Consider the following 144,179-nt stretch of genomic DNA (forward strand, 5'->3'; position numbering starts at 1 on the left):
CACAGGGTTCTCTTGTTTGCTTACAACTGTATAAAAACATGATATCTGAGCCAAGTCTTGGCTTCCTAGACCAGTTGTGTGACTGTTGGCAATTTGAGATTTTATTATTGTTAATATTCCTTGTTTTGTAAGGTTTGGTTTCTTCAAATATAAGGCCAATTCATGAATTATGAAAACCAAGTTAATTATGAAAACCATGTTAATGACCACATCCTGATATACTAGCCTGACACAGGGTAAGTTCTAAATAAATAATATGTTGGCTAATGTCTCTAACCAAAACACTAAGCATGGCTGTTCACACATTAATCTGAGCACCCAGGAGTCAGACACAGGCCCATTCCAGTGAGTTCTAGGCCAGCAAGGTCTAACTAGTATATTCTAAGCCAACAAAGGCTGCATAGTGAGAGCTTGCCTCAAAATAAATATACAATAATAAAACAAATAAATACAAAAATATAAAAATCAAAGCAAGGTTGAACTCTTTTTTCACTCATGAGATATTTATTAAAATAACACATTTAACGCAGTTAAATAAGTATCAGGATAAACAAATAGGCCGAATAGATATTTATTCAGGGAGAAACAACTTACAACCTAGACAGATGAACACCAGGAAATTCAACCCGATCCTCTCCTGTCTGAGTCACGCCAGCAAGAGAGCTTTTCCTGGCTCTCCCTCCAATATCCTTCCACAGGTCACTCCGCCCATTGATCCACCCCCCAATGGGCGTGGTCAGTGCCACAGAAGGACTATCTCACTACAATTCCCCTTTTAGTCTAAAAAAGAAGATTTAGGCTTAATACAAAACTATATACAGAACAGTGAATAACAAGTGTGCTCTAAGAAAAGGAAAATAGAGAACAAAATGACCTAAATATCTAGTCCTAGGGTGAGGGCATAATGGAGTTTACAATAGAGTTGTCCTAAGCTGGAAAATGTAAGTCTAGTACCTAATATATCTAACTAGGAAGAGAGAATAATGGTTGTGATAGTTTAATCTTCAACCTCATTAAGACCTGAGAAGGAAATTAACAATACTAGAGTACACAGGAAATGCAGATGGACAACTTCCAAAAGGTGCAGCAAGGACAGAAACGGCAAGCCACCTGAACAGTGACCCTAGGTCTCACAGCAACATTGGTACACCCAGTTTTGGCTAAGGCCAAGAGAACTTGACAGACCACAACAACAGCAGGGAGGTAGAATGGCTGTCTTACCCTGACTTGGCAAGGTCAAGCAGTCTTCTATATTTGTCTCCTGCAAGCACATAGGACTGCATGTCCAAATCAGTGGTCAAGGTGGGAGCAATTCTTTGCCCAATAGGTCATTAGCTGAGGCGAGATTAAACTCCAGCAGGAGCAACAACAGTGTCCAACATATTTTCGGGAAAGTGCATGGTGCTCTCAGGAGCAACAGTGTCTCATGTCAATGGAGTACTAATATTAAAACATTTAAATGCCATGTTCTTCATGTCTATGAAGTGATTGAAGACTAAGCATCTATATCTGACTAATCTCATAGGTACAGGAAATGTGAGTGAAGATAATCTGTAATACTCAGGAATTTAGCTAAAAAGACTGATTAAAACTTCCCTGAGTAAAGCAGGAACAAATACTTAAACAATATAACTATTTACACATACATACATGTAAATCCCTAAAAGAGAGGTAGAGTATAAGTATCAAGACAAGAGGTAGAACTATAAAGGGCAGCAAGATAAATATCCCAAATTGTATCAATATACAAAATGTCTTGAATACAAGAAAAGTATACATACATAGAATATGGTAAAAATAATGTGCATAAAACATTGTAAGTGGAAAGATTTAACACAATATAACAAAATATAAACTTAATTTTACATGGCTTACCACATAAGAATACACAACAATGTAAGCTGTAAAATACTATCTCATTTTTACTCAAATTCTCAAGAAAATAGGCTAATCTATCTATATCCCATCTAAACCATACCTTTCCCAACCATTCCCTATTCCTGTCTAAAAGATAAACCCGAGTGTAAGCATCACCCAATCCTAAATAACTAAAACCAACCCAAAGACGATGACTATTATCCCAAAATTCCAAGGGTAGGGAAAGAGGGCGTCGTTATCTTAAGGTTACTTCCTGCTGAAATGGGACGATGATTTCTCCAATGGATCCTGTAGGAAGAAAATTTTTAACAACCAAATTTCTCAACAGAACTGGCTGTGACATATGTAGCTAGTCACTGTGTGGCAGAAAATTTTTGACTGTAGTTCTATTTGAAACTCTGGCCAGGGTGTAATAAAAAGGTGCACCATTACAGCTAGCTAGTCATGAGTTGTCTCGAGCAAAACAGTCTCAAACCGGTTTTAGGGTGATGTTTGTAGTTCAGATCCATCAGGTTGAGTCAAGTGGAAACAATGATGTGGGGCCCCATCTTCTTTCCGGAGAGTTCAAAGACTGCTGTTAGGAATCGTTATTATTCCTTGTGGAAAAGTTACACATCAATATTAAAGTAAAATTTTCAAATTTTAAGGTATGCATTAGGGAAAGACAACAATAAGCATTAAAAGTATGTGAGAAAATTAGGATTTCAGAGAGAAAATTGCATATAAGAAATGAGTCCCCAGATTTTGTTTTCTTCTGCCTTACACCAATTGGCTTCTTGATTTAAGGCAGAAACCATGAATTTAATCTTAACAACATGCTTGAATTTAGAGAAGGAAAGCCAAATCCAACTCCAAAGCCAGCATTAGTTTACATAAATTGGGACTTCAGGAATACTAGATAGTAGAGAGAAATAGATTTCTGTATAGAAATAGTTTACTACAATTAAATAATTTTTTTTACCATATATCAGATTCTGCTTCCTTAAGTGATTGTTTCTGAAGAGCTGTCTTCTCTTCTGTAGGCACCTACATGTTCAGTGTTTTTTGGCTGTTTGATGATAGGTTTTCTCTGTTTTCCTGTAAGAACAAGAACAGAACACTTCCCCTACCTTTGAGAGGCCTCCGCACACCTCATGGGACCTAATTTGTTGGATGATTTGTCATTTCTATTCATTAAGATGTTTCTCTTGTTCAACTCGGATCTTGATTAACTTAGATGGTATCCATAGTTTTTCTTCTCCTGTAGATACAAATGCAAAACCCCTACCCCAACGTAACACATATCCTGCTTTCCATTCTGAGGTCAGTACATCCTTGAAGTACACTGGCTGATTTAGTTCAGAAGTTTTTTCTATTGTCCAGTGTCTTTCTGCAGCTGTTTTTCCTTTTTAATCAGCATTAAGGAAGTTTAATGTTAATAAAGCATTATGTAATCTGTGTTTGGGTGTTTTGGTTCCTCCTGCCTGTTTATGGAGCATTTCTTTTAAAGAAAAATTGGATCTCTCAACCACTGCTTGTCCTGTAGGATTGTGTGGTATACCAGTTATGTGCTTTATCTTGTAATACTCAAAAAAATTGTTTCAATTTGCTAGAGACATATGCTGGAGCATTGTCAGTTTTTATTTGTGCAGGTATGCCCATAATGGCCATTACCTCTAATAGGTGTGTGATAACAGAATCAGCCTTTTCAGAGCTCAGAGCAGTAGCCCTTTGAAACCCTGAAAATGTATCTATAGTGTGATGTACATATTTTAATTTTCCAAATTCTGCAAAACACATCCATTTGCCATATTTCATTCCTATTTATACCTTTAGGGTTACTGCCTGGTGGTAAAGGAGTTTGGTTATAGAATGAGCAAATAGGACATTTCCTTACTATTTCCTTGGCTTGTTCCCAAGTGATAGAAAAATCCTTTTTTAAACCTTTGCTGTTCACGTGGTGTTTCTTATGAAACTCTGAGGCTTCTAGCACACTTCCTATCAATAAATGATCAATTTCATCATTGCCTTGTGCTAGAGGACCTGGCAGACCCGTATGGGATCTGATGTGTGTTATACATGTAGGATGAGTCCTCTTTCTGATAGTATCTTGTAACTGTATAAACAATGAAGTTAATTCTGTATTGTCAGGAATAAATTCTGCAGTCTCAATGTGTAAAACGACTCTCTCTGCGTATTGAGAGTCAGTAACTATATTGAGGGGTTCTTTAAAATCCATAAGTACCATGAGAAGGGCATACAATTCTGCCTTGTATACAGAATTGTAAGGGCTTTGAACCACTTTGCTAATTTTTCCTGATTTATATCCTGCCTTACCTGATTTGTTTGCATCAGTGTAGAATGTATGAACTCCAGAAATAGGCGTTTTTCTTACAATGCGTGGAAGGATCCAAATCATTTTCTTTATGAATTTGATTCTCTCAGTTTTGGGATAGTTGTTGCTAATTGTTCCCACAAAGTTACTGCAAGCTCTCTGCCAATATTCATTATCTTTCCATAAGGAAGAAATTTCCTCATTAGTTAAAGGTACTATAATTTCTGCTGGGTCCCTTCCTATTAGCTGACGAAGTCTTAATTTACCTTTTATAATTAAGTCAGAGATCTTTTCTATATATGTCTTTAGTTTTTTATTCTGTTTATGTGGTAGGAATATCCATTCTAATATGATATCTTCTCTCTGCATCAAAATCCCTGAAGGATATTCTCTAGATGGTAATATAACCAGAATACAGTCTAGGTTTGGATCCACATGGTCCACATATGCTTCTAGTATCCTCTTTTCTACCCATTCTAATTCCTTCTCAGCTTCGGCTGATAGTATTCATGGACTATTCAAGTCCTTATCTCCTTTTAGGTCCATTTTTAAGTTTTTCAAATCATGCCCTTCTATTCCAATAATGGTTTGCAGTTGAGAAATCTCTCCTAGTAATTTTTGAAGATCATTAAGAGTCTGGTAGCGATCTCTTCTGATCTGTACTTTTTGTGGTCTAATTTTCTGTAGACCTATTTTATATCCTAAGTAATTGATAGACTCTCCTTTTTGTATTTTTTCGGGTGCAATTTGTAATCCCCAGTGAGGTAAAACTTCCTTTACTTTCTCAAACATTTTTTCTAATATTTCTCCTTTAGAGTCAGCTAAAAATATATCATCCATGTAATGATAGATTATGGATTGTGGAAACTGTTTACGAATTATTTCTAACGGTTTTTGTACGAAATATTGGCACAGGGTGGGGCTATTTAGCATTCCCTGTGGCAAAACCTTCCATTGATATCTCTTCACCGGTTGAGAATTATTGTAATTAGGTACCGTGAAGGCAAATTTCTCTTTATCTTGTTCTTGTAAAGGTATAGTGAAAAAGCAATCCTTTAAATCAATAACTATAATAGGCCATTCTTTGGGTATCAAAGAAGGCAAGGGCATTCCAGGCTGTAGAGAGCCCATTGGCTGGATAACTTTATTGATGGCTCTCAGGTCTGTAAGCATTCTCCATTTACCAGATTTCTTTTTGATCACAAATACAGGAGAATTCCAAGGGCTGGTTGATTCCTCAATATGTCCAGAATTTAGCTGTTCCTGAACCAGGCTTTCTAAAGCTTCTAACTTCTCAGAGGTCATAGGCCATTGTCCTACCCAGACAGGTTCCTCTGTTAGCCATTTTAAAGGTAGGGCTTTGGGTTCCTCTGTTTGTTCAGCACTTGTATTCTGTTTTTGTACTGCCTGGATATTTGGTATCTGTCTTGTATAGTACTTAACAGTATTTTTTCCACAATCGTGAGGTCGTCTATGGTTCCTATCTAATACTGGAGGAATGTTAATCTGTGTATTCCATTGCTGTAATAGATCACGACCCCATAAATTTATCACTACATCAGCCACATATGGTCTCAACCTCCCTCTCTGTCCTTCTGGTCCTATACATTCAATCCATCTCATGCTTTGTTTTACCTGAGACAGGGTTCCAATCCCTAATAATTGAACATTTACCTCATGCAGGGGCCATCTTCGAGGCCAAGATTTATTAGATATGATAGTTACATCTGCCCCTGTGTCCAGGAGACCGTCAAACAGTCTATTTATTCATCTTAACTATCAATCTAGGCCTATGACTATTTATAGCGTTTTGCCAAAATATACGTTTTTCATTTCCTTCTGTCGTGTTTGATTCAACTTCTGTCACTAGTTTGTCATCCAGAGCAGTATGAGTTTTTATAATAGGCACAGAATTTCCTAATTGTCCTGTGGGAGATTGTCTTCCACTGTGACTGGGAATGTTCGGACCACCTGTGACGTGGGGGCCTTCGAGAGGCCCCCCCCCAAGGAGTTTCCCGATGGTAAAGGGTTTCCTTGCTTGTCTCTGGTTGATCTACACTCATTTGTCCAGTGTCTCCCTTTGCCAAACCTTCTACATAACCCAGGAGGCTGAGGCCTTCTGTTTGATTCATTCCTGGGAGTGTTATTTCTAGGGAAGCTTTGCCTACAATTTCTTTTTAGATGTCCTATCTTACCACAGTTATAACATCTGATATGTTGATATCTCCTCAAACCTTTGGAGATGGCTTCTTCTACCCAAGCTTCGAAGTCACCATAGTAAGGAAGTCTGTTATCTTGATGTCTTCTCTGACCTTTAGATATGGCTTCTCCTACCCATGCTTCAGTCCTATTGTCATTATACTCAATGTTGCCTGTATATAGGACCCAAGGGTGCTGATCGCATTTTTAAAGGCCAAAGCACCTGTTTGCATTGAGGATTCGCATTCGCATAAGCTAAAGATTCTATGAGTATTCGCCTATCATCTATGTCTGCTACCTCTAATTGTACTGCCCTAGATAATCTTTCTAGAAAGATACTAAAACTTTCTCTAGGTCCTTGCCTTATCTTGGTATAGGGTTCTATCCTCTCTCCTAATTCCTGAACCTTATCCCAAGCATTCAAAGCTGCTGTACTGCATAGAGACAAGATATGTTCATCATAGGCAGCTTGGGTTTCTGGGTCAGCATAGAGACCCTCACCAAGAATTTTATCTTGGGGAGCTTTATAACCTTTCTTTAAGCCCTGAAGTTCAAGAACTTTTGCTTCCTCTCTCCATAAAGCCCTCCATTCTAATTGAGAGGAGTTTTCAAGGACAGCTAATATTAATTGATCCCAATCCTTAGGGGTTACCTTGTTATTCCATGCCCATGATTCTACTAATTGCTTCACATAAGGTGAGCGCATGCCATAAGAGACTACTGCTTCCTTTATACCTTTTAAATCTTTCATACGCATTGGTTCCCATTGATATGCAACGACACCTTTTGGATGTTTCTTCGTTGCTGGCTTTTCATGAATAGATACAGGGAAAGCTCCCCTGACCCTAAATGGTGTGGAAAATTTTAAATCTTTTTCATGCCCTGTTACCTGCAGTTCTTCTGATGTATCAGATTGAAGGTCTTCTAAAGCCTGAAATCTATTCACCATTGTTTCTTTGAGTGTCTGAACTTCTTGAATCAAATAACTTTCTAGAGACTTCATTGCATCAGTCAGTTTCTTACTTTCTCCAACTACAAATGATTCCATGTTTTTAATCTTATCATCCTTAGATATTATCTGAATGGCGTGTAAACTGCCTTCCAGATACAATGTTCTATCTGCTAGCTTGCCATTATCGTCAGATATGGAAGAGATTCTATCATCTAGTCTTTCAATCTGATGTTCCAGTTTTTTCAACTTATTAGTAGCTTCCTCCGACCAGGAACGAGCTGTTTCTGCTAGTGTGTTAATGCATTGCATTGTTTCTGTTCTGGTTATTGAGGTATCTGACATGAAACAAATTCTACCTGTCAGCTCGCCAACGCCATCTTCAATATTCTGAACCTTTCTTTCTATACTTTCTATGCTTTGAATTCTATCATTTTCAATGTTTCGAATCCTTGTCTCTATGCTTTGAATTCTATCATTTTCAATGTTTTGAATCTTTGTCTCTATGCTTTGAATTCTATCATTTTCAATGTTTCGAATCCTTGTTACTAAGTTTCCTATGGTTTGTACAAGGTCCTTATTGTTTGCTGTAATCTTAAACTATTTCTTTAAGAATATCATGTTAATGATGAAACCCATTGCTATTACAAAATAAAAGTACATATTGGTCCAGTCATAAGTTTCTTCTGCTAAAATCTCTTCTACATATGAAGTAAAATAATTCCTAAAGTTCTGCATTGTAAAATTACCTGCCATAATTATGGAACAATTGATCTCAGATTTTATATCAGCTTAAATTGAAAGGGATGTTACAATTACCTTAGGTGTAATTCTGCTGTCCTGGAACTTTGATGCTTTTAGTTGTATATCTCAGCTTGTGGTAGTTATGCCTGGAGGTGTGCCACCAAATAGCACCTAGCCACCAAGGCCCGTCTGATCCCAGTTCTGCCTAGAAGTGTACCGCCAAATATTGTCTGGCAGCAGACGATCCTTCTGATTCCAGTCCCTGTAGAATAGCTCTTAACAAACTATGACAAGCAAACTTTTGTTATAAGGAGACTTTTGGAATTACTGGGAACGCGCAAGCAGGGCGGGTGCTGCTGAGCGGCCCTGTGCAAATGCAAAGTCCCGTGCGGAAATGGGCAAAAAATGTTAAGCGGTAAGTGCCTTATCAGGTCTGCTTTAGCGGCAAAGATCTCCTTTGTGGTAAGGAAGAGGCAAATGTCCCAAAGCTGTGGTGAGTCCACCTGGTTAAACCCTGCCCATTGGGGAAGGTGGGGGAGGGGAGCGGCTTCTGCTATCTGGGTGAAACCTAGGTAAATCCGCACTTCTGACACCAGACAACGTGGTTAAATAAGGATCAGGATAAACAAATAGGCCGAAATAGATGTTTATTCAGGGAGAAATAACTTACAACCTAGACAGATGAACACCAGAAAATTCAACCCTATCCTCTCCTGTCCAAGTCACGCCAGCAAGAGAGCCTTTCCTGGCTCTCCCTCCGACCTCCTTCCACAGGTCACTCCGCCCATGGCTCCACCCCCCAATGGGCATGGTCAGTGCCACAGAAGGACAATCTCACTACACACATTTAAGGAAAAAAAATCAATACAATGTATATATCAATACTGAAAACTGTATACCATCATACAAAAAAGGACTTTATTTTGGGAAATCAATTTCTAATTTATGGCAAGTTTTACTTTCAGAAATAAATCCACAGAACAACACATTCTAGTTCTCCCTTAAAGACTGGCATGCTGAGCAAGAAATGTTCTTATTCTTTGTTCCTTCTTTACACAGTCAGGTACCAGGGCTCTGCCTTTTGGAGTGATTTCAGCCACAAAGTCATCGTAATGTGCTCTAGTTCTTTTTCTTTAATTACCTCTTTACAGTGTGCTTTCAACTGATCCTTCCAGCTGCACTGGATTAATTTAGCTCTCAGCAACTCTTTGAGGCGTTCTCTTTCTCCACTTTATATTAACTTTTGGTTAATCGCTGCTCTCATCTGCACATCTTTGTTCATCTTGCTAACCACACTCTTCAGCTGCCCAGACTTAGACCCTCCAAGGTTGGACTTTTTATGATATGGAATACCTTTTGTTTATTTTGGTGCCAAGTTTCTTTTGCTTACCAAGCTGGTATATACTAGAATGAGCACCAAGGGTAAGCATGCTTATGTTATGCTTAGACTATGACATACCAAAAAAAAAAAAAAATTACGTCTAATCAGTTAATCTGTATTACACAGGATAAATAAAAATTGTGTGATTTCTTTATTTTGAGATCTATAGAACATTGGTTGAGAGAATCCAAAAATAAGTTTTATAAATAATGATCTTTAAAACAAAGACAGTGGTTAAAAATCTAATCTATACCTATCTCATTAAAAAGTAATATCTATAAAATGTTTTGTGTTATAATATTTATCACCTCTCTTCTTTTTTTATTTTAATTTCCCATGAGGTATAGAATTGAACTAAAAAAGAGAATGAGTTTTATTTAGTTGCTTTCTATTCCAGACTTTAGCTAATCCTTCTAAGTGCACTTTAGTGATGTTAATTTATATCCAGAGGCAGCTCATTGTTATAGCACTATTTGCTTGTTCTGCAAACAGAAACACTTTGCTGGGCAAGCCAAGTCCTCTGCCTAGTTACCACCAACATATACATAACACTAAGAGAACAAGGATTTTTTTTAAGTTTCTAGGTTTTTATTAAGGTTTTATAAATTTTCCATTTAAAATCACTAAATTTATAATCCAGTATTCATAAGAGCTGGTATGCTGGCTATGGCTCTTGACTGCTAGGTTTGTATATACTAAATGCTTTTGAGTATATTTCTCAGCTCCTTGAAAAGATGATGTAATTTCAGTTCCAGTAGATCCACACACAAAGAGATCTCAGATAGTGCCCAGATCCAAAACATACACAAATGCAAAGTTTCTTAGGCCGCATTTCCTTTGATATTCAAAGCCTCTAGATTCTCTAGGTGGCCTATGGTAGTGATGACAGTTTATAGGATTCAGATTATCTCTTATTTTAATTCTGGCAGATGATGAGTTTAGGTATTTTGGTATTAGAGTTCAACCTTAAATTCTTTCTATTTAAAAGCAATTGCATTGACAAATGTGAAATCTCTAACCTGTATTAGACAACAATGAGAATCAATGCTTTGTTAATGCTAAGAAAAGTCCAGGAAAAAAAATTCCAGAATAATCTTGATGAAGCTCAGCCAAGGGTTTTAATGTCCACACTTTGAAAAATGAACAGGTATTACAATGTAGTGACTCATTTTTTTTCTCAGCTCCAATCTGCCCTGAAAGGTAACCTGACCAGCTGTTAAAATTGAACAAAATCTCTTTCCTCCCTCTTTGACTGGCAACTGCCTCCCATAATTCTTTTTCTTTTAGCATGAAAATCCTGAATTAATTCCAGCTAGTTGGGGCACATTGTTTCAATAAATAATCTGATAGTTCTATAAAGGGAGGAGCACATGTGTCTCTTTAAAATATGCCTATTCCTGCCAAGATGATTGATTATAATCCTGAAGAAGATCAACCAGTTCTTCATACTTCTTAGGACTCACAAAACCTATTCCTCCTCTGCCCTTCACCAGGATCAATATCCAGTTTTCTATAATACATTCACTGTCTCTTGAATCAGTTATTGTATTTGTATTGTATGTAGTACCTTGTAGTGCAAGCATGTTAAAAGTCTTTCATTATTTTTTTAACCTGTTGGAATGCAGACCATGGAAGACCAACTTCCAAAATCTGCTCCAGGGAAATATAAAGAAGTCCTCAACATAGTGAGTTTAGGAAAAATTCTATCTCCGTAAAAGGACTTTAAGGAAAAAACAGGCCCAATTGATCTGAAAGTAATTTTCTTTATTATTGCTTCTTCAGAACTTCTCTCTAAAAGATCCCTCTTTGCTGTCTGCATCGAGAATGTTGCCCTGCTGCCTCTGCCTTTTTGCCCTCGTCCTCACTGTCTTATCTCTCTTCTTTTCCCTCTCTCTCCTCAAAGCCAAACTCTGGACAAGTATGGGAAGTTTTACAGTGCCCTACCCAAATTCAAAACATTAGTTGAGTCACAGAGTTTCTCTCAGGCTAGAAAAGTTACAATGACCCTAAGTTGGTGAGGGTTTTCAGACAGAAAATGACATTAGAAATCAAAACTCAACCATAACAATTAGTTAAATCTTGAGTGATACAGACTACATGAAGACTAAAGTTGCTTCAAGCTCTGGCTTTAAATCAACAAAATTATACCTGGGAAAATCATCTTGTGTATGTGGACCTAGGGGCAATGAGATATTGTCTCCAGGGGCAACCAGCCTGCTTTGAATCTGCTTTATTTCTAAAATTAGCTATCTTTGTGACTGATAATCCTATGTTAGTCTGAGTAATGTAAAACATCCTAGTATTATTTCTGTTCATCAATATTACACAACTTAAGCAGAAAATCATCTTCTGGCCACCTATAGTTATATGTGTGCCCAACAAGTATAAAGCAAACCATCAAAGGGCTGTGGAAAGAAGCCCACAGCCCCAAAACATCTGGTGAGTCAGTTGCCAAGGGACTCTCCCACAATGTGTAGTGCGTTGACTTGTTAAATACTAGTTGTCACTGCTGTGGCCTTCTGCACCCATTTCATTCTTTAGTGTGTTGCTAATACAAATAAAATTGTATCACTTCCTCCCTGCCCTTTCTTCCATCCCCTCCCCTATACCTCTCTTTTTATTTGTTTATTTATTTGTTTCTTATTTTACATGTCAATCCCAGTTCTCTTTTCCTTCCTCCCTCTCTCCCTCCCTCCCATGTCCCCCGACCACCCTCCCATCCTACCTCCCAACCCCACAGGAGGGTGGTGGCTTCCAGGAGCTGTTAACAAAATCTCTCAAGTCATTTGTAGTAGGGACTAGGCCCTCCTTCCTTCCTCTAGGTTAAGGGAGTATCCCTCCATAGGGAATATGCTCCCAACGTCCTTTTGTGCACCAGGGATACATCCTGGTTCCACTGTCAGAAGTCTCTTAGACTGCCCAGGCTTTCTACCTGAGACCCATATTCAGGTAGTCTTAGTCAGTCCAATGCTGGTTTCCCAGCTATCAGTCTGGGGGACCAGTGGCTCCTCTTTGTTCAAATCAGCTGTCTCTGTGGTTTTCTGTGGCCTGGCCTTGTTCTCCCTCTCTGCATCTGAATTCCAGTTAAGCTCAGTGTCTGCTTCTGTTTCCATCAGCTACAAGATCAGGGCCCCATGATGGTGGATAAATTAGTCATCAATCTCATTATCATGGAAGGGCATTTGTGGTAGCCTTTCCACTATTGTACACATTGTTAGTTGGGGTCAGTCTTGTAGGGCTCTGAACATTACTCTAGGTCCAGTTTTCTCTTCAAACCTAAAATATCTCCTTTTTATGCTCGCTCTCTCTCTCTTTCTCTCTCTCTCTTTCTCTCTCTCTCTCTCATCTGTCCTTCCCCTGAATCCATTTTCCTAGTTCCACCTTCTTTCCTCTCCTCCCCTTCTCTTTCTCCTAGCTCCCACTCCACTCACTGCCCCCACAACTCCCAATATGCTCAGGAGATTTTCTTCCTTTCCCCTTCTGTGAGTGACCTTGTATGAATTGCTTAGATTCCTCCTTGTATCCTAGTTTCTCTGGCTGTGTGTATTATAGGCTGGTGATCCTTTGCTCATGTTGAAAATCAATATGAGTGAGTACATACTATGTTCCTCTCTTTATGACTGGGTTACATCATTCAGTATGGTTTCTTCAAGTTCCATCCATTTGCCTGCAAATTTCAAGATTCCATTGTTTTTGTTTTTGTTTTTTATCCACAGAATAGTATTCCATTGTGTAAATGTGCCATATCTGTTTTATCCATACATCAACTGAGGGTCATCTAGGTTTCTTCCAGGTTCTTGGTATTATAAATAATGCTGCTATGAACATAGTTGAACATATGTCTTTGTTGCATGGATGTGGGTAATTTACATATATGCCTAAGAGGGGGGATTGCCAGGTCCTAAGGTACACTGATTCCCATTTTCCTGTGGAACTGACATATTGATCTCCAAAATGGCTGTACAAGTTTGTACTCCCACCAGAAGTAGAGGAGTGTTCCCCTTTGTCCACATCCTCTCCAGCATAAGTTGTCATGGGTATTTCTAATTTCAGCCATTCTGGTAGGAGTAAGATGGTAACTTGTTTTCATTTACATTTCCCTGATAGCTAGGGATATTGAATACATTCTTAAGTGTCTTTCAGGCTTTTTTTATTTTCTCTTGGGAATTCGCTCTTCAGTTTTGTACCCCATTTTTTTAAAAGGGTTAATTGGTGTTATGGTGACTAGTTTCTTGAGTTCTTTGTATATTTTGGAGATCAGCCCCTCTGTCAGATGTAAGGTTGGTGAAGATCTTTGCCCAGTCTGTGGGCTATTGTTTGCTCTTGTCAACTGTGTCCTTTGCCTTACAGAAGCTTATCAATTTGAGGAGGTTCTATTTATTAATTGTTTATCTAAGTGTCTGTGCTACTGGAGTTATGTTCAGGAAGCAGTCTCCTGTACCAATTTGTTCAAGGGTACCTCCCATTTTCCCTTTTAAGAGATTTAGTGTGACTAGATTTATATTGAGGTCTTTGATCCATTTGGACCTGAGTTTTGTGCATGGTTATACACATGTATCTATCTGCAGTCTTCTACACACCATCATCCAGTTGTGTCAGCACCATTTGTTGAAGATGCTTTCCTCCTCCCATTGTATACTTTTAGCTGTTTTGTCAAAAAATCAGGTGTTCATAGGTGTGTGGCTTAATGACAGGATTTTCAATTCAATTCCATTGGTCTACCTGTCAATTTTTGTTGCCAAGAACAAGCTGTTTTCAGAACGATAGCTCTATAGTAGCTTGAAGTTGGGGAAAGTGGTGGCTCCTGAAATTTTTTTATCATACAGGGTTGTTTTGGCAATCCTGGGTCTTTTGGGATACATATACATATATACATATACATATACATATACATATACATATACATATACATATACATACATATATATAGTTGATTATTATCGTTTCAAGTTCAGTGAAGAATTGGGCTGAGATTTTGATTGGAATTGCAGTGAATCTGTAGATTGCTTTTGGCAAGATTGCCATTTTTACTATGTTTATCTTACCTATCCAAGAGCATGGGAGATCTTTCCATTTTCTAGTAACTTCTTTAATTTCTTTCTTAAAAGACACAAAGTTCTTGCTATATAGGTCTTTCATTTGTTTGGTAAGCATTACCCTAAGATACTTTATGTTGTTTGTGGCTATTGTAAGGGATGATGTTTCTCTGATTTATTTCTCAGGCCATTTGTTTTCTCTATATAGTAGAGCTACTGATTTTTTTTTCTTGAGTTTATCTTGTATCCTGCTAGCGTGCTGAAGGTGTTTACCAACTGTAGGAGTTCCCTGGTAGAGTTTTCTGGGTCACTTATGTAAACTATTATATCATCTGCAAATAGAGACAGTTTGACTTCTTCCTTCCCAATTTGTATCCCCTTGATCTCCTTTTGTTGTCTTATAGCTTTAGCTAGAATTTCAAGTATAATATTAAAGAGATATGGAGAGAAAGGGCAGCCTTGCCTTCTTTCTGATTTTAGAGGACTCACCTTAAGCTTCTCTCCATTCAGTTTTATGTTGGCTGTTGGTTTACTGTATATTGCTTTTATTATGTTTAGCTATGTTCCTGTTTTCCTGATCTCTCCAAGACCTTTATCATGAAAGATTTTTGGATTTTGTCAAAGGCTTTTTCAGCATCTAGTGAAATGATCATGTGGTTTTTCTTTTTCAGTTTGTTTTTAAGGTGGATCACATTGATATATCTTTGTATGTTGAACCATCTCTGCAACCCAGGGGCGAATTGTACTTGTTCAATATGAATGATTTCTCTGATGTGTTCTTGGATTTGATTTGCCAGTATCTTATTGAATATTTTTGCATGAGTGTTTATAAGGGATATTAGTCTGTAGTTTTCTTTCTTAGTAGTGTCTTTGTGGGCATTGGGTACCCAGGTGATTGTGGCCTCATAAAAAGAGTTTGGTAATGAGCCTTCTACTTCTATTGTAGGAACAATTTGAGGAGTATTGGTCTTAGCTCTTCTTTGAATTTCTGGTAGAATTCTGCAGTGAAGCCATCTGACCCTTGGCTTTTTCTTTGGGGGGGGGAGATTTTTGATGACGCTTCTCTTTCATTAGAGGTTATAGGTCTATTTAAGTTGCTTATCTGTTCTTAATTTAATTTTTGTAAGTGGTAGTTATACAGAAATTTGTTCATTTCCTTTGAATTTTCAAAGTTGCCTTATGTCCCCCATTTCATTTCTGATTTTGTAAATTTGCATGTCCTCGCTCTGCATTTTGGTTAGTTTGAATAAAGATTTGTTTATCTTGTTGATTTTATCAAACAACCAAATCTTTGTTGCATTGGTTTTTTTTTGTTTTGTTTTGTTTTGTTTTGTTTTTTTGTTTTTGTTTTGTTTTGTTTTGTTTTTTGTTTTTTTGTTTTTTGGGTTTTTTTTTTTTTTTTTGGTATTGTTTTACTGGTTTCTACTGATGGGAGATGTCATTTGTGTGTTATTTGGGGTGGCGCGGCTGTGCGACCAACCAGTGGGAAAAATACTACTAGCATTCTATTTTATTGGTTTCAGCCCTCAAATTGATTATTTCCTGGCATCTCTTCCTCTGGGGTGAGTTTGCTTCTTTTTGTTCTAAGGCTTTCAGTTGTGCTGTTAATTCTCTAATGTGACTATCCTCTGTTTTCTTTATATGGGTACTTAGTGCAATGAACGTCCCTCATAGCACTGCTTTCAAGGTGTCCCATAAGTTCAGGTATGTTGTGTCCCCATTCTCATTGAATTCTAGGAATTCTTTAATTTCTTTATTTCTTCTTTGACCCAGGTATGGTGCAATTGCGCATTGTTCAGTTTCCATGAGATTGTAGGGTTTCTGCAATTTGTGTTGTTATTGAATTTCAATTTTAAAGCATGGTGGTCCGATAAGATACAGGAGACTATTCCAGGTTTTTTTTTTTTTTTTTTTTTTGGTATCTGTTGAGGTTTGTTATGTTGCCTAGTAAGTTCCATGTGGAGCTGAGAAGAAGGTATATTCTTTGGTGTGTGGATGGAATGTTCTATAGATGTCTGTTAAACCCAATTGGGACATAACTTCTGTTAGTTCTTTTGTTTCTTCATTAAGTTTCTGTCTAGTGGTCCTGTCTAGCAGTGAGAGTGGGGTGTTGAAGTCTCCCACTATGAGTGTGTGAGGTTTCACGTGAGCTTTGAATTTTAATAACATTTCTTTTATAAATGTGGGTGCCTTTGTATTTGGGGCATAGATGTTCAGAATTGCGACTGTTCTGATGGATTTCTCCTGTGATGAATACTAAATGACCTTTTTCATCTCTTTTGATTAATTTGGTTTGAAGTCTAACTTATTAAATATTAGGATAGCTACACCTGCTTGCTTCTTGGGTCCATTTGATTGGAAGATATTTTCCCAACCTTTTAGCCTGAGGTAATGTCTGTCTTTGAAGCTTGGATGTGTTTCTTGTATGCAGCAGAAGGATGGATCCTGTCTTCTTATCCATTCTGTTAGCCTGTGTCTTTTTATAGGAAAATTGAGACCATTAATGTTGAGGGAAAGTAAGGACCATTGATTGTTAATGCTTGTTTGTTTTAGATTTGATGTTGGCAGTGGTATTGTGAATATATTTGCCCTGTTTTACCTTTGGGTTCTGATGAAGTGTGATTATCTATTGCCTATGTCTTTGTGAGCCTAGTTAACTTCCTTGGGTTGGAGTTTCCTTCCAGAACTTTCTGTAGGACTGGATTTGTAGATTGTGAAAATCAGGCTTTGTCATACATATCTTGTTTTCTCTGTCTATAATGATTGAGAGTTTTGCTGGGTATATATGTCCCCATAGTCTTTCATATGTGTCTAGGACATACTCAGGCAAGAACACCCAGTCTTTAACTGGCTTTGTTTTGCTTTTAGTGTGTCAGAGATTGAAGCCAGAGCCTGGTGTTTCCTAGGTCTCTGTCACTGAGATTTATTCCCAACCCATACTTGCAGTTTTAGTGCATATAAATAGGAACTTCACCAAAGAACATTTTAAAAGAAGTATAAGATATATGACTCAAAGTTTCTAGGAGCAAGAGCTGTAGTGACAGGATAATGTAACAATGAGGAGTCTTCCAATGGCAGGACAGTAAGAGTCAAAACAGGGCTAAGTAGTAAATCTTTATTGTTTTTGTAGAATGGGTAAATATAAAAATTTTAAATATAGCATTTTAATATAAATCCGTTTCTGTTTTCAGAGAAAGAGAAGTCAGAGACACTGTTCTGTATCCACTTGCTTAAATTGTGCTCAGTTCAAAACTATATTCTAAAGCCACATATTCTGGTCCCTGACACAGTGATGGCCCTTAACCTCCTTCCTCTACATTTTAACTTGATCTCCACATTCACGCTTCAACTATAGTACCCTCTCTTTGTAAGAAAAGCACCCATTCACATCAGGCTTAAAGAAAATCACTTTTAAATCACTTAGGAAATACTAAGTTCTCAAGAATTCTGGAGACTTGAGAATGTACCTCAATTAGCAAAATGCTTGCCAGTACACATGAAGTCCTGGGTTTGAGTCCCAACATCACATAAACTGAGCATAGTGATACAAGCCTCTAACCCTGGCACTTGTGAGATGAAGGCAAGAGGATCACAGGTTCAAAGCTTTCTTGGCTACATAGCAAGCTGAGTGACAGCTCAGACTGCATGACATCTGATCTTTAAAAAGGAAGAGACAGACAGAAATAAAAGTGGCCAGGAAGCAGAGAGAAGAGAGGAGAGGAGAGGAGAGGAGAGGAGAGGAGAGGAGAGGAGAGGAGAGGAGAGGGGAGGGGAGGGGAGGGGAGGGGAGGGGAGCGGAGGGGAGGAGAGGAGAGGAGAGGAGAGGAGGAAGGAAGGGAAGGAGGGCAAGAAAGTGAAAAGAAGTCTGTAACATAGAAATTAGCAAAATTATACTGATTCAAGAACTCTGTTTTATTTAAGAATATTAATATTGAAGATAAAATAAAAAAAAGAGTGTTTACTGCCTGCACAGATGTTTTCTTTTCTTGTTCTTTTTTACTAATAGTATTAGGCAGACAACAGTACAAAATGTGCTAAGGTCCCTGGGCAAATATAAAGGCTAAAACAACAAACAAAAACTTTTAATTGAAGTCTAGAGAAAGAAGAACTATCCAATGGATCCTTCCTCTTTACTACACTTTACTACACTCTGGGGATACAGAATCATAAGTAAAACAGGAAGGAAACAGGGATAAGTACACAGTTATTTTCCTTGCCCCCACTTGTCATCCCTGAAAAAAGGAGAAAATTGAGCCCCAGGGAGATGAGAACTAGGAACAAAGCCTTGGTCACTTTAACTGTGCTTGAGGCTTCCAAGTCCAGCTATGTTGTTCAGGGAACTCCCTTATCCTGGGACACTGTCAGCACTTGCAGATGTTCACAGGAAACAAGTTCCAAGGGACTAGAGGGAAAGTCAGTGGTGTCTGCCCTCGTTGGGGGCCAAAAAATGAATAAACAAAACACTGCAGCTGCTTTCCAGCTGCTTGTCAGCTTCTCTCCTTAGGCTCTGTTTAGGAATTCCATTTTTCTGGGTGAAGCTCTTTGTTCCACTTCATATCACTGATCATCACCTCTTCCAAGGCCACATACCTCTCTATGCTTCAAGATTCTACAGCAGTAGGCATCCTGATGGGAGATGTCATCCTGTATATGTTTCTCATACTGGTTAATAAATAAAGCACTGTTGGCCAATAGGAAAGGAAGATAGGAGGGACTAGGAGACAAGGAGGAAAGAGGAAGTAGGAAGGAGGAGCCAAGATGGAGAGTCTGGAGAGAGCAGTATGCAGCAGCCGGCTCCCGGTAAGAAGAACACGTGGACATACATAGATTAACACAAATGGGTTAATAACTAAGGCAGAGCTAGCCAATAAGAAACTAGTACCTGGCCAATAGCATAATATCAAATACAGAGTCTCTGTGTTTTATTTGGGGCTGGCACGGCGGCGGGACAAGACTCGGCGGGGGGCGGAAAAAACCTGTACTCTTTACAGCATCCTTTTCATGCTCGCATTCAAGTGGCTATTGTCTCTAAGATTGTGTTGTCATTTAATGCTTTAACTGGTTCCCAGGGATGGTGATGGAACCACTCAAAAATCCATGGACAATGTCTATGAACACTGTACATATATGTCTTTTCCTTAACGTATTCGCATGTGTTCATGTAAGCCACATCTTGATTTAGAAGCAAGACAATTATGTCAGTGGACCAGTGGTTCTCAACAGGGCATATTTAGTCTCAGAGAAATATCTGACAATTGGCTATCACAATTTGAGGTGGGAGGTGCAGGATAAGGATAAATGGACAGTTTATCATTATCAGTGACAGGGTAGACACATACACAGAATTATCTAGTGCAAATTGTCATCAGTGCTAATGTGGAGAAATCATGAAACAGTCTAACAAAATGATAGTAACTTCACTGTTACAGTCTTATTTCTCTTTTCATATATTCTTAGTATATAGGGTTGCAGTTCTTGACAAATTTTTAGTTGTAAGAAACCTTGAATATGACCTTCCATGTAGACATTCAAACCATGGTTTGTCAGTTCAAGATACAATGATGCATTCCAAAACATTGTTGATTCATTTCATGTTCACATCCTTCTGATGTATGTAAGATATTAATCACAAGTTCGGTAAACAGCAAAGTCCTAACAGCTCCTTTTCATAAACTCTATTAGTGAGTTGCAGCTGAGCCATTTTTTCATTGCTCTGTCTCTTTACCATAACAAGAGAGAATATGTAGTTCCTCTCACACCTCAGTGGAACTTTGTCATACTCTTAGCTCATGTAATTTGAATAAACAGTATATTTTAGATCTTCATGGTACCATTTCCATATCCCCACACTACAGCAGTCATTTTGGAGAATATTCTTATTTGTGAACATTTGTTAAACAAAGTACTAAGAGAAAAAATGAGTAAACAAGTTATATTTTAATGGGTATAATATTGGAATGATGTCATAGGAAAAAAGCTATACAAAGACAGAGAAACAATTTTATTTTATTTTATGGGTAGGGGACTAGAGCATCCCTGACTACTAACTCACAGGGATGTGTAATGTTTGGGAGGGATATGTTATTTGTACATTACCTCCAGTCAAATTCCTCTATTTCAAGTTATATATTTTTAAAATTGGCTACAATCCAGCATGTTTCTATAAGGTCGTTTCATAATCCTTGGTTTTAGTTAACTTATCACTTACCCATTCCTCTCCCTTATCCCCACCTTCTCATCCTCATCCCCAATTAAACATATAATATTTTGTAATAATACATAATAATTTATATACATGCATGTACATATAAGGTATGGTATTGGGATAGCTATTCTTGGTTGTCAACTTGACTATATTTGGAATGAAGTACAATCCAAAAATGGATTGTTATTATAGGTGCTTATATGTGGTCTTATCTTTGTTGGCAGGTGTGCTGTTCCTTGGTTTCTGCTTTCTTTTTTTTTTTCTGCTCAATGATTTATTTTATTTTACATATCAATCCCAGTTTCCTCTCCCTCCCTCTTCCCCTCTCTCCCACACTCTCATGCTCCCCGACCACCCTCTCCTCTCATTCCCCCTGCACTCCACATGTAGGGTGATGCCCTCCAGGAGGGGTCATCTACATCTGCCAAGTCATTTGGAGTAGGGACTAGGACTTTTCTCCTGTCTCTAGGTTAAGGGAGTATCCCTCCATGGGGGATGTGCCCCCCAAAGTCCTTTTGTGCACCAGGAATACATCCTGGTTCTACTGTCTGAGGTCCCTTAAACTGCTCAGACCTTTTAGCTGAGACCCATGTTCAAGGGGATCTGAATCAGTCCCATGCTGGATTCCCAGCTATCAGTCTGGGGCCCATTACCTCCTCCTTGTTCAGCTTTCTTTCTGGTTCTTAGAAGAGTATGGTGGCTGTGTGTAGTCTTGCAGGAAATTCTTTTGGGATTCTGATACGAGTGGCTACTGGGGATTGCAGGTAAAATCTGTTTCTGAATTTTGGGAGCAGGCATTTAGGAATGGGAATGGGTTGGTAACATGGAAGAGGTACCCAGGAGAGAGAAAAGTAGGAAGTCCTCACAAATCTGCATGGGCATAAAGAATGAGGAGATGCTACAGCAGAAGATCTGCTACAGAACTAGGCATAAATGGAGAGGTGAAGATCTTTAGTTAGCCTACTTGCTTCCATGGTCAGACTACCCTGTGAGTTCTCAGGGAGTGCTTGCTGGAGTTGTGGGCTGGGACAATACCATTGATGGTGGGGAGAATACTTGAAAGAGAAGAGCTGTGTAATCTACTGTAGGAGGGTGAAAAATGGGAAGGAGTTTACAGAAGATGTTCTGCTGCTGAGCTGGGGATGAGTCTGGGGAGTATGAATTAGAAGAATGGAGCAAGAGGTCAAGATGTGCAGTTAGCCTATCTGTTTTCTTGGCTAAAATAGCCTATGAGTTCCCAAGGAGTGCCTGCTGGAGGTGGGGGCTTGGATAAAGCCATGAATTGAAAAGTGAGGTTAGAAGGGATGTTCTAGAGTTGAGAGGATGGTGAAGTTGCAGCAGGTGTTCTGATGTAATGCTTAGTGAATAGTGGTGAATGGTGATGCATGCCTATAAGCAACACTAAGGACAGATGAATGCTCAAAGAAAAACAAGACATTTATAACATCCCCTTTAAGGCTTAGAGGAAAGAATAAAAGAATGTGAGAGCCTTACAATAGTAAGAAGGGATGGGAAATGAAAGACACACTGTGAACTCAAAGCAGCTATGGTTGCCTACACAGTCTTTGCACAAGGAAGCCATCAATGATCAGAAATGGATGCAGGAGTGATCACAAGCCTTACTTGCCAATGCAGATAGATTCAAGATGATTTTTATTAAAGGATTCAGGGAAAGAGGGATCAGTTCCAAGATATAGTTCCAATGAGGGTCACAGAGATGATCCTGGTTAAAGTAAATCTCTCATAAACAAAAACCCAAAACAAAGAATCTGAGCAGAGAACTGAGAAGGAGTAATGTGGTTCATAGAATAGCTGGTAGATAAAAGACAGTAGGAGTAAAGAATAACCAGATTACATTATATATGTGTTGATAAAGTTTGTCAAATAGAATATTTAATTAATAAAAAAAGACCAGACAGATTCAGTCTGAAGATTTGTGGAGACAGGATCTCTCTTTTCAGTCTGAAGATGTCATAGAGAAATTTCAGACAGAGAGGTAGCATGGCAGCAGCTCCAAACCCAGCCTGGAGGCATCAGAGAGAGATGGGGGACAGAGGTTGCCCTGGCCCCAGCCCAGAAGCACAGACAGCAGCTACTTCCAGAAATATATTAAGAAGTCCCTCTGAGAAAGAGCACTTGTGTCCTAGCTAGCATCCAGTACCATCCTCCGTACAAGATCAACACCACATCAGCAACGACCAGAGCCTCAGATCCATGTGTAGTTAGAGGAGCAATCACCAGAGCCAATTCCCTGTCTGTACCTGAAGGAGTGACCACCTGCGCCTTGGGCCCAGCTGCACCTGGAGGAGCAATCACCTGAGGCTCTGCCCTGCCTGCTCCCGGAGGAGCAATCAACAGAGCCACAGCAACCAACTGCCCCAATTAGAGGAAGAAGGGACCTCCTGAAGCACAGGCTCCACCTATACTTAATGGAGGAAGAGATGGGTATACAACAGTGCAAGAATACATTCAACAACATAAAGAGCAGGGTGGCACCACCAAAAGCTAGTGGTTCTACAACAGCAAGATATGAACAACCCAATGCAAATGAAGCAGATGAAAATTACCTTAAAAATAACTTCATGAAAAAATGAGACTCTTGAGGAAATGAAAAATGTCCTTAAATAAATGAAGGAAAAGACAAACAAATAATTGGAAGAAATCAAAAACCCCTTAAAGAAAACCAAGAAAAATCAATCACATAGGTGAAGTAAACAGTTCAAAACTTAAAAATTCAAAGAGAGGCAATAAAGAAAACACAAACTGAGGGAATTCTGGAAATCAAATGTATTGCGGTAAATAAGGGTCAGGATAAACAAATAGGCCGAATAGATGTTTATTCAGGGAGAAATAACTTACAACCTAGACAGATGAACACCAGGAAATTCAACCCGATCCTCTCCTGTCCGAGTCACGCCAGAAAGAGAGCGCCTTCCTGGCCCCCTCCGACCTCCTTCCTCAGGTCACCTCCGCCCATCGCTCCACCCCCCAATGGGCGTGGTCAGTGCTACAGAAGGACTACCTCACTACAATTCCCCTTTTAGTCTAAAGAAAAGATTTAGGCTTAACAGTGAATAACAAGTGTGCTCTAAGAAAAGGAAAATCGAGAACAAAATGACCTACATATCTAGTCCTAGGGTGAGGGCATAATGGAGTTTACAATAGAGTTGTCCTAAGCTGGAAAACGTAAGTCTAGTACCTAATATATCTAACTAGGAAGAGAGAATAATAGTTGTGATAGTTTAATCTTTAACCTCATTAAGACCTGAGAAGGAAAATAACAATACTAGAGTAGACAGGAAATGCGGATGGACAACTTCCAAAACGGTGCAGCAAGGACAGAAACAGCAAGCCACCTGAACAGTCACCCTAGGTCTCACAGCGACGTTGGTACACCCAGATTTGGCTAAGGCCAAGAGAACTTGACAGACCACAACAACAGCAGGGAAATAGAATGGCTGTCTTACCCTGACTTGGCAAGGTCAATCAGTCTTCTATATTTGTCTCCTGCAAGCACATAGGACTGTATGTCCAAATCAGTGGTCAAGGTGGGGGCAATTCTATGCCCAACAGGCCATTAGCTGAGGCGAGATTGAACTCCAGCAGGAGCAACAACAGTGTCCAACATATTTTCGGGAAAATGCACGGTGCTGTCAGGAGCAACAGTGTCTCATGTCAAAGGAGTACTAATATTAAAACATTTAAATGCCATGTTCTGCATGTCTATGAAGGATTGAAGATTAAGCATCTATATCTGACTAATCTCATAGGTACAGGAAATGTGAGTGAAGATAATCTATAATACTCGGGAACTTAGCTAAAAAGACTGATTAAAACTTTTCTGAGTAAATGATCAAGAACTACAGATACAAACATAAAAAACAGAATACAAGAGATGGAAGAGAGAATTTCAGGCATTAACGATATGAAAGAGTAAATAGATAAATCAGTCAAAGGAAAAGTTACATATTCAAGAAATCTGGGACACAATGAAAATACTAAACCTGAAAATAATAGGGATAGAAGAAGAAGTCCAGTTCAAAGGCATAGAAGAAATCACTGAAGAAAACTTTCCCAACCTAAAGGAGGACATGCCTATGAAAGCACAATAAGTTTATAGAATATTAAATAGATTAGACCAAAACAAAGTCCCATTGCCACATAATAATCAAAACACTAAATATATAGAATAAGGCAAGCAAAAAAGACCAAGTAACATATAAATTCAGACCTATCAGAATTAGACTTGACTTCTCAATGGAAATAATGAAAGTCAAAAGTTCTCTGACTAGCATTATGCATAGATTAAGAGCCCAGGGATGCCAGCCTAGACTACTATACCTAGCAAAGCTTTCAATCACCTTAGAAGGAAAAAGCAAGATATTCATGATAAAAAACAGACTTAAACACTACCTATCCACAAATACAGCCCTACACCACAAAACCATAGGAAATATATAATCCCACACCAGCAAATCCTAAAAAAGGGAAACACAAACAAAATAGCACCAGCAGCAACAAAAACAAAAATAACAGGAACTAACCATCACTGGACATTAACATCCCTTAATATCAAAGGGTTCAACTTGCCTATAAATAGACTGGCTAACAAAGTGGATATGAAAACAGAATCTATCCTTCTGCTGCATACAAGAAACACACCGCAACTTCAAAGACAGACATTACCTCAAAGTAAAGGGTGGGGTAAATTTTTTCCAATCAAGTGGGCCTAAGAAACAAGCTGGTTTAGCTATCCTAACATTTAACAAAATAGACTTCAAGCCAAAATAATCAAAAGAGATGAAGAAGGCCATTCCATATTCATAGCAAGAAAATCCATCAAGATAAGGCCTTAATTCTGAACATCTATGCCCAAAATCATGACCACCTGCATTTGTAAAAGAAACATTACTAAAGCTTAAATCACATATCTAGACCCACACACTAATACTGGGAGACCTCAACACTCCACTCTCACCACTGGACAGATATCTCAGACAGAAAATTAACAGGGAAATAAAGGAACAAACCTCAACAGATACAAAAAAAAATTTGAATAACCCCCTGTATCTTATCAAATCACCATGGCTTAAAGTTAGAACTCACCAACAACTCAAATTCCAAAAAGCTTACAAACTCATGGAAACTGAACAATGCCCAAATGAATCACCTCTGGGTGAGGAAGAAATTTTAAAAAAAAGAAATTAAAGACCTCCTAGAATTCAATGAAAATAAATGTTCAGCACACCCAAACTTGTGGGACACTGTGAAAGCAGGGCTAAAGGGAAAGTTCGTGCTACTAAATGCCAACCTAAAAAAATTGGAGAAATCCCATACTAACAAATTAGAAGAATTCCTAAAAGCTCTAGAACACAAAGAAGCAAACTCATCCAGGAGGAATAGATGCCAGGAAATCATCAAATTGAGGGCTGAAATCAATAAAATAGAAACAAAGAGAATAATAAGGAATGAAACAACGAGTTGGTTTTTTGAGAAAGTCAACAAGATAGATAAAACTTAGCCAAACTAACCAAAAAGCAGAGAGAGAATAACAAAATCATAAATGAACCGGGAGACATAATAACAGACACTAAGGAAATCCAGAAAAATTATCAAGTCATACTTCAAAAACCTGTATGCCATGAAACTGAAAAAAAAAATTTAAAAATGAATTAGTACTATATAAGAAAATTGAATCAAGAACAGATAAATAATTTAAATAGATATACAACTGCTGAGGAAATGGGAGCATTATAAGTTCAGTGCAGAACTCTACCAGAACTTCAATGAAGAACTAACAGTAAGACTCCTTAAAGTGTTCCATACAAAAGAAACAAGGAACATTGCCAAACTCCCTCCCAAGGCTATAGTAAACCCAATACCCAAACCACACAAAGATGCAAAAACGATCATTGTGTAGCTTAGGCTGTCTGAGGGATCCCTGGCAGTAGGACCAGGATCTATCCCTGGTGCATGAGCTAGCTTATTAGAGCTGCCCATTCCCCATGCGGGGATACCATGCCCAGACTTAACGCAGAGGGGAGGGGCTTTGTACTGCCTTAACTTAATGTGCCAATCTGTGTCGACTGCCCATGGAACCCTTACTTATTGGGAGGAGTGGATGGGGTGTGGGCTAGGGGGTGATTCGAGAAGGGGAGGGAGAATGAGTGGGAGGGAGAACTTTGGAATGTAAAATGAAATTACAAAAATAAAACAAAACCAGAAATCCACAGTGTAAAACCTTAGGCTAAGGTAATTCTAATTCTCCTCATGGAGTCAGTCCAGATAGTCCCAAACTGTGTGCAAAGCACTGCAATTGAGGAAACCCATCCACAGCCAGGTGCATGGGAATATGAGATTGTGTTTAAGTCCTTGGTTTAGCTCTATTAAGCCAACCCCATCCACGGCTGGGAGATGTATTCCGGAAACATTGCCTGCCAAATTCAACTCTCAGTAATTTACAGAACATATCACAGGCCCTGAGAAATGGCTCAAAAAAGAGCTTGTTTATTTTAGCTTAAAGCAAACATATTTGACCTCAGAAAACTTTTGTACTTAATATTATGGGAATTGTTTGTGGATTTTTTCAAATATTTAAAGACTATATAGGATGAATTATAACACCATGAAACAAATTTTAGACACTCTAAAATCTCAAATAATTACACAAAATACAGACAACCTCCTGCTTTATTAGTCACCAATGCGACACACACACACACACACACACACACACACACACACACACACACAGATTTAAATATAAAGGATTTAAAATATAAACATGAGACAAGTAACAGAAATGTCAATATTTATGAAAATTTTCCTCTACTTAGATTTACAAATCACTAATTTGAGATAAACTATCAAGTATTTTTACAGTTCAAAATACAATAGATGACCATGTCTGTCCTGGGTGGATGTTTATGAATCATTGCCATCTGGATCTAAACTCATTATCTGAATTTTGAGAATTCTTCAGATACATTACCATAGAAAGCATGAAATCCTTTCACTAGTAAAGTTGGAAGTAGATTTTTAACTGTCCCAATCTTCCTTGCAGTAAAGACATTGTCCTATGAGTTTAACTTTCACTTGTTAAATGGTGACACCTAGAGAGGACTTCTTGAGATCTGAGTAGAATTGGGTGAAATAAGAGCTATAAAAGTCTGCAGTAGGATAAAATGCATATGTATAACATGTTGGGTTAGGATAATTCAGAATAAATTCATGAGTAATGAATCAATCATATCATATATATCCAAAAACAAGCTGGAATAAGATCCAATTTAATGAGACCCAGTTTAATCTATTTGGGCCCCAGCAATACTAGTGAGAGGAAATGATTCAGAAATATTCTACCAAAATGAAATAACTAGCATGCACAGGTAAAAACAAAATGTTAAAAGATGGTGCAGAGAAGTGAATAATATCTCAAAAGAGTCCAGCTTGTCAAAATCAAAGCAACCTAAAATTTCAACTTACTACTTAGTTTTATCTGTAAAGTAAAGGTATATGAATATTTATAGCTTCATATTTGGTATGTCATGTAACTAATATTTGTTTTTAAATTCTTAATGAAATCATGAGAAATAAGGAGATGAATCCTAGGACAACTGGATTGCATTCTATAAAAATATCAATGATATTAAAGATAAATGTTCACATTGTAGTCCACATTAAAGAAGGCAGAAGAAAGAAACAACAATCAAATGATAACCTTTTACTGGCTTCTAAATCACTTATGCATAGAGTATATTGAACATCTTGGCCATGGAAGACAATGAGATTGGTTCCTACTCACTGGTTAACGTTGTGAACCACAGAAGTGACCTAGACTTCCCTCTTACAAGAGGTTGTGCCTTAATATATTTTCTTGTACTTAGAATGAATGAGAAGTAAAGTGGTCAATACTGAAATTTGACAACGCTATAAAGTTTTGAAGGCAAATTATTTCACACATTGGTCCAAAAAACTTGTCAGAAATCCCTGGAGTGGGTGATACAGACCAGCTTTATTACATCACATGGAGTCCTATCAATATTAGGCTTTCTTGGTGCTATGTTACACAGACTGAATGGACTTAGTTCCAGTTCTCATCAATCAGATTAATTTGAGTGTTTAACAAAGTGGCATATTAATGGAAAGGTTCATTAAAGAAGCCAAGAGTGTTTTAGTTTGTTGAGAGCCAACTCACTGTGAATCATACTCTTTCCTCATGTTTAAGACAGCTTTTGCATTGTCCCTGTATTTTGAACAGCAGAAGACAGAGATGGTGTGTCTTTTCTTTGTCCTTATTCCAACACAAAGGAAACACCTGTTTGATACCAGGATAATAAAACTACTATCTCCTTAGGAACAAAGCTATTCAAATTTGCAAGAATCTCCTCATAAGATGGTTTTCTAAATTTGGTATGCTTCCCATGTACAAGCCTGTGTACAGAGAATCTACTTGATCAGATCCACACATGATTCCCCTCTCCCCAAGAAGTAGAACTGATAAAAATGCAACTTTTCTTGTTCCAGGCTATGTCGTGAGCATAAACTCCTTTGCTTCTGACTTGGATTTCATGTCCTCTGCCAACATGCTTAGGACTAGCCAGAGCAATATGCTTTTTTGTGGATAGAAAAAAAATCAAATGTTTCAACAAAAACTGTCAACAAAGACTGAGCTAATGCAGACAAGTATTACTCTTCTCTTGTTTGTTTGTTTCAATTTTTTTATTCATTTCACATACCAACCACAAATCCCCTTCCTTTTCTTCCTCCCACTATCCCCCACCTCCCCCTAACCCTACTCTCCAACCACTCTTCAGAAAGGGTAGGAACTACCATGGGAAGTCAAGAAAGCCTGACACATCAAGTTGAGGAAGGACCAAGCCCCTTGTCCCTGCATCAAGGCTGAGCAAGACATCCCACCATAGGGAATGAGCAAGTATTCTTTTTATGAGATAAAAGACCCAGTATAACAGACACTATTTATCCTCACTTGTCTGTAAATTTGGGGCAAATCTCAGTGAATGTAAGGTTTTTCATGAAAATTAATATATATATATGTGTGTGTGTGTGTGTGTGTGTGTGTGTGTGTGTGTGTGTGTGTAAATGTAAAGTACTTACTATAACTAAAGCAATTATAAAAGAACAAATTTGGCAGGGCATGGTGGTGCATGCCTTTAATCCCAGGACTTGGGAGGCAGAGGCAAGCAGATCTGTGTGAGTTCAAGATCAGCTTGGATACACACACACACACACACACACACACACACACATATATATATACTAAAATGGCAAAGCTTCTATAGGAAAACAGGGTAATGTGCTTGAGATCTTGGGATGAACAAAAATGTCAGGGGAAAGTGTACAGACTCTAATTATAAAAATTGGAAAATTAAACTTAAGAGAACACAAAATTTCTATTCCTCTGAAGAAAACATTAGTGAAAATATGAACTATGTACTGGGAAGAAACACTTACAACAACAAACCTGTGTTCAGGGTCCATTAGATAGCTCAGAAGATAAAAAAAAATGACATGCAGCTCTACCCTGACCATTATCCTGAGCACGCACAGTGGAAGGAGAGGACAGACTCCTGAAAGCTATCATCTGATCTCATGTACATTATGGCATGTACATATGTGCACACACACACACACATACACAAATAAAATTTTAAAAGAACATGCATTCACACTATATAAAGAAGACTTACACACACACACACACACACACACACACACACACACAAAGAAAGAAAAAAATGTAAAAGTACCTGTATTCAAGATATGTGAAGAAGTCCTACATAATAAATGAACAGAAAAAGCAAGTGTGATTTTGTTTTCAAAGGCATTCAGTAGATACTTCACAAAACTATATTTGTAAACCATCACTACACACATGAAGGAATGTTGAGCATTTTCAATCATTGAAAAGAGGCAAACTACAATCATAGTGAAGTCACTTCCCAGTTAATAGAATTAGCAAAATGAAAGATGACAAATGTAGAGAGTTCAGAGCAACTAGTCAAAGCTTAAAGTCAGTAAACAGTGGTAAATTCTTGGTAGGATCATGTCAACCCTGCACCCAAAGGGAAGTATGTGTCAACAAAAAGACTTGTGCAAAATGCTTGCCCAAGTTTTATTTATGGTAACACAATGTTGTAAATGATACAAGCATTCACTAACATGAAAGCAGCTAGAAAAATTAGAGAATTCTCATATAGTGAAATAATGCCTGTGAGTAAGAAGACATGAATATTATAAACAAAAGATGATTAACCTCAAAAGACAAAAGAAGTTGTTATACAAAGGAATGCATAAGGCAAACACAGTCTCATTTATATGAAGCTTGAATGAACAAAATTAATATAAAACTAAAAACTTCAATAGTAATTGCTTGAAGGATGTTTTAAATTATGCAACAGAAGGTGCTAATGGAACTTCTTAAGCTAGGAAATGTCTTCCTCCTCAGAAGCCACAGTGAGGTTAATTATTAGGAGAGGTTAATTACTAGGGGGTACACATTTACCAAAGCTCATTAAGCATACTTGAATCTATCTGATTTACTGTATGTGGATCTAATTTCAAAATGAAAATGAAAAGACTACAACACAGATTTTACTTTACCCCCCTCCCAATGATTCTAGGTTTAATGTGCAAATTAGACCAACTGAACGTGAGATCATTTGCTCCTTCTACAGGTGCTGAGAAAGATAACTTCTTAAGCTTTATATGTCTACCAAGATAACTGTGCCAGGAAAATTATTAATCAAGATCTGATAGTGGAGAAAAACAGAAAGAACACTCTGGAATATAAAAAGGTGGGACCCAGCTGCCCAGTAGTCCTAATCAGACACAATGTTGCTGCTACTGGCTCTGGTGAGTGTGGCCCTGGCTCATTCTTTTGAGGAGAACTTTGATGGGTAAGTCCATAGTTCCTTATAAAGTAAGTCTGCTAGTTTTTGCACACATTGCTGAAATTTAAGTTTCTATTCATTATTTTTACCACTTAGCAATCGGGTGTTCCGTGTCATTGTACCTGATGAAGATCACGTCAATTTGATTCAGGAACTGGCCAACGCCAAACAGGTAAAGTGACAGTTCTGTGCTTTACACTAACATTCAAGCCCAAGTTAGTCTGATTCTGCCAAAGAGCGATGTCATGAAATATTCCTTACAGGATTTTTAGATGCAAGAAATAAAACTTGGAAAGTACTTAATGCCACAATGCTTTCTTATGCTGCTTAAATTAGACTTAGCAAGCCCTGTAGTATTATAAATCCACATGACCTTTTAGAAGAGCTTACAGTGACAGCTAGATGAGTTGAATCTGTACTGAAGGTCATAGCACATCTAACATGCAAGTCACTTCCCTTCTAAGACAAAGGAGAAAAGTGACCACTTTGGAAATGACTGGAAAAAAACAGGCATTTGTCCATTTTGTCATTTCCATAAACCATGTGTCATTTTTCCCTTTGATTTTCTTTCATTCCTCATCACAGAACTTGAGTTTTCCTGACCTTGATTCTGGTTACCTTAATGATATGCCTTGGTGAAGAAAGGGAAGATAAAATGCATACGTGATTCCCATACTATTCTTTTGCTTTAAAAAAAAAAAAACCATGCTACTCAAAAAATAATCCATAGTGTTAGAATCTATGTTTTTGAGTATATGGATAGTGTGGCAACAATCTACTTTTGAGTACAAATATTACCAACTGAGTCAATGCTGTTTATCCTTAAGTATATGTGCTTAAATAATCTCTTTGCTCTTAGGTGTCAGTCTGCCCATCTATCCATACATCCATCCATGCATCCATCCATTCATCTATTTGTTACATATCTATCATCTATGTGTATTTCTGTTTTAACTTTTAAGGTAATCATGGAGAAAAATTGTAAACTGCAGAAAGTGCCATAATTATAAAATGCGGCCTTTCTTTCAAATCTGGAATTTCCTCGTAGGAAGTAACACCCCCGCTTGCTGGCTTTGATTGGTGATTGCTTCCAAGGACAATAGCAACACTTTACAAACCACCCTTTTGATCTTGACTCATTAGAAACAACTGAGTCAGATATCAGTTAGCTCTAAGCTTTGTCTTCTGTGCCTTTCTAGCATCTCCCCTTTTATTAGCTTACAGAGTCTGGAACATTCTGCTCACCTCCAGAGACAGTTCAGCTTCCCATTTCTTTTTGAAAACATATCTTTCAGAATTGGCAGTGGGCCTCCAGGAATATCCTGATGGATATGTATGCTACAGGGCTATCACTTGCCTTCATTGCCTAATAGATTTTTATTACTAATATACTTTTTTCACACCTTAGGAATATTACAACACACTCCACTTCTATTAAACTTGGGTCCAATAAGAATCATTATTTTCTTCTCACATAAATCACCCTCAAATAAGTTCTGTCCTCTTCTCAGTGCTTACCTAATTGGTTTTTCTTTTAACAAAATTTTAGGCTTTTAGATTTGCTTTACTAAACTTTATATTTATGGACTGTTTTCAAAATGCTGAAATCCTTTGAATGAGATCAGATCCTCTAGGACTGGAGTACAGATGGTTAGGAAGCACCATGTGGGTACTGGGGATCAGACCCAGGTTCTCTGAATGTTCTTCACCTCTGAGACACCTCTCTAGCACCCCACATGTCTTCTTGATTTATGTCTCTCATAGGTGAGGAAAATGTTGAATTAGGGGTCCACAAAGAGAGGCCTTCATTACAATTCATTTAGTCAATATTTAATTACCATCAGTCCCCAATATACCATTTAGTGCATTTTAAAAATGAAAGTGATTCATGAGCTTGCTCTCCTTAGGATAATGTGGTGATATCTTGTTTCTACAAATAAAACCTATCTGAAAGTCAGAGAACAGAGCTTGCCACTAGCTAACCACAGAGGTCTGGAAGTATGTACAGACTAACAGGAAAAGGGGTAGCTGGACAGAAACAGGATATAAGCAGGGAGAAATAGCAACTAGCTCTTTTGTCTGCTGAAACACTAAGGAGATAAGATGTAGTGATGGCTTGCTCCTTCTTTCTGATCTCTCAGCATTTTCCTCTGTATCTGAGTCCAAGTTTTTATTACTTAGACCCATTAAGAACTCCTTTTACAAGTATGCTCAACTAACTTATGGAAATAGGCGGTATCTAGAGACATCACTGTGTGGTTTACAAAACTGTGTATCAGGAAATACTTTCTGAGATCAAGACTCTGCTATGTTAGTAGTTAGATCTTGCAACTTGTCCTTCAACCCATTCTGCCTCTCAGGGACCATTCTTCTTTTTCTGAGTACTCATAGTCCATCTGCTTCCAGTTGGCTCAGCAGCTTATTGGCATCAATGCCAGGTCCCAGCAGTTATCACTTCTGTTTCATCTATTTCCCAAAGAACTCCTCCACTCCCCTATGAGCTCTTGGAACTATTTTATTTCTCAACATGGCAATATCATCTGCCATATTGTTTTAGCCACCTAAATTTTCCCATTTAATTGTGATCAAACAGAGAGTCTGGTCTCAGAATCATTAGGTTTAGTTTCTGGACATACCGATTGTAGCTAGTCTTGTGCTCCTCTCTGCACCTCATCTTCCTCATTTGTGGTGGTAGTAATACTATCTCCATAGAGGGCTGTTGCAAGAGTTCAAATATGAATATAAGTATGCCACTTGGAAATAATTAGGAAGAACCATGTAACCATTTGATGGCTGTTGTTATTGGCTCAGACTTTTGAATACAATTTCCATGGCAGTATAATCACTTTCTCCTCATCTACCTTGAACCTCAGTGTTCTCTTTCGTAATTGAAAAATCTTGAAAAAGGTGGAAGCCAATGGAGAGGTAAATAGGCCAACTCTCCTGCAGCTCTCGCAGCACACTCACTATTCTAGCTCCACAATGAAAGGTGCATGCCTCTTCCTTATGTTTTTATTTCCAACATAAATTTTCAAAAGATCAGGTGGGTGCAGTGTATTCTGGGATGTAGCCTTCCTGATAAGATCATCAAAGGAGCATCTAGTCCTTTTATTTATCCTTGGCCAGTATGTCCTTCCTCCCAGCTTTTGAATGTGTCCTTTTAAGAGCTAGATGTATTGAAGGATTAGAGATGCATTGTACTTCAGCACCCTCGCTTGTCATCTGTAATTGCAGAGTGGGGGTTTTATTTTACCACTTGTACTCACATTATAATTGGTCCTCTCAATCAAGACACTTATAGTGACACCAACTCTGTCCTCTTGATTTTCCTGGATTCTCTTTCTGGAGTTTTAAGTATATTTTCTTATGCCTAAAGTAACATTATCTCTTTCATCGTTGACATATCAGAAGCTTTCTTCCTGCTATCTGAATTAGGTCTGCAGTAGAAGTTGCTTTACTTGCAAACAAGGGATAAAATTGTCCTCAAGATAAATAAGAGACCTAGTAGGTGTTTGACTCCCAGTCACTCACAGTGTGAAACAAATCTGTGCATATTTGTGAAAACTCAGATTCCCCAGTATCAATAATTTTGCTCTTATCTGACAAACTTACCTCCCAAAGAATCTAACAGGAAAGACAGGGACTCCTGTAGTCCAGGCTCACCTGAAATATGCCATGTAGCAGAAGATGGCTTTGGATTATCTTCATGCTTTCACCTTCCAAGTACGGAGATTGCAGGCATTTGCATTCATGTATGGCTTTGTGCAGTGATGGAGACCATATCCTGGACTTTCTGTCCAGGCAAGCACTGTAACAACTGAGTAACATACCCAGCCTAATTTTAAATTGATATGTTACTTGCCTTTATATTAGTGCAATGTGGTATTTTTTTTATTTATTTTATATAACAAAGTCCATTTAAATGAAAACAAACATTTATAGACAATATTTGGGAATTTGGGCGTTGTTCTTTCCAAACTACTTCCTGCTGGTAAGGGGCGCTGTCATGGGTGATTCAAAGAAGATTCCGAAATCCTGGCTGTAGTCTGCAAGGCTGCTTTGTCCAGCTGTTTTGAATGTAGGATCACCTGGTACTCTGTTTCAGGTGGTCTGGCTTGATCAAAACACATTCGTCTGGAAGGAATCCACATCTTTTCATTTTCTGTGGAAACAAAATTAGAAATCCTTTTCCCCAGTAACTTGTCCTTGAACTTAAATTTTGGAGTCAAAGCATTTTTTTTAATTTAATTTATTATTTTACATGTCGATCCCAGTTCCCTCTCCTTCCCAGCCTCCCTCCCTCCCTCCTTCCCTCCCTTTTACCCTCTCTGCCCTCTCACATGCACTCTAAACACCCCTCCCATCCCCCCACCCCAATTCCATATGTAGGGGAATGCCATCCAGTTGGGGTCATGTAGGTCTGACAGGTCATGTGAAGTAGGGACTAGGGCTTCTCTCCTGTCTCTAGATTAAGGCAGTTATCCCTCCATGGGGGGGGGGGGTGTTCGCAAAGTCTTGTGTGCACAAGGGATACATCCTGGCTCCATTGTCTGAGGTCCCTTAGACTGCTCAGTCCTTCTGGCTGAGACCCATATTCAGGGAGGCCTGAGTCAGTCTCATGCTGGCTTCCCAGCTATCAGTCTAGTGGCCATTAGCTCCTCCTTGTTCAGGTAAGCTGTCTGTATGTGTTTCTGCCGCCTGGTCTTGTCCTCTCCCTCTGCATCTGAGTTCTACTTCGACTCAGTGTTTATGTATGGGTGTTTGATCCTGTTTCCAACAGGCATTAGTTGAGGGTTACATGGATAAGTTAGTTGTTGATCTCACTCTCCCGGAAAGGCATTTATGATAGCCTTTCCACGGAAGCTGAGATTGTTAGTTGGGAGCAGTCTTGTAGTTCTCTCGACCTTTCTTTGTGTTCAATTTTATCTTCAAACCAATATTGGCTCCCTGTTTTATGTTCTCTCTCTCTCTCTCTCTCTCTCTCTCTCTCTCTCTCTCTCTCTCTGTCTCTCTCTGTCCTGTCTCGCTCTCTCTCTCTTTCCTGTCTTTTATTCCTAACCAGGCTCAATCTTCCTGGTCGCACATGTTTTCCTTTCATCCCTCTTGTTTTCTCCTACTTCTCTCTCCATTTGCTGCCCCCCCCAACTTCCCCTGAGCTCTGGGGGACTTGTCCTTCCCAGTTCTGTGAGGGACTTTATATGACTCTCTTAGAATACACCTTGTATCCTAGTTTCTCTGGTGGTGTGACTTATAGGCTGGTGATCCTTTGATCTAGGTCTAAAATCGATATATGAGTGAGTACATACTGTGTTCCTCTTTTTGTGACCAGGTTACCACATTCAGTATGGTTTCTTCAAGTGCCATCCACTTGCCTGCAAATTTCAAGATACCATTATTTTTTTCTGCAGAGGAGTATTCCATTGTGTAGATGTGCCACATCTTCATTAACCATTCTTCAATTGAGGGGCACCTAGGTTGCTTCCAGGTTCTTGCTATTACAAATAGTGCTGCTATGAACATAGTTGAACAGATATGTCTTTGTTGCATGGATGTGAATCCTTTGGGTATATGCCTAAGAGGGGGATTGCCGGGTCCTGTGGTAAACTAATTCCCATTTTCCTGAGGAACTGCTGCCATACTGATCTCCAAAATGGCTGTATGAGTTTGCACTCCCACCAGCAGTGGAGGAGTGTTCCGCTTTCTCCACATCCTCTCCAACATGACTCATCATTGGTGTTTCTAATTTTAGCCATTCTGGCAGGGCAATGGGGTATTTAATAAGAACTCAAGTTACACACCATCTGGCTGACTAGACTTATATTCTCACAAGATTACCACTTAAAGATAGTCTTTTATAACCCAACAAATGTTCCATGTGGATCTCTGTCACTCAGTGCTCTATAGGATAATGTTATAATTTAGTTTTATAACACTGGCCCATATAGCTCAATTTCTCACATTTTTATGATACATTTAACTGTGTTTCCCTATTTCTCATTCACAAGTTACTCTTATTCCTGAAATTTACCCTCCCTCCTTTTGCTATTATTTGAGATTCTCATTTGTAACCACTGGGTGATTGGTGATTGCTGTGGAGATGCAGCGCTCCTCCTGCTTTCCTGGTTCCTGTGGAGCAATGGGTCTGTCTCCAGGACCACAGGTATCACACTTGCAATGCTCCACATGGGTGAATGATAACCACACCAAGTTTCTCTATGTCAAAGGCAATGTTTTCATGTTTTGCTTTGTTTTGCAAGACTACATCAGATCCAGTCCAGAGCCTTCCCTATAGTAGGCAAGCAGTCTAACACCATGCTGTACATTTAGCCCTTCAAATGAAAATGTTGAACAGCCTCAAGTTAGACCTGTAAGTTTTGTCAAACATTATAATAACCCTTTTAAAGAATCCATCATTCCTATAACAGAAGTTCAAGGAAAGTTACACAAACACATCTAGTGTTTCAATATTTCACAGAGCTAGGAAAATGAGTAAGAAGTGAGGAAATAAGAAAAGGTAATTTATAGGTTCATAACAGAAAGAGAGGTTGTGCTAGAACCATCCTCAAACACATCATGCAAGCATTTGTTGCTCTAAGTGGACAGTTAACATCTTTATAAATACTCTTCCAGAACAGACCCTGATTCAAGATTGAAAGAAAAATAGCTCATTTGAAAGTGCAGTAAGCACCATGAAAACATGGGAAAGGGATGATACAGAGAAGAGAGCATAGTCAATGCAACACTATTAAGCCACTGCCACAAAGGGTTATTGGGGCATGAATCACAGGGATTCTCCAGGAAATGGTACGAACCACATATTTTAAAATTATCCCACCAATGAGGTTAATGGGTTGGAAATCTAGAGTTATTTCCTAGGGTCATATGTTAAGTAAGTTCCCAGAGTTATTTGTGCATTATCCCATGTCCACCTGGAGTGTTTATTTGGCTTTTCCTGGCTCTGGAGAAAAGGGCTTCAAGCAAATATATATATATATATATATATATATATATATATATATATATATATATATATATATATATATAATCACTTAAAAGGTGGGGTCCTGGGCACACCAAATGGTCCCAGTAATTATGAGGGAGACAGGCACTGTCATTGTTGGCTGTGGACACTTAGAGAGCTCCAATGTTAAATCCCTGCATCTACAACTGAGATAATATTGGAATGTCAGGAACACAAATTTAAATGTAATGTTCAAAAATGGACTTTCTCTTCTATCTTCATTGCTTTTGTCTTTATAGTGCTGGATTTGTCACTATACCCCAGCTTCCTCTGTGTCTGTTGTGATATACCTTCACACTGTTAATACTATCATTTTAGCTCCACCCTGTATTCTCCCTACTTCAACTCTCTGGTACACCTTTAACTAATCCTTTGCTATCTACTAATATTGTATTCTGTCAACTGTCTGGTATACCTATACTGACACTCTTTTTCTAGGATCCCTCTTGTTGAAATCACATGTGTTGTTCTTTAGTTACAATTATAAGAATAAAACTGGAGAAGAGGTTGGGTTGGTCCCAGGTGAGGGTCCCTAGTGAGTTGGGTCCCAAGGTAAAGGACCATGTGGGAGAGCATAGCAGGTTCCAGAGCAGGGTGACAGAGGCAGTGAGGAGAGAATAACACACCAGGCAGAGCTTAAATGAGGAGTTTATTTAGCAAGGGGAGTGAGGGAGAAGGGAAGAGACTTAGAGGCACCAGGAACAGAAGAGGAGAGAGGGGGAGTGGGGGGAGAGAAAAAGAGGGGGGTAGCTGATGGCCAAGGGAAAGCAGAAGAGAGAAAGCAAAAGGGAGAGGAAGAGAGAAAGCAAAAGAGAGGAAGGGGGGGGAGAGAAGAGAGTGTAAGTGGGCAGGGGTCTGACTTTTAAAGGGGGTCCTTTACACCTGCCTGCAGACTAGTATTCATAGAACCCTGGGCTGACCAGAGTACTGCCTGAGTGCATTCTGCCAGGTGATAGGGGCAGGCCAGCATAATGCCTGAATCCTTACAACATGTCCATCATTTATAGCCTCCACAATGGCCCAATATCCACTGGACTAGACAGTGTTTTCAAGTTCAGTGGAGCCATCTATAGTTACTAGATTCCATGCAAGTACACCAGAAATTTGGTCACCTTAAAACCTTGCCTCCTCAGTTTCTGGTGCACAGTCTCCAAATTAAAAGCATTAGAATAGTCAAATGTGTCCGTCACACTATTATTTCCTACAATAATTACTCTAAAATCTCTCTCAAGAAGATAAAAGTCATATTTGATTCACCCACTACTCTGTCACCAACCTGAAGACCATTATGTAATAAGCCCAATAACAGCTAATGAATAAGATGGGAATTTCATTATACTACTGGACACTCAAGAGTATCTTGTTTCTGGCCACACTTCAGAATACATCAGGAGGCTCATATTCCTGTGACTTTCAGAGAAATAAGTTCCAAGATTATGAAAATATGTCTACTTAAGTAAAAGAAGGCTTAATTTCTCTCTACTACCTTTTTGGTCTGTAGTTATCACTCAGCAGCTTTATCCATTACCATAGAGATGGCTATCATAATATAATAAGCAAGTGTTCAATAAAATTGAAAAACATAAAAGGACAGCTAGAGATGCTATAGTAAACTAGTATTATGAGGAACAATTATGTTCTTCATGATTCTTGTTAATCAATGTTTTAATTATATGTCCATGTATTTGTGCATGACTATATATGTGTATTTGTGATAATACAGTGTATGTGTATAAGGTTTATGTACACCTATGCTTCCTGATATATACACACACACACACACACACACACACACACACACACATATATATATATATATATATATTCATCTGAAGCCAGAGGGGATATCAGATATCTCATCTATCATTCTCTACCTTATTCCCTTGTGACAGGATTTTTTGCTGAACCTGAAGCGAGGAAGGTAGCCAACAAGTAATCTTCCGGTCATTGCTCTACTCTGCTCCTCACTATTGGTACATACAACCACATGCAGTTTTGTAGCATGGGTCCTGGGCATTTGAATTCAGGCCTTCATGCTTATGCAGCAAACAATCTTATACACAAAACAATCTCCCCAGTATTGTAGACATTTTTATTGACATATAACTGAATTGTTCTTACTTATTAAAATGAGATATTTATAAGAGATTTCCTGAATTATTTAAAATTTAAGGTAATTGTATGGAGAAGAGAAATCATGTACACTCAGATCCTAATTTGTCATTGAACTATAGATGTTTATTTCATTTACCTTTTTATTCAGATTGATTTCTGGAAACCAGATTCTGCTACACAAGTGAAACCTCTCACTTCAGTTGACTTTCATGTTAAAGCAGAAGATGTTGTCACTGTGGAGAACTTTCTGGAAAAGAATGAATTTCACTATGAGTAAGTTTATGCTTTATACTATCAAAATTCTCTCCTCTTTTATTAAACCTGTGAATAACCCAAGGGAGCTAAAATGAGAAGAAGGCTATGTTTCTCCCAATACATAGAGGTAATGGCAGAGCTAGAACCAGATTAAGATTCAATGGCATTTGTATTCAGTTATTTTTCTAATGAAATATTTTGTGATCTCAAACCAGCCAACTACTTTAAAATGATAAAGAGAGTCAAGGCTAAGCCATGGACATTGTTATCATCTGGACATAGTTTTAACCTCAACTCCTCTCTCTGGCTGGCCAACCACACCTCTTGTGGGCAGAGAGGGCTCCTCATGTTCCTGTAGTTTAAGTCTAGAGATAACATAGCCTTTTGAAAGACTCCACCACTAGTATCAGGAGATGTAAAGAAGAGTTAAAAGAAAGGAGTTGGATAAACTGTTAGATCATTCTCCCCAAATATTGCATTGTTATGTCTACATCATTCAAGTGAGAATTCCTTTAAAGAAGAGAAGGCTGTCCATTGGCTGACACCCTAAATTAAGTGTTTGGTGGTTAGATACAGAAAAGAGTGGCTAGGACTTTATATCCATTAGAAGAAGATAAACTTCAAGTGAGGGATTGCAGTGGTGTAAAATAGTTATTAGAAAAAAACAGAGCACAAGGGATTGAGCAGAATGAATGAAAATTATGGCTCAGGGAGGAATGACCAATGAAATGGGGCTTTGGTTGAGAACTGAAGGGTATTTAGGGGTCAGCCAGACAACAACATGGAAACACCATACTCTAGGTAGAGAATAGATGGCATGCTAATGGCTTAAAGTTAAAAGAGAACATGCTGACTCTGCGGCATCTACAAGAAAGGAAGGGAGTGCTTCCTCCAGGGGTTGCTTAAAAAGGAACAAAAGGAACTTGAGTCCAGTGTAGGATGTTCAGCTGCTTATCCAGAAATTCATGGTCACACATGTAAATCTGTATTATGTTTTGAGAAAATATGATGTACACTATTTTAGCATCAAAATTACTTTGTTGGGTTTTTTACAATTTAAAAATGTAGAAAACAGTATCTAGGTCAAGGAACATGTCAGAAGTCAACTATAAAACTTGTGCCAATATCAGAAATGGTATAGACATCAAGGGAAATGCTTTAATGTAAAACAAACCAAAGCCTGATGTTGCCTCTGGCAACTTTCTGGCATGAGACCTTAAGATCTGCTTAAATTTCCCAACCCTCAGTTGGGATGTAATGAGGAAAGATGACAGTGATAAACGAACAACATGCTATTGATTTGCACTTATAATCTTACTACCATTGCAAATCCTGCTCTGGTTTGCTGTTGTACAAAAAGGGAAAATGCACTTGCCTTTATATTGACTTGTTTATTTAAACATTGTGTGTGTGTGTGTGTGTGTGTGTGTGTGTGTGTGTGTGTGTGTGTGTGTGTTTGAATACATGAGCTCAGTGCTGTCAAATCCTCTGGCAATGGAGTTACTGGCTGTTGTAGACATCCTGATGTGGGTGCTCAGAACCAAATTCAGGTCTTGCAGAAGAAAAGTGCATGCTATCAGCTGCTGAGCATCTCTCCAGCCCAATATAGTGTCCCTTTAAAGACAGCACAATACTGCAGTGTTTTACTCCATTATCATGCCTTATCTCATTTCACTCTCTGGTCCTTACTAAAGAAAGTATCAACACGCTACCTTAAACAGGCTATCTCTTAAAAATTGTAAATTGAAAACTAAGTCTGATATTGTGTTCTTATAATGAACAAGGACTTCTAAATTCTCAGCTTGAGGTGCCTTAATAAGCTCCTTAAAGATGAGTCTCTATACAATTCTTCCAGAAAAACAAAGAGAACTGACTGTGAACTATACCAGTAGAGACCAAAAAGATGTCTTGATTCTGTTCATATATCATATCAGTGAAATGATTCCAACCCCTGTCAGTCTTCATAAACACCATAAAGTAGAAGATTCTCTTCATTTTTCTAATGGCAGACTTCTTGCACTTATGGTTGCACATTGTCTTGTGCATAGAGTATTCCTTGTTAATGTTAGAAACTCTGCTGAGAATATTGAAGCATATGATTTTCTGAATAGTAACAAAGGCCCCAGCAGTCCTAGAAAATCACTCCATCAATAACTAAATGAGTCACAAGCAGTCCTTACATACTGTTATTATCTCACATCTGTGTCACCTTGTTTCTCACTGGCAATGCCTTACAGATAAATGTTTTTGCATAGAAAGAGATTGTCAGCTGCACAAATTTCACTAAGATATGGTTCATATCTGTTCAATGTATTACATACTCTTCACTATGATTTGCATCATACAGCAATTTCAATCGTATCTTGAGTTATCATGGAACAAATTTCAAAACATGTGCATAGAAAAAAAGATAAATTGTGGTTCCAAATGCCAAGACTATTATTCAGAAAGAGTTGGAATTGGATAGGTCTGACCTTTGGATTCCAGTCTGAGGCTAAACTGACAGAACCCTTTGATGTGCAGTCCTCTGCATGATCCTTTCCTAAAGAGTCCAAAAGGTTGTCTCTTCCCTAATTTAAATCAGAGTGAGATGGAATGCTGAAAACTGCCTAGACCACCATTTTTTTCCTACATATTAAATAAAACTGTGTAGGGCTGGAGAGATGGCTGCTCTTTCAGAGAACTAAGCATTTAGTTTCCAGTTCTCAGATAGTGACTCAAAACTATCTGTAATTCCAGTTCCAAAGGATACAGTGCCTTCTTCTGTCCTTCATGGGCACTACATGTACATGGTGCATAGACAAACATACAGGTAAGACATTCATACACATAAAAGTTTTTAAAATCTTAACAAAAGAATTGTGCAGGCAAGTTTCTTTGAGTAACAATGGCCACATATTAGGGATTTGATACTTCATTTCCAGAATCCATGACAGGGGGAGGCAGGAGGTCTCCCTATCCTTTCCAGCTACAATGTTCTGTATTTTACTGAGAGTCATGGTGATCTAATTTTCTTGCATATTTCAAAAAATTCAAAAGGGAATTAACTAGATAGCACTGTCATAAAAGGCATATGAAAGTATATAATGTATATCTATGTTTTTTTTGGAGCCACAATGACGTTTTAATTTTTTACAATAGTAGCTAATTCTTTATAATAATATTTTATAGTACAGTTTAGTTCTTTGTCCTAAGTCTAATAAAGCCAACAAACTACAAGGCTGCCAGAGATAGTTTGAGGTAAACCCCAGCCTCTAATCAATAAGCATTGCATTTCATGTGATCAACAATATCCAATTCCCAATTTAAGAATAAAGCTTTGGATACAATGCTACAATTTACCTTTCTTTGTGCACAGGTTTTTTAAATTTGTTCCATAATTCAAGATCTGACTAAAATTGCTAAATGATAAAAGTATTCTGATGTTCTTTTCCAAGGTGTAAAGAGATATTTTTATTATTGAGTATCATCTTTAATTTAAACTGTTTCTTTAATACTTTTTTACCTGAATTATTAATAAAAATGCTGACTAACACAGTAAGAATTCTAAAAGAATTATCTCTTTCTGCAATAAAACAACAGCAGCAGCCTTTCATAGTTGTTAAGTCTTCTCTAATTCATTTGAACTTGAGGTTGGCTGTGTTAAAAGGATAGCTACATGTATTGTGAGCTCTGCTGTTGCCTCCACCCAACACTGCTTGCTGAATATTAGCAATGGCCATGATTATGGCTTTAAATAAGAAATGTGTACTGTAAGTCTTAAAGCTGTGGAGTGCCAAGGAGCAATTAACTTAGGATATATTTTCCCCAGATACCCAGTGAAAGGACATGCAACTTACATATTTTGTAGCACTTCTTATGTATAAAGAACTAGGGATATAGCTCAACTGTATTTCACCTTGCATGTGCAAGATCCTGGGCACAGGCCCAACCACTAAAAAAACCAAAAAGTTAAAGTATACATCACCTACCATCTCTACTGGATCCTTCTTCCATTCCAGGAATTTCATCTGTGTTTGGCAGGATGATATTGAAATAGAATTGTTTTCTTAAAGTTTTCTGTCAGTTGCTTGGTTTTGGTTTTAAGTTTTTGTTTTGCATTGTTTTTTTATTGTGTTTGACAAAAAAAAATTGTATCCTTGAAGATCATTTTCTCAATCTTTTTCTAGCTGAAGGTTTAGGGTTGTTTGTTTTGTTTTGTTGTTTGTTTGTTTATACTTTTGAGGACATCTATTTAAATGACAAAGGATAATGAGTTTTACTTCATCTCAAAATTGAAAGGGTGTTGAGTATCCTATTTCAAATCATGAAATTAAAGCCCAGAGAATACATGATTTTTCTCAAACCAATACATAAATTGAGTCAAGCCACTGCTTTGACCTTTTTTTATTCTTGACTCATGATTCCTTATACTTTCTTTCAAATTTTTGCCCTTCTAGTTAAGATGTTGTGACAAAGAAATTACTTATAATTGCAATTCCCTCAAATGTATTTAACCTCATCCCCAAGTGATTGAAGCAAGGAGTCAGTTTGCCATAGCTGGCTTTGGAAGTGGAGGAGGCAACTGTAGCCAAGGAATTCAGGTGGCTAGGAGCTACAAAGGGCTCATCAGGATCAGTTTTTCCCTAGTTGCTCCTGACAGAAACATATCCACACTAATATCTTTCTCTCAGCCCAGTGAGACCTGTGTAGGATTCTTAAATTCCAGACTTATACATTAATCAACCTATGCTGCTTTAAGCTACTTAGTTTGGGATGGAGCACAGGATACTAACTCACTAACAAGGTTTTGATGATTATTCCAAAGAAAATGTCTTTGCTGAGATAAACTCTAAGATTTGTTCCTTTTTCTCTTTTAAATGTTAATAGAGTTAATTGTAAGAAAGAATTTACTAAGAACTCAAATAAGTCATTTAGCATTAATTTATGGCATTTTCTATAAACAGACACATTCTTGTACTCAAATTTACCAAATGCAGGGAACTACATGGGAAGCTCATAGGGTATTCCTGATTTCATCCCTTGAGTACAAGGGATGAAAAAAGACTTTTGATGTGTGTCTGAAATTCTCTCGTGTCAGATAAAACCACAGGAAAGCTTAACTATAAATGACAGAAGTTTTGCAAACTGACCTTGTTCTGGAATATTCAGAGATTAAGGACATCAATGCTTAGATATTTTTCCCTTTCAAGCATACTTTCCATCCAAAATAATAAAGGGAGAAAAAGATAAATACACATGCACACATTCATACACATATACATGTGCCCCTAATGTAAGAATTTTTCACTGAATTTATAGAAATAAAGAGTCCTCAAGTGCCCTGTCTCTTTAGTTTTAGTATTGTCTTGCTAAATAACTGTTATTAGATTATCAGGTCAGCCAAACAGCAAAGAAGACACTAGTTCTTTAAACTCAGTGTCTTTTCACCTGATAAATACTTAGTGTTATATTATTTTTGAATTTTCAGCCAGTAAGTTGTTCTCCTAAAATTCTGAAGATTGGCCCTCAGTGACTCTCACATTACAATAGTGGTAGTGAGTAGATTTCTGGGACATGGGGTGTTAAGATCAGGAAAACACCTGAGGTTTAAAAACTAAAATAAAACAAATATGACTCAGATATGTATTGTTGTGTGGGTGTCCATGACTCTGAGGCAAATGTCTGGATATCAAAGGAAACCATTTCTGTGTTTAGGGTCACTAAAGTATGTGAGGTATGGGCCCTGTAAGATCCCATCATACTCATGCTCCTCAGAGTCCTCAATGTCTCACTGTGATTGGTAATAAAATCTCCCTTAAGTAGCTCAGCTTGCAGAGCCTCAGCAACAGTGTGTGAGTCAATGGGGTATCCTGTAGCGTCCACTAAAACTATGGCTCTTGCCTACATGTGTGTTTCCTGGACAGAATATGTTCATATTCAGAAACATCCACTTTGACTCATACAGGGTATTGATAAGCAACGTGAGAAATGTTCTGGAAGCCCAGTTTGATAGCCCCACCCGTGCAAGTGGACACAGTTACACCAAGTACAACAACTGGGAAAAGGTATGGGATGCCCCTGAATCAGATGCTTTTTCGAGAGCTTGGAGTTTGAACTATGTCACATTAATCCAAGAATGATTCCCTTTGGTAGATAGAGGCTTGGATTCAACAAGTTGCCAGTGAGAATCCACACCTCATCTCTCAGAGCACCATTGGAACCACATTTGAAGGACGTAAAATGTATCTCCTAAAGGTAACAGTTTTTAAACATGACCTGAGCATTTTAAATCAATGAATTCTGATTCACTAGCATCTGTTTTGTAGACATGTTTATTGAAAAGAAAGAACTCTATAGCTCAGACTCCTTGGATTCATTGTTCTATGTGTATTTTCACATAATTACTTTTGATCAATTCAGAAGGAAAATCCAGTAAAACAAGAGACATCCCTGTAAGCAACATAAGTTATGAAATTCTCCTCTCTCAGAAGTGGTTTCCAAGTTTGTTTGCAAGTTGCAAGATGCTACTGGAAGTCATCTGTCAGGCTATTCTCATTTATTAGGCCACATTACACTTAACAACACAGTTTGTTTCCTTCATCTTCAATGCCACTTTTGTCCTGCAATTCCAGTGACAAAATGAGAAGATGAGAAATGAGTGGAGAAAAGAAAATCTTTCATAAAATTAGGAACAATCATAATTACCTATAATTAGTCATCTGATTGTCTCAGCTAATAACAGTAGCTGAGAAAAAGTGCTACAAGAATATAGTATTCAAGCTTCTTGTGGCAACATAGACTTGATAAGCCTAATAAGAATACAAGCTTTCAGCTTAAATACAGAGATTGTTCAAACACAAGAACAGTTTGAGTATCATTAGGTTTCACCTGTTGAGTCCAAAGGGAGCAGATGTTAATCCCTGAGTGCCATGTGGTCCATCACATTACTCCTTTTCTTCTTATTTATAATAGGTTGGCAAACCTAAACCAAATAAGCCTGCCATCTTCATTGATTGTGGTTTCCATGCAAGAGAGTGGATTTCTCCTGCATTCTGTCAGTGGTTTGTAAGAGAGGTATGTCCAGAAAATTATTTTTGACAAAAGAAGTAGAAAGTAACAATTTTAATTAATTAATTTATAACCTAATGACATGGGAATGTAAAACATATAAACACACACAATAGCCACAATTATCAGTTCTAATTGAGGAAAATTAGTTTTAACATGTGTCAACAGACTCTTGTAAGATATAGATTTTTAACTTAGAAAAAATGGGTTTATTTCAATTTCACTAAATTGTACTTTCTCACCTGCTTTTGTTGGACTGGCTGACAGCTAAAATGGTGATTTGTTCTTTAAAAATTGATCACCAGTGTGACCATTGTCTCTAATAAGTTAAAATGCTGAAGTTCTCAAATGTCCATGCATTCATATTGGTACAAATGGATACTTCACAAAGAAAAAGAAATAACCATTTCTTACAGGAGAATTCCAACCAATATATGTGAAATAATGAATAAAATCACCTTTAGAATATCTTAGTGATAATGATTTCAGTAAGCCCTATGAAGGATACTATATCAGCCCATAAAACTCTAAGGAGATACATTAGGGAAATCTAGGTAAAGAATAAGTGGGACTCCCTGCACTATTTTTATACCTCTCCTCTAACTCTATTTCTTAATTGTATCTGTGTGGCTTGGGAACCAAGGTGATTGTAGCCTCATAAAAAGAGTTTGGTAATGACCCTTCTGTTCCTATTGTGTGGAACAATTTGAGGAGAATTGATATTAGTGCTTCTTTGAATTTCTGGTAGAGTTCTGCACAGAAACTATCTGGCTCTGGACTTTTTTTGGTTGGAAGACTTTTGATGACGTCTTCTATTTCATTAGTGGTTATAGTCATTTTTAATTGGCTTATCTTTTCTTGATTTAAAAATCTAAAATCTTATATTGATATGCTTCTAAAATAGAAGAGTTTATAATATGAAACCTATTTTCTTTTTTTTAAAGTTGCTTTTCTTATTATTATTTTTTCTTATTTTGCATATTGATCCTAGTTCCCCCTCTCTCCCATTCCCTCCAACCCCCCTCCCATCCCATTCCCCCCATACACACACTCCACAGGGAGAGTGATGCCTTCCAGGAGGGATCATCAAAATCTGTCAAGTCATTTGGAGTAGGCATTAGAACTTCCCTCCTGCTTCTAGGGTAAGGGAGTATCCCTCCATGGGGGATGTGCTCCCAAAGTCCTTTGGTGCACCAGAGATATATCTTGGTTCCACTTTCAGAAGTCCCTTAGACTTCCCAGGCCTTCTAATTGAGACGCATGTTCAGAGGGTCTGAGTCTGTCCAATGCTGGTTTCCCAGCTGTCAGTCTGGGGGTCCATGAGCTACCTCTTGTTCAGGACAGCTGTCTCTATGGGTTTCTGTAGCCTTGTATTGTTCCTATTTTCTTATCACTCCTCCATCTCTGCAACTGAATTCCAGGAGTTCATCTCAGTGTTTAGCTGTGGGTGTCTGCTTATGTTTCCATCAGCTACTAGATGAGGGCTCTATAATGGCAGATAAGTTAGTCATCAATCTCATTATCAGGGAAGGGCATTTAAGGTAGCCTTTCCACTGTTGCTCAGATTGTTAGTTGGGGTCATTCTTGTAGGTCTCTGGACATTCCTCTATAGTCAGTTTCTCTTCAAGCCTATAATGGCTTCCTCTATTTTGGTATCTCTCTCTGTCTCTGTCTCTCTCCCTCCCTCTCTCCTCTCTCTCTCTCTTCTATTCATCCCCTGACTCAATCTTCCTAGTCCTACATGCTCTCCTCTCCTCTCCTTCTCTTTCTCCTAATTCCCTCTCCACTCACTGCCAGTTCAAAAAACTTTTGAATTAATTTGCAATGCCTTGTCCAAAAAATCTTAGAGAAAGTTTGAATTTAAATGTAGGCTAACAAGGGAGGCAGAAAAACCTGCATCCAGATCATGTAAATTTTGATAGCATCATCCCTTCCATCCCATAAAATCCCATATTGTTATTCACATACAGGCTGTCCGCACCTATGGACAAGAGATCCACATGACACAGCTTCTTGATGAACTGGACTTTTATGTTCTGCCTGTAGTTAACATTGATGGCTATGTCTACACCTGGACTAAGGTACAAGAACTCAGAAGGACTTATGAAATTCACACCAGTTACTCCCTATGGTATTTGATGTAAGTATATAATCTGCTTTCAGAGCCGAATGTGGAGAAAGACCCGCTCTACTCGGGCTGGAAGTACCTGCGTGGGTGTAGACCCTAACAGAAATTTTAACGCCGGTTGGTGTGGTGAGTATCTGGCTAACCACTTTGCAAGCAGCATTACCAAGCACAAGAGGTAAAGTAGCATAAGAAAACAATAGGTCAATATTCAAAAGAAGAAAAAGTACAAAGGTTTATGTATTATGTACTTTTATGTAAAGAACTTTAACTTTCTCAAAGCACAGAAAATAATTTATTGATATATTTGATTAAGATATATGGAGCAAAGTTCTGTGTTGTATTCCCAGCTATGTTAAATTCTGGAAATGAACAACTGGCAAAACTGACACAATCCAACAATGTGAGAAATGTATTTACAGAATCAACTTAACAACTATTTAGACACAGATATTAAAAATAATCATTTAAAGAAAATTGTGATGCAACTAAATAATCATAGTAACAGGATTGTTTTCATGAATATTATTGATTCTACCTTATTAATTTTCCTATACTGTCTATACTATATACATATATACAGTACAGATTAAAGTGTAGTCAGAACACAGGGATACTACTTGTTTTCATAAATATTTTGAAAGACCAATAATAAAAAGATGTTAGTTATTTCATGTGTAATTTCTTGTTATAGTGGCTTAAAAACATGTCATCCTAATATATGCATAGATAAATAAATAGATGAAAGACAGATACCAAAAAGAATTGTTAAAGAATCCTGAGAAAGTGCCTTATATTATTTAGCTTCCTAATTTGGAAATCTAAAACATCTAGCATCTGCTATGACAACTTCAGTAGGCGATCATGGGCCACTAATAGGAATATATATTCCTGCAGAAGTGGGAGCTTCTCGAAGTCCCTGCTCTGACACTTACTGTGGACCAGCCGCAGAATCTGAAAAGGAGACCAAGGCCCTGGCAGATTTCATCCGCAAGAACCTCTCCTCTATCAAGGCCTATCTGACGATTCATTCATACTCCCAGTTGTTGCTCTACCCTTACTCCTACACAAATAAGCTGCCTGCTAACTATGAGGAATTGGTGAGTGGGTGCAATGATAGAGAGCCTATTTCAGTATTGAAACTTTTTAATTCTGAAAGAAGTTGTCAAAACAATGTCTGGAAGTTTTCTTATTATTTTAAGGAGTAACGTGTGTGTATGTGTGTGTGTGTGTGTGTGTGTGTGTGTGTGTGTGTGTGTGTGTGTGGTATGTATGTATGTATATGTATATCATATATTAAGGCATTGAATTATCTGAATAAATTGAATGAAAGAAATGGAATTTTGATACAAAGAACAATCTCCCATGAATGTGATTTATTTATTATTATTCAAGATGACAGTAGTTCCATTTAGCTTTACCATAATAGTGATTATATCAGTTACTATTCTATTGCTAAGATAAATTGTCCTGACAAAAAGCAAGCTAAGGAAAAAGATATTTATTTTGCCTTATGGTTCCAGAGGAGATGGAGTCTATCATGGCAGGCAGGGAAGGTAGAACAGGAGCATGAGACTGCTCTGGTAGTCAGGGAGCAGAGAGGTCCCATGTTGTTCCCACATGGAAAACAGAGAAAAAGGAGAAGTGGGGCTAGGCTCCACAACCACAAAGCCGCCAGTGAGACGTTTTATGCAGTAAGACTCTCCCTCCTAAAGATCAAACAGTACCATCAGCTTAAGACTGAGTGCAAACCCATGACCGGATGAAGGGCCTGTCATTTTCAAACCAGCACTGATCAAAAGATTATCTTATTTGTATTGGACACAATCGACAAAGTCCTTGATGGCACAACTTATTTTTGTCAATGTCAAGTAACCCCATCTAGATTTTACACAAATAAAATGTGGCAGAAGGTGTTTAGAAGTTGTAACATTTAGTAGATAATAGCTTTATCTGTGAAGTCTTAAAATTGTTCCATTGTTTGATCAGATAAAACAGTAATAAATTATGTAGTAATCAAATAGTGCAGTTGAGGCATTCTAAATATAGAGAACAATGTTTTAAAAGTTAAATATCTTTGACTCAAAATATTAGTACTATTTTTCAATGATCAAGATATAATCATGTGTTCAATTAACTATGGTGAGTTCATACAAGTATCACACATCAATGTACATATATATATATGTATATTTTAAAGCATGATTGAATCCTTCAAGATTATATATATATACACATATATATATGTATATATATATATATATATATATATATATATAATTTTTTAGCTAGCTATCATAAGTGAGACCAAAGAGAGCAAAATAAGATTTAGAGCATTTGCATTGGGGACAGACAGACAGATACACACACACACACACACACACAGAGTTTTTTTAAAGTAACTCTATTGATTATAAAAAGGTTCCTAAAAATACAACTTCAGAAGAACAGTAAAAATGTGGAATAATAAGAATATGTGAAGTTCAATTTGCATTTAGCCATTCCATATAATTTAAAGGAAGAACACAAAGTGGTCATGATTTCTTCTGGTTTCATAAACCATCCAGTCCCTCAGTGTAGACTTCCTATTATAATGTTATTTTACCTTCAAATAGAATTGTAAGGCTCAGAAAAATGATACTTCAATTTTTAAAATTCTAAAGGACAAGGAAGTATGAAACTAGGAGATTTATTTATGGTTAGAGGAAATAAAAACTGTGAGACATAGTGGAAAATCCCTTCAGTCCTAGCCATATGGCTGCATTTACCAGTTGTGAAAAAATCCCAATCTTTGGTTGACACACATAGGCTGGTTAACAACAATAAATAATAATAATACACCAATTCAATTTGAAAAGCAGGAAGCTAGAATAATACCATCTCAGTACATTAACACAGCCCACACACTGAGCCAGAATAGCACATAGTGAATCCATGCTGCCAATCCAGGACATAAGGGCCTTTCTGCATTAGAAACTATAAAATATCCTTAGAAATTCTCTGGTATGCTTCTCATTTTTAGCCTAGACATTAAAGCTTAGATAATGTGACACTATTAGTAGGGGTAGCCCTGAGCCTAGTGATAGTGGCTATTGGAAAATTCCTTAGCTTGCCACAATTTCCAAAGATTTTTTCTTGCATAATATATCCTGATAATGGTTTACCTCCCTCTTCCTTCACCCAGTTCCTCCCCCCTCCACCTCACCCAGATCTACTCTCTTTCTGCCTCTAATTAAAAATCAGAAGAAAACTTCTAACGAATAATTAAACTATAACAAAATTAACAGAAGAAAGGAGATGATACAAGCATTGGAGACTTATTTGTTTACATATTCAGGAGGTCCATAAAAATACTAAACTGGAAGCCATAATATATACAGAGGGCCTGGTACAGACCTGTTTGGCACTGTGCATGCTGCTTCAGTCTGTGAGTTCATACGAGCTTTGATCATTTTTATGCTTGCTTCTTGGTGTTCTCCATCCTTTCTGGCTCTTACACTCTTTCTGCCTCCTCTTTCTCGGGGTTCCCTGAGCTCTGGAGGTGGAGCAGGGGTGGATTGAAAAAGACATCCCATGTACAGCTGATAATTTTAAGATGTCTCACTCTCTGCATAATGTATATCTGTGAGTCTTTGTTCCACCTGCTGCAGGAAGAAGTTTCTCTGATGATGGCCGAACAAGCCTTTGATCTATGAGTATAAGAGAATATCATTAGGGATCATTTTATTGGTACTTTTTTTTATATAATAGTAGTATTTGGTTTTACCCTAAGTCTCTGGGCTATCTAGTCTCTAGCTGTTGATCACCAAAGCAGTGTTGGGTATGGGTTTTATCTTATGGACTGGGCTTAAGTGAAATTAGATATTAGTTACTTCTAGGATAAGGGAGTATCTCTCCATGGGGGATGTGCTCCCAAAGTCCTTTGGTGCACCAGGGATACATCCTGGTTCCACTGTCCGAGGTCTCTTAGACTGCCTAGGCCTTCTAACTGAGACCCATGTTCAGGGGGTCTGAGTCAGTCTCATGCTAGTTTCCCAGCTATCAGTCTGGGGCCCATTAGCTCCACCTTGTTCAGGTCAGCTGTCTCTATGTGTTTCTGTAGCCTGGTCTTGTCCTCACTCTCTACATCTGGATTCCAATTCACCTCACTTTTATCTGTGGGTGACTGCTTCTAGATGAGGGCTCTATGATGGTGGATAAGTTAGTCATTAATCTAATTATCAGGGAAAGGCATTTATGGTAGCCTTTCCACTGTTGCTCGAATTGTTAGTTGGGGTCATTCTTGTAGGTCTCTGGACATTTCTCTTCAAACCTATAACTTTTTTTTAATGAAAACAAAATCCTTCTGAACTGTAAATCCAGCTGACTCCCACTTTGTGTTTTCCTTGAACTTCAAAGTGTGGGTCAAGCAAAGGAAAACTTGCTTCAAGACAATGGCAGCATTCCTCTACTCCACATTGCTCCTGGGCTCTGGGGAGGCAGCAGCCCAGCTGTCCTACACCAGCTATTTCTTTGACTCCTTTCCTTTCTTCATGCTGTCAAGAAACCCCTGTTCCCCAGAACAGGAATTTTCCAGTTCCAAATGCCTTCTCCTTGGTGTCTGCTTGTAGCTTGAGATCTCATTAGGCACCAAAATTATAAAAATAACATTTTTTATTGGTCCCTTGGTATAAGTTAGGCTTTGTGAGTTCGAGGCTAGCCTGGGCTACAGAGTGAGTGCCAGGATAGGCTCCAAAGATACACAGAGAAACCCTGTCTCGAAAAAAAACCAAAAGGAAAAAAAATGATTATCACAGGACATGAGGAAGGAAACCAATGTCAGATATAATCTGAGACTCCCATTATCACATGTGTTTACAGAAAAGGACAGTTAAACTTTGGTCAGTTTCTTAGAATTATTTCATATCTCAGGCTTGGTTGGAGGCTCTCTTTTTTTTTTTCCACTGTAATAATAGACTCTGGACAGTTAGCCCAAGTCTGGCAGTATGTACGAGATTAGAGTGAGGGTCATGGGAAGAGGTTTTTTGAGCCTGAGTTCCCTTGAACACAGGTTGTTGGAAAAGAGCTCTGTCTGCTTATTCATCCCACTAGGCCCCAATAGCTTGGAGCCCAGTGAATAGTGTGCTACTTTTTCTCTTGCCTTGCAGGTTTTGAGCTACATGTGGCATTTCAGACTTGATCTTTTGCTCTAGGCTATCACATTAAGAGAACAAAGGTGAACCTACCTAAGATATGGGAAGAAATTCATAGCTAAGAATTGATGCAGGCCTTGTTTGGCCACGATTAACAGCAAAGCTTTATCTAGGGTGATGTATATCAAACTTCCTCCGGTTTGGCAATCAGTAAACCAGCTCCAACAACAGTCCTTTTGGAGTAAGTTGAAAGAACGTCATAGCTCAAGCTGGTCACAACTGGCTAAATACCCTTGGGCATGTTCTTTTTGTCTCTCTGCATTTTGATTCTAGCTCTTAGGAAGAACTCTTTATGAAGTGTAAAGTTTATGGACACATTGGTAATTGTTTTAATCCCTGTTCCTCAAATGGTAAGTTCCAATGAAAGTGTCATTAACCAGAGTTTTGCTCCACATGGCATTCCATTCTGCTGGAAAATTCTGTGGTGGTAAAATGCAGACAGATGATATTGAGAAAATAAATGAGTAATATTGGTGAAATTATTTGAACTTTTCAAAAGAAAAAACCTATATTGATTGTAGGGGTTTTGTAAAGACAATTGGAATTTAAAACACGATATTTTAGCTGATTAATATTTATTCTGATTTTTTTCTGTCTCTTGGCTTTCAGTGAAATCAGAGAAAGGGTCCAGACTTCTTCCATTGTAATCAACTTCAGCATCTAAATATGACAGTCCATCAACCAAAAATACATGACATTACTGCCACTCCCATACCATCCTCAGTCTCTATTTAGGAGGTCACAATCCATCTTGAAAAGCTTGACACTATCAACCCCAACCAGATCTGACCCATTTAAAATGACTCTGAGCACAGGACTCACTCAACCAATGTGTACTGAGTGGCCTACTGAGGATAGAGATGAATACCTTAACCAAGTCATGTGAGTCTTAAGTTCAAGACTCTATATAGGAAATGAACAAAGAACAAATATTTTCTAAAAGACTAGCCACAAATCCTACAGAGAACTAACATGAATAATAGATGTCAGAATGACTGATTTCAACAGGCTTAAAAAGCTCTAGTAGATGGGAGCTGCTGCAAAATAGAGAACATATCTCTTAAAGTAGGGGTCAAATTCACAAAGCAGATAATATGAAAGTAAACCTGACAGATGATAGAAAGTTCCTATTTAAGAAAAGAAGCATAAGAGCATCCCAGTGAAGGAAAAAGAATGCCTAAAATGGTAAAGAGAGGAGTGCACTGGGCCATTTAGAAAATCCTACTTCAGAAAGAATATGAGGTGAGACTTCAGACAGACCTCTGGGTGTGTGTTCATAATGAGTCTTTTGCCAAAAGAGGAAGTTGGAGCCATTGAAAACACATGATGAGGTTACCCTAAAAGTGATTGTGGGGAGATAAAGGTCCATATGAGACAACAGATGATGACAGGGACAATAGAGGTTAAATGTTCCTTTACTAGTGATAGCAATAAAAGAACAGCACTTTGAAGCTAATGCCAGTTTCACACAGAGGAACTGACTCTAAAAAACAGTTACATTTTCTGTACTCTGTACATTTGTGTGCTCAGCTGTTAATACTCCAGCCCTAATTCACACTATCCTGTAATAACTCAGTGTTGGCTTTCTATCTACCACATTGTCAAGTCATGGCTGTTTTGTTTGCCTTTTTTTTTTTGATATATTTCACTCCTGTGCAATGACATCAACAACCTCTGTAATTGCATAAAGACTCCCTGACCTTTGCTTTGCAATAGAGAACACATTCTTTCACAAGATTTGCTTGTGACTTTAATATTTCTAAGAGGGAAAATTGAAACACACATTGAAAAAAAAAACATAAAATGTTAACCTAAATGTGGCATAAATATTTCTTTTAACAAGTGTACAGGGTATGTGTTTGTTGGGCATGGTTGCTTTCATTTATTCACTTCCTGATGATTTTTCTTCAGAATGCGCTGGTGAAAGGTGCAGCCAAGGAACTTGCCACTCTGCATGGCACCAAGTACACATACGGTCCAGGAGCAACAACCATCTGTAAGTCTTGGTTTCAGAACTTTGCAAAGAATCCACATGTCTAGAAAGGAACAAATGCTTTCCATTTTTCTTTTCTCAGAATTTAAACCATATAACTTTGCATCACAGTGATTTTTAAATGAAACATTTTTTTTACTCAATAGATATATAGAGAAATAAATATCCTTACCAAACCACAGTATCATCTGCTTTCTGTATGCATCTCTTGGGCATCTACTGTGTGCCAAGCTCTCCATAGGTGCTAAAATAAAAAGAAAGGAAGGATGCGGAGGAAGGAAGCAATAAAGAAAAATGGGAGCAGGTAGACCAAGGCAATCTTGGAAGAAGTCACCATACGGTAGCATTCAGGTGCTAGGAGATATGACATTAGAATGACAAAGTAAGAAGACACCTAAAACTAGGTGTCCTGCATGATGAGGATTTTATCCCTAAGGTGGTGACTCGGATGTTTAGCTGAAGGATCCTTGCAGAATGAAAACACTATAGGGAATGATTTCTCCATTAAAAGACTGTGGGTATAAGAGAGGTTCTTAAGTAATAAGCCACTCTTTAAAGGAGCCTACTTCTTCCACTTGTGCAAACAAAGAACACACATACACACACACACACACACACACACACACACACACGCACGCATGCACACACACAAAGACAAATGAATAATGGAGTTTTATTTAGTCATAAAAAATGAAACCATATAATTTTGAAGAAAAAAAACGAGTGGGACTAGAAAAATGTTACATGGAGTAGAGTCACCCAGACTAGAAAGACAAAGGCTACATGTTCTTACTCATATGCAGATCTTGATCTTGGCTTTACATATGTGTGTGTTTGTTCCAGGGCCAACATATATAAATGCCAGGAAACTAGAGAAAGGATCAGAGGAGTAGGGCAAGGAAGAGATCTTAAAGAAAAAAAGAAAGGAGGGGACTAGAACATAGATGATATGAGAATAAAACTGCTCTTACAAAGAACCAGGCTTCTATTCCCAGTACCCACATAGCTGAGTCACAACCCCAGGTAACTCCATTTCCTATGGATTTAATATCATCTTCTGCACACATGCAGCACACAAACACGCACACACACACACAGAGAGAGAGAGAGAGAGAGAGAGAGAGAGAGAGAGAGAGAGAGAGAGGTTGAGCTAGACCCCAGGGTTGTAGTCACTATAGAGTTTGAAATTATTTTAAAAGGCACATTTCTCAGAACCAATTTTTGATTTCTGATTTCTGTCTTTACTTTCCTCTGCCCTCAAATGACTTCTTTTTGCCCAAGTTTTGAAAGGATTAGAAATAGACATAAGAGACTCACACCTGTCATCATGGGGTCTCCACTGAAGCTAAGGAGGCTCCAGCCTGAGCTGTTGCGTTTGTTAAAGTGGATGGTGGAGTATTGACTTTTGTGGCCTCACTTGGCAAGATGTTGTCTTAAGGTGATACTGACAAAGATGACTCACTTGTTCTACTATCTTTTTAGCCATGGGTTTGTTCAGATGAGTTAAATTAGGGTTTTCTTGCCAGTCCGCTTGGTGTTAAAGGCCTTGCCTGACATGAACAAGGCCCCAAGTTCAGTTGCTAGTAGTGAAAGAGGGGCACCCCTTCCCTCTGGTTGCCAAGTTTTGTGATTCTGAGGTTTCTACAAACCTCTTAACCCTCATTTTTTCCTTGCTTTCCTGGGAGACATCCACTCTTTAATGAGCTATTCATAGTGTAATCTCCAACCACATGTAGGTGCAGAGAGTTTCATATCACTACAAAATACTTTCTGAGATAAAATTCTCACAAAATAATTCTAGGGAAAAATTGGATTTTTTTTTCAATCTTTGTTTTTCTGTTGACTAGCTGGTTAGCCTATCCATAGTATTTTTCAGAGTGAAGAATTTGTGGTTAAAGAGAGACGCTGCTGATTTTGTTTCCTTCCCCTGCTGTTTTTCTCATTTCAGATCTTGCTGCTGGGGGCTCTGATGACTGGGCTTATGATCAAGGAATCAAATATGCCTTTACTTTTGAACTCCGGGATAAAGGCACATATGGTTTTCTCCTTCCTGAGTCCCAGATCCGCCAAACCTGTGAGGAGACAATGCTTGCAGTCAAGTACATAGCGAATTATGTCCGAGAACACCTGTATTAGTGAAGATCACAGCACACTTTATTTCAAAATGCTCACTGTTCATTTCTGGTCCCTCTTGACTTTTGTGTTTCTTTGGGGGCTTTTTAGATCCTAATATTTCTTTTAATATTCTGTGTATATTAACTTACTTGGACCTCTAAAACTCACCCTAATAAAATCATATCATTACTAGAAAACATACCAGATTGCCTGCTTTGGGATGGAGGGTGACTGAACAATGGGAAAACCAGCTGTGTGCTGATTTTGGCGTGATTAGTTATGGAGAAGCCTGTCCCTGAGGAGCTGGCCTACATTGGCAGGGAACCATGGCTATAATGGGGAGCTTATGAATAAAAAGAAACATGGGGGGAAGTGGAAGATTGTAAAATTAGTACACTGGAAAAGGTGACATCTTGGCTTAAGTTTTATCTGAGTTCATTCAAGTAACATAATGAAATATCTATAACATGCCAAGAATTCTACTAAGCAGTTGAAGAAAGAACAATGAAAGAGAATTATTACACATCTTCCTATTCTATATATGTGAGCCATTAGATGAGACAGACACTTAACAAGTAATCAACTAAAATAATCCGTTATTTTAATTGATAAAAGAACAATAAAATAGTTATTTGGGTTATACTAGGCTACTTAAAAGAACATGCAAAATGTGTTCTGGCTGTGTGAAGGAGCTTTTAAGACATGCTATGATATGGGTGAATGAGTCACAATAAGCTGTACAAAGTGACAAACACTGTGATCATTCTAAAAGTAGTGAAAGAAAGCCAGTGCTTAAGGAATTGCATGAGTTGGTGGAGGGGGCACAGGTAGGCTTGGGGGGGGGGGTAGAGGAGGACCACATCACACAAAGCCAAGACCCGAGGTCAAACTTGAGGCACTGATCTTAGAGTCATCGGAAACTACAGTCTTCTTAGAACTGCTGATTGTGGCCAGCAGATTGAAAACAATAAAAGAGATGCTGCCTCACCAGCTAGCCAATAAAAGAAGCAAAATCCCTCCATGACTTACACATCACACATAAGTTAATATTTTCTGGAATTAGCAGAAAGTGGGCTAATACATCACACCAAGTTTAATTTTTAAAGTCGAGTAATATATACCTAATTTATAATTTGGGAGTGACTTATAGAAACAACATGTTGTTACAATGAAATGTGATTCCATGTTCAATGGAACATAAACATAATATGTTAAAATTTCTAATACAAAAATTGTTTAAAGTCATAGTCATTTGGAATTGGGGAGAAACTGTCAAGCCAAAGAATAATACTCTCACTCCCCACAAGATGGCAGCAGTACAACTGCTAAAACTCATCAATCGCCAAAGCAGTTAGGAATCCATTTCAATTGAGATACTTAAGTGCAAAAAGTAAATTCTATGAATGTATATTTATTTACATGTATTTGTTATACATGTTCCCTGGGTATATATATGCAGCTCTCCTCCATCTTTTTCAGTTAAAGCTTGCTGCCATAAATTGGAGAGCTAATTCAGTTGTAGTTATGAGTGAAGTTCTCTTGAAATTGTATGTAATTCCTGTTATACAGGACACTTTTTTTTTTTTTACCTTGTCTCTGGCCAGTAATACCCATGCCTGACTAAGGAATTTAGCAAACCAAAACATCCAAATTATGAAGATAAATAAGAATCCTCCAAAGTACTAAACTAAATGCTTTTTGAAATGTCGAGGAATACATGTGGACTTTTCTAAAATTTGGAGAGATCATTTAAGGATAGTAGGGAATAGGAAAGCAAATGTGCAAATATTATCAGGAGTATGAGTATCTAAGGTTTTCAACACTCAAGCCACTTTTGCTATAATTGCCTATCTAATGAAAATTAATAGGTAGTTGGCTATGAGTTCTGTAAATTTAATATGTGCCAAGAAAAACAAAAAAGTAGAAGTCTGTTTCACTTCTTCCTAATACATTGTTCCAGTGAGCACCTGCCCAGCTGACCTTCTTATCCTTGGTCATACAAGTGTGCATACTCTCAGCTCATGAGAAAGCTTCTTCTTCTTCCTTTAGCCTCTTCCATTTAGTGAACCCACTTCTACCCAGACCCCTTCCTGAAGCTCCAAACTCTTATAACAACCATTCTTGGCTGTGCTGAATCATTGTCTATCTTGGTTTAGTTAAGAAATAGCAGAACATTTCCTGGTTCCTCTTATGTAATTGCTACATATCTAACAACCAGTACTACATAGTCCTCTGTTTTTGCAGATGAACCATATGAACTGATCAAAGACAAATTTTCTAGGTTAAAAAACACAGAAAATTAACAAGTTAGTTGGGGGACCACACAGAATTTTGATGATCTGTTTAATTGGAGCAGACAGTCGCTTCTGCATCACATACTTTGTTTTGATTTTAAGAACCCAGCCCATTATGGAACATTGAGATGTCTTAGCAGGTAAGAACACTTGCTGCAAAGCCTTGGAACCCACATGGTGGAAGGGGGAAACCAATGCCACAAAGTTATACTTTGATCTCCATACATGGCATTCATGCAAACACACAATCAATCAATATTTTTTAATTACAGACTCTAATACATTGGTTTAATCCCTAGCACCATAGGAAAAAATAATAAATCCAACATCTACAACCAAATCCAGCACTTATCCCCTTAGCACACCCTTTAGTGTGATATGTAAAGATATTCTAACAGTACATTGGATTGAATTTTAAGGAGAATCATTAGAAAGATCCTACTAACTCACGAGAACCTTTCACTTCTATTTTCTGTGACATTCCTTTGATGGTAATAATGTTAAAAAGCAGGAAGGTAGAGCTAAAAAAAATCAAGCAATATCTTAACATGTGCCATAAAAGTCCTGGGAGTCCAGTGCTCCAAAAGATATAAACTTATTGCTGTATAAAGTGTTAAGCTCTTAGTTTGAAGACACTGGTTATCCTGTGAAATATGACTATCTGACATAGTCCATTCTGAGATGGCATGATGTCTCACAACTGTTCATCCTGCTTTTCACATAGGGCAAGCCTTTTTTTAAACTTTGATACGGTAATAGGAGGCTACTTTAAACTCTGTCTCCCAAGGAATAACAGGTTCTGAGTAAAATTTTCCTGAATATCCCTGAAATGTATTGTCTTTTATTTACATCAAATGGTAAATGGATTTTGTGTGTGTGTGTGTGTGTTTGTGTGTGTGTGTGTGTGTGGGTGGGTGGGTGGGTGGGTGGGTGGGTGTGGGTGTCAGGGGGGGGTAATGCCGAGTATATGGCAGGCCAAGATACTACTCAGAAACATGGTGTTATTAGCAGATAACTGATATTACAGGTCCAAAGATGTACTTACTTTATCATCAGAATACTATCATGAGGTTACCACTACCCTCAAATCATCTAGATCCCTAAGAAAATCAAACCTCTTCTCAACCTTACACAAGGAAAGCTCAGACACTCAGGGCAGACTAGGTGAGTCCGTTCTCTCCTTCTGCCAGAGCCTTAACTCAGCTCACCAGACTTAGCGTCAGAGTTTTAAGACCAATTTTTAAAAGCTTCAAAAAATACTTTTTGTTAGGAACTAGCAGCCAGCTGACCCCTGCCCCCCACCGACGATGGGCGGGACCCCCATGGCCATGTCATCCCTATGTCAGCCTTACCTGGTGGCTCAAGCTTTACCTGGCCGCCAGAGGACTCAGTTAGGCGTGTGCAAGCCCCCCTTTTAAAGCAAGCGCACCAAGCACACCTCTCTCTCTTGCTCTCTCTTGCCCCCTCTTGCCCCCTCTTGCTCTCTCTTGCTCCCCCTCTTCTCTCTCTCTCTCTCTCTCTCTCTCTCTCTCTCTCTCTCTCTCTCTCTCTCCTGCTTTCGGTTGGCCACCAACTACCCCCTCTTTCTCTCCCTTATCTCAATAAACTCCACATGGGCGCTGAGTCTCGTGTTTGTGTTTCTTAGGCATTAGCTGCAGAAGAACAACACCTTATACTGCCAGAATTAAGAGACACTCTTTTATTCTTTCTTATAAATTGCAAAGGTATTTTCTGTGTTCAATTAGAGGGTTTTTAATCTGAAGATCAAGTACCTAGAAACAAACAGCACTGTTCTTGAAATAGGAGACATCAATATTCCTAAAGCTTATAGCTACCTCTACTTGAATCTAGCACACGGTACAAGTTGATAGCAACCAGCATTGTCCTGCCAGTGGCAATCGGGAAGTCTCTGTTCATAGCACCTGAAGGTGAGCTGGCACTTAATATCCCTTTACTTGATGCCAATTCCCTTACATACACTATCACACTTAACCCCCATCATCATTTATCAACATCTTCTTAGCATCATTCCTTACAGACAAGGAACCAAAGCAAGACAATGCTCACTTTGGTACAGCAAAGATTTAGGAGCCATTCTGACTTTGTATCAGTATAAATGTAAAACCAAACTTTCCTTTTCAGTCTGCCCTTGTCAAACACATCTTCAGGAAAAAGCAACAGACCAAGCCTTTGCTCTGAGAATTTCTAACCTTGGCAATCTTGACCAATAAAGACATAAGGCATTTGTAAAAATTTCCTCTTTCTTATCTTCAGAGTTTAGGCAAGACACTTGGAAGAACACATGAAACTCTTGAATGGAGCATTCACTCTTCTTTGGATAATAAGGACATCCTCCAATAAAATATTATTTTGGTAGTTATAATATGTGACCAAGCTTGACATGGTAGCAAACACTTGTAATCCTAGCACTTATAAAGCTGAGACAGGAAGTTTCTGAGTTCAAAGTCAAACTGGGCTACATAGCAATACCTTGTTCACCTCATCCCTAAAAGAGAAAGAAAGGAAGAAGGGAGGAAGGACAGAGGGAAGGAAGGAAGAAGGGAGGGAGGGAGGGAGAGAGGGAAGGACAGGGAGAGAGAGAGAAAGGGGAAGAGAAAGGAAGAGAAAAGAAAGGAAAATAAAAGAAACAGCCATAACTCTATAAAGTTTCATTACTTAAGACTGTGCATCAAAGTACATATCAAAATTAACTATATTATTTTGTGTGTGTATTTAAAACATATGAATGGATTTCATCTGCTGTTCAATTCAAGCTTACTGAGAGGCTAGTATTTTAGAACAAACAGAACTAAATCCCTATCCCAGTATGCATTCATGTGTGCTCCCTCCATCCTCATCGTGCACCTACTAGGTTGAACTTCCTGTTTGATCCCTGCTGGGCCACAGTGATGTTGCACATCCTACCTTGGCAGTGAGGAGACAGAAGCACCCCAGGTATCTCCACCCTTGTGCCCACAGCCGCCATATCTACTGAGCCCCATCACCGTGGCCCCCAGAGGGACTGGCACAGGCAGCAGGTTCTCCTTAGGGACCAGCATGTCTAGCACACCTTCTGTGGGGCTTAACTTTAGAACTCTCTGAAGCTCTGCCACCCCAGCATGTACATCTGCTTCTGCCAGTGGTTTTGGCTCAGAACTTTTTGGAGATAAGCCTGCCACTAGGTTCACTCTAGGAGGAGCAAGTTCAGGAACATCAGGATCTACAAAAGGCTTCAGTTTAGGATTTAGTAAACCTGCAGTGTCTGCCACACCGTTTTCCCTGCCTGGCATGTCTCCCTCAGCTAGTAGTTGTAAGAATAGGTTTTTTCCTGCTGCCGCGCCTGGTCTTGTCCCGCCACCGCACCAGCCCCAATTAACACACAGAGACTCTGTATTTGATACAATGCTGTTGGCCTGGTACTAGTTTCTTATCGGCTAGCTCTGTCTTAAGTATTAACCCATTTCTATGTATTTACATGTGGTCTTACCAGAGCGGAGGAATGGCAGTTCTGTTCTCTCCAGACTCTCCATCTTGACTCCTCCTTACTCCTTCCTCTTTCCTCCTTGTCTCCTAGTCCGTCCTATCTTCCTTTCCTATTGGCCAACAGTGCTGTATTCATTAACCAGTATGAGAACCATATATACATAATGGCATCTCCCATCAAGTATTCTCACTTTTTCGCCTGCTCTGACATCCACTCCAGCAGCATCCACAGGATTTACTTTAAATAATTTGGGAACAACACCAGCCACAACTACAACAGCATCGACAGGGCTTTTTTAGGGGAAGCCTTAGATGGCTTGGGAGGTTCACCTTTCCAGGGTGCAAACACAGCAACATCAGGTCTTGGACAAAGTGCTTTAAGCTTGTCTTTCAGAACAATAGCATGTACTGCAACTGCAGGCAATGAAGGCCTTGGTGATATACCTCCTCAGATAGAAAGAGTGATAAAACAAGAACAAAGCCAGAGGATAGTAAAGCTCTGAAAGATGAAAACCTGCCTCCTGTCATCTCTCAGGATGTTGAAAATCTCCAGAAATTTGTCAAAGAACAAAAATAAGTCCAAGAAAAAATTAGTCAAGTGTCTTCCAAAGCAGTGCTCAAAGTCCAGAAAGACATCAAAGCTCTGAAAGGCTTCAAAGCTCTGAAGCAGCTTCTGTCATTGGTTGTCAATGGATTGCAGAGGAACTCTTTCAATATCAACAAACTGAAGTTAGAAAGAGCTCAGGAGTTAAAGACTGCTGAAATAGCTTTAAGAATCCAGATAACACCACCTGAACTTCAGCATGAAAATACAGCTCCTGCTGACTACTCAGAGTCTTGAGTCAACAATTTGAGGTACAGCTTCAGCAGTACAGGCAGCAGATTGAAGAACTATCTTGCCACTCAAGCAAACATTTCACATATAACTCCTCAAGATTTATCAATGGCTATGCAGAAAATTTATCAAATATTTGTAGCTTTAACTGTACAACTTCAACCCATTCATGAAAATGTAAATGTACTTAAAGAACAGTATCTAAGCTACAGGAAAATGTTTTTAGGTGATGCTGTAGATGTGATTGAAGCCAGGAGAGCAGAAGCCAAGAAGTGGTACAATGCACTCAGAGTTACTACTAGACCTATGCCTTTCAGCACCATGCCAAATGCAGTAACCATTGCCATAGCTGCAAGACACAGCAGCAACAGCCTGCTTCAGGGCCACAGACATCTCTGGGAGTTGTTTTGCAATGCCATTAGGCTCAGGTATTGGCACAGACTTGCAATCAAGAGGCTTAGGTTCTTCAAACCTTGAAGGATTTGGAGCTAGCTCTGGTTTCAGAAGCAGAACCTCAGGGGCCTCCACATTTGGATTGGAACAACAGATGAACCCTCAGGAAGTCTTAGTGCAGGCTTTGGCAGCTCAAGTACTTCTGGGTTTAACTTCAGCAATCTTGGCATCAGAGAATCAGCTGGTTTGACATTTGGGGTGTCCAATCTTGCCTATGCGGGGTTTGGAACAGGAGGACAACTCCTTCAGTTGAAGAGACCTCCAGCTGGAAACAAAAGAGGAAAGAGATGAACATACTGGTCAATGTGTTGGAAATGTTTAGCTGGTGGCGCTTATTTTATGATTCTATTTTTTCTAATGATGTAGTAATTGAACTGCATCTCAGGAGATTTACATAGTTTTGATATTCTTACTCTGGAAATTGAACTTTGTTTGTTTACCTTACCAAGCATCTTTCTTGTGAATTCAAAAGCCAGTTGCAGTTTTTTGCTATTATTTTGATTCTCCATGTAAGAAATATTGTGATTAAATTACCGATTTATAGTGGTGAAAAACAAATCGATCAACCTAAAGCCTATGTTAATAGCAATGTTTTTGTTGCTAAGGTTTATGCTGTGAATACATGCACATTGGTTTCTTATGCAGGTAGTATGAACTCTAGGGCCTGTACTATAAGTAGTTTGTCTCTTGACAAGGTCTTTAGAACTGAACTATGCATCAGGGCATCTTGTGGATATGTATGTAATTATATAGAGAATAATACACACGTGTGTGCACATAAATATATATTTACACACCTACAATTCTTGCCTCAGACTCTTCTCCTTTTCTAATGTATGCAGTTACTCACTTTATGCTTTAGATCCTCAGTGCTTATAGAGGTAGCTCGGGGTAGCTTGTCATTTCGTTTGTTTACTAGATATGGTATGGTTATTGACATAAATATTTAATCCATTCAACTTCTGTTTTTATTTATACCCTTAGTAGTTACTCCAACTGAATAATGTTCTAAGGTTCATCAAACAGATTTTAGAAGCCTTTATCTTCTTATATATTCGCATGGTACTACTATGGAATCTTTTTTCATAATGAAATGGACTTTTAGGGGTATTTGTGAACTCCAGACTGATATACTGGGGCAAAGAAATATTAAAGCAAATTGAATTTATGCAGGTGAAGGAAGGATGCAATGTTAATTCAGTGAGAACTTGCTTAGCTGTTCCAATATAGAATTTTTTAATTATAGGGCTTTTGAGAAACCTCTTAATATCTTGAGTATCTAATTTGGACTAGATAAACTGCATTTTATGGCAAGTCTTTGTAGCAACTCTAAACTTCCTGGTTTCAAGAGTGAGTGGAGTTCCAGGGAGTGAGTGCCACAAGGGTATGTCAGGCTGTATCCATGTGACCTCTCTCTGAGCTGCCATCTTGGTGTTGAGTGGGTGGAGAACCACTGTAGAGGGGAATGCCTTAGGACCATGCCATCGTAAAATGTCTTTCAACATGTTTTCAGTGGGATGAAAACATGGAATTGCACAAAAATAGTTTAATTTTTCACACAGAAGGTTTCATACATGATGTTCATCAGTGAATATTTTTAGAATCATTTTCACCATGCACCTTTTTTTCTAAAATAGGTATGGTGGGTGTGGTGTATATAGGTACATATACACATATATACTTTTAGTATAATGTTAGTTGGGTTTGATTATAAAAGTACTGTTGGTCTCTGAGCACTAAACTTGTTTTTATTTGTATACTTTTTTTTAATTTTATTTAATTTTATATAACAGTCCAATTAAATGAAAACAAACATTTATACACAATATTTGGGAATTTGGGCGTCGTTCTTTCCAAACAACTTCCTGCTGGTAAGGGGCGCTGTCTTGGGGGGATTCGAAGAAGATTCAGATATCCTGGCTGTAGTCTGTAGGGCTGTTTTGTCCAGCTGTTTTGAATGTAGGATCAGCCAGAAGGACTGAGCAGTCTAAGAGACCTCAGACAGTGGAGCCAGGATGTATCCCTGGTTCACAAAAGAACTTTGCGAACATATCCCCCATGGAGGGATAACTGCCTTAATCTAGAGACAGGAGAGAAGCCCTAGTCCCTACTTCACAGGACCTGTCAGATCTCATGACCCCAACTGGATGGCATTCCCCTACATATGGAATTGGGGTGGGGGCATGGGAGGGGAGGGTGTTTAGAGTGCATGTGAGAGGGCAGAGAGGGTAAAAAGGGAGGGAGGGAGGGGGAGGGAGGGAGGGAGGGAGGGAGGGAGGGAGGAAGAGAGAGGGAACTGGGATCGACATGTAAAATAATATATTAAACTAAAAAAACAATGCTTTGACTCCAAAATTTAAGTTGAAGGATAAGTTACTGGGGAAAAGGATTTCTATTTTTGTTTCCACAGAAAATGAAAAGATGTGGATTCCTTCCAGACTAACGTGGTTTGATCATGCCACACCGCCTGAAACAGAGTACAAGCTGATCCTACATTTGTATACTTTTGTAATTCTGCAATCCTCAGTCTAGATTACAGGTGTACTTTGGCATTTTAAATTACTATCAGTTACATATTCTATTACAAAAATACTGCTTTGTTGTTTTTTTAAAGATATTGTATTGTGCTGCAAATATCTGAATATTTATATTTCTCTGGGTTTTATTTTTATTTTTATATACATTTTCATATGTTAAACTACTAGAGACTTGTAACATCCATTTGTGGTAGGAATGAGAGTGTTGTTCTTGTCTCCTTTGTCTTCACCTTGTCCAGAGACTATTATGGAAACAATAAAATTGTGTTATTTGCTTTGAAAAAAGAAAGAAAGAAAGAAACAAAGAAACAAAGAAACAAGTGGAAAGAAGTCTGCATATTAACATGCCTACCTACCCCACAACTGTAAAAACACGGGGTCCATCCCTGGAAACCCCAGAGGAAATCAGCTGCTCATTGAGATAAAAGCTGAGGTATAAAACCAGTAGAGGGGTCAGATCAAGCCAAGAAGGACCATGAAGTTCTTTTTGTTTACAGCTGTTGTCTCCACCACACTTGCAACTGCTCCTATCCGCTTTGACAGGTAAATTATCCGCTTTTGATCCAGTCTCTGGGTGATAGGAGAATGAATTCACTGAATTTTTGTTTCGTTTTGGTTTGATTTGGTTTGCATTTTTTCTTCTTTGATTTTTGTCTTCTGCCTACTGGAAGGGAGAAGATATTCCGTGTGAAGCCCCAGGATGAAAAGGAAGCAATCATCTTGAAGGACTTGACCCAAATCATTGAGGTAAATCATTCAGAGGGGTGTTATCTCTTTCTTTTCTATCCTCTAAGAGATATTCTTTTCTTTTACCTTCAATGCCCCCAGAGTTACCTAAAGGCTGACAAATATGTGGAGATGACAGGAATCATTGGGATAACCCATCACTTCATTTTGTTTCCACAGTTGACTGTTTTTCCTTCCAGCTTCACAAGCAACAGCTTCTTAATAAATCTGTAAAACAAGAGACATTCTTGGCACCTTTCTCATTGCCCCCTTTTTCCTTCTGTCTGTATTCTCCATCAGCCAATCCACTCAAATTTCTCCTGGTGACTTCTGTTTAAGTACAAACAGATGAGAGTAAAGTACTGGCTGATGCTGGCTTTGCCGAGAGTAGGTATACTTTGAAAGGAAATTCTTAACTGTAAAGCAGTTTCCTGACCGAAAGAAAGGAAGAAAGAAAGGAAGGAAGGAAGGAAGGAAGGAAGGAAGGAAGGAAGGAAGGAAGGAAGAAAGACAGAAAGAACATTCTGCATTTTTTGGTTTAGCCATTCCTTTTAAACAAGGCACTTCTGTTTCATATTTATCAGCAGATTCACAATTCAACACCTTTAAAACACAGGACCTGGAGTAAAAACATAGTAAGTTAAATGGCCAAGATTACACATCAGATTTAACCCAAAATCAAGTCTGGCTTTCATTCTAGTCACACTCATCTCTTCAGTCAAATCATTCCAAACTTCTGTGAATTCTAATCCTTCCCACCCACACAATTGCCTCCCCTGTGCTGCCAATGACAAGTCCATCCTGCCTCTTACAGGAGCAACTCCAGTGTTCCTTCTCTAGCACACCATTATAGCCCTACATACCACAAAGCCAAGAGTTCATGAAGATCTTAAAACTTGACAGCTGTGACTCCTAATTAGAAAGTGTCTATGAGGACAGCATGCTCTTCAGAGCCAGATGTAAGGGTTCATATACTAGCTCTAGATTGGCCTTGTGGCCTTAGGCAAGTTACAGATGTTCACAGGGCATCAACCTCTTCTTCTGTAACATGAGGCTGATAATCTCCCATTCTCCAGTGGCACAGCAGCAGCAACAATGGATACCACAAGCTTCTGGTTTTGTAAAAAACAAAAACAAACAAACAGAAAAACCATAAAAGCATTTTCTGTGGGTTTTGGTGTGGCTACCCTTTTCAGTCCCAAGCCCCTCCTCTCTGTTTCTTTCCTCTAGAGATCCACAGACATCACAATTTCACCATTGTTGCGTCTGTTTTCTCACAAGAAATGTTATTTTCTAATTTTTCTAAAATCTGGCTATGTCTTCCTGAGTTTCTATAAGACTCAGATCAGCCAATACATATTTCAGGAAGTTGCCTTACTCTTTCTGTGGTAGAACATCCTGCTCCTTCCTCTGCTGATGGTTAACATGATGAAAATGCGTGTATTCATCTTTGTTTGCCACATAAAACCTCTTACAACGTCCCAGTAAGACACATCTGTGGCCTCCACCTCTATGTATGCTACTTGATAAATGCCCATAACAGTTCTTTGAGCTTGAAATTCTTTCTCAACATTTTCTTGTTGTAACACAGATATTGTTATTGTGTAATGGTGATGTCTAGCCTGTGAACCAAACCCTGATATGTCCAACTTTTGACATGATGTTTCAAAATAAAACAAACATGCTGACTGGTTCATAAAAGCTTCAGGTTGTCCCATAATGGACTGTCTAAGAGCTCAAATGTGATGTAACTAACAGATATCAAAGGTGACTTGGACATGCCTCAATCTTAGTGTGATGGTGGAGACTGGGCATCTCCTTCATATCTCCCAGGTAGGGTGTGATGGTGGACACTGGAAATCTCTTTCCCATTACCCATACTGGGAATTTGTACTTCACTTGGCTTCAAAAGTGACTGTGATTTTTTTTTAAAAAAAATCAATAACTGGAAACTTTCTAACTATTTTAACCAGAATGCTATCCTTGTGGGCTTGTTCATCAAATTTCTGAAATTTCCAGCTGTGGGAACAGCAAAGAGGAAAGTCGCACTAAGAAAACTCAGAATGTCTAAGGATGTATATTCATTTCACTACATCCACAGTACTCAGCAAGGAATCTTATTAGCCATATTTTTTTTCATTAAGGCACAATGAAAAATAATCAGTTCCAATGACTAGATCAAGGATATATTCCTAAAATAGTAAAACTAAAACAAAGGTTAATAAAATGCAACTTCATGATGAATACAAAACGTCTAGAAATTCCAGAATTCACAAAGAAATCCATGGGAGGAGCCAGAAAGTTGTAAAAAGCCAGATTATAGCCAACTGTGATTGAATCAATCATAAAATAATGTTGTTCACATCCAAAATGATAGAGGTGAAGTGAGATTTACCAAAGGAGTTGTTGCTTCTATTTGCTCCAATAAATGCATTGTCCTAAAACATTAGTATAAGTAATTTTTTCCTGCTCCTTGATATTCAACACTCCTTAAATATATTTGTCAAAAAAATCATTAGCTTATTAGTTACACAAAACCTTACACTACTTTATGGTGCATCATACATGGTTACTGTGTGTGTGGTATTTGTGTGTGCTGTAGTGCATTGCCCTCCTATGTGGGGAGCATATATGATGTCCATTTGTAGACAGAAGCCAGCAGAAATCTTCTTCCAATGTCTGTATCATTTTGCCTTTTTCCCTTGAAAAAGGACTTCTCCTGAGCCCAGCAAGCAACAAGCCCCAGAAATCAGTGTTTTTATCCTCCATAGCTCTGAAGTTAAAGATGTGCTAGCTACACTCAGCTTTTTAAATATATACGTGTTTGGCAAGCAAACATTCCACAGCTAACAATGGGCTTGTCTCTGCAGCTTGATTTCTGGTATCCAGATGCTACCCATGATGTTGCTGCTAATATGACAGTGGATTTCCGAGTTAGTGAAAAGGAATCTCAAACTATCCAGTCTACTTTGGAACAGCATAAAATGAACTATGAGTAAGTCCTGAACAAATATCCATTCATGTTTCATAGTCAGAGTTTGGGTAACTTTGAAATCTTTAGGATTTTTTTTAAATCTTTGAGGTTTGGGGGATTGATTTTAAACATGAATAAATACACTATATTTCTATCATTTTCAATCCTCTCTCTCCATCCTCCACCTCTTCGTTTATCCTTGCATCCACACCCTCTGGAATTCACGATTTCATCTTATATAATTATTATTGATGTACACACGCACACACCCTTACTGAGACCACTTAATTTTGCTCATAGGTGCATGCGTTTAGGGCTGACCACATGGGACTATATAACCTATCATGGGCCTCATACCTGAAAAAAAAAACTGATTATCCCTCTTTCAGCAGTTATGGACTTTCTTGTAGCTCTTCACCTTGCCGTGGGTCTTGTGAAATTTGTTCCATTCTTGTTGGTGTGTTGACTGCTGTGGTCATGATGCAGATCTTGTGTGGGCAACTATATTTTTGGGATTTGCTAGGTGAAACAACCTGTTGTGTTGAGAAAGTGCTATCTTTCATTGGGCATCCCAGTCCTCTGGTTCTTACAGTCCTTCCATGTTTTCCTCAAGACTTAGCTGGAAAGGCTGTATGATACATGTACAAACTAGGACCGGGAACCTCCCAGTTACTTATTCTTTTTAATATTAGCCAGCTGTGGGTCTTTGCAAGATTCCATCTCTTGCAAAATAAAGCTTCTTTGGTGATAGGTGAGAACTAAGTCTATGGGTATAGGGGTAAATGTTTAGAATGTAGTTAGAAGCTATATTGATTTAGGAAAATGGCAGTAATCGGTATTCCTCTAGGGCAGTAGTTTCCAACCTGTGCATTGTAACCACTTGGTCAAACATCTATCTCCAAAATTATTTACATTATGATCCATAACAGTAGAAAAATTACAGTGATAAAGTAGCAATAAAATAATTTTATGTTTGGGGTCACCACAACATAATGAACTATATTAAAGAGTCACAGCATTAGAAAGTTTGAGAACCACTTCTCTAGGCTCTATGACCTATCCAGCCATGGGGAGTTAACTAAGTAATGAATTCCTTCCTACTGAATGGGCCTCAAGTCCAATCAGACAGCTATTATGTAGCCTTATTATAAAAGTGCCAGTGGCCTGGCATGGTGGCACATGCCTTGAACCCCAACACTCTGGAGTGAGAAGCAGAAGGAGCTCTGTGTGTTCAAGAACATCCTGGACTACATAGAGAGAGCATGTCTCAAAAAAAAATAGGAAAGGAATGGAAGGAAGGAAGGGAGGGAGGGAGGGAGGAAGAGAGGGAGGGAGGGACGGAGGGAGGGAAGGAGGAGAAAAGCCCAAAAAGGAAGGAATTGAAATTAAAACTGTCACTAGAGAATATCTTGCTTTACTAAAATGTCATTGTTATGATTCATAAGTTTTTGAAACAGTTATGATTGTTGATTACTTCTCTCTCTTAGAAGCTTGCATATACCTTCTGATACTGTAAAAGATAAATTTGAAGGAGAAAAGCTTCTAGATCACTTCCAGAAAGTTGTATGTCCAAAGTGTGTAGTGTCTTCAGTAACAGGTCTTACCTTCAAGTTCTGGGAGGCAACCAAGGACAATAGCCTAAATTTTTTGTGGGGAATACTTTGGGTCCCCTGACCAACAACATAAAGGATAGTTCCCCTTGTTTGTAACTGAGGGTTTTGTTAGTATATGACTCCATGGGGGACCATTATTACCTCATATGTCACAACTCTACTATATATTAACTCTATATTAAATAGGTAGGTATGTTTAAGTAAGTTTATATAACAATATTTCTTCCATGGCTTTTTCAAATATTCTTAGAAGTATATTTCTCTCCTTTCTTTTTATACCCTCCTCAGGTTATGCTCTTCTCCCTGTTCATTCTCATCTTCCTATTTTCCTGATTTCTACATTTAGTTCGGGTTATCTACTCACATCTAAAGAGTGATTCCACAAATAATAGAGAACATATGACACTCATCTTTCTGGGTCTGAGTTACCTCATTCAGTAAAATATTTTATACTTACATTCATACAATGGAACTATTTTTAAATGAGGCTGGCTGGCCAAACACTAAAGTGTTATGTACAGATGATAAAATTCAAAGTTTTTCTCAGACTATTGGAGTAGGTTTGTAGAAGTGGCAGGGCTATTGACAGTTCATTCTTCAACTTACATTTCTCTGATCTGAATACATAATGGTAGGCTACATCTTCCATATCCATAAGCATAGAGCTCAGAAGTGAACAAACAGAACAAGCAGGCACATCACCACAACTGATTAGTAGTCAGCCCAGGGTTGATGAGCTATGGGTAATGATCACCACTGTCTTCTTTTTTTTAATTGTCCTCACATATAAAAAGAGATTCATTCACACACATGTGTGGGCACACACACACACACACACACACACACACAGAGAGAGAGAGAGAGAGAGAGAGAGAGAGAGAGAGAGAGAGAATATAATTAATAAATAAATTACATTCTTTAGGAGAAAAAATTGACCTTGACAAAAACAAAGCAATGGAACAAGACTTAAACTGCAGAAGAGAGCCATTGTACCTCATGGAACACTAAAAGGAAATTTTAATTTATTGAACAACAACCATGGGCCATATACCAGTCTCAGTCCTAGGGCCATTGACACAAACATGAAAATATCCTTGTGATGAATAATCATAAACCAATTCATAATTTAGAAAATAAACTGTGTTTTTATACCTTCAAACACTCTGATGGTACTAAGGGATGCATTTTTAACCTCACCATGAGCTGTCATCATGACAAACACATATGAAGATTATGTCTTTCCTTTTGAACTTGCTATATTATATTTCACTGTGGAAATTAACACTTTAATTCAAAAGACCTTTCTGTTCCTGCTGAAGCAAAGACATTGACGTCTATGATAGTGAGGTAGGTTGTGGCTCCCCACAACTTAATTGAATTTATGATACTTTACAGTATCATAAATAAGCATGCTATTGATTAAAATGATAATGAAATACATTCATGAAGCAAGTATGAAAACATTCTTGTTCCTAGTTTTTGAAAAAAGAAGATATTATTGTATCATATCATATTGATTACTGTTTTCTTTAGTTTTGTTTTTACTGTTGTTTCAAGGATACTATGATGCAAATGCAGAAACTTAAACATTCAAACTTTTCAATTAACGTTTGTATTGCAGAAACCCCTGTATGCATATTACACTAAATTTTCCTGGCATCTGGATCTTTCCATTTGAAAGAACTTGCCCCTCTATCCTAAGTAATACTGGTCACTATGTCTCTAGATTTATGGTGGGTCCCTGCAAACACTACAGCCAGCATCAAAATGATCTACATGAGGCAAGAAGACATGTTCAACATGTCTTAATTAGCTGGCTTCCATTCAAAAATTTAAATTCTGACCCCAAGAAGTTCAGTTTTGACATATTTAAGTATAGTATAACTTTTGAAAAGAAAAAAAAGAAAAAAGTTTCCTCACAATGTTAATCATAATACAGTTTAAGGCATGATTACAATCAAAACTCTTTTGCAAAGTTCCGAGACCTCTTGCATAAGAATAGGTACTATTCACTGAAAAACAATGCTCAGAATAAAATTTCAGGGAGGAAGGTTCTGGAATATCCATAACAGTAGACTATTTTGCATGGACTGTTCCATAAAAATGGGTTCTGCTGACTGGGAAACAATGCTTGGATTGGGATGAGGCCTGACCCTATACATAGAAAAAAATCCCGCAGATTGCCCAGCTTTCTGGGCAGGAAACATGTAAATCCCTTCTGTTATAGAGAAAAGTCTGCAAGCTTTCTCTAGTGATGTTCGCAAGAACAAGGACCTCATACCCTCTATACAGATTAACTCTATAATCAGGCTTCTCACTTGTGACTTGTGCTTCAATGGCTACACCTTTCACTTTAGATAATTAATAGAGACCTGATATCAATTCCTAGTATTGCTTAATTTTCAAAAGCAGCCAAGCTAAAACACAGTAGTGCCCAGCCAAATTCTATACAATCTGGCTTGAACAGCAGGATCAGAAAATGAAGAATTCTGTTTTCCTTATTATTCTTCTAAGAAAAAGTTTGACATGAGTGTAAATGGTGAAGTGAATCACTGGAAGATGGAGGGAAGGGGTTGACACATGCTTCTAATCAAATACTTATCCTTTCCATCTTGGGACCTCCAGGCCTCTGAAATGGCTCTGACCCTGTAGAGTGTAAATGAGATCCTCACAACAAGTGTCAGTTCATCTCAGACCCAGATAGTTTCTTGCTTCCTCCATGAAGAAACAAAATGCAAAACTGTTCACTAAAAGTAGACTTTATCTACCACATAGTTTCTAGAACTCAATTTGACTTCTGACATGGGAAAGCCACATAATTAAATATCTCCCTCATAAATATAAATATGGAAAGTGATATGTAACAACAAAAAACATTTAAAATTCTGTATTCAAGTGCATCATTTATTTTCACATGAATTATATGCATTATTTGGTGCCACCCAATAACAGAGAAGAGTTCTAAGGACAAAAGTGCCTGGCTGACTAAAACCACAGAAATTGGTTTGACATGATGATTCATTTGAACACTCTTTATTAAACATTGCACACAAACCATTATTCAGTTTAAAGCATCTTTGTATGCTATTATCTTAATTTTCAGGAAATTCAGCTACTAAAAAGGATTTGATTTTAAAGTACCATGCTTACTTAGTTCCTTTTTTTTCTTTTTTTACTTTTTATTGTTATTTTACATATTGCTCCCAGTTCCCTCTCCCTCCCTCTTTCCCTCTCCCCCCCCCACATGCACCGGGATCACCTTCCCCTCCCACCACCACCACCACCCCACTCCAAAGAGCAAAAGAACACCAGCCTATAATTCACACTGCCAGAGGAACTAGGATACAATGTGGATTCTAAGAGATTCATATAAGGTCCCTCACAGAAGGGGGAAGGGACAAGTTCTCCAGAGCACATGGGGAGTTGGAGGAAGGGGGGTCAGCAGTGAGTGGAGAAGGAACTAGGAGAAAGAGAAGGGGAGGAGAGGAAAGTGACTAGGAAGATTGAGTCAGGGGAGTAATAGAAGACAGGAGAGAGAGGGGGAGAGAGAGAGAGAGAGAGAGAGAACATAAAAGAGGGAGCCTTTATAGGTTTGAAGAAAAAACTGAACCTAACGAAATGTCCAGAGACCTATAAGACTGACTCTAACAATTTAAGCAACAGTGGAAAGGCTACCATAAATACTTAGTTCCTTTTTATTTATACTTTTTCAAAGTCATAAAAGGCCAAATACAAAGTACAAATAATAAGTATATACTAAGAAGTCCAAGCAGACTAGTGAAAGGGTGTTGAATGGAAAATGCATATACTGGACTGGGTGTCGGGGACAGATACTATGTTTTAATAGTTAAAACTTTATGTGTTTTTTTATGAATTTTTCACATTGAGATAATCTCTAACATTGTCTTTTCTTTGATCAAAAGTTGTAATTTGAAACTAAAGTTGTTTATAAAGGGAAGTCAGGGTGCATGTGAGGGGGCAGAGAAGGTAAAAGGGAGGGAGGAAGGGAGGTAAGGAGAGGGAACTGGGATTGACATGTAAAATAATAAATTTAATTTAAAAAATTCCTCGAAAAAGTTAATTCAATAAAACTCAAATGGTACAATAAAATAAAATCATAATAAGAACTACGGAAGATTACATGGGAATGTAAGGTAGAAGTATACAAACTCACAAAATGACATTCAATACTCTAGGTCAATGATGGATTACCTAATAATATTCATCCAGATACAAATCATGCTTCAAATGTAAATCCACCCTGTAAAATACCTGTCTCAATCAGATAAGGCTAATGGCTTACTCAGTGAGGTATTTCATCCATTTTTTCTTCCTGCTCAGAACTTGTGCATATTATTTGCTCAGGCTTGTGAGCTTGGATGCAAGAGCTGAAGATTATGGTAAACACAGGAGAATGGTAGGTGAGGGGGAAAATATTCTGAAGCAAAGCTGTGTGTGTCCAGGCTCATCCAAGTCAGGTATTTGTCATTATTTAAAATGGTAGTAATAAAAGGAACAACTTCCCAGGGTGTTCGTCAGGACGGACTGATTCTAGATGGTTCTATAGCTCAGAAGGAGGGAAGGCCATTTATATGAATGTGTACGTGGGCTCATACAAACACATTCAGTGCAACAGAGAACTGAAGGCTATCATATGTTCTCCCATTCTCTAGAGAACAAGTCTATACCATAAAGTTTATTTTTTAGCATATGATATGCTTCAGACATCAGGAAATCCATGTCAGCAAATCTAGAGCTTAATGTACATGGTAACCCAATTAAGAAGTCAACAAATTCAATTCTATAAAACCTAAAAATATGTTTTTGAAATAGCTTTGCTATAATATGGGCATCAAGGGAGCCCAGATAAGTTGTTCTCTCTCTCTCTCTCTCTCTGTTGTTCTCTCTCTCTCTCTTCTCTCTCTTCTCTCTCCCTCTCTCCTCTCTCTCCCTCTCTCCTTTTTCTCCCTCACTCTGTCTCCTCTCTCTCTCCCCTCTCTCTCTCACACACGCACATGTACATGCACACGGCAGTTAGACACTGGCCTATAGTTATCTTATCTTTCTTTGATACTCTCTAAACATAGCCTTAAAATTGAGATAGTAGGAGTCATCTGACCACTGAACCAATCTCTGAATCAAGTGGGGGCTCACTGACTTTGAAGGACAAGCTTCGGTGAGAACAAGAGGACTGAAAACCTTACAAAAATTTCTGAAGACCAAGAAGACTATGACTAGGTAGTCATTCCTAGAGCTCTCACCCTAGAAAAGAAGACACTGCTGCAAAATAATTCTGACAATGTCAACAGAGTGAGACATTGTACTTTCAAAATTCCAGCTCAACTGATTTAGGTTATAATAATTTTGAAAAATAAATTTAATGTCTTACATAAAACGGAGTGATAGTACACTACCGCTATTGCTGACAATGTTGACATGATGAAATATAAGTAAAGATCTGAGCACAGTGCCTGACACAAAATGAAGACTACTTAATAGACATCACCTATTTGTATTACTAAATCTCCAGTGATAACTTTTTATCATTTCTTCTACATTTAGAACTGGAACATTTTTCAAACAAAGTAAATGAATCTAGGAAATAATATTTAAAAGACAGTAATCTGATTCCTTCTGTTAAACCTGGCTCAGTGGAAAGGCTCACTAAAATTATATCTTGTCCAAGGCCATAATTTCCAGCCTAAGACTTAACTTGTAGTACATTTCAGCAATAGTCTAGAATCCTCGTTCAGCGGCATTTGTGGAAAGAGAACATTTCTGCTTACATGGATTTTCCTTTTTGCTGTTCTTATTATGAAAGCTAAATCAACCAGAATTAAATCTAAAACTCTTACTTGATATAAGGTTATTGTGACTGATTAATATTACCTTGAATTATGTTCCTTTTATTGGTTAGCCTACTTCTATTAATGTAGGTGGAATAAAATCTATGTATTTTCTTTAAAGGTTGAAGCAGTTAATTATATCTGTAGCAACTCTGCAAAACACATTTTCAAATCTCCTCAGACATCCTGAGAGTTTTAGTGCAACATGTCCCATGGTATTCCAAGACTGTTCTTATACCTTTATATCATCAGAAATTCAAAGTTTATAAGGAAAGTGCTAAGCAAACAGTAAGTTAAATATGATGTGCATAATAACTCTGTCAGTGCTGCTAATGAGATTCCACATTCATAGGCAGTGTTTGTCCTATGTGCTAAATAAACTCTAATTAGGAGTACACCATTCTTGTATTCTGCATCAGAGCCAGATCTGGAAATCAACTGACAAAAAGAAGCCAAGTAGAGGAGCTATGCAGTATTGCAACTGGACATAAGAATTTGAGGTGGGGGGGGGGGATGTCAATAAATCACATGACAACAAATAGTCAAATATAGTTAAAGGGAGTTAACTCTGTACAGTGGTTGTTAAATATGAAAATCAACTTCACTGTTCTTAGGTTCACTGGATACCTAAGGAATGCTGAGCACATCTCACAACCTATTGATGTCTCTTTTTCATATTCCTGGGTGTTATATTTGGTCTCATTAGAAAAGGAAGAAAAATGAAGGACAGGGAAATATTTAATCTGCTCAAGGTCACATCTAGCATCAATAGTAGATCTGGGTTTCAAAATCAAAAACATTTGAACCTAAGTTGCTGTTATCATATTGGATGACTTGAATATATGTCTAAAGGACTACAGAACACATTAAAAAATTACAGTACCTCCTTAAATCCAGGATCTGCTACTAACAAACAGAAAATGTCATGAGCAAAAGCAGGACACTGCCTTTGTATAGATTAAACAAGATGTTACATAATTCAAACACAGAGAGCATTGCCATTAGTTTTCAGTTTTCTTTTAAACATTTTTATAATATTTCTATCATAATCCAGTGCTTTCTTTGCCTCAGAGTATAATATATTGACTACAGTTTTGTATTAAGTAAAAGATTGTCATTATTCATGATTGATTTTCATGCTGTACTATAAGAATGACATCCTCAGAGGCTTTAGGAGCTACCATGATGTTCTGAACCATTCATTCAGACCAATATCAAGGAGGCTCTGTGTTCTCTGCCTATTGTTTCAGGTACCTTGACTTTTCTGTGTCACTGATATGGCTTGCTTTTAAGCAATTGATTTCCCCAGAGCCTCACTCTATCCATACCTTCTAGATTAAACAACAATTTTAAAACTGTATGTAAAAGAAGCAAGATGGGATGTTTGCCAATCACCTGCAGCTATAACATCATATTTAACACACTCAGGAATCAGTAATAAACATCAATACAACTTTGCATTAGTGAGCAATAATACAAAGATTGTTTAAGTATACCCTACAATATTAATCCCAAGTGGCACTTAACCATACTTAATGGTGAAAGACAGATTCTTTTTTCCCAATCAAACAGAAAATTACAACAACAACAACAACAACAAAATGCCCTTTTCCAGTTCTACTATTTTTCTGTTTTAACCAACAAAATAAAGCAAAGAAGTAGTAATGGAAAAAGTAAACAGGAAAATAGTTACTCCCAGAGAAAGTAATTATAACTAAAATTTGAAAGTAAAAGGCTAATGAAAGTTTAAAGCCAATAAAATGGGTAAAACATAAGTGTAACCAAAACAAATATATTTTAATATAAATCATAACCAAATTACAAGTTTACTGGAGAAAATTCCACTTACAAGACTAGTTTTAAAATATACGAAAAGATGAACAAATGTATAAAATTCTGCTGAAACATCCAAAAGTCCAATTTTAGCAAAATTCTTCTCAAAATAATTTAATATCAATGTTTCTATTAAGAAAACACTTTCCTGATGGTTTTATTTTCTAAAACCATTCTAGCAGAAAAAATTTTAAAAAATAAGAAAAAAGAAGACACTTTACTCAGCATTAGATTTTATTATACATAAATATAATTTCCTACTGAATGAGTTCAAAAATAAGTTCATGAACCCAGGTAGTAAATCCACAAACAAAAAAAATGCATTAAAACATTTGTGTTCTTTTGAAAGAAAGCCGAAGTAGTTTGAATTCAAATTCCCAACTCCAACTTTAACTACAAGGCTGGCAACATGGTTGGGTGAGTGGTTTGCTATTGAGTCTGACTGTCTGAGTTTGGTCCCAGTCACCCACATGGAACTGACCTCTACAGGTTGCATTTGATCTACACACACACAAGAACACACATACACAGACACACAATAAATAAACAAATAAATGTATAAAAAGTTATAAATTATAACATGTAATATTTCTGAGCAATAATTCCCTATTAGTTAAATGCTGATAACACTGACAGGATTAGATAATGTATATTAAGCAGAATCTAGCCCATATTAAACAAATTTAGGACATTGTACAAGAGAAAAGTTAAGGATGGTTAGTTTGATGTGTTTGGGAGCAATTCATGAGAGAGGTTAGAGCTGAAAATTAAATATAAGGCAGACCTTGGGTAGCCAGTAATTGTCCAATCTATAAGATCTTGGAATAGTGAAATGAGTTGACCCAAGAAGAGAGGAAAATTGAAAACGGAGACATAAGCCTTTTGATACTGACAGTGTCACCATTCCAATGACTTGACTTTTTCTGACTCTTGTTTTTTCCCCTCAGAAGTACCCTAGCCACCCTTATTCTGGCTCTATTGTTAGACAACATATTTGAACACATTGTGCTTTAGGATTTTTCACCTGTAGAATGAGGTTAAGAATCCCTTGTGAAGATGAAGTGACTTAATGAACATAAAAGTTTAGAGAAATAATTGATTTGTGTTTAAGCCCCCAGCTTTGTTACCATCATTTTTATTATTCAAGCATCTCCTAAAATTTCAAAAGCTAACACAGTCAAGTCTGTTCTGAAGATTTGTGCATGAGAATAGCCACTGCTGTCTGTGTGATAGAGATGTGCCTGTGTGCACTTTGGAGTCTAGGAGCATTATGATGGTACACTATGGGTCAAACATGCCAGGACTTTGTTGTAAAGGAAAAAGCAATAATAGGTCTACTTAATCTTTAACTAAATATATGCCAAATTTTATTATGTAAGCATATAAGCAATATAAAACTTATTAGTGAAATATTTTACATACACATTCTTCAAAATGTCATGCATAATGTATATTTACTACAATCTCTACTTCTGGGCAAGGCAGTTTTAAGTTCTAGCTAGCAGCAACAGTGCAGGGCCCTTGTAAAGGTCAGCATAACTCAGGTAGATGGGGGACCAGAAGCCCTGTGATGACTTGCCCAAAGGAGATAGCGAGGACAGAGAGATGAGGAAGTGGGCTTTATTTTAGATAGAGGAGAGGAAAAAGTATTTTCCTGCAAACAAAAGATAAAATGTTCTCTTTCCTATGATAAAATGTTCACATGATAAATGTTATTTATCATTCTGCTGTCAAACAGAATTCTGATACATGATCTACAAGAAGAGATAGAGAAACAGTTTGATGTGAAAGATGAAGTCTCAGGCAAGCACAGTTATGGAAAATACAATGACTGGAACAAGGTATGATATACAATGCCTATTATAGCCTTTTGAAATGACTGTATTCTTTTGTTGTTATGAAATTTTCCTTTATTTTAATTTTTAAAATTTGATTGTTCTTAAGATTGTTTCTTGGACTGAAAAAATGGTAGAGAAACATCCTGAAATGGTGTCAAGAATTAAAATTGGATCAACTGTTGAAGATAATCCATTATATGTTCTCAAGGTAAAATTCAAGAACCATTAATTAGTTTGTTAATTTAAAACATGGACACAGAAGTCACTTTGTGGCAGCTGAGTTAAATTTGAAGTTGGAAAACATGTTATGTTTTGAATATTTAAACTCTGGATGTCCATCAAGAACATATAATACAATGCATCCATGTAATCAAAAAAAAATAGGAGTGTGCACCTGCTAGAGATTACATAAATGAGAAAACCAAGAAATAGTTCACAGAATAGCTCTTTTACAATGGTTTTTGGTGTCCTTATCTACACACTCCCTCCTGGTCCATTAAAATGGAATGAAACTGTCATGATAAAAAAAAAAAAAGTTAAATACTATGTGTGTGTAACACCAGAACAGTAGTTAAGGCAAAAGAGCTCAGGTTCAATGCAGGAAAGACCACTCAACTACTGCCAAACTTTGTATAACCAAATATTCTGCTCCCAGGGCAACTCATTTATAACTGGTAGGCATTCACAACCTATATCCCCATTCATTCAGCATCTACAACCACCCAAACCAAATCTGAACTCCATTTAAAATGGGAGCCCTTCAGATATCCTGTACCCCACTCTACATAGAGTACTTTGCCTCACTCCAGGCTAAATGCTTTCAGTTTATGAACTAGCTTTACAATCCTTATTTCAGCACAGAAAATTAACAATGGAGTAAGAAACACAATATAGCCAGGTGTTGGTAGCACATGCCTTTACCCAGCACTTGGGAGGCAGAGGAAGGTGGATCTCTGTGAATTGGAGGTCAGCCTGGTCTACAGAGCTACTTCCAGGACAGACTCCAAAGCAATACAGAGAAACCCTGTCTAGGAAAAAAAGAAATAAAGGAAGGAAGGAAGGAAGGAAGAAAGGAAGGAAGGAAGGAAGGAAGGAAGGAAGACAGAGCGAGAAAGAGAGAGAGACTATGTAGTGTGTTTGCTATTTTATATTTGAAGGAACATGGATAATTTCTGATACAAGGTTTAGGTTTAGTTTACTGCATACCCCAGGCTAACTGAAACTCAGGAGTGCTGGGATTACAGGTATGCATGTGGTATCCTGTCTAAGAAGAGGTGAGCTTTTAATTGTGTGTGTGTGTGTGTGTGTGTGTGTGTGTGTGTGTGTGTGTGTGTGTGGTTGCATACATGTCATGGCACATATGGATGTCACATGACAACTTTCAGAGTCAATTCTTTCCTTTCATATGGGTCCTAAAGGCTGAACTCAGGTCATTAGACTTAGCAGCAAGTGCCTTTATCCACTGAACCTTCCCACTGACACTAAATTTCATTTGTTGAAGATATATTTTATTTATTAAGGATGTATTTGTTTGGATGTCTACACATGGCATAAGAATATAGACATGTGAGTGTGGGTACCAAGCTGGAGTTCCAGGCAGTTGTGAGCTACTAGATGTGGGTGCTAACAACAGAACTCAGGCCATCTACAAGAGCAGCAAGTGCTTTAGCAACTGAGCTATCTCTCTAACACTTGACTTTATTGTTTCTCTGCTTTTTATAAAACCCTAAAATCAGCACTGAACCTTGAAAAAAAATTTAAAAACCTTGTCCTGTAACAAGTGGTAAATTGTGTATAAACAGTATAGCTGCCATCATCTTCCCTGGGGACAGAATGCATAAGCGTAGTTCATGTTCAACAACAGACAAGGAAAATAATTGTTTGAAAAAATGAACTACTGGATGACAAGGGACTAATATGTGAGCTAATGTAAAATAATCCCTTATTTCAATAGATTGGGAAAAAAGATGGAGAAAGAAAGGCTATTTTCATGGACTGTGGCATTCATGCAAGGGAATGGATCTCCCCAGCTTTCTGCCAGTGGTTTGTCTATCAGGTAAGGAACCAATTACAATCAACATCTTTCTGTCTAGTCTCCAGTGCTTTACTGACTGAAAACATCACTTTCCAAAAGTGTGGTGTTCCACCTAACTAGAGAAATCTACATTTACCTCTATCAGCACATACAAGGCCTGAATTTTAGTCATCATTGAAGTTTTTACAGAATTACAACTTCCTTCAAACTCCTTAAACTGCACCTGAAAGTTTATGATAGTGAAAGCAACTTCTTTGATCCATAATAAAGATGTTTATCTTGCAATTATGTAAAAATCTGATACCACTTTTATGTTATAAACTAAAATTTTAATTTTCTTTGATAAACTCAGAACATAAATGTTTAGTTTTGCTTTGCATATTTCATTGGCCATGCAAGAACTTGAAGTTTCCCTACTTAATTTCCCTTCAACTGAGAAATAATTGTTTTATAAAAATAGTAGTTCGTATGTTTCTGAATATTCTGACACATTCTGTCTTTAACTTTCTCTACCACCTGCTTCACATAGCAGCTTGTATATAGCCACAGTAATAATTGTTGGGCCACAAATATGTTCACTAGGAAAGATGCTGAATAGTACTGACTTAGAACTTTGTTTATTTTGACCCTCCTGCAACTAAAGGCCAAAAGCTCCTCTTAACCTACAAAAGAGCACAAAACATTATGAATGCAAGGAATCTCCTGTCTGCTGGCAATCTCAACACTGAGACAGCTGGGACAGGAGTAGTAAGTAGACTGAGGTCATTCTGGGCTACATGGTGATACCTTCACTCTCTCACTCTCTCTCTCTCTCTCTCTCACACACACACACACACACACACACAGAGAGAGAGAGAGAGAGAGAGAGAGAGAGAGAGAGAGAAAGAATTTCCTGACAAGAATTTTCCAAGATTGGGTAGGGTTTTTGTTGGGTTGTTTTTGAGAACTTTGATAGCCACAGCAAGCTCAGATAATTGGAGGAATTTTTTGTTTGTTTGTTTTTGTTTTTTTTTTTCCAGACAGATTTCTCTGTGGTTTTGGAGACTTTCCTGGAACTAGCTCTTGTATACCAGCCTGCCTCTGCCTCCCTAGTGCTGGGATTAAAGGTGCCCAACAAGTTGGGAGGAATTTATGCCCCTCCCCCCAAAAATAGAAACACTGACAATTCAATCTCTAAATTCTTAACATTAAATTGTTGTTTTATCATTATTGCTAGAAATTGAACCCAGTGTTTTGTGATTGCTAGGAAGCATATAGCATTGCCAGAGATTTGTATTAATTTCATTAATTTTCAGAGGTCAGGGACAGTAAAGTGCTAGCTCTGCAAGCGTGAGGACTGAAATCCAACCCCCAGGATCTATAGAAAAACAATGGGCACTAGGGGAGGAGACTTGGATAGGGCAGAGACCTATCCTCTGGCAGTCACTCCAGTTAAATTGTAAAGCTCTGAGTTCAGTGAGAATTGAGAGAAATCAAGGTAGACACCTGAACCCACTGTCAACCTTAGGCCTTCCCTTACAGGTGCACATAGGTACACCTGCACACACATGCACACGTGAATGTCCTGGTTGGAGGTATGGATCAGCAGGAGAGCATGCTTGCTGTGCATAAAAACTTGGGTTGAATCCACAGCACTATGAGGGTTTTTCTTTAGTCATATTTATAGATATTTATGAACCTTATCCTTTGTTCCTATCTTCCTGTGTTCACAGATTTGATCTATATTTATTTACAGGACATGAGAGAATGATTTTATCAATTATGTGGTACTATAAACTTCGACTTGCCTGTGTTTCTTCTGTGGTTATACAGGCTACACTTGGCTTCCAGTATGGATAACTAAGTGAATCTTAAATAAATAAATAAAAAACAACAATAAAAAAACCATTTGTTTCAGTTCATGTCTCTGCATTTAATGTTTTTCCTATAATCTATCTGAATCATTTATGTTTACCTACTTTTCAAAATGTTTAAAATCATCTTATCTTGGAAAACAACTTAAAGATTGGTAGTTATGGCTAACAGGATCTAACTTTCTCAATAGCAGCCTAACTTTCTCTCCCCTCTAGGCAACTAAGAGTTATGGAAAAAATAAAATCATGACCAAACTCCTGGACCGGATGACTTTTTACATTCTGCCTGTAGTCAATGTAGATGGATATATTTGGTCATGGACACAGGTACTACTCTCTATATGTTTGCTGCATACCTGTTGCATTTAACTCATGCATTAGTCACTGGTTTTAACATACATTTATTGTTACTTATTATGTTTACAGTTTTGGTAACTATTTGCTTCCAATTCATAGAAGTGTATTTTTACATTTTTTAATGTTTTTATTTAATCTTTGAGAATTTCATACAGTAAACTTTATATTATTTTTTTCCTCTCTCCCACCTCTTCCCAAATCCACTCCCACCTCCCCTACTAACCCAACTTCATGTTTTCTGTTTCTGTCACTTAAAAAAAAATTATGGAGTCCAGTTTGTGTTAGCATACCACCCTTGAGCATGGGCTTTGCCCTGGAGTACTTGACATTACTCCACTGAAGAAAGCTGACTCTCTCTCCCAGCAGCAATCAAATGATAGTAGCTCCTCAATTAGGGTAGACTTCCTGCCCACCTCCCCACTCCATGCTGAAATTTTGTCTGGTTTGAGCTAGTGCAGATCCTGTGTATGCCATATGCCATCTAGTCACTTTGTGTATCTTCCCGGTTGTGTCTAGAAAACAGTTTCTTTTATGTCATATGCCACTTCTGGCTTTTCACAATCTTTCCAATCCCTCTTCCCCATAGATCTCTCAGCCTTGAAGGGAAAGGTGTGAGATATATATATGTATATATATCCCATTTATGGCTGAGCATGCCCAAGTTTCGCATGTTCTACCCATTCATGAACTGTGATGGTCTGGTTGCACAGGTATTATTAAAATAATACAAACATTTTGCTGCTTCCTAAGTCAGGAAATGGTCATTTCTAATATAGAAAACTAATCAACCATTTTTAACTTAGGGAAATTTTTCATCAATGCTTCAAACATTTTAAGATTAAAAATTATAAATCTGAAAATATTATAAATTGTAAGAAAATAAAATTTCCTTATAATAAAAGAGCTCAAGTTAACTATGGAGATTTCAAATAAACTTGTAGACACATAAAGAGAGAACCTGAGATGATAACAATGAAAAGTGCAGTTGACCATGTGTACACACTCTGATGTTCTTTCTGGCAGAACCGAATGTGGAGAAAAAACCGTTCCAAGAACCAAAATTCCACCTGCATTGGTACTGACCTCAACAGGAACTTCGATGTCTCATGGGATTGTGAGTTACAAATTTGTTGTAAAGAAAATGGTTTGCATTTAGACCTTGAATTTAAATAAGCCACCTATGTATTCAGCAGTAATAGAAATCCCTTGAGTAAGTGCTGACTTCCTTATCTGTTAAATAGAAGATAATCCTCAGTACCATGGGGAGATTGTGAAGGTTTTCTGTGGGAGGAAGTGAGAAAAGATGTTATGTACCCATCAAACAACCTCTTACTGAACATAAAAACCTACAAAAAACACACATCAGATGTACAAAATGTCAGGTAATCTCGGGTGATTCTGGGTCCTTCCACTTCCTAACCTGATAAAAGTTGAGAAGTACCATTAGTTAAAACCAACATACAAATCATCCCAGTTCCCTCTTTCTTCCTCCCTCCCTCCCTTCCTCCCATGCTCCCCTCACCACACTCCCATCCCATCCATACACACACACACACACACACTCCACAGGGAATGTGATGCCTTCTAGGAGGAATCATCAAAATCTGTCAAGTCATTTGAAGTAGGGACTAGGCCCTCCTGCCTAGGTTAAGGAAGTATCCCTCCATGTGGAATATGCTCCCAAAGTTCTTTTGTGCACCAGGGATACATCCTGGTTCCACTGTCAGAGGTCCCTTAGACTGCCCAGGCCTTCTAACTGAAACCCTTGTTCAGGGGGTCTGAGTTGATCTAATGCTGCTTTCCCAGCTATCAGTCTGGGAGTCCATTAGCACCCCTTTGTTCAGATCAGCTGTCTCTGTGGGTTTCTGTCACCTGAGCTTATCCCCATTTTCTTATCACTCCTCCCTTTCTGCATCTGGAACTGGGATTGATATGTAAAATAAGAAAAAAATAATAAAAATAAATAAATAAATATGATAACATTTGGAAAATTTGAGGGGAAAGATATTGGAATAGAGGCATTTTTTATATTTTGCATGTTTATGTAAGTCTAAAATTACTGAGCAAGATGTCTGGGAGGAGCAGAGAAAAGGGAAACAAACTATAATCATGGTATGTTATATGAGAAAAATCTATTTTCAATAAAAGAAATACATAAAATTAAACAACATACAAGTAATGATTCTTCAGGTGCTTAATGAAGAACCATCTGGGAGGGCATTTAAAGGTTTACTAGGGATACAGTGACCAGTTAGACACACTACTGCAGATGATGCATTCATTTCTACACAACCACAACTTTATAATTACAGATTTTCAGGGAGACCATAACTCTGCTCCAATTTGTGCATTTCTTCTTTGCCAAGTTTCATTTTTAAAAGGTCACTGTACCTTTTAACTCTAGTCTACCATAATGAATATTGAAACAGCAGCAACTATCATTAATCAAGATAATGCTCCTGAAAGAAACTGAAGAAATGTGGGCTCACAACAGGTGATTTTTTTACCAGTTCTCCAAGAGTCAGAACCTGGGCTAAATGATAACTAGTGTGGATCTTGACTCTAAGCCTTGGGACTCTTGTATTTTTACTATGACATCAAAGGCAAGGAAAATATGGCTAAGAATGATTCCATAGTATATGGGACACATGTACACAAATCTTCTGGTGGCCATGTAACAGGAGATGTCTGAAGTTTAAACACTGGATGAAGCCAAGGCAGAAAGGGTAGGAGTGGTGCTAGCAGACAGCACATCATGATCTCATCTGCATTTCTTCTGCAGCTTCTCCAAACACCAAAAACCCGTGCCAGGATATTTACAGGGGCCCTGCACCAGAGTCTGAGAAAGAGACAAAAGCTGTCACTAACTTCATTCGAAGCCATCTGAACTCAATCAAGGCTTATATAACCTTCCATTCCTACTCCCAAATGCTATTATTTCCTTATGGCTACACATCCAAACTGCCACCCAACCACGACGACCTGGTATGTAAATACATACATATATCTGTGGTGGTTACATCCAAACCATCATTGACTCTAATTCTCTTTTTCATCAACTTTGAGGTATGCTGAAATGGTTTTACTTTATTTGGTTGGTTGTTTTGAGACACAGTCTTACTGTGTAATTCAGGCTGTCTTTGAACTCACTGTGTGCCCCAGCAAACACCTTACACTCATCATCCACCCTGCCTCAGTTTCCCAAATCCTAGAAATTCAGTTTTGCCACCATACCAAGGCCTCAGATTTTAAATACTAGAAAAAGGACCAATGAAGTTTACTCTGTAGCTAAAATAATGACCTTTAGATTTTTTTATTTGATAAATATAAATGCAAAAAAATTTAAATGTGATTTTAAGAAAATTTTTATAAGGAAGAAATATCTAGAACATCCAGAATAGAATTCTAATATTGAATGGCTTAGATATAGAATGCTAATACATACAGAATAATAGGATAGAATTCTAACATGGTTATACTTAAAGATATTTTTGGGTCATACTACAAAACCATGCAGAAAAAAAAAAAAAAAAAACCTAATTGAGCAGCGGAGACAGTAGCTAGTTCTAACCTCTGGATACCAGACTGAAGGAGATCAGTCTCTATTTTCTCTATTATGAAAATATTAATATATATGAAAATATTAATTCTTCCACTATCTAAAGAACCCATGAGTATTATAGTGTTTTGTCAGTAAGAATATATCATTTCAAATCTATGATCCATTGAACATTATTTTTCTTTCTATGCAAACTGATTTGATCACATAAGCTTTAGGAAGAACACCAGGGAAACATAGTTAACCTACACACAAAGGTCACTCTCTTGAATGAAGAAAAGATGGGCAGCATACAGGGTCTGGTGCCCTAAATCACAAAGTAGCGAACAGACAAAATGTATCCAGTCAATGCTCAGACACTTCAAATCAACTTAAGAGAAAACCTCATTCAGTTATATTCATCACAGTGACATTTACTATTAGCTAAATCTAAGATTTCAAGTAGCCATTAATTCCATCTACACATGAAGAAAATACACTAGTATTCTATGGCCATACTAGCTTATGATCCAATTTAGCTAGGAATCTGAACCCATGAGTAGATTAACTAGTTCAGACACAGCAAGGTATATTGTGAGGGTAAAGAAAGAATGGGTGGGATGGAAATTCCCACAAACAAGCATAACAAGCCTTTCTGAGTAAACTGAAATTTTTTATATAGCAGCTAATTTATTTATATATCAAATAAAATATATTTCTTAATTACAGACATTTATACATAGCAATGGAAAAACATTCATTTGGAGTTCAAATATATTAGAGACTATATTAATGTTCACCATAACAATTACTCTCCTATAATAAACAGTTGATTAAATATGTTGAAATGCAATGTCATGAAAGTAATCTTAATAAAACAAGACCCCTTTAATGATAAGTAAACTATACTGGAGATGTAGTTCAGTTGTCAAGTGTTTGACTAGTATGTACTGTCCTGTGTTAGATCCCAAGTAGTATGTTCACAAACACACACACGAGTTCAGTCAATGAAGATTAAAACAAAAATTAAACAACTAACTTTTTTTCTATTACACAAGTGGAGAAAGTTCTGTGTCAGTAATACTTATTACAGAGAAAGGGATGAGAGGATATAATTTTGAAAGGGTCAACTATCTGAACCCATAAAGAGTTGAAAAGACAGAACACACCAGGCTAGAAAGATGGCTTATCTGTGTAGAGCACTTGTTCTTGCAGAGGACCAGGGTTTGAGTCCCAGCACCCATATGGTGATTCACAACCATTTGCAATTTCAGTTACAAGGAATCTGTTACCCTCTTTTGACCTTCATGTACACCAGGCACTCATGTAATGTTCATACATAAATGCATGTAAAACATTAGAACATTTGTATACTTACATAAATAAAACTTTGAACTTTAAAAAAAAGATACAGAGAGAAAAAATATAACATAATTGCATATAATTGATTGTACTTTGACAATGTTTCTTACCAAACCATTTACCTTATTTTGATCTTCAAATGTTACATAACCTGTAAAACTGTTTTTTAATTCTTAGAAAATATATTCATACAGCACCCCTCTCGCTTTCATCTCTAGTTCAAGGTTGCCAGGATTGCCACTGATTTTCTCTCAACTAGATATGAAACCCATTACATCTACGGCCCAATAGCATCAACAATTTGTAAGTTTTTCTTGATATTTACTGTGAATGTTTCCCTGTATTTATGTGAATAGTAAAGAAAATTATCAAATTTTTAGATTATAAACTCCAGCTGTTACAAGAGTTCTGCCTTATACATGAACCTGAAAGGCAGGATGTGCCTGTCTCTATAAAGATAGGGCAGATTTTGTAACAAATTACAATGAACTTTATATGGCTATAAAATTAGGACAGATTATTAAATCGGTAGAAATTTATATTTTATTTCATCTACCTTCCTGTTCCCATGCTTTATCTTCAGCAGAACAATTAGTTTGGACAGAGGCCACATCTGGTTTAATCTATGTAACTGAAATCGAATCATCTCTTGTTTGGCCTTGTCTGCTTTCTAATAATGTGTTCTCACTAATCTATGTTATAGTCATTTATTGTCCCTCTGATCTATTCTTCTTGTTACGGGCAAATGAATCTGAGTGGTAGTGTTGAATAGGAGATTTGAGTTCTCTTACTTTGTTTATATTCTCACCAAAATTTTTAATTCTTCAACATTATAGACTGTCATTGTTGTTGCCTCTTTATTTGTTTTGCTTACCCTTAAGGAAATTTCTTATCTCTTACTCTTTTTACATGGAATAATGGAACTTTCTAATAGATCAGTTATTTGTTTTGACTTTAATGCCAGAATTGCCTCTTTTGTGTCTATTCAACTGGGATATTATAATTCAAAGGCAGCCACAGACAATAAGTTTAAAATGAGCATGGCTATGTTCATATAAACCCCATTCTCAAAAACAGGAGGACTCTGACTGCATTGTAAGTATCATCTATAGTTGCTCATCCATTCGTAAGCTAGTCACTGTGATCAGCGCTTGATTCTCATGATCTAAGTTAATCCTCACAAAACACTCCAAACATGAGCAAATACTATCTCCCAGTTACAAGGACAGGCAGAGACATTACAAATTTAAGTTATAACAAAACCAAAGAAACCAAAGTCCTCACTGCTCTTAATGACTTTTGTTATTTTGTCTTTGTGACTAACCAAGCTTTTTTATTTTCAAGAAATAAAGTCAACAATAACAAAAACATGGTTTGGTTTTACCCAAAGACTGGACTCTGTGAATTAAGATAGTTCCTTCTCTTACAGCAAGAGTTATAGTTGTCAGGAAATTTCCATTAAACTGTTCCCATAAGGGATCAGTGAACCCTATGGAAGACAGGGCAAAAAGAGCATAAGAGCCAGAGGGATGGAGGACAACAAGAAAACACAACCCTCTAAATTGACATAAGCATAGCTCATGTGAACTCATAGGGACTGAGGCAGCAAGCACAGGACTGATACAGGTCTTCATCAGGTCCTCTGTGTGTATATTATGGCTTCCAGTTTAGCGATTTTATGGAATTACTGAGCATGTAAACTCTTGAGTCTTGTGCCTTCTCTTGGGCTTTTATTCCCCTATTACAATGCATTAATTTTTGTTTTATATCATTTTATTGTACTTATTGTACTTATTATTATACCTTAGAAGTCTGTTTTCAATGAGAGACAGAAAAAGGGTGGATTCAAATGGGATGGGAGTTGGGAAGGAACTGGGAAGAGTAGAGAGGCAAGGATACATAATCAGGATATAGATTATGTGAGGAAAAAAATCTGTTTTCAATAAAAGGAAAAATGAAAATGAATTCTAGTTGCAAAATTAATATAAGTTAGTCAGTCCCTCCGAGCTTCTAACACTTACCATAATGCATGTCATAGAACAAGAGTAGAATTGATTCCTACAAAAATTCTTCAGTGAAAAATGTGTCCTAACTTATCCAAATCATTGTTTGACTGTTTTCCATCTGAAACCATGGAGATCAAAAATAACAATGCAATTTCAGATGAGAAAAAGAAGGACTAGAAAACATAGGTTCTCAACACAAGCAAAGGGGAAAATGGACACAGGAAATGGAGGACTTGTTACCTGCAAACCATCCTTTAAACGACTGCTAAAGGGATCTTTCCAAATACAAAGGAAATAATAGCAGAAGGCAGCTGAGAAGTGCAGGAAGGGAGAATAGTGGACTAGGAATAGAGAGAATATATATAGATTGACAGATGATAAAGATATATGAATACTTTTATACATAATATAACAATAACCTGTTTCATGATTGAATCAAAAACTATTAGTTCATCTGACATTCAAAGTATATAAAGACTCAAGATAACTCATTGTTATTTATCAATGTGTCATCTATAATAAACATGTTTCTATATGCTCAGATCTTGTTCCTTTCCCCTTCTGTGAGGGACCTTGTATGAATCTCTGAAGTTCCTCCTTGTATCCTATATTCTCTGGCAGTGTGAATTATAGGCTGGTGATTCTTTGCTCTATGTCTAAAATCCATATATGAGTGAGAACATACGATGTTCCTCTTTTTGTAACTGTGTTACCTCACTCAAGATGATTTCTTCAAGTTCCATCCATTTGCCTGCGAATTTCAAGATTCACATTGTTTTTTTCCACTGAGTAGTATTCCATTGTGTAACTGTGCCACATCTTCTTTATCCATTCTTCAGTTGAGTGGCATATAGGTTGCTTCCAGATTTTTGCTGTTACAAATAATGTTGCTATGAACATAGTTGAACAGATGTCCTTGTTGCATGGATGTGAATCATTTGGGTATATGCCTAAGACCTGAATTGCCAGGTCCTGTGGTAGACTGATTCCCATTTTCCTGAGGAACCAACATACTGATCTCCAAAATGGCTGTACAAGTTTGCACTCCCACCAGCAGTGGGGAAGTGTTCCCCTTTCTCCAATCCTCTCCAGCATAAGCTGCCATTGGTGATTCTAATTTTAGCCATTCTGACAGGAGTATGATGGTATCTCAGAGTTATTTTGATTTGTATTTCCCTGATGGATAAGGATGTTGAGCACTTTCTTAAGTGTCTGTGAGTGGAGAGGGAGTTAGGAGAAAGAGAAGGGGAGGAGAGGAGAACATGTGGGACTAAGAAGATTGAGTCAGAGGATGAATAGACAAGAGCAAGAAAAAAAAGAGATACCATAATAGAGGGAGCCATTATAGGTTTGAAGAGAAAACTGACTATGGAGAAATATCCAGAGACCTACAAAGATGACCCCAACTAACAATCTGAGCAATAGTGGATAGGCTACCTTAAATGTTCTTCCCTGATAATGAGGTTGATGACTTACTTATATGCCATCATAGAGCCCTCATGTAGTAGCTGATGAAAACGGAAGCAGACACCCATAGCTAAACACTGAGCCAAACTCCTGGAGTCCAGTTGCAGAGAGAGAGGAGTGATAAGAAAATGGGGGCAAGACTAGGCTACAGAAACCCAAGGAGACAGCTGACCTGAACAAGGAGAAGCTCATGGACCCTCAGTCTGAGAGCTGGGACATCAGCATTGAACCGATTCAGACCCCATGAACATGGGTCACAGTTAGAAGGCCTAGGTAGTCTAAGGGACCTCTGACAGTGGAAACAGGATGTATCCCTGGTGCGTGAAAGGACTTTGGGAGCATATTTCCCATGGAGGGATACTTGCTTAGCCTAGAGGCAAGAGGGAGGGCCTAGTTCTTACTCCAAATAACTTGACAGATTTTGTTAACCCCTCCTGGAAGGCATCACCCTTCCTGTGGTGTGTGTGTGGGGGGGGAATGGGATGGGAGGGAGTTCAGGGGATATGGGAGGGAGGGAGAGGGAACTGGGATTGATATGTAAAAAATGAAAAAAAAAATGCCTTTCTCTACCCTCGCCTGGAAAGATGATAGATAGGTAGATAGATAGATACATAGATAGATAGATAGATAGATAGATAGATATAATAGATGATAGATAGATAGATAGATAGATAGATAGATAGATAGATAGATGATAAATGATAGAGAGGGAGTGAGAGAGGGAAAGAGAAATTTCTCTTTCTTTAGTTCTCTAATATGGTTTTCATCATCAAAGTGGAATTTGCCAAGTCTGGGTATAAGCCCTGCTCATCAAGCACAATATTGTTTCTCTTTTAAACCTTTATCAAGTGGTGCTGCTTCCTTGTGGTATTTAAGCTGTTCTCTGCACTAAGGGTTTTTTTATTTATTTGTTTTTTAACCTTTTTCTCTTCTCTAAACTGCATGTTCTTGAAACCAGAAGTCATCTTTGTAATCTGGTATTGCCTGCCCTCTCTGGGACCAAATAAATGTGTTGCTCTGGGGCTTGTTTTGGTTGATTAGGTAGTATGTTTTTGTTTTATGTTTGCTTTTGGTTTTGTTTATTTTTCTGTTTGAGATAAGGTCTCACAATGTATCCCATGCTGGCCTTATACCATTCCCCTGTCTAAACCTCTGTATTACTGGGAAAAGATGGATCCATTATTGGGCATATTAGAGATTTCATAAATAGTTGTTGAATAATTGAACTATATCTCTTCCCACCCAATACCCCTTCCTTCTTCATAAAAGTTGGAGCCCACTCTCTGTGGTGGGATGCCATGTTCAGCCTTAATGCATGGGAGAGGGGCTTGACCCTACCCCAACCTGTTGTGTCAGACTTTGTTGACTCCTCGTGGGAACCTTTACCCAAAAGAAAGAGTAGATAAATTATAAAAAAAGGTTTAAATTATTAATTTTGAAACTTAAGATGTTGATATCCTAAATTATCAATGACATTACACACAAAATACTATTTCATCACATAAAGGAAAACATATACAGGCATTTATAGTATCTTGTATGTGTGTTTGGCATGTGTGTTTATACACACTGTAACTATATACACACATACACACAGAGAGAAACATCTCTATAGATGTTGATATCTTTAATCACTTTTTTTTACTGAATAATGACATCTTTAGTAAAGTTTCACAAAAATTGGAATAAAGTTTGAATTAGAGTATTAAATATATCCATAAAATATCTAACTTGAACATTCTTGGTCTTATAACTATAAACAATTTCTCTGACAGCATAAATGACAAGATATCAAAAGAGTTAAAAAGGTATATGACAGGTATATAATAAATATCATAACAAAATCAGTTTACATGCTAATTTTAAAAAGTAATAAAAAGAAAATTAAAAATTTTAATTTGGTACATATTTAAAATATATGGTAAATTACAAATGCATTCTGTACCATTTATACTATTTTGTCATTACTGCAATTGACATATAATTACTTTTATTGTTAATTTTACACATGCAATTTTGAGTGTTGTGTGTGTGTAGTAGTAGTAGTAGTAGTAGTAGTAGTAGCAGCAGCAGCAGCAGTAGTAGAAGTTTGGAGGCCAGGGGCCAACACTGGCTTTCTTTATTATTTTATACTTTATTTCTTTGAGACAAGGTTACTCATGGAAATGGAAACTCACCAGTTATATAAACTGGATAGCTAACAAGATACTGGGATCCTAGCAACAAATTGGCATTACAGGCTTGAACCATTATGTCTGGATTTTTTTTATGGGTGCTGAGAATCTAAGCTTAGTACTTCATTTTTGCATTGCAAGTACTTTACCCACTGAGCCATATCTCCTGTACCAGGAATTCCAATGCCTTTAAAAAAAAAAAAAAAAGCCACAGTACTTGCATCTAATGAAATATTTACTGATTCTGTTTTGCAGATCCGACATCAGGCTCTTCTTTAGACTGGGCTTATGACCTGGGCATTAAACACACATTTGCCTTTGAGCTCCGTGATAAAGGCAAATTTGGTTTCCTTCTTCCAGAATCCCGGATAAAGCCAACATGTAAAGAAACCATGCTTTCTGTCAAATTTATTGCTTTGTATATCCTCAAGCATACTATCTAATGAATTGCTCTTGGTGCTCTTGGTTTGGAATGTACCAATTAATTCTTTGGAGAAGGCTTCCCTCTGGAAAACCAACCTTCTGCATCACTTGAATCCATCCTTCTTCTTCTTTTGCTCACGAAGTCCTGCATTGCTTTCTTTTCTTTTTTTTTTTTTCCTTATAGAAAAACAAAAGTTTGGATCCTGTGAAGTTATACATAATGAGCATGGGAAAGAAATGAAAAGTTTGTTTCTGTAGAATCTGATTGACTTCCTTCATTCCCTGTGTTAACAAAATGAAAAAAATAACCAGATTGTACTCTGATGCTCTACAAAGGCATTCTTTGTGTATAATAAACTATGTTCTCAGCATTTCTCAATCAGCCTTATAATCTAATAATCTTAATAGTCTTACAATAATCTTATTTGTTAGCCTTAATAGTCTAACAAATATTGATATCAATTGTTCTTCAATCTGATGACAGAAACTGTATTCTTAATTTTTAAATATGTAATTTTGCCTTACAAACATATATTTTTCTGATAGAAGTGAATATAGTTTGTATGTTCAAAATAGCAAAAGACAATAAAAGTATTAAATAATTAATGGAGAGAGGAATCTCGGAGCTTTAAACAAGCAATCCAGTTCCCATCAGTATAATATTTATTAAATTAAAAATATCTTAATCTAATCTGCAATATTCATAGGAAGCTTTTTTCTACAACACCATTTGGCAGTTTATAAACACAGTGAGATAGCTTACCCACCAAATGCATACAAAGGCCAGAACATATAATGAAAGTTGGTGATCATATGACATATGAAAGTCATATTGACCAAGGGGAGGACTAGAGAGACAGACAGACAGACAGACAGACAGACACACACACACACACACACACACACACACACACACACATACACACACCTCACCTTAGATAAGGAAATTGTAACAACTACACTGAAGTTCAAGTTAGTGAGCCAGTGAGTTTTTATTGGTATTATTAATTGAAGGATTGGTGAGGGGCTACTTATTGGAGCAAGAATGACTCAAATGAAGATCACCCAACATTGGCAACAACTCACAAAAAGCTACACCTTGGGATCTCGCTGCACAACCTGCAGATATCCCAGCGTATCCAAGAACTGTCTCCTTGGCTGGTCAGTCTCCTCCCCCAGCATATTCTTTTTATGAATTCAGGAAGAGCCATTATGAATATTCTAAGTTTGAAATTTCCTAGACACATACCTTTTGTTGACCTTCTGAGTACACCAGCCTTCCCCACCCTTCTGTTTCAATTTGGAGAAACCAGTCATAGGATACTTTCCTTTTTAATAAGGATACCTCTTCCCTTCCATCTTTCTGGCTTGCCTTTTCCTTCCATATTTTACAAAGCAAAGGTTGTCTCTCTACCTGCACAGTCTCCTGTATAGTTCAGGGCATTCATTGAATTTCTTCCACAGCAAAGGAGAAGCTACATTGGCAGTATTACATAGATCCATAGAGACCCAGTACAGTATCTCAGAAAGGCACAGATACCTCAGAGTACATATGCTTTGGAGTGAAAGTTTTTATGTTTCTAATGGCCACCAACTAAGTCTAGATCATGCAGTGCATGTGGCCCCAGAAAAACCACCACAGCCCTAGACTTTTCCATACCACTATATTCATTTGTACAACCCCAGTTTTCTTTCCACCTTCCAAGATGTCTGTTGGGATGATGGGAACAGAAAGTCTTAGATGTGGCTCTAGTGCTACTGTTGTTGCTCATGCTGTCATCAACATTTTCCTAGTCAACTTTGCCCCATGGGTGTACACTGTGTCTTATTTACTTTTGCTTCAATTCTAAACCTGTGGGTTGAGATCCCCACAGTGGTCACATATCAGATATTTACATTAAGATTCAAAACAAATGGGACTGACATAGGCCCTCTGCATGCATATGATGATCATGTAACTTGGTCTCTTAGTAAGGCTTCTAACAGTGAGTGAGAGCAGGACCTCTCCCTGGTACTTAGCTGGCTTTTGGTAATCTGTTCCCCATGCTGGATTACCTGAACCTGCCATGACATAAGGGGAAGAGCTTTGTCCTGCCTCAACTGGACATGCTATGCTTTGTGCAAGTTCATGGGAAGCCTGTCCCTTTCTGAATGGAGATGGAAGAGGAACATATGGGGAGGAGGGTAAATAAAACAGGAGAGAGGATTGGGGAAGAAGAAAGAGGGGAAACTGGTTGATATGTAAAATAAATGAAAACTGTTGTTTAAATGAAAATAATAGCAGTAGCAAAATTATAATTGTGATGCAGCAATAAAATAAGTTTATTTTTGTTGGGAGTCACCACAACATGAAGAATGGTATTAAAGGGTCCCAGCATTAGGAAGTTTAAGAGCCACTGTTCTAATTGCTTTCAATTCCTCTCTGTTCATTTACTGCAGACAGTTCTGTTTTCAAGGTTATGGAAATAATACCCAAAATTAAAAAAAAAAAAAAAAAGCCATCGCCTTGAGCTATAGGTCCAAAGAAAAATCCCCACCCATTTGCACTGCTAACATGATTGGCAACTGGAGATGGGAGGGTGCAGAGCTGTTTGTACAAACAAGTCAGGATTTTTAAAGAGTTTCAGAAAAGTGAAAAACGATGCCACTCTGCTGAAGTAAAAGACAAACCACAAATATGCTCAGTACATGGACTTCTGATGTATCTCTGGAACAGGGTGATGTATATGTGCAAGCAATTAGTCATGACTCCAGCCAGTGTAAGGATGAATATGACAGTTGGAGATTAAAACCAGAGTCTCTGATTCCCCCCATGGAAATGCTAAGACTTGTTTAAGGATGCTTGGGTTGGAGTAATGGGAAAGAGACCCACTAGACCTTCTTGAGAACTCTGAATGGACCAGTGGAGTACATATCTATTCTTGTAAAGCTTGATTTTGAGAATCTAAAGAAAAGAAACTGAGTCTGGCCAGGGAAACAGCTAGGTTAACTATAGATATTCACCTCTCCTTCCATTCCTCCATCCATTCCCTAGGCCCGTGCCCCAGGCTGCAGCAGAACACCTACAACAGACTCACCATGTTGGACAGCCTTATGTCAACTTGACAAAAGCTAGAGTTATCTGAAAGAGGGAACCTTAACAGAGAAAATGCTTCCACAAAATCTGGTAGTAGGACATTTTTTTTAATTAGTGATTGATGGGGAAGGGGGACATGGACAGGCCACTGTGATGGTACCCTCACTGAGCTGGTGGTCCTGGTTTTAATAAGAAAGCAGGATGAGCAAACAACTCAGAGGCATCCCTCCATGGAGCTTCTGGCTCCAAGTTGCTTCCCTGTTTGAGTTCCTGTCCTAACGTCCTTCAATGGTGAACAGTGATATGGAAATATAAACTATATAAACCATTTCCTCACCAACTTTCTTTTTGGTTATGGTGTTTCATCACAGCAAGTAAAACCCAAACTAAAACACTCACCCACTTCATCTGTAGTAGATCCCATGGACCTCCCACTTCTAATCTCCATTCCCATTTATCTCAGCCCCAAACTCCAGGAGGCCCTCTCTGTGAACCCACAGGCCACTTTGTCAGGGGAACAAGTAGGCTAAGCAGATCTTCATCTCTCATTGCATACCTCCAATCCCAATTCCTTAAATTTCATCGCAAAACAGCCAACTACATGCTGAGGCCTCCCTACCCCCATGCCTGCATCTCCAGTGGATCCCACATATCTGACCTTCCTCACTTTCTACCATATTTGCTTTATGCCACTTCTTAACTCCTAAACACTGCCTGCTAACACACAGGCCACTCTAGCAGTGAATCATGAAGGGTAACTGTAGATCTTCTTCCGCAAGTCCTCCAGTCCCTTAGTCCCATTCCCAGCTCTGTAGCAGAACACCTGCAGCAGTGTCTCCATACTTCATCTCAGGTAGATTCCACAGATCCTCCCCTTCTAACCTCACTTCCCTCACTCATGGCTTTGTCACACCTGCCAACTCCAGCAGACACTCCCTGAGAACCCACAGGCCAACCTGGGGAGGAAACAAAGTAAGCTAATGACAGATCTTTCACCTCTCTTTACATTCCTCTAAGACCAGTAACTCAGCCTTATCCTCAGCTCTTCGTGCAAGCCCTCTGTTGTGGTCTCTCCTCACTCCCTGCCTCTATTCCAAGGGGACTAACTACGCAGATATAGAATACCCTGTTTTTCTCTCCCTTGTGAAACCACTCTACCATCCCCAGTCCATCCCCATTCCTAAGTCAGGTACCAATAGACCAAAACATATTTTAACTGGAACCCACAATGTCCATACCTTTCAGTATCCCAGATTTCCCTATGGGAAACACAGCCACCACACTCTCCAAGGACCAAAGAGCAAATATAAAACAAAGAAAACACCCACCCAGCAAAGACAAGATCAGATATTACCACTAGAATCACAATCCTCCTGATCACAGACACCTAGACACCAAAGTAAAAACACTATCAATAACAGCCAGGATATTATCTCTCTACTACACTCCAGTGTCTGAATATTGGATTTTTGTTTTTTGAAATGCAAGTTAGAGACTTTAAAACATATGACCTTTATACATATTACACATATATTTTGGTCCTTAAACAAAAAATGACAAGTACCTACCTCAAAGAAACCTATGAATACACAAACAGTGTAAGGAAATAAGTAAAACCATTCAAGAGCTGAAGGTAGAAATAGAATCAATAAAGTAAACTCAAGCCTACTTCACAGACTTCTCGGAGCAACTCTGAACAAAGGAGACCTGACTATCCACGCGTGACCACCCGTAATTTCCACCTGCTTGGTCTCTGACCCCACCTCCAGTCCTCTGCTGGAGCCCCAGGCCCCTCCCAGAGATCTGCCCATCTCTGCGGAGCCACTCTGAGTTCCTGCCCACAAGATCCATGACCCCCAAATCTGTGCCTCTGCTAAAGAAAGAGGCCTCAGCTGGAGAGTTCCAGTTTCCAGTGAGATCCGACTATCCTGCAAAACCTTCCCAAGTTTGAGCTCAGCCCTTGTCCTCTTCCACCAGCTATTAGCTAGAGGTGAGTCTGGGCCCAATCGGGGCTGCCTGTCCCCTACAACCACTCCCCCCACCATGGCCCAAACTCCCTGGGTTGGCCCCCGACCCTGCTGCTCCTGTCTCCTGTTCCCATCAAGAGCACCCTTGGAGCTCTGATACACCCCAATCCATCCCCACCGTGAGCCTGTCCCTCCCTACCCTGTGCCCTACCCTACCCATGGAACTGACACTCTGGTTAAGCACTGGGACAGAGGGTGGAGCCAACAGTCCACCCTACTTCGGAGACTTCTCAGAGCAACTCTGAACAAAGGAGACCTGACTATCCACGTAAGACCACCCGTAATTTCCACCTGCTTGATCTCTGACCCCACCTCCAGTCCTCTGCTGGAGTCCTGGGCCCCTCCCAGAGGTCCGCCTATCTCTGCGGGACCACTATGAGTACCTGCTGGCATCTTCTACTGGATCCTCATCCTTGACCCCATCCCTGGATCCCTGTCTCTGCGGAGAAACCTCCTAGAGAGCTTGGACCACACAGAGCTACAGATATTGAATCTCAGACCCACCAGGGAAGTACCATAGAGAGAGGGGGAGACCCCATCAATACCTACTGGAAGAAACTATGGGAAGAAGGCAATACAAGAAAACACCTAAGAACAGAAAGACAAGCATGACACCACCAGAATCTAGTGAATCTACACCAATTAGAATGGAACACAACAACAAAGCAGAGGAAGCAGAAGGGAACGACTTAAAAATTACCATCATAAAAATGATAGAGGCACTCAAAGAAGATGTGAGAAAATCCCTTAAAGAAATGGAGGAAAAAACAAACAAAAAAGTAGAAGAAATGAACAAATTCCTTAGGGAAAGTACAGAAAGCCAAGAAAAAACAATTAAGCAGGTGAAGGAAACAGTTCAAGACTTGAAATCTGAAATAGAGAAAATAAAGGCAACACAAACTGAAGGAATGCTGGAAATAGAAAAACTGGGCAAAAAATCGGCAACTACAGACACAAGCATAACGAACAGAATTCAAGAGAAGGAAGAGAGAATCTCAGGCACAGAAGATAAAATAGAAGAAATAGATTCATTGAACAAAGAAAATCATAAATCCAACAAATCCTTAACACAAAACATCCAGGAAGTGTGGGACACCATGAAAAGGCCAAACCTAAGAATAGTAGGCATAGAGGAAGGTGAGGAAGCCCAGCTCAAAGGTGCTGAAAACATATTCAACAAAATCATCGAGGAAAAGGTTCCAAACCTGAAGAAAAACATGCCCATGAAAAAACTATCACTTACCAAAATTAAATCAAGAACAGACAAACAACTTAAATAGACCTATAACCCGAAATGAAATAGAAGCAGTCATCGAAAGCCTTCCAACGAAAAAAAGTCCAGGGCCAGATGGATTCAGTGCAGAATTCTACCAGACATTCAAGGAAGAACTAATACCACTACTCCTCAAACTGTTCCACAAGATAGAAACAGAAGGTTTATTGCCAATCTCTTTTTATGAGGCCACAATAACTTTGGTACCCAAACCTCACAAAGACACAACTAAGAAAGAAAACTACAGACCAATATCCCTGATGAACATCGATGCAAAAATACTCAATAAAATAATGGCAAACCGAATTCAAAAATACATCAGAGAAATCATCCCCCATGATCAAGTAGGCTTCATACCTAGATTGCAGGGATGGTTTAACATACGAAAATCTATCAATGTGATCCACCATATAAACAAACTGAAAAAGAAAAACCATATGATTATCTCCCTAGATGCGGAAAAAGCCTTCGATAAAATTCAACACCCTTTCATGATAAAGGTATTAGAGAGGTCAGGGATAACAGGAACATACGTAAACATAATAAGAGCAATATACAGCAAACCACCTGCCAACATCAAACTGAATGGAGAGAAACTTAAGCCAATTCCTCTAAAATCAGGAACAAGACCAGGCTGCCCTCTCTCTCCATATCTCTTCAATATCGTACTAGAAGTTCTAGCTAATGCTATAAGACAACAAAAGGAGATCAAGGGCATCCAAATTGGAAAGAAAGAAGTCAAACTGTCTCTATTTGCAGATGATATGATAGTTTACATAAGCGACCCAATAAACTCTACCAGGAAACTCCTACAGCTGATAAACACCTTCAGCAAACTAGCAGGATACAAGATAAACTCAAAAAAATCAGTAGGCCTATTTTTTCAGACGACAAAGAGGCAGAGAAAGAAATCAGAGAAGCATCACCCTTTACAATAGCCACAAGCAACATAAAGTATCTTGGTGTAACGCTTACCAAACAAGTAAAAGATCTATATAATAAGAAGTTTGTGACTTTAAAGAAAGAAATTAAAGAAGATACCAGAAAATGGAAAGACCTCCCATGCTCTTGGATAGGTAGGATAAACATAGTAAAAATGGCAATCTTGCCAAAAGCAATCTACAGATTCAATGCAATCCCCATTAAAATCCCACCACAATTCTTCACCGACCTTGAAAGGATAATAATCAACTTTATATGGAAAAACAAAAGACCCAGGATAGCTAAAACACTATACAATAAAAGAACTTCAGGAGGCATCACCATTCCTGACTTTAAGCTCTACTACAGAGCTATAGTTCTGAAAACAGCCTGGTATTGGCATAAAAATAGACAGGTAGAACAATGGAATCGAATTGAAAAATCCTGATATTAATCCACGCATCTATGAACACCTGATTTTCGACAAAATAGCTAAACTTATACAATGGGGCAAAGACAGCATCTTCAACAAATGGTGCTGGCACAATTGGATGAGGGTATGTAGAAGACTGCAGATAGACCCATGTCTGTCGCCATGCACAAAACTCAAGTCCAAATGGATCAAAGACCTCAACATCAATCCAGCCACATTAAAACTCTTAGAAGAGAAAGTAGGAGGTACCCTTGAACAAATCGGTATAGGAGACCGCTTCTTGAACATAACTCCAGGGGCAAAGACACTGAGAGAAACAAAAATAAATGGGACCTCTTCAAACTTAGAAGCTTCTGTAAGGCAAAGGACACAGTAGACAAGACCAAATGGCAGCCCACTGACTGGGAAAAGATTTTCACTAATCCTATATCTGACAAAGGTCTGACCTCCAAAATATACAAAGAATTCAAGAAACTAGTCAACAAAACACCAAATAACCCTATTAAAAAATGGGGTACAGAACTGAAGAAAGAATTCTCAATGGAGGAAATCAAAAAGGCTGAAAGACACTTAAGAAAATGCTCCACATCCCTTGCTATCAGGGAAATGCAAATCAAAACAACTTTGAGATACCATCTTACCCCTGCCAGAATGGCTAAAATTAGAAACACCAGTGATGACTTATGTTGGAGAGGATGTGGAGAAAGTGGAACACTCCTCCACTGCCGGTGGGAGTGCAAACTCATACAGCCATTTTGGAGATCAGTATGGCGGTTCCTCAGGAAAATGGGAATTAGTTTACCACAGGACCCGGCAATCCCCCTCTTAGGCATATACCCAAAGGATTCACATCAATGCAACAAAGACATCTGTTCAACTATGTTCATAGCAGCACTATTTGTAATAGCAAGAACCTGGAAGCAACCTAGATGCCCCTCAATTGAAGAATGGTTAATGAAGATGTGGCACACCTACACAATGGAATACTACTCTGCAGAAAAAAATAATGGTATCTTGAAATTCGCAGGGAAGTGGATAGCACTTGAAGAAAACATCCTGAATGAGGTAACCCAGTCACAAAAAGAGAAACACAGTATGTACTCACTCATATATGGATTTTAGAACTAGATCAAATGATCACCAGCCTATAATTCACATCACCAGAGGAACTAGGATACAAGTTGTATTCTAAGAGATTCATATAAAGTCCCTCACAGAACTAGGAAGGGACAAGTCCGCCAGACCTCAGGTAAAGTGGGGGAGGACAGCTAATGGAGAGAGAAGTAGGAGAAAATGAGAGGGAGGAGAGGAAGGCATGTGCGACCAGGAGGATTGAGCATGGTTAGGAATGGAAAATAGGAAAGAGAGAGAGAGAGACAGAGACACAGAGAGAGAACATAAAAGAGGGAGCCAATATTGGTTTGAAGATAAAGTTGAACACAAAAAGAAAGGTCGAGGGAACTACAAGACTGCTCCCAACTAACAATCTCAGCTCCTGTGGAAAGGCTATCATAAATGCCCTTCCTGGAGAGTGAGATCAACAACTAACTTCTCCATGGAGTCCTCAACTAATGCCTGTTGAAAATAGGAGCAAACATCCATACATAAACACTGAGTCGAACTAGAACCCAGAAGCAGATGGAGAGGACAAGACCATGCGGTAGAAGTACGTAGAGACAGCTACCTGGACAAGGAGGAGCTAAGGGCCACTAGACTGATAGCTGGGAAGCCAACAGGGGACTGACTCGGACCCCCTCCATATGGGTCTCAGCCAGAAGGTCTGAGCAGTCTAAGAGACCTCAGACAGTGGAGCCAGGATGTATCCCTGGTGCACAAAAGGAGTTTGCAAACATATCCCCCATGGAGGGATAACTGCCTTATTCTAGAGATAGGAGAGAAGCCCTAGTCCCTACTTCACAGGACCTGTCAGATCTACATGACCCCAACTGGATGGCATTCCCCTACATATGGTATTGTGGTGGGGGGTTGGGAGGGGAGGGTGTTTAGAGTGCATGGGAGAGGGCAGAGAGGGCAAAGGGAGGGAAGGAGGGAGGGAGGTGTAGAGGGGAGTGAGGGAGGGAGGGAGAGGGAACTGGAATCGACATGTAAAATAATAAATTAAAAAAAAAAAAACGCTTTGACTCCAACATTTAAGTTGAAGAACAAGTTACTGGGGGAAAGGATTTCTATTTTTGTTTCCACAGAAAATGAAAAGATGTGGATTCCTTCCAGACTAATGTGGTTTGATCACGCCAGACCGCCTGAAACAGAGTACAAGCTGATCCTACATTCCAAACATCTGGACAAAACAGCCCTACAGACTACAGCTAGGATATCTGAATCTTCTTCGAATCCCCCAAGACAGCGCCCCTTACCAGCAGGAAGTAGTTTGGAAAGAACGATGCCCAAATTCCCAAATATTGTGTATAAATGTTTGTTTTCATTTAATTGGACTTTGTTATATAAAATTAAATAAAAAAATAAAAATATATATAAAAAAAAATCCATGCAACAAAGAGTTGGTTTTTTGAGAAAATCAACAAGATAGACAAACCTTTATCCAAATTAACAAAAAAGCAGAGAGAGAACATGCAAATTAACAAAATCAGAAACGAAAAGGGGAACATAACAACAGACAGAGAGGAAAACCAGACAATTTCAGGTCATACTTTGAAAATCTGTATTCCACAAAAATTGAAAATTCAAAGGAAATGGACAAATTTCTGGATAACTATCACTTACCAAAATTAAATCAAGAACAGACAAACAACTTAAATAGACCTATAACCCGCAATGAAATAGAAGCAGCCATCGAAAGCCTTCCAACCAAAAAAAGATGGATTCAATGCATAATTCTACCAGACATTCAAGGAAGAACTAATACCACTACTCCTCAAACTGTTCCACAAGAAGGTTCATTGCCAAACTCTTTTTATGGGGCCACAATAATCTTGGTACCCAAGCCTCACAAAGACAAAACTAAGAAAGAAAACTACAGACCAATATCCCTGATGAACATCGATGCAAAAATACTCAATAAAATACTGGCAAACCGAATACAAGAATACATCAGAGAAATCATCCACCATGACCAAGTAGGCTTCATACCTGGAATGCAGGGATGGTTTAACATACGAAAATCTATCAACGTGATCTACCATATAAAGAAACAGAAAAAGAAAACCACATGATTATCTCCCTAGATGCGGAAAAAGCCTTTGACAAAATTCAACACCCTTTCATGATAAAGGTCTTGGAGAGGTCAAGGATAACAGGAACATACCTAAACATAATAAGAGCAATATAAAGCAAACCAACTGCCAACATCAAACTGAATGGAGAGAAACTTAAGCCAATTCCTCTAAAATCAGGAACAAGACAAGGCTGCCCTCTCTCTCCATATCTCTTAAATATCATACTAGAAGTTCTAGTTAAAGCTATAAGGAGATCAAGGGGATCCAAATTGGAAAGGAAGAAGTCAAACTGTCTCTATTTGCAGATGATATGATAGTTTACATAAATGACCCAATAAACTCTACCAGGGAACTCCTACAACTGATAAACACCTTCAGCAAACTAGCAGGATACAAGATAAACTCAAAAAAATCAGTAGCCCTACTTTTTTCAGACAACAAAGAGACAGAGAAAGAAATCAGAGAAACATCACCCTGTACAATAGCCACAAGCAACATAAAGTATCCTGGTGTAACACTTACCAAACAAGTAAAAGACCTATATAATAAGAACTTTGAGGCCCTAAAGAAAGAAATTAAAGAAGATACCAGAAAATGGAAAGATCTCCCATGCTCTTGGATAGGTAGGATAAACATAGTAAAAATGGCAATCTTGCCAAAAGCAATCTACAGATTCAATGCAATCCCCATTAAAATCCCACCACAATTCTTCACCGACCTTGAAAGGATAATAATCAACTTTATATGGAAAAACAAAAGAGCCAGGATAGCCAAAACAACCCTATACAATAAAAGAACTTCAGGAGGCACCACCATTCCTGACTTTAAGCTCTACCACAGAGCTATAGTTCTGAAAACAGCCTGGTATTGGCATAAAAATAGACAGGTAGAACAATGGAATCGAATTGAAAAATCCTGATATTAACCCACACAACCTATGAACACCCGATCTTCGACAAAACAGCTAAAATTATACAATGGGGCAAGGACAGCATCTTCAACAAATGGTGCTGGCACAATTGGATGAGGGTATGTAGAAGACTGCAGATAGACCCATGTCTGTCGCCATGCACAAAACTCAAGTCCAAATGGATCAAAGACCTCAACATCAATCCAGCCACATTAAAACTCTTAGAAGAGAAAGTAGGAGGTACCCTTGAACAAATTGGTATAGGAGACCGCTTCTTGAACATAACTCCAGGGGCAAAGACACTGAGATAAACAATTAAGAAATGGGACCTCTTCACACTTAGAAGCTTCTGTAAGGCAAAGGACACAGTAGACAAGACCAAATGGCAGCCCACAGACTGGGAAAAGATTTTCACCAATCCTATATCCAACAAAGGGCTGATCTCCAAAATATACAAAGAACTCAAGAAACTAGTCAACAAAACACCAAATAACACTATTTTAAAAAATGGGGTACAGAACTGAAGAAAGAAATCTGAATAGACGAAATCAAAAAGGCTGAAAGACACTTAAGAAAATGTTCCACATCCCTAGCTATCAGGAAAATGCAAATCAAAACAACTTTGAGATACCATCTTACTCCTGCCAGAATGGCTAAAATTAGAAACACCAATGATGATGACTCATGTTGGAGAGGATGTGGAGAAAGGGGTACACTCCTCCACTGCCGGTGGGAGTGCAAACTCATACAGCCATTTTGGAGATCAGTATGGCGGTTCCTCAGGAAAATGGGAATTAGTTTACCACAGGACCCAGCAATCCCCCTCTTAGGCATATACCCAAATGATCCACATCCATACAACAAAGACATCTGTTCAACTATGTTCATAGCAGCACTATTTGTAATAGCAAGAACCTGGAAGCAACCTAGATAGCCCTCAATTGAAGAATGTGGCACATCTACACAATGGAATACTACTCTGCAGAAAAAAATAATGGTATCTTGAAATTCGCAGGCAAGTGGATGGCACTTGAAGAAACCATCCTGAATGAGGTAACCCAGTCACAAAAAGAGGAACACAGTATTTACTCACTCATATATGGATTTTAGACCTAGATCAAAGGATCGCCAGCCTATAATTCACACCACCAGAGGAACTAGGATATCATGTGTATTTTAAGAGATTCTTATAAAGTCCCTCACAGAACTGGTAATAGACAAGTCCCCCAGAGCTCAGGGGAAGTGGGGGGGGCAGCAAATGGAGAGAGAAGTAGGAGAAAACAAGGGGGAGGAAAGGAAAACATGTGTGACCAGGAAGATTTAGCCTGGTTAGGAATAGATGACAGGAAAGGGAGAGAGGGAGAGACAGAGACAGAGAGAGAGAGAGAAAGAGAGAGAGAGAGAACATAAAATAGGGAGCCAATATTGGTTTGAAGATAAAATTGAACACAAAGAAAGGTCTAGAGAACTACAAGACTGCTGCCAACTAACAATTTGAGCTTCCATGGAAAGGCTACCATAAATGCCCTTCCTGGAGAGTGAGATCAACAATTAACTTATCCATGGAGCCCTCAACTAATGACTGTTGGAAACAGAAGGAAACACCCATACATAAACACTGAGTCGAAGTAGAACTCAGATGCAGATGGAGAGGACAAGACCAGGCGGCAGAAACACATAGAGACAGCTTACCTGAACAAGGAGGAGCTAACAGGCCACCAGACTGTTAACTGGGAAGCCAGCATGGGACTGACTCAGGCCCCCCTCAATATGGGTCTCAGCCAGAAGGATTGAGCAGTGTAAGGGACCTCAGACCGTCGAGCCAGGATGTATCCCTGGTGCACAAAAGGATTTTGTGAACACATCTCCCATGGAGGGATAACTGCCTTAATCTAGAGACAGGAGAGAAGCCCTAGTTCCTACTTCACAGGACCTGTCAGATCTACATGACCCCAACTGGATGGCACTCCCCTACATATGGAATTGGGGTGGGGGATGGGAGGGGAGGGTGTTTAGAGTGCATGTGAGAGGGTAGAGAGGGTAAAAGAGAGGGAAGGAGGGAAGGAGGAAGGGAGGGAGTGAGGGAGGTTGGGAGGGAGGGAGAGGGAACTGGGATCGACATGTAAAATAATAAATTAAATTTTAAAAAAAAAAAATGCTTTGACTCCAAAATTTAAGTTCAAGGACAAGTTACTGGGGAAAAGGATTTCTATTTTTGTTTCCACAGAAAATGAAAAGATGTGGATTCCTTCCAGACTAATGTGGTTTGATCAAGCCAGACCACCTGAAACAGAGTACCAGGTGATCCTACATTCAAAACTGCTGGACAAAGCAGCCTTACAGACTACATCCAGGATTTCTGCATCTTCTTCGAATCCCCCATGACAGCGTCCCTTACCAGCAGGAAGTAGTTTGGAAAGCACAATTCCCAAATTCCCAAATATTGTCTATAAATGTTTGTTTTCATTCCAATGGACTTGGTTATATAAAATAAAATAAAAAAAAAAAAAAGAAAACTCAAACGGAGGGAAATCTGGAAATGAAAAATAATAGAAGTTCAAACTGTAACCATACAAGCAAGTTTCACTAACAGAATACATGAAATGGAAGAGAGAATCCCAGGCTTGAAAAACATGCCAGAAGTGGAAACATTAGTCAAAGAAAATGTTATATCTAAAAATTCCTGGCATAAAACATCCAAGAAATCTGGGACACAATGATAAAACCAAATGTAAAAATAATAGAAACAGAGGAAGGAGGAAAAACACAGGTCTAAGACAATATGTAGGCATATATGTATACATATATTATGTATGTATGCATGCATGCATGCATGTATATCATCATAGAAGAAACCTTCCATAAACAGAAGCAGGACAAGGGGCATACAAAACAACAAATAGACCAGACCATAAAAGTAAGTTCCCTCAGCACAAAATAATCAAAACACTGCATATAGAGAAAACAAAGAAAGGGCATTAAAAGCAGAAAGGATAAAGTACAAAGAAACATATAAAGGCAGACCTATTAAAATTATACCAGAATTTCAATGGAGACTCTAAAAGCAAGAAGGGCCTGGACAGATATCCTGCAGTTGCTAAGAAACCACAGATATCAGTCCAGACTATGATATCCAGCAAAACTCATAATCACCATAGATGGAGAAAATAAGACATTCCATGATAAAACCAAATTTAAGCAATATCTATCTACAAATCCAGCTCTACAGAAGGTGCTGGAAGGAAAATTCCAACCAAAAGAGGTTAGCTGTAACCAAGAAAGTATAGGGAATAAATAAACCTTTCACCAGTAAAGGTGTGCTTCATGCACACACACACACCACTACCACCACCACCAAAAACAACACCAAAATAACAGGAATCAGCTCAGCAATCATTGTTCATTGATATCTCTCAATATCAATGATCTCAATTTCCCAATTAAAGATGGGTGTGAAAACAGAATCCATTTATCTGCATTCACAAAACACACCTTAACATATACATAAACATGCATAAATACACACACACACACACATACACACACACACACACACACACACATATATATCACATATATATATATATCACATATACATACATACATACATACATATCCTCAGGATAAAACGTGGGAAAAGGGTATTCCAAGAAAATGGGCCTAAAAAGCAAACTGGTATAACCATTTTAATATCTGACAAAACAGACTTCAAACCAAGCTAATCAGAAGAGCTAGGAAAGGACACTATAAACTCATCAAAGGAAAAATACACCAAGAGGACATTGAAATTTTGAACATCTATGCCCTAAAATCAAGGGCACCCAAGTATGTCAAAGAAACACTATTATAGCTTAAATCACATATTGAACTTCACAAGCTGATCATGGGATATTTCAGTACTCTACTGTCTCCAATACACAGGTCATCCAGACAAAAAATAAACAGAAATGCTGGAGCTAACTTATATTATAAGCCAAATGGGCTTTACCCATATTTACAGAACATTTCTCATGCAACATTCTCCAAAACTGACCACATGCTCAGATACAAAGTAAGTCTCAACAGATACAAGAAAATTGAAATACTACCCTATATCTTTAATGGTATGAATTAAAGCTGGATGTCATCAACAACATAAACAACAGAAAACATACAAATTCATGGAAACTAAAAACCTCTCTACTGAGTGAAAAATAGGTCAAGACAAATAAAGAAAAGATTTTCAAGGGTTGAATGAAAATGAATACACAACGTATCCAAACTTATGGGATAAAATGAAAATGCTTCTAAGAAGAAAGTTCACAGCATGGAAAAGGTGGAGAGATCCCATCCTAGCAACTTAATAACACACCTGCAAGTTCTAGAACAAAATGAAATCACACCCAAAGGGAGTAGACAGAAAAACAAAGTCAAACTCAGGACTTAAATCAATAAAATAGAACCAAACAAGCAAAAAGTAATTCAAAGAATTAATGAAACAAAGTGTTGATTCTTTGTGAAAAATCAGTAAAACTGGCAAGACCTTATGCAAATTAACTAAAAGACAGTGAAAGAACATACAAAGTAACAACATAATAAAGGCAGCTTATAGTAAACCAATAGCCAACATCTACTTAAATAGAGAGAAACTCAGAGCAATTCCATTATAACCAGAAAGAAGACAGTCATCCACTCTCTTCTTATCTATTCAATATAACACTTAAAGTCTTAGAACAATAAGACAACTGAAGAAGATCAAAGGGATACAAATTAGAAACAAAGAATCTAAATATCTTTATTTACAGGTGATATGATAGTACACATAAATGACCCTAAAAATTCTACTAGGAAACTCCTGCAGCTGATAAACACTTTCATGGAAGTGACAGGATACAAAGATATAAGATTACCAAAAAACAAAAAAAGAATCAGTAATCCCCCTATAAACAAATGACAGACTGAGAAAGATGCCAAGAAAACAACACATTCCACAATATCCTCAAACAATATATGTTAGAGCAACTCTAACCACGCAAGTAAAAAGTTTGTATGGTAAAAGCTTCAAGTCCTTAAAGAAAGAAATTGAAGAAGATATCAGAAGATGGAAAGATCTCCCATGCTCATGCATCCAGAGAATTAACATGCTAAAGATGGCTATGCTACTCAAAAACAATCTACAAATTAAGTTCAATCCCCATCAAAATTTCAACACAACTCTCCACAGATTTTGAAAGAAAGCTTCATATGAAAGCAGGGCCAAAGACAGTTAAAATAATACTGAATAACAAAGGAACTGTTGAAGGTGTCACCATCCCTAATTTGAAGTTGTACTACAATACAATAATAATAATAATAATAATAATAACAACAACAACATGGTATTGGCACAAAAACAGACACATTTATCGGTGGAATTCAGTTGAAGCCCCAGACATAAGTGCATATACCTATGGATATATCCATATGTTTTCTGATTTTTGATAAACAAGCCAAAAATGCACACTTGGGGGAAATATTCAGCAAGTAGTGCTTGACAAATACATGCAGAATCCAAGTAGATCCACTCGTATCACCCTACACAAAATTCAACTTCAAATGGATCAAAGAACTCACCATAAAAACAGATGTGCTGAACCTGGTAGAAGAGAAACTAGGGGACAGCCTTGAACTCACCAGCAAGAAAAGGACTTTCCGATCCGAACACTGTTATCACAGGGACTCACATCAAAAATTATTAAAGGGATCTCATGGACTCAGAACTTGAGCATGACCAAAGGCTACATCATTTAAATAAAGTGGCAGCCTACACAATGGGATTTTTTTTTTTTTTTACCAATTCCTAATTGCTAAATCCAATCCTCACCTAATAGAGGATAATAATATCCAAAATATATAAAGATCCCAAGAAATCAGATATCAAGAAAACAATAACCCAATTTAAAAACAGGGTATCTATCTAAATAGAGAATTCTCAATAAAAGAGATACAAATGTCCGGGAAACACTTCAAGAAATGTCTTGATCCACCAAGAAAATGCAAATCAAAACTACTTTGAGATCTTCTCTTTCACCTATAGAATGGCTGAAATCAGCAAAACAAGTGACAGCTCATGATGACAAGAATATGGAGTAAGGATACTCATCAGTTGCTAGTGAGATTGCAATCTCACAGAACTATTATGGAAATCAATGTGGATTTTCCTCAGGAAGTTGGAAATCAATCTGCCTCAAGATACCACTCGTGGCCATATACCCAAGGGATGCTTCTTCCTACCACTGAGACACTTCCTCAACCACATTCTTTGCTGTTCTATGCATCATAGTCAGAAATTGGAAACAACCTATATGCCCCTTAACAGAAGAAGGGATAAATAAAATGTGGTGCATTTATACAATAGAATGTTACTTATCCATTTTAAAAAGTGGCATCATGAAATTTGAAGGCAAATGCATAGAACTAGAAAGAAAACATCCTGAATTAAGTATCCCTGACTCAGAAAGATACATATGGTATATATTTGCTTACATGTGGTTATTAGCTGGGATGTCAATGATAACCAAGCTACAATCCACAGGGCTACAAAATAGGTATAGGTAAAGGACTAGAGAAAACAGATATATCTTGTTACTAAAAGGAAATAGAACATATAGTTATGGATGGGGGCTGGGATGGGAGCATCAAATGGGGAGTTGGAGAGGTTAATGGAAAGAACACTACAGAAAGTTAAGAACATTTGAGGGATAGTATTGAAAACTAATAGAATAGAAGCTTTCTAAAATGCATGCATATAAGAAGGTGTTATGAATGAAATCGCTAAATAATGGAGGGACAGATTCTGAAGTGAACATCTCCTGTCACCAAAAAAAAAAAAAAAAAAAAAAAAAAAACTTCCATTACTAAGACTGGGTTACATCTTATTGAGTTATTAGCTGAAGGACACCATAGGAATTCTCAAACAACCAAGGCTGTTGCCAAGACTATAGCTTACTTGCCACAAACTGACAGAAAGTCTCAATATCGAAGGCATCACCTACACAGCTTACTGAAGAACAAGATGTTGATCTGGTGCCTACATAGAGCCTTCACCCCTGTGTTCTAGTGTCTTTTGGACAGGAAGGTACTCTTCATGCTATCAAAAGAGAACTATAAACACTAACCCAGCCTCAAATTTGTAGTATACAATGCTGTACTATAACGCAGTTAAATAAGGATCAGGATAAACAAACAGGCCGAAATAGATGTTTATTCAGGGAGAAATAACTTACAACCTAGACAGATGAACACCAGGAAATTCAACCCGATCCTCTCCTGTCCGAGTTACGTGTCCGAGTCATGCCAGCAAGAGAGATTTTCCTCGCTCTCCCTCCGACCTCCTTCCACAGGTCACTCCGCCCATGGCTCCACCCCCCAATGGGCGTGGTCAGTGCCACAGAAGGACTGTCTCACTACAGAACTATTAGGGCAATGGTAGCACAAAGCTTTTTAGAGTAACCAACCAATAATTGATCTGATTTAAGGCCTACTCCATGACACCCATTCCCTACAGTGTGTGGATGACCAATATTCTGAGACTAGATAGCCAGATATTTAGGGCAGTGTCAAGTAATACTGATCTAAACCAAGGAGGAAATGTAATGATAGAATGACTCCTATTAATATCCTGCAATATTTACACCAATGCCTTGCTTAGCTATCATCAGAGAAGCTTCCTCCTGCAGAAGATGGCAACAAATGTAAAGACCCACTGCCAGATATTATATAGAGTGTGAGAGGCCTTAAAGCACTTAGCCCTAAATGGAATGTTGTCATCAACTCTTTTCCCTCAGGGATCAGGAAACCCTGTGAAAAGAGAAGGCAGATAAAATGTAAGAGCCAGGAGTAGAAGATACCAAGAACACAAGATCTTCTAAATCAACATAAGCATAGTTCAATGAACTCACAGAGACTAAAGCAGCATGCACAAGGCCTGCCTTCATGGGTCAGCACCAAGTCATTTGGATATATATTATGGCTTCCAGCTTAGTGTTTTATGGGATTCCTGAGGTTGTGAACTAGTAGTTGTCAAACTCTTATACCTTCTCTGGTGCTCCTTTCCTTCTGATTGCTTTTCTTGTCCAACTTCATTGTGATACATTTTGCTTTATCTTATTAGATTTTATTTTGTTATATTCTTTAGGAATGAATGAATGAATGAATGAATGAATGAATGAATGAATGAATGAATACCTAGCCACAAGGGTAAAGGATAACAACTGAACAGTCACTTACACTTGCAGGGAGAAGGAAAATCAGTTTTCTGCAATAGAGAGACACTGGGCATACAAACACTCTGTGACAGGCCTCATGTTCAGGAATAGTTAAACAATATATAATGAACTCTACAGTTTTGTTTGTGTGTGTGAGTGTGTGTGTGTGTGTGTGTGTGTGTGTGTGTGTGTGTGTGTGCTTTTATTTGTTCACTAATTGGTGGGTTGTTTGGAAGGTGTTTTTTGTTTTGTTTTTTCTTGGTTGGGGCAATGATGTTGTATTGGGTTTTTATTTTTTGAGAAAGAACTTAGATTTTAAACTTGGAGGGTCTTGGGGGGGGAGGATTTGGAAGGACTTGGAGGAAGGTGAAAAGATAGTCAAAACATATTTAAATCTAAAACAAATTTAAAATAATAAAAAATATAATTTAAATAAAAGGAAAAAGCATAAAAGCTAATGTGTTGAAGCCCAGTCTCAGGGCAAACTGGGTAATGGAAATTTTAGAAAGGACAGAAGCAAAGTTTAATACAGCTGAGCCTTGTTTGTAGGACTCAAAGAAAATAATAATAAATGCATTATACACTGGCTGCCTTCATGACTCTCTACCAGCATAGGCGAAAGAGGAGAAAGAGAGAATGAGAATTTTCATGTGATTACATCAATGTATTTCCTATTTCAGAATAAGGAGATAGTGACAGATTTTCATGGTGGCCTCCTCTGGCTTTGTGCCATTTTTTTTATGTGTTGTGTCAACTGGGTCCTACAGATTCTCCTGTAGCCATAAGCCTCTAACAAAACATACCTATGGCTACAATAAATGGCTCCTGGGATTTCTCCAAATCACTGTAGGAAAAATAATGCAACATCTAAGAAAATTAATCTTATTTTTATATGTTGTTTCTTTATTTTTCCCAACATAGTATTTTTCAATTATTTAGGCGTTTCACAGAATGTACACTGATCACTCTCACTTCCCAGTCCTCCCAGGTCAAATCACTCTGCTTGTTACCTGCCACCCTTCCTAGAAAAAAGAAAGAAAGGAAGGAAGGAAGGAAGAAAGAAAGAAAGGAAGGAAGGAAGGAAGGAAGGAAGGAAGGATGGAAGTAAGAAAGGAAGGAAGAAAGAAAGGAAGGAAGGAAGGAAGGAAGGAAGGAAGGAAGGAAGAAAGGAAGGAAGAAAGAAAACATAAGTCCATATACTCACTAGAGTATGGTCAAAGTCCCAGTGGACAGTCCTTTAAAGAAAACTGAGTCTTTCCCTACCCACGTGCCCCCCCACACACATACCAGAAGTCATCAGTTGTGGAGAGTTGTACTTCAGCATCATTTTTATGTTAATATAATTTTTTAATGATTCTTTGGGAATTTTATATGTACCCCAATTTCACTCCTTTCCCAGTCCTTCCATGCCCACCCTCCACTCTTGTAGCCTGCACAAAAGAAAATTTGAAAAACAAAAATAATTTTAAAAGAAAAAGGAAGGGAGGGAGGAGGAAGGGAGGGAGGGAGGAAGAACTTTACTTCACCATCTTTCCTGTCTCTTCATTACACATTCATTTGTTGCTTTACTGTAGCTTGGGAGCTTCAGTGTGTCACCAAGTCTACCCTTTTGCCCAGAAAGCATTACTTGTGTTTGTCTGGTTCAAGACCTCTGGCTTCTGGTACACCATCAATACTGGACCCTCATTGAAACTTCTCTCAGATATCCTACTATTGTCTTGAGTCATGAAAATCATGTGAAACCCAGTCCTCTCATGTGGTCTAGCAGATCATACATGGAATAGATGTTGGAGTGAGACGATTCAGATCCCTGGATGTGGGTCTGGGTGACAGCTGAATTGGTCAGTCTGGGCTTCCTCTCAGGTGAGGGTCAGAACCAGGTCTCCCTCACCTATGTCATTGGGGCCAGCTTTCATGCACAGATAGTGAGGGGGTGGGTCTAGCTCTCTTATGTACAGAGATAGATCTCCTGTTATAGGAGCTGGCAAGAGAGAGGACAATTTTCCTAGGATAGTCAAGGTTCTTGGAGCCAGTTCTCCTATGACTATAGCAGTGGGACCTGTTCTCCCAGGAGGATAGTTTGGCTCTCCCACTGACAGTCCACAGGGGTCAAGACCAGCCCTCTGTTGCCCAAGCCATCAAAGCCAGCTCTCCATGGCTCTCAGTGTAACATGGGCCAAGGACATCAACACAAATCCCCACAGACCCAGACATGGCTGAAGCTCAGGACCACATGTCACCATGAGAGCACAGATCACTTCAGATCAGCATGACCCCAGTGGCATCATGGCCACCAAACATTAATATTTCCTCAGGTGAGGGGAAAGACCACAGGCATCCATATGGTCTTCAGTGGTAAGAAGTTCTAGCTTCAGTGGCGGAGGTGGCATTGGCAGCAGTGATCCCGAAATCTCCTTCCCTCTCTGCTGCACACCTGGTGTACGTGGCCAACAACAGCTGTTACTTCATATGTCCAGAAGCTAACCAGTTGGCAGACCTGCTGAGAACAATTGAAATTTTCTCCAAAATTAGTAACATTGGTTACAACAAAAAGAATGGAACCAGAATATAGTGTCTGAGATGAAGGTGAAATTCTTGTCCTTTGGATCAAAGTGTAAATTTATAGCCGTTTGATCCCAACTATAGTGGTCAGGAAAAAATGCTACATATGGCTACTCAGACCCACAGGCATCAAGATGGGTAGATTTTTGAAGACCCATCAGACCTTCTTTTTGTTATAATCATTGTCCCTCCACATATGGCAAATCAGCCACTCAGGCACCCAAACAGGGTTATCTATGTTATTTTTTATAGGGCTCTTTAAAATTAATAGAAGGAATGCTAAATGCAAATCACTCACTATCCTGCGGATGCAAATGAATGCTAAAAAAGCAATCTTTTAGGTCTATAACTAATAAATGATAGCCTTGAGGAATACCTACAGGGGAAGGTAAGCCAGGTTGTGTGGCTCCCATAATTTACATATAATCATTAACAGCTCAGAGATCTTGTAGGAGTCTCCATTTTTCAGATTTTTCTTTAAAACAAAGATTAGAGTGTTCCATGGGGAAGTGGAAGGAATAATATGTCTTGCCTCTAATTGTTCCTTTACAAGTTGATGTGCAGCCTGTAATTTCTCAATAGATAAGATTATTCCACCCATACTGGGTTATTAGTTTTCCAGATAATAGGAATGGGAACAGGCTTCACAGTAATAGTCCCTAAGGAAAATTTTTCAACTCAGAGTGATCTTCGGCTCTTTTGATAATTAAATTTTTAGATACAAAAAACTGAGGGTCACCTTGGAGGAATTTATCCAGTCTTCTTTCTTGTATATTTTTAACAGGCTCAGTAGTAAGGACCGCTCCCATGGCCTGAAGTACATCTCTTCCCCAAAGATTAACAGGGATATGACTTAACACAAAAGGTTGAAAAAGACCTGTATGTCCATCTTCTGACTATTTAAGAAACTGAGTATTACATTCTGGGGCCACAGCAGTTTCTTTTGAAATATATTGGTTGTCCATATCCAAAGCAAGTCTTTGGCCTGGCTCCTTTATTGTTTTCACCTCTTTTTATAACTGAAGCTATAACCTGGTTTATAATGTGATGACAATCTATTGCCCAACATATGTGTATATAGTTATTAAGACTCTTGGCCTTATGGGGACATAAAACCTCTTTACAACACTTGTTTGCATTTTTGAATGCCAATTGTTTAACTATGGGCATGGCATTTTTAACATCACCAAAAATGGAACCTGCCAGCTATAGGAGCCAGTCTGCAAATTTTGAATAGGGCTCAGACAGTCCCTGCAATACCTTAGCTAGTTGATCTCCTGAAGCCTTATTAGACAGGGCTTTCCAAGCTCTAGTAGCAGCAACAGCAATTTGTGCATAGACCGCTGGGTTAAAAAGAATTTGAGCTGCAAGGGTAGCATATTGCCCAGTGCCTGTGAGCATATTTATATTTCTAGCATGAAATCTGACAGCAGCATTACTTTGTGTGGTTTCCTTGTAAAAATTTTGAAATTTGCCTCTCCAGAGCAAGTAGTCACCCCCACTCAGCATGGCTCTGCAGAGCTGCATCTAATCATTAGGGGTGCAATTTAACGCTGCGAAAGATTCAAAAATTGTCTGAGTAAAAGGAGCATGAAGCCCATAAGCAGTGACAGCCTCTTTAAGCTGTTTTATATCCTTAAATTTTTAATGGGCTGTGCTTCCTAACCCTGTTATCCTCAGGATCCACTGTCTCAATCATTGGAAACACTTGTCTGTAAGGCGTATGGTTTTCCACCCACCGCCTGGTCTTGTCCTGCTGCCATGCCAGCCCCAATTAACACACAGAGACTCTATATTTGATATAATTCTGTTTGCCAGGTACGTGTTTCTTATCGGCTAGCTCTGTCTTAATTATTAACCCATATCTATGTATTTCCACATGGTTTCCTTACCAGGGAGTGGGGCAGGCGTCTGGTCTCCCTGGTCTCTCCATCTTCACCCTCCTTACTACTTCCTCTTTCCTCCTTGTCTCCTAGTCCCGCCTATCTTCATTTTCTATTAGCAAACAGTGCTTTATTCATTAACCAGTATGAGAAACATATACAGAATGACATCTCCCATCATCTCCTCTTTTCGGTCTAAATAAAAAGAAGGGTTTTAACCTTAACATGTAAGACCCTCAGAATGAAGAGTCTTCCAGTTTCAGTCAGTACCCCAAGAACTCAATGTCCAGTCCAGTTGCTGCAACACACAAGAGGCTTTAATGAACAGGAAATGTTTGCACAAACGGGCTCCTCCAGCATGCAGGCTAGAGAGAAGCCCCCTTCCCCCAGGCCCAGGTATTTTTAAAGGCAAACCCACAAGCTTAGGGAGGGGGTGGGACCCTCTGTCCATTGAGTATGTGACCCTTGGAGACTGGATGGTCTGCTATTAGGATCAACAGACCTTAGGGCCTGAGGGTGTGCTAATTAATTTTCTCTGGCCAAACAGGAGTTGCAGCTATCACTTTGTTTCCTATGGACCCTATTCACCACCTGCTGACTCACAGGAAAGGAGGGGCAGTGTGAATTCTTGTTATCTCAGGGCTTGTGAGAGGAAGTTAGCAAATTCCAAGGAACAGATATTGGTTAGCTTTCCAGGTCAGACCGTCCTTCATTTTCTTTATTGTTTGGTCTTTCAAACATAGCAAAATATATAACAAATAAGAATCACAGTTAACACTATTTAGTCCATTAACATTTAGCAAGATTTAAGAAACTATTCTATCATCTATCCTATATTTGTGAGTCTAAAGTCCTATATGTAACTTATCTTTACTCCTAACTAAGGAAAACTATAACCATAATTATCTGTCTTCAACTCCTTCAAAGACCACAGAAGGATAATATATAAACTCTAGACATGACAGAGACAACTCACTGCCTGGTCACCCAAAGTTTTTTTGTAGTCTTCCATCTTCAGCCCATAGGCCATAGTGTGTCTGGCAGACTCTTCAGCAAAGCAGGAAACTTTAAACTGTCTTCTTGTATTGGCACAATACCCTAAAACCAATGTTCTTAAGAATAACCCTCAAAATCCTAAGTCATCAACCTCTATAAGAATGACAGCAAAAAGATTAACAGAGTTGATTGAGATTCACAATAAGCCAGAAGACATGCAAATATGTGGAGAAATTAGTAAGGAGAGGGAACGAGACAGAAGATAATGATTTCCCTTTGGCACCTTTGGTATCAAGGCAATTTTCCATCAGAAGAGACTAGGACAATATGGATGAGCCACAAATCTGTGGACAAAAGCCTTTTTAGATTTGAAGTCCCTTGGGTTACAAATAGGTAAGAAACAGTGGCTAATGACACAAAAAGCTCTTCTGAGTCATTATCCCTGTGGCAACTAGATCTGTTGTCTAGTAGAGTGTCAAAATGCACTTAAATACTATAACTTAGAATCACACTTTATGTCCAGCAGAGCCATCTTGATGCCACTAGGAGCTTCTTTTCTTATATACTAGCACATTATTTCTGATGCAAGAATTCAGGTTTGTAACTTTACACCAAATGCGATCATATACAGAGCCATTAGACTGTCCTCCAAATTAATATTTTCACTTTTTTGGTTTCAGGGAAGTGTATGTGCCCTGTTTAAATTTTGTGATGAACCCATCTTTCTTCCTGAATGTTGGATTGGATGATATTGGGGAAGAATATTGTTATGCTCGGTTTGTCCTTTTTCCCTAAGAAAAATCATTTGTTTCAGGTCAGAACAGAATGTGATCAGTGACATCATTGATCATAGCTAGCAGTTATCTAGTAATCATTGTCTCTACCTGGTCTGAAGACAATTTTCTGGTTCTTGATTCCTTATATAATATGTTTTTATTGAAATAGTTAACCTTGGTTGTCAACTTGATTACATCAGGAATTAACTAAAACCCAAGCAGCTGGGCACACCTTGAAAAGAGTTTTGTTGGTTGGATCAGAAGTCCTACCCTGAACCTTGTCTATCTTCTGATGGCAACCCACATAAAAGGAAGAAGAAAGCTTTTAGTTTCTGCCCATTTCCTTTCTGTTTTGCTGGTAAGTTAGTCTATGTTTTTGAAGTATCTCTTTGCTACTGTTAGAACTGGTTCTTCCACATTCCAACATGGTTTGAAAACTGGCAGCTGTTTAGGCCCTCCCTGGATCTCCAATGCCAGATTGGGACTGCTAAAATATCCAGTCATCTTTACTAAACAGCTACCAGATCCTTACCCATTCTTTTAGGAAAAAGCCACTATTGGACTACTAAATACCACCCTGTAAGCCATTGTAATAAACTCTCTCTCTCTCTCTCTCTCTCTCTCTCTCTCTCTCTCTCTCTCTCTCGTGTGTGTGTGTGTGTGTGTGTGTGTGTGTGTGTGTGTGTGTGTGTGTTCATTGTACTGGTTCTGTTCTTTAGAGAACCCTGCCAAACCTATCTCTGAATTCTCAATCACATCCACACTCTATAGCCATCCAACTTTCTGTATCAAAAGGTTCCCTCCTGAGGCTTTCATTCCAGTTGCCTCACAGTGATGCTTCTAAAACTCCAGAATCATAAAAGTTCTCCCATCAGGTATTCCCATTCAGTTATAACAAAGAGATAAGTACTAATAAGTTCCAGAAAGTAACTGATACAAAATTACCCTTGAGAATGATCTTTATAAGAGAGACTACCAACCATGGAAACCATGACTAGGCCTTGACGTGGAAGGACATTAGAAGGGACAATGGAAGGATCTTCATTAGAGGAGGCAGTCTGAAGATGGAAAGTAAGAGAAATAGCCATAATAGTCTATATTATAGGGGACCTAAAGGAGAACAGAGTCTTCAGAAAAATCTCAGGAATGAAGGGGATATCTGACTTAAAAGTGTTTAGGGGCTGATGGGAAATGCCACACCCCATGACATAGTGTATAAGACCATACTTTTTTTTTTTTTCTTTTCTGTTGCTCTGTGGTACAATGGGAGCCAGGGGGCTACAAGATTACAACAAAGAAGGAAGTTTTAACTCTGTGTGAGAGAGCATCTGGATTCATGTATTAGGATATTATCTACATGAGTCTAGAACATGTGGACCATCTGTGCTATCTGGAACAGAAGTCTGAATAAACTGTCTCAACAGGGAGACTAGAGAGGGGCCTGTGAGCACAAGAATCAAAGCAGATATTTTAGAAATAACCACATGAAGAATTTTGAAATCAATTTTTAATTTGTTGAGAAAAAGAAGTTAAGGGTAAAAAACTAATGACAAAATAGTTATTCTGAAGGATGCATTCTTGGTATCTAAGATTAGGCATGGGAAGATTGTGAGGAAGGTACAAGAGTGCAAAGAGACAAATTATTTCTTATTGTTTTTGTGTGTTTGATGAAGTTCAACCCAACTCCCTCCCCTCCAACTTCCCCTATGGTGGCCTGAATGCAATTGTCCCCCATAATCTCACAGGGAGTGGCACTATTAGTAAGTGTAGCTTTGTTGGAGTCGGTATGACCTTGCTGGAGGAAGTGTGACACTATGAAGGTGGACTTTGAGGTTTCCCATCCTCAGGATATGACCCAGTGCCTCAGTTACCCTCCCATTGCCTGCAAGATATAGGGCTCTCAACTATTTCTCCAGCAATGTGTCTGCCCTTGTGCTACAATATTATCCACCATGATGACAATGAACTGAATCTCTGAACCTATAAGAAAGTCTCTTCAGTTAAATGTTTTCCTTGTAAGTGTTACCATGGTTGTCTTATCTCCCCATAGCAATAAAAACCCTAACTAAGACATTCCCCCATAACTCCACTACTTCTTTGCTTTCTCAACTTCATGTGTTACTTTAAAACTCAATGTGTCTACTTTATGCTGTCAGGATATATATGGGTATTGAAGTTCTAACTGCAGCATGGAGAGCCAGCCTGCCAGATGCTACACTTCTAAAGAAACTGAGTCCTCTACTCCAAACATAAATTAAGGTAGTGGTTATCCATAGGAGGAATGATGGGAGATATCATTCTGTATATGTTTTTCATACTGGTTTAATAAATAAAGTACTGTTGGCCAATAGGAAAGGAAGATAGGAGGGACTAGGAGACAAGGAGGAAGAGGAAGTAGTAAGAAGGAGTCAGCATAGAGAGACCGGAGAGACCAGATGCCTGCCTCACTCCCCGGTAAGGAGACCACGTGGAAATACATAGAAATGGGTTAATACTTAAGACAGAGCTAGCCTATAAGAAACAAATAATGGGCCAACAGCATTGTATCAAATACAGAGTCTATGTGTGTTATTTGGGGCTGGCGCGGCAGCAGGACAAGACCAGCGGCGACAGGCGGAAAAACCATATTCCTTAGAAATGGCGCCCATGTGGCTAGTAAGAACTTCCACTTAAAATTTAACAAAAGCTTAAAAAAGGGGTTTTAGAAACAAAAGAACAGAGACAAGCAAGGTTTCTTGGTAGCAGCATTTTTCTCGGTTGAACTCTGCTTTGCGAGAGACAAGCAGATATTTGCGCGGCTCCTTTAAGGGAAGGTTCCTGACTCAGCATAAGCGGCAAAAAAACCTCAAGGCTTTTAAAAAGCACTGCTAACAATTTATTGGTGTGTATGAGAGATGGCAATGGCTTTGATCACTTCTCCAAGCCAGCAGCATGCTTGCTAGATGGCAGCGCAGACCAAGGCAATGGGCACAGCTTTCAGTGCTGGCGGTAAAAGTACCTGCCACCATCTTTGGTAATCCGAACTATGACTTTTATTTTAACAATGTTGTTGTTTAACAGATAAAGACTCATGGCCAGAAAAAGATAAAGATTTACAGTAAAGACAGATTCATATGAAGAAAACCCTCTAAAGGTTTACAGTGTGTTTTAAAAAATACATAGGCTTGGGAGAGAAAAAGAAAATGGTTTTAAAAAGACAGGAACTGGGTGTGGTGGCACACGCCTTTAATCCCAGCACTCGGGAGACACAGGCAAGCAGATCTCTTTTGATTTCAAAGTAAACCTGGTATGCAGAGTAAATTCCAGAACAGATAAGAGACACACAGAGAAACCCTGTCTCAAAAAATAGAAAAGAAACAGAATAATAAAAAGCCACAGATGGAGAGAACCTGGATACTGTATGGTATTATATTGTCTTTATATCGTTTGACTGCTGAGGAAACAACTGATAAAAGAAATACTGCTGGATTAATTCAATTTATATATTTTAAAAATGCTTTGACTCCAACATTTAAGTTCAAGGACAAGTTACTTGGGAAAAGGATTTCTATTTTTGTTTCCACAGAAAATAAAAGGCTGTGGATTCCTTCCAGACTAATGTGGTTTGAGCAAGCCAGACCCCCTGAAACATAGTACCAGGTGATCCTACATTCAAAACAGCTGAACAAAGCAGCCTTGCAGACTATAGCCAAGATTTCTGTGTCTTCTCAGGATCCCCCATGACAGCGTCCCCTATCAGCAGGAAGTAGTTTGGAAAGAACGACGCCCAAATTCCCAAATATTGTTTATAAATGTTTGTTTTCAAATCTTTTTAAAGGTAAAAAGGGAGTTATGATATAAATATGAATACTTTGTTTTGGAATGGATTTTCATTTATTGATACAATTTAAGGTCAATTTTGTGATATGTTTATTTCTCCTCTTGTTTAGGTATTGTGTTTGTATAGCTCATTTAGAAATGTAATGTATAATGTAGTACAGATTATAGATAATTACCTATGATAGTCAAAACTTAGAGTTAAGTTAGTTAGGTTTTTCAAGATAAACAGAGATGTATTTGAGATGAATAGGCATCCTTCAAACCTTTCAAAGACCTACAGAATATGGCATTTAAAATGGTTTAGGGTTTTTCTTGACAATGAGACATAATGGTTCCTGGCAACACCACCTGCGTCAGAAAGGAAGATGGACATTGAAGAAACTCGTTATAGAGTTTGCTTCCAATATGGCAAGACTAGCCATTTGGACAAGGTACTGCTCTTGTCTGGACTGTTTGACTTTATGCTGTATAAAATGGACATGCAGGACCCACAGAAAAGTGACTGCAGATGCAAGATGGACATTGCTACAAAATTCCTGCTTCATGGAAGAGTCTGCCAGACAGTCTGCAGGACACAGAGAAAAGTGAAAGACAAACTGCCAATACAAGAAGACAGTTTAAAGTTCCCTGCTTTGCTGAAGAGTCTGCCAGACACACTATGGGCTGAAGATGGAAGATTACAAAAGAACTTCGGTGGACTAACCAGGCTGTGAGTTGTCTCTGTCAATTCTAGAGTTTATATATTATCCTTCTGTGGTCTTTGAAGGAGTTGAAGATGGATAGTTATGGTTATAGTTTTCCTTAGTTAGGATTAAAGATAAGTAACATATAGGGCTTTAGACTCACAAAGATAGAATAGATGATGAAATATTTTCTTAAATCTTACTAAATGTTAATGGACTAAATATTGTCAACTGTGATTCTTATTTGATAACTGTTATGTTATATATTTTGCTATGTTAAGGTTAAAACCCTTGTTTTTATTTTAGACAGAAAAGAGGAAATGATGGGAGATATCATTCTGTATATGTTTTTCATACTGGTTTGATAAATAAAGCACTGTTGGCCAATAGGAAAGCAAGATAGGAGGGACTAGGAGACAAGGAGGAAAGAGGAAGTAGTAAGGAGGAGTCAGCATGGAGAGACCAGGAAGACCAGATGCCTGCCTCACTCCCCAGTCAGGAGACCACATGGAAATATGCAAAAATGGGTTAATAATTAAGACAGAGCTAGCCCATAAGAAACAAGTAACTGGGCCAACAGTATTGTATCAAATACAGAGTCTCTGTGTGTTATTTGGGGCTGGCGTTGCGGCGGGACAAGTCCAGCAGTGGCAGGAGGAAAAATCCATACTCATTACAGAGGAAAACATACAGACACTAGTTATAAATGTTGTGAAGAGCAGATCAATCAGTTTTAAATGAATTCTGATCTGTCAGCTTCCTCCAAGTAGTCATTTTGATTACACATAAATCTTTCAGTCAATGTCAATGTTAACATAGAAAACTAAAATAAAGTTCAAGCATCAAACACCTCTCATGTTTAGAACACTGAAGTAATGTATGTGAGGTGCAAAAGTTAGAGTAAAGGCTTGTACTTTGGGCAAACAGTAGGAATTTGGGGAAAGTTCTGTTGTAGAGATGATGTATGGTCAGAAATCTGTTTGCAGTTTCACACTTTGTGGGGAAGATTCCATTGCTTATGACTGCGAGTTGTGCTGTAGGAGTATGGGCCAGCCCGAGCCCTATGTAGCTCCTGTGGTAAAGAGGAAAGGGGACCTGGAACTAACTAACCCCTAAAGAAAAGCATCATCCAGAAAGTCTGACTCACCTTTTGGACTTCACCACAAAATATCTGTGCTGAATCATAAACCAGAGATGACATGACAGCTGAAGTGGAAGCATGAGGGTTGGGGAAGGGTGGTTTTAATTGTTGTCCGTGAGGGTGGGGGGAAACAGCTCTAGGAGCTAGCCCTGTCCTAGTATGCCATTGCCTTGGGACTGGAGTCTTGCCTTGGAGGTAGAGGACTGGGGATTATGATGTAGGCACTAGCCACTCTGAGAAACCTCCTGGAGAGTCAGAGGGAAAAGTTTTAAGTGCCATTATCTCTGGGCTGGAGAGATGACTCAGTGGTTTAAGCACTGGTTGCTCTTCCAGAGGACTCAAGTTCTGTTCTCAGAACCACTTGCAGCTCACAACTGTCTGTAATCCCAGTTCCAGAAGACTTGACACCTCCTTCTGGGTTCTGTGGCACTGCACAAACATGGTGCATATGCCTGCAGGTAAAATACTTGTACATACATATGAAAAATAAAAATATTAAGTAAAGACAGCTCTTACCCCACAAACAAGACTACTGTAACCTCCCTCATGTCCTACCCATTGTCAGCTTTGTCCTTCAACATCAGACTATGCATCTCTCATGCCAGGTCCTTTATTTTAAAAATCTGTCACTGCCAATAGGCAAAGCAGAGTAGCAGGATCCCTGCTGTCAGCTTCCAAGTTCACAGAACAGACTCCACAGAAGTTGTACATGCAAAGTGAGACAGAGTATTTTATGGTTGGCCTGAAATAACAAAATGTTATAGACAACAAAAACATACATTCTCACTGATCCAGTCAGTATCTGGTAAGGCCACTCCTCTTGGATCATAACTAATTGCAGCTGCCTGGGCCGTGCCTCTGTGAGGAATTGTGTAGTTATGGGTGAGGATGATGATAGACAGGCAGTGGGAAAGGGAAGAAAGCGGGGAAAGCACTTAAAGGAAAAAGAAAGGAGCGGGAGGAGACTGTCTTAAAGGATATTAGTTATATCAGATTGGGGGTTGAACTCCCATGGCCTTGATTGTGTCTTTAGAGATTTTATCCCCAAGCTCAGCAATTCACTCAAGTCACTCCTGGTTGTGAATGGCTTCTAACAATAGCAGTTCCAATCCACAAGGTGGAGCTGCTACTCAATTCCTGACCATTATCAGGCCTGATTACTCCCAAAACTTCTGAATTTGAGAGAAGCTGTTTGATGGATGATTCTTTCTTGTGTCATCAGCTCTGTCCCAATAGGAAAGATTTGTAAAAATGAAGAAGTAAGCCATGTGGTACAATGAAGACTTCCTTCTCTGTAAGATAAAGGCATGACCTTTCATGAAGAAAACACAATGCTTTATTTATCTGTGCTTCATACAGGAAGCATCTGAAACTTCAAAATTACCTGCATAATATGCTGAAGTCTGGAAGGCTGTTATGAGCCACAGTTTCTCAGGGCACACTTTCAAGTTATATTACATGAATGCTAAGTTTTCTCCAGTGTATTAAGACAGATGAGGAAGATAGAACATATTGTATATGTGTACACAAACCTGTCACTTACACAGTGTAGTCCAGGGCACTAGTGAACTGACTTCTCCACACAGCTGGCCTGAAAAGTCACACAAATTTTCTTAATGTTCTAAGTAAAAGGAAAATAAGAGTGAACTCCAACTAGCCTGGATCTCAAATTCAATGGTCTACAAGGAAGCCCAAAGAAAACGTGTTGGACCCTTCCTCCCTCAGCTACAGAGTGTCCCTGGGCTTGAACACCCCCACAAGCATGAAACATTTATTGTCAGGAATGCCCACTAGGAAAGATAATGAGACCCAGAAACTCACATAAGTTATCCTTCATTTATGTTATGTTGAAGCATCAGTCAATCACCTTTCCTCCTACACTCCCATTTCTTTCTCTCCCAACAGTTGAAAGCTTCAGCTATTCTATTATGCTATTTCCACGCAGTTTCACATCTTGTCTAGGATTTCCAAGAAAAGGTGAATTACCTACCCTGTGCCACTTCACAATTCCCATTATTATATAACTCATCGGAATAAATTTGGAGGATTTCCACTGAGTCCGTGAATTATAGATAAGTACAAGCATTATCACTTCTCTCCAGTCAGTTAAAATTGGCTCCACTTAGCTGACAGCATTTGCTTGATTCTGATCAGCTCTCCCCTCCACTTTATAGCATGTCTTAAGACTTATCACCTTGTCTAATATTACTAAGTTAGTTTTTTTTCTTATTTAAGGTAAAGTTAATCTTATCATTGAATCATATAAATTAGATTCTAATTCAGATATGCCAACTTGCATGAACTGTATAAGAAATTAATGTATTCATCATATGCCATACACAACTACTTTTAAACACAGGCTGAGCTTTTGGCAATGAGAAGCATTATTATATTAAAAGAATAATAACCTTCTGAAACACAATCCTCTAGGCTCATCGGATTCATTTTGGAGGTAGACATTAACAATTTGGAATACTGTAATGAACGCAGGCCAGAAATTAACTGAATTACTGTGTTTTGAAAATAAGTTAATGGTAATCTGAGCAATCTCCCTCTTTATATTGTCCTTCCAAGGCCTGGTTCCTTAGATCAAGCCCTCCTTCCATCAAGTGCAAGCATGTTAGCATCTTCTACCAGTGCTGATTAACCCATCTTTTCATCCTCTTATCAAATCTAAGTCAAAGGTTCTAGAGACCTATCCCCTTTTCCTTCTGGATTGTGATAATCTTTAGTTGCAAGTGTAAATGAAAACCCCTGATGCATGTTGATCCCTTAGTGTTGCATGGGACACGTCCCAGCAGGTAGCCTCTCTGGACAGGGGGCAAGGATGCAAGGGATCAAGGGCACAGACTCCAGACTCTGGGAGCCAGGTGAAAAGCATAAGGCAGATTTGTTTATTGCGGGTATGGGAAGGCCTTTTATACCCCTCCCAGGCCTCAGGGGCGGTGCCAAGCTAGAATGCTGTATTTTCTCTCTCTCACTGGCCCAAGTCATTATGATGTTGGTGGTCTCCAGGCCTCAAGGCAGACTTCAGGTTGGCTCAAGAGAAAGTTGTAAATGTGCATGCTCAATTGGCCTCCTTCTACACCTACAGTGGTCTCTGTGACTGAGTTCTTATGCCTTGCCTGGGATGTATAAGATCTGGGATGTATGAGATCTGGGTGACACCTATGACCTGAGGAATCTGATACTCATAGGAACTGTGATCTAAGGATATATGTGGATACTGGCAGAAGATGTCTCTTGCTCTGTTTAATTTTTAACTACCATCTCCTTTTGTCCCATGTATCATTTATTTGGTAGACCATAGAATATTTGAGCATATTCTGGAGTCAGATACAATGGCACATCCTGCAGTCTAAACAGTGGGGATGCTAGCATAAGAGGATCACTTTCCTATAAATTCAAAACTAGCCTGGGAAACATAATAAGAACCTTTCTTTAAAAAAAAAAGTCAGTAAAGCATATTAGGAAACCAGACTATCCTCTCTCTCTCTCTCTCTCTCTCTCTCTCTCTCTCTCTCTCTCTCTCTCTCTCTCTGTGTGTGTGTGTGTGTGTGTGTGTGTGTGTGTGTGTGTGTGTGTGTGTATGTGTGTGTGTGTGAGATTAAACTCTGTGTGTCTGAATGGTGGATGACCTTTTGTCATTCTCAAAAACTAAATGCAGCTAGAGACTCAAAATTAGAGTATACACCTGTTAAGGATGTTTATGGGGAGTTTTCAAAGAAATAAATTCCAATATTGTCCTGAAGGGACCCTTTGACAAGAAGCTACAACTCTGGGTCAATACAAACATAAGAGGTCTTTAGAGCAGACTATAAGAAATGCTTGAGCATGTAGGATTCTTAGGTGAAGTGGAAAGTGGGGATTCAAGGAGAAGTCAATGAGAATTGTGAGAATTTCCACATTATCCAGAAATAGTAGAAATAAATACTATCTATTACCATCATTTTGTCCTGTAGTGTGCCCACAACTTTGACTTTATCATTCTGGATATTGATAAACTAAGTCAACATGCAAGTACTCCTGGAAGATAAATATTTCAAGTTAACCATTCAAAATAGAAGAGACAGATTAATGCCAATGCTGGATTGATTGCCTTGGCTGGCTTTCAATTATCTCACATTCTTTCTATAAGCTCCATGACTTCTCCTCGATTGTCTATAAAGAAAACTCAAACAAATAGATTCAAATTGAGCTTATAATTTAACCCTGGTTCAAGAAAGATGTGATTCTTCAATCAACAAGCCTTGGGTTCATTCACGAAATGCTTACCTGATTTTAGAGAACTCTAACATTGTTCAACCAGGTAACATGCATTCAAAGCACCTGAAAACAACAATTTTAGAAAAGTTCATAGCATTGGGAAACTGAGTGTCATTCTTCCCTGGCCTATTGTACCAAAATAAGGATCAGCAATGATCTTAGTTATGACTCACAGAAGTGTGAAACAAGGAGCTTCCTAGGACACTCTTATTTGATGATTAGACCATGTCAGGAGAACTCAGTGCTTTTCTAGGATCACAATGACCAGTCTCGTGCTTTTGTCTGACATCTCTGGCCACCTACCGTCATTTTGTTTATATTGTTTGTAATGACCTCTTGTACAAAATCCACATCTATTATGCAAGAATGGTTACAAATAGAAATAGTTAAAGATTTTTGTGTAGATTGTATGTATATATTCACATGTGTACAGGTTTATTGTGTACAGGTACACATGTGTACATAGTGCATAGGTGCATGTTCATGTTCTGGCCAGAGAACAACTCAGGTTGTCCACAGAGTTCTGAAAACAGGATCTCATCTGTCACTGTTCTGAATCTCACCATGTAGGCTAAGTTTGCTAGCCAATAAGCCCTATGGGTCAGCCTGTCCCCACCTCCCCAGCACTGGAATGACCAATGGCCACTGTGTCCTGATATTCTTATGTAAGTCCTGGAAGAACTCAGGCAAGTACTTTACTGATGGGGCTATTTCCCCAGCTCTGTGCAGATTCTGATGACAAAAACAACTAGTGAGAAAAGAAAATAATTGGAATTCAGTGATATTGATTAAATGAATAAAGTGTACATTCATGATAAGAGTTCACTGAATTCCTCATCATAGTATAAATTAGAAGGAGGACAAATTTTCATAAATTACATTCTCAAATAACAAACAGTCCTAATGCTTGACAGTACATATGGTTCCTATATTGTAAGGCATGAAACATTTGATTGCAAAATTTCAAAGGAGTGTTGTTTACTTTCAAAAGGCCTGATAAAAAAAAATACCCCAAACCACATGATTTGATGATTCCTGGAGACAGGGGTAAGGGAGGCCATCAGAACTGCTGGCTAGGCTGAACCAATTTATAATCCTTGTGTCTATGCAAAAGCTGGGTGTGGGGGGGCACCTATTCTCAGCTAATCAGGAAGCAGCACAGATTTTAATCTCTCACAAGTGTATTTTTTTCAAGACACATGTTTACTATTGCCTATCCCTTTTTTAAAAACTGGTTCTGAGAAATATTATGAAATCACTAATTCTTCCTAATCACATTTTTAGATCATTTAGACAAGGTGAAAGAGGAATAGGCATATCTAGGAAGTATATACAACTCATGTGTCCCACTGTTGAGCTCTGCAAAGCACGTTATACTGCTAATATTCAGATGTCTGAATCTTTTGACTTTGAGACAAAATGAGCTAATTGCATATATCCAAAGCAGCTATTTTATTTTAAAAGTTGAGTAATTTTTAAAAGGATGACTTTTTGTTCTTAGAGCAAAAAAGTACAAACCATCCTTTGTTTTAGTTTTTTGAGACAGAGTTTCTCTGCCTAGTCCTGGCTGTCCTGGAACTTGCTTTGTAGACCAGGCTGGCCTCAAACTCAGAGAGATCTGCCACCTCTATCTCCTGAGTGCTAGGATTAAAGACATGCACCACCACTGCTGGATGCCCTGTGCCCACATAAGACGTCAGCTCTATGGTCCAAGAGCAGTGCTTGAACACGAGCCATGTCAGCTAAGTGTTCAGTACAAATATTGGTTCTTTTTAACTAGGTTGTTAAGTATATAGTGTCTTTCCCTCAATTGCCCAAAAAAGAAAAACAACATAAATTGAAAAGGAAAGTAACTATGGAGGTTTGTTGAGTACAAACAGATTTTAGGGCACTAGGTAAGTCCACAATTCCTGTTACAATGCAGTGTGCATTTGATTATTACTAGAAAAGTAACCAAACTGGCAACTACCCTTTTCTAACCTTTCCAAATCCTTCAGACAGGAAAACACTGCCATTCTTTCTAAAATGTTAATATACAGAATTAGCTAATATAATTTCACAAAACTTTAGTAATTCATTTCAAAATCATGCTGTGAAAAACTATTTCCAAAAACACCATGTTAATTCTTTATTTCATTGTGCTCTCTTCTGCTACCTTGACAGAAATACAGAGTCTATGTATGAGACATTTTATTAGTATATTTTCCAAAGCCTATTTTGAGTTTTTATCAAAAAGAGCTAAATGTGGTTCTATATTAAACTTTCTTTGTCACTGTAAGATATACCATTCTTGTTCATGTTTCTTAGTGTGGTGACCACCAGTATATACATAAACAGTCCCAAAGATTTAGTCCTTTAAAATGTAGTCACTTTGAAAATTACCTCCCTCAGTTTAAACACAAAGCTACAGACATACATCATATATGCATTATGTCTATTTTATTTTATTGTATTTTGTAAATGCATTTAACAATCTGTTGATTAAAAAGGAAGTCCTTAGGAGGAAGAAGCTTACAAAGCCTACCCTTTCCTGGGGATCTATAAATGGGGGAGAGGACAGTAATAAAGACACTTTCTTCAATGTATGACCCATTAATGAAGCACCTACTTCTATAAAATCTTTCATTCATGCTTCTATAAGCAAATCTGATGAAACCGATTGGAAACCCCCCAAACACACACACACACACACACACACACACACACACACAATGACGGAAACTATTTGTAAAGAGGAAGAAGATGGATGGAAGTGGAAGAGAAAAAAAAAAGGACAGTATTTTATAAACATGTACGAAAATGTTATAAATAAATTTACTATCCTACATAATATATGCCAATAAAACATTTAAAAAGAAGTCCTATTTATCTTAACACTTGCCTTGTAAGACTTCAATGGCAGTGTTAGGGATTTGAGTACATTTGAGAATTTGAATATTTAAAGACTGTTACACCAAACATCTGCTGTGGTATTTGAGGAAGTTATAAATGTGACACAGCAAGAAGCAGCTCTTAATGGACTTCAAAGCACACGGTGATCAGTTATCTCTAGCTTTTGGGAAGAGACTTCTGTGACAGCTGTTACATAAGGCAGGTCACCCTCATAATGGAGCACCAGCATTCAGAATGTGTCATTATTCTACTTGGATCTCTCTTGAACAAAATGCTTGGTTTCAGCTTGGTTCAGTTCAAATTAGTCTGACAGTTCTCAATCCAGTGTCTGTGCTCCACCATCACCCAGACTTGCAGTCGGTGTACTCTTTGCACATTTGCAATGAGTCAGACATGCCCTTGAAACTTCTCTTTGTGTCATTCTCCATGTTGTTACTGAATCCAATCTGACTTCAGTAAGAAAAGTAATGTTTCTTTTACCTTAAAAAGGTATCTAAAAACATTTTTTAATCCTTATTCCCTCCTTCTCCTGCTTATCTTACTCCTATCTGTTAAGTGTTGGATCCCTGGTTGCTGGATTCCTCCACCACTGATGCAATAAGCCAATTCAGACTTAATTAATAAATACGGATTTAATAGACAGGGCAATGTAAAGCAGAGCACTCCCTGGTGACCCTCAGGAAGGCAGGGCACAGAACATGGAGCACACATGGCAGATTCTATGGGCCTAGTCTTAAATAGCCAGTTGGTATGGTGCTGGGCATCTGCCAGTAGAGGAGCTGTCCATGGCAGGCTTTCTGGAATGCGGCAAGGTTTGGGCATAGAAACATGGGGGAGGTTTGAGGTAGAGCTTCCACCAGAACATAAACTCTTTGGGTACATGGATGCTGGGGGGCTGGAGTCAAGCTTCCACCAGAACACTATCCTCTCCAGTTGACAAATAATATTAACGAGTATCTGCCTTGCTGGAATAGGTGAAATGGCAAAGGGTATTCTGCACAGCTCACCAAATATGGTGAACCCAACAACAATTTGACTTCCTGAATATGTCCAGGGCTGGCCCAGCTTATTCACAGTATCTCAGATTATCAGTTTCTACTCAACATCTCAACAGTCTCCATATCCCCTACATGAAAATCTGTAGAGTAATTTAGTTTGCTCCTGGCTTCCTCAGTTCTAAATGACAGCTGTCACCAAAATGAGTGACTTGCTGTATTGGGAACTGTTTTAGATCCAGAACTCATGTTTCCTGGGCCACATTGTTGGTCCATACATATAAAGTGTGTACCCTAAAGAAAAGGAGATAAGAGATGGCTTAGGGAGTATAGGCACTTGTGGCCAAGCCTGACACATGAGCTCAAATCCCAGGTTAGAAGGAGAGAACTCATTCCTGCATACTGTCCTCTGACTTGTAGCTGTACCATGGCACTTCTCTCTTTCTCCCTCCTTCTCCCTCTCTCTCCCTCCCCCCCCCTCTCTCTCTCACACACACACACACAAATAAATGTAATTTTTTTTTAAAAAAGAAGAAGATCTAGCCAATATTCCTCTGGTTGTGCCTCTTGAAGACAAAGAAAGGAGAGAGTAAAACAAGACAGAACACTAAATAAGAAAATATCCAGAGAAAGAAAATTAACAAAAATCGGTATCATTTTGAAACAGCATGTTTCCTTAAGAAAATCTGCATTTAAATATTGCTGAAGCTCACCCTTTAAAAGTTAAAACTGAAATGAACTCCTGCACAGTGGGGGACTTCATTCCAGACCTGGGATTAAGCACAAACCACACCTGTTTTCACAGAGATCTTTTATTTGTCAGGGGGGAAATGTAGGTGCTTCCTGACTCAGGCAGAAAAACAGCAGCAAATGACCTTGCAGGGTCATTTTTAAGAGGAGAAGAAGGGGAGGCCTGTGTTAGAATGGGCTAGGGTGTAGTTTGAAAGAAGATAGGGGACAAGGGAAAGGAGGAAGGGGCATTTCTCCCAGAGGGGAGACAGATGTGGCACATTAGAAAATGGCCATTTATAAAGGTAAAATGGGTAGCCTTATGTTAAAATAAGGTTTTTAATTTTAATTGAGCATGTTAGGTGAACCAGATGGGGCTTTTGAAAGCTGAGACCATGGTGGTCAGCCTCAAGAAGACAAAGTGGCCAAATAAGGAAATAGACCTTGGTGGCTAGCTTTACGAATGTAATCTAATGGTCTTTAGCCAGACAGAGGGAATGGCGAGAGCAAGTCTTGTCAGAGCCATGCTAAAGTGGGTTAGTGTCTCTTCAAAAACAAAATACATAAATGAAAGCCCTTAGAGTTCCCAGCCTCTTATTGCCCTATGTTTCTAACACTGTTCTCAGTGTAACTAGGCCATGAATGAGGTAGGTCTTGCTGATTCCAGAAGCTAGGAGTGACTTGCACTATACACAGAACTCTCTTCTGGCACTTAAAGAATCCAGAATGCTCCTGGGTCTTTGAATTTCAAAAAGCAATTATCAAATGCTTTCATTTCTGGCATGCAGAATGTTTGCAAGCTGCCTTTATGAGTGTGGTGCAAATGATTTGACCAAAATATCAGACTTGGCAATTGTCTTTAAATGTGTATCTTTGCATTTGTCAGTTCATCTTGCTAAGTGCTGGCCAGAAATTGGTTTTATTTCTTATAGCCAAATTACACAGGGGCATAAATATTTAATATTCTTGGCTCTATTTCATGACCTTGACTTATCCTAGATGGGTTTGAATACCTCTAAAAGGCACACTGGATAAATTCTCAAGATGCCAAGCCATTGACAAAAATACCCAAATGGGGTCTAGCAACTTCCTTTCTAGGGAAAAGATGTGGGACACTGGATATTCACCAGATGTTTGAATACAAAGTGCTTAACTCTGCTTTCCATAAAGATGTTAAACAGACTGTGTTAAAGTTATATAGTTGGCTTAACCTAGGTTTTTTTTGTCTAAATAAAACATTATTCAGAACAATGTGCTATAAAATTGAATACAGCAAGTTACTTTAAACAGCATACAGTCCAGAGATCTGATCTTAGCCTCTCTCATTAAGCCCTGTGTTGGATTTTGTCACTATCACAAAGTATATGACATAAAAAAAATCTAGACGGGGGGGGGGGGAAAGGGGGGGAAATGAGGTTACATTCCTGACAATTTGCTTCATTGTGCCTGATCCATTGGTAAGGCAAAATAGAGCTGAAGATCATGGTGAAATGGAAATGCTCATTTCATGGAAGCCAGAAAGGAGAGAGAAATAGAAAGCAACACACAATTGGTGAACCTTTACTTCCCATTTTTGCTTCACCCTGCCCAGGTGAATGGTGCTGCCCATAATCAGTTCAGAGATAAGTCCCTCAGTTTGTTCCTAATATGCCAGACAGCTCAAGAAATGCCCTCACAAATACATTCAGAAGTGTGCTTCGCTTCACTAATCCCGAGCCATTTGACAATCCAAGTTGACAGTCTAGATTAGCCATCACATGCCCCTACAAAGTAAACAAATATTTTAAACACTTCCAGAATGAATTTTAAACACATTAAAAATCTCCAAAATAGATAAAGAGCTTCTACATCTCACAAACAAAAAGGCTACTAGTCCATTAGGAAAATTTGTCAGTGTCCATAAAGATGGCTGCACTCCATCTTGGCACAAGGACAGAGAGTTCAAAACTATCCTCAGAAAGTCATAAGACCTAAAAAGTCAAAGGTGTGGCTACAGTAGTTTGGCTGCCTTATTCTAAATAACAACAGACCTGAATCTAGGTGTGGCTATTCCTGACCCTAAAGGCTAGGGAAGGAGAAGATGAAGCTAAGGTGTGGTCACTGAACCCTTATAATAAATGAGGAAAAAAGTCTGTTTGCTCCATATACATGATACTGTGTTCCCCTTTTTGGTTAAGGTATACGTTATATAAGATTGGTGAAAAATAAACTCATGGCACTTCAGTATTGACTGATCTGCCCTCCTAACTTTCATTCTGTGTCTCTGTCTTTTCTTTATTGTCTATAGATAGACATCCACACACCCTCACTCAGGTACAAACTTGGGGGCACTTGACTGGTTCCTTTTGCAGCCCTACAAAGACAGCTTCTGGCAAAAACTATAAAGGAATAAAGGGGGGAAATGAGTTTAATGACTCAAACATAGATTTAGAAGATATACTCAAAGTCTCTCAATAAGAAAGTGTAAGACCCTCAGAATGAGGAGTCTCCTAGTTTCTGTTGGTACCCCCAAGAACTCAATGCCCAGTCCCCTTGCTGCAACATGTAAGAGGCTTTAATGAACAGGAAACATTTGCACAAATGGGCTCCCTCAGCACTGCAGGCTAGAGAGACGCCCCCTCCCCCAGGGAACAGGTATTTTTAAAGGCAAAACCCACAAGCTTAGGGAGGGGATGTGACCCTCTGTCCATTGAGTATGTGACCCTTTGAGGCCAGATAGTCTCCCTGTTAGGGTCAACAGACCTTAGGGCCTCAGGGTGTGCTAATTAATCTTGTCTGGGCAAGCTATCTCTTTGTTTCCTAAGGACCCTATTTACCACCTGTTGACTCACAGAAAGGAGGGGCAGTGTGAATTCTTGTTATCCTGCCATCTCAGGGCCTTGTGAAGGGAAGTTATCAAATTCCAGGTCAGACTGTCCTTTATTTCAAGTGTGGGGGGTGGGGTTCTTTAACTTTACTTTTTTGTCTTTCAAGAGAAGTAAACAAAATTTTTATGCTCACAAAGAGTTGTAATGCATGCCTACAACCTCATTGAAGGAACAGAGACAAGAGACCTGTGAGTTGAGGCTAATGTGATCTATAGTATGATATACTGTTTCAAAAATAAATAGAAATAAATAAAAATGAAAGTTTACAATGAAATACAATATTTGCAATATGCCTCATACTTTATTGATATAAGATTTATTTGGCACAATTCTTATGGGAGGTAGTTTAACAATCAAGGTGACAATTTTTGTTTTATTTTGGTTTGGTTTTTTTGTTTGTTTGTTGTTTGGATTTTTGAGACAGGGTTTCTCTGTGTTGCTTTGGAACCTGTCCTGAAACTAGCTCTGTAGAGCAGGCTGGCCGCGAACTCACAGAGATCCACCTGCCTCTGCCTCCCAAATACAGAGATTAAAGGCATGTAGCACCAATGACTGGCTGACACATACATATTTTATATATTATATGTGTATTATATAATATATTATATGTGTATTATATAATATTTTTTCATTTTAGCTTTTAGGAATTTGCATATATGATTTGCATATGTAAAACATCTATATCCTAAAATTAAATACTAAGGGAGTACACTAACTTAGAAAATAATTCCAAGAACTGACATAGGATTATATGAAATTTAAAAAATTCTGTCAAGCAAAAAAAAAAAAAAGTCACTACAATGAATAGAATGAAGAAGAGACAGCTAACACAATGGGAAAAAACTTCAACATTACACATCACACATGTGATGAAGATCTAGGATATGAGAAAAACTGAAAAACTCAAATACCAAAATCCCAGCTCATCCAATCAATCAATGACTTGATGCAATGGATAGGTAATTGCCAGAGGAATACATTTTAAAAAAATTTATACACTTGAAAAGTGTACAGCATCCATTTTCATTAGGCAAATTCAAATTAAAGGGATGTGGAGACAAAGGTACTCATATCCATTGCTTGTGTGGGAATGAAACTTGTGTATGGTGGCTACTATGGAAATCAGTATGAAGTTTCCTCAATAATAACAAATAAAAAAACATAAAAATTGGAAAACTATGACCCAGACATGCTATAGATGAGTAAGTACCCAAATGAATCTATGTCAATACACATACTGTGTTTACTGCTACACTATCATCAATAGCCAGGGGATAGGATCAACTTAGACGTCCATCAACATGTAAATGGATAAAGTAATATGGAGCACATACATGATGTAAATTTTTGCCTTCACAAGGAAAAATAAAATCAGGACC

At 38.4% G+C, this 144,179-nt stretch overlaps 2 protein-coding genes and 1 pseudogene across 2 annotated transcripts; all 3 read left to right on the forward strand.

The window, feature by feature from the left end:
- Nucleotides 1–31,491: 31,491 nt before the first annotated feature.
- Nucleotides 31,492–59,549, forward strand: Cpb1 (carboxypeptidase B1). Its single transcript, XM_051185923.1, has 11 exons — nt 31,492–31,625; nt 31,716–31,791; nt 40,904–41,028; nt 46,958–47,057; nt 47,146–47,247; nt 47,965–48,066; nt 50,031–50,141; nt 50,224–50,314; nt 51,083–51,285; nt 57,289–57,373; nt 59,319–59,549. The coding sequence occupies exons 1-11, from the start codon at nt 31,561–31,563 to the stop codon at nt 59,504–59,506; spliced, it is 1,248 nt and encodes a 415-aa protein (XP_051041880.1). The 5' UTR covers nt 31,492–31,560; the 3' UTR covers nt 59,507–59,549.
- A 656-nt stretch (nt 59,550–60,205) lies between these two features.
- LOC127223224 (nucleoporin p58/p45-like) lies at nt 60,206–66,841 on the forward strand (annotated as a pseudogene).
- Nucleotides 66,842–69,554: 2,713 nt separating this feature from the next.
- On the forward strand, nt 69,555–99,511 carry Cpa3 (carboxypeptidase A3). The gene is made up of 11 exons (XM_051185920.1): nt 69,555–69,630; nt 69,759–69,834; nt 72,684–72,808; nt 83,818–83,920; nt 84,024–84,125; nt 85,872–85,973; nt 88,022–88,132; nt 89,186–89,276; nt 90,945–91,147; nt 93,281–93,365; nt 98,965–99,511. The coding sequence occupies exons 1-11, from the start codon at nt 69,563–69,565 to the stop codon at nt 99,150–99,152; spliced, it is 1,254 nt and encodes a 417-aa protein (XP_051041877.1). The 5' UTR covers nt 69,555–69,562; the 3' UTR covers nt 99,153–99,511.
- Nucleotides 99,512–144,179: the final 44,668 nt, after the last annotated feature.

Source organism: Phodopus roborovskii, unplaced genomic scaffold (genome assembly GCF_943737965.1).
Source record: "Phodopus roborovskii unplaced genomic scaffold, PHOROB, whole genome shotgun sequence".
Lineage (NCBI taxonomy): Eukaryota > Metazoa > Chordata > Mammalia > Rodentia > Cricetidae > Phodopus > Phodopus roborovskii.

What these genes read in the sequence shown, in the direction of transcription:
- Cpa3 (XM_051185920.1), top strand. Translation starts at nt 69,563, where the DNA reads ATGAAGTTCTTTTTGTTTACAGCTGTTGTCTCCACCACACTTGCAACT. An exon ending in GCTCCTATCCGCTTTGACAG is followed by an intron (nt 69,631 to 69,758) that starts GTAAATTATCCG and finishes GCCTACTGGAAG; the next exon opens with GGAGAAGATATTCCGTGTGA. An exon ending in GCCAGTGGTTTGTCTATCAG is followed by an intron (nt 85,974 to 88,021) that starts GTAAGGAACCAA and finishes TCTCCCCTCTAG; the next exon opens with GCAACTAAGAGTTATGGAAA.
- Cpb1 (XM_051185923.1), top strand. Translation starts at nt 31,561, where the DNA reads ATGTTGCTGCTACTGGCTCTGGTGAGTGTGGCCCTGGCTCATTCTTTT. An exon ending in AACTGGCCAACGCCAAACAG is followed by an intron (nt 31,792 to 40,903) that starts GTAAAGTGACAG and finishes CTTTTTATTCAG; the next exon opens with ATTGATTTCTGGAAACCAGA. An exon ending in ATGTCTACACCTGGACTAAG is followed by an intron (nt 50,142 to 50,223) that starts GTACAAGAACTC and finishes ATCTGCTTTCAG; the next exon opens with AGCCGAATGTGGAGAAAGAC.